At 35.0% G+C, this 144,179-nt stretch overlaps 4 protein-coding genes, 2 long non-coding RNA genes and 1 other non-coding gene across 7 annotated transcripts; 6 read left to right on the top strand and 1 right to left on the bottom strand.

Moving 5' to 3' along the window:
* The first annotated feature begins 22,070 nt into the window (after positions 1 to 22,070).
* On the top strand, positions 22,071 to 22,484 carry LOC133035906 (uncharacterized mitochondrial protein AtMg00820-like). The gene has a single exon (XM_061112348.1). It carries the CDS (start codon positions 22,071 to 22,073, stop codon positions 22,482 to 22,484), a length of 414 nt encoding a protein of 137 aa, XP_060968331.1.
* Positions 22,485 to 22,734: 250 nt separating this feature from the next.
* LOC133035905 (uncharacterized mitochondrial protein AtMg00810-like) lies at positions 22,735 to 23,615 on the top strand. The gene is made up of 3 exons (XM_061112347.1): positions 22,735 to 23,032; positions 23,273 to 23,378; positions 23,429 to 23,615. Exons 1-3 carry the CDS (start codon positions 22,735 to 22,737, stop codon positions 23,613 to 23,615), a joined length of 591 nt encoding a protein of 196 aa, XP_060968330.1.
* Positions 23,616 to 51,744: 28,129 nt separating this feature from the next.
* On the top strand, positions 51,745 to 62,300 carry LOC133035420 (uncharacterized). Its single transcript, XR_009686640.1, has 3 exons — positions 51,745 to 51,845; positions 52,414 to 52,590; positions 62,107 to 62,300. It is a non-coding gene; the product is annotated as an uncharacterized LOC133035420 (long non-coding RNA).
* Positions 62,301 to 85,490: 23,190 nt separating this feature from the next.
* LOC133035419 (uncharacterized) lies at positions 85,491 to 86,133 on the top strand. The gene is made up of 2 exons (XR_009686639.1): positions 85,491 to 85,549; positions 85,629 to 86,133. It is a non-coding gene; the product is annotated as an uncharacterized LOC133035419 (long non-coding RNA).
* A 9,770-nt stretch (positions 86,134 to 95,903) lies between these two features.
* LOC115696027 (small nucleolar RNA R71) lies at positions 95,904 to 96,010 on the top strand. Its single transcript, XR_004007628.2, has one exon. It is a non-coding gene; the product is annotated as a small nucleolar RNA R71 (small nucleolar RNA).
* Positions 96,011 to 101,588: 5,578 nt separating this feature from the next.
* LOC115709161 (uncharacterized) lies at positions 101,589 to 120,388 on the top strand. The gene is made up of 7 exons (XM_030637198.2): positions 101,589 to 101,876; positions 102,020 to 102,116; positions 103,919 to 104,083; positions 104,554 to 104,883; positions 105,338 to 105,487; positions 109,605 to 110,065; positions 119,524 to 120,388. Exons 2-7 carry the CDS (start codon positions 102,041 to 102,043, stop codon positions 120,115 to 120,117), a joined length of 1,776 nt encoding a protein of 591 aa, XP_030493058.2. The 5' UTR covers positions 101,589 to 101,876; positions 102,020 to 102,040; the 3' UTR covers positions 120,118 to 120,388.
* A 16,271-nt stretch (positions 120,389 to 136,659) lies between these two features.
* LOC115711610 (protein BUD31 homolog 2) lies at positions 136,660 to 140,257 on the bottom strand. The gene is made up of 4 exons (XM_030639981.2): positions 139,759 to 140,257; positions 138,292 to 138,388; positions 138,000 to 138,187; positions 136,660 to 137,117 (listed from the first exon to the last, which is right to left on the bottom strand). The coding sequence occupies exons 2-4, from the start codon at positions 138,383 to 138,385 to the stop codon at positions 136,962 to 136,964; spliced, it is 438 nt and encodes a 145-aa protein (XP_030495841.1). The 5' UTR covers positions 138,386 to 138,388; positions 139,759 to 140,257; the 3' UTR covers positions 136,660 to 136,961.
* Between the last annotated feature and the right edge of the window lie 3,922 nt (positions 140,258 to 144,179).

Here is a 144,179-nt window from a genome sequence, read left to right as displayed (position 1 = left end):
TATCATATTCTTAATTTTTTTTTTCAAATTATAGGGAGTGTTTCTTTATTTTGTGAAGAACTCGAGTCGAACAAGTTCTTATGTAACACCCTAACTAGCATAGGCGTATTAACATGATTTTTCAAAACTTATAATATTACATACAAAATATTTCGGGATCCCGTTTACAAAATACTTTACAAAAGTTTGCTAGTCATTTACAAAATATTTGTCGCCCAGCGACTAACAACAAAAGCCCTGATGTCCCGAGCATCGTACGCTCCAGGCCTAACCGCCCCGACATGTACAATCTTCATCTGCTCTTCCTCACGGTTCCTCGGCCTTAGCCTTGCCCTTACCTACACATAAACATAGCACTGTGAGTCGACAGACTCAGTAAGAAAAGCATAAATCATATAACATACATATATCCCGGATTATGATCAGACGCCCATACTCCTGACCATAACCCTAATTCCCGTGTCCCACACGGTACTGAGTCTAGAACGTTCGTACGACGATACTTTTGACATAGTAACAGCCTATACTCGATACCCTAGTCATACTCTAGCCGTACCGATGTGCTACTGTATAAGCCTATACTCGGTACGCTAGTCATACTCTAGCCGTACCGATGTGATACTGTCGAATAATACGGTGCTAATGACCATAATATCAGCCTATACTCGGTACGCTAGTCATATTCTAGCCGTACCGATGTGATACTGTCAAATAGCACGAAAGCCAACATACATATCTAATGTAATCTAACAGGCTTACTAACATGCACGCTAAACATGTAAATACATATGCATACTGTTATACTAATCTTACCTTGATTCTGAATTCAGGTGTGCCAGTCAACCTGAGTGGAACAATCTGCTCGGCAAATTAAAGGCTCCTAAATCACATCAATCACAACACTGATAAGCGATACGCTAAATCACTTCCCGGGGACTTAAACTTGAAACTAAAAGTTTCCCTATCGATAAATAACATGACAATACCCTAAATAACACAAAAATGGGAAAAACTAGAATTCCCAAAGTTGCCCCAACCGGTAGACCGGTTCCCCAACCGAAATTTCAGTTTAGGGAACAAATCCTGGAAGCCAACCAGAATTCCAGTTCCTACAGGCCTCGCTGAACCGAAATTCCGGTTTAGTACAGGAAACACCAAAAAAATTCATATCTCGACCAAATCAACCCCAAACTAATTCAAACTTTCCAGACCTGCTAATTAGACCCTAATGAACATTTCTAAAGCAACAAAACAAAGCTTCATGCACAAATACAAAAACCACCATTAATGAGCCAAGCTTGAGTTCAAAAACTCCAAGCTTGCTCATCCAACTAATTAGCCCTTAAAACATGCTTAAATCACTTTAAATAAACATAATATAACTACAGAAAACATCATTTAATCACAGCAGCAAGAACAGCAAGCTAAACAACATTTCACCATTAAAACCAAAGTTTAAGTTTAAAACTCCAAACTTGAATAAAATCAACTAACAACCACCACAACATGTTCTAATCCATTCATCTGAACATAATTAAGCCTAAGAAAATAACAATAAGCACATACAGTAGCTGCAGCAAGTAAAACCTCAAAGCATGCAAAAATTTCTTTTTCTTCCAACTCAAGTAATCAACAAAAGCTACAAGAAACTTACCAAGAACTCAAGATCTCCAAATCCCTGCTTGAACAAGCTTGAAATGCAGAAAAAATAACCAAACCCTAGCTGCTCTAAGGGTGGCCGAAAGAGAGAGAGAGAGAGAGAGAGAGAGAGAGAGAGAGAGAGAGAGAGAGAGAGAGAGAGAGAGAGAGAGAGAGAGAGAGAGAGAGAGAGAGAGAGAGAGAGAGAGAGAGAGAGAGAGAGAGAGAGTTTGAGAGAGAAATGCTTTTCTCTTGAATTTTCCAAGTTTTAACTTTTGAATAAATGAGTAAAATAACATAATAATTAACTTACTTCAGCCAACATAAATCAAAATTAATCAAATAATCAATTAACACTAAATCCACTAAAGGACAAAAGCTTATGGGGCAAAATGACCATTTTGCCCCTCCCACGCTAAAGGGTTAAAAGGCACTTAAGGGTATTTTTGAAAATTCTAAATTCCCGACCAATCCCGACATTCCTAATGTCTAACTATACCGCCCTGCTATATAAAATACCAGGATGTGATTCTACTGAGCCATACACCGCGTTCCAATGTTGCCGAGCACTGAACATGCAAAGATATGAAATTTCACTATATGACATATAAAATGCATTCTGAATTCAAATAAATCAACATAAATAATTATTTAAATATCAATAAATAATTTTCATAATTAAACCCTAATTATCTGCTAATTTTTAAATTTAAACTAAGCGGTCTTTACATCTTAGTAATTTGCTCTTGCTTATTTCTGTATTGTTTCTTGTTGAAATTGTACAGGTTGAACACATTGGATATCATTCATCAAGCCTCGAGAGAAGACTTATTCGTGAGTCATTTTTCAAGAGGAAAAGTACAAGTGAGTCACTCTTCGAGAGGAAGTGTGCAAGTGCTACGATTTGAAGGAAGTTCAAGATCTCGATACTTCAAAAATTTGATTAGGAGGATAGATTACAACAGTTGCGGTAAATTCAAAGAGGGAGTCTTTATTTGTATAAGTAAATTTAGTTTTGTAATCACTTGAGATTCTTCTAATAGATTTGATTCTCTGGGTGTGGTCCCGTAGAATAGTAGCAATTCGAAAGGATTCCTGATACCACATATAATCTCGTGTGTTCTTTATTTAATGTTCGCTTTCAGTCTTTGTTAGCTTTTTGTTCAAACATATCTTTTTTCTGTTTAAATAATTTCTATGTCTTGTTGAACATCTCAATAACAATATAGTATTTAATTAATTAATTAGAATAATTAATATGGTAATCATAGAAACAGAATTTTAATTTGTATTAGAGCGGTTCACTAAACACTTAGTGAGATCTTGCGGTTATTTTTCAAATAATCAAGTTTGTGTGAAATGTATTTCTTTGTAGTAGGTAGTTCGATATATCGTCCTATACTTTTCAATGTGTTGACCTTGCTTTTAGCCAACAATATTGAGTCTTTAAAGCAGTGAAATTGAATGATCAAATACTTATAAAAAATAATTATAGCAATAAGAGCATAAGGATTTTATAGAGGTTCCACCCACTAATAATAGCAATAGCCTACTCCCCTTATAGTTGTATTACTTAGAAAATTAGTAAGATCACAAGATCCGTCCAGGTGAGTTTCTTAATATTCTCGAGAAAGCCTACAAATATTGCAGCAACGTAATAACTCTTAGAAAGTTGAAAAAAGGATCCCTCTTAGTCGAATGGCTACACTATTTATAGAGAAAATACAGGAGGTAATAACCTGAAAATATAGGAGAGATATTCAGGAAAGTTGAATGCTAAATCCCATGATTCTCTCGATAAATTAAACCCCGTAAAATAGGGGCTATAATTAAGCTACAATTGTGGAGATATTTAAAAAAAATATCTATGTAAATCTTTTACTTGTTATGTGCTCTATCCAGTGGCACTTCACTAGGCGTATTTGATCTACTCAGAGTATTGTAGGGTATGTGAACTGCTCGAATAGAACTTGTTGAAGAACTTATACTTAACTGATTTGGCACTGAACGAAACCCTAAACTTGCATACCTCATCCAGGTACAATCATTCTTGATGCATGTCACCTTGTTGAGTGCCACGTTACTTAGTGCAAAAATTAGACATTTGCCCTCAAGTCCGCGTTGGACCTGTTGCTCGTATGTGGACTTCTCTAGGTTATAGACCACCTAGATGGGTGACACACATCTAATCCCATGTGTCGTGGATGTAACATGACCTACCCGTAACATGCGTATCTTCCCACATTGCTTTAGTATCTCCATCATTTAATGCTTTATCTCGAAAATCGTACATTGGAGATCGTATAGACAATTACGGGGAAACATGCTTCTAATAGTTATAATTCATGATGAGCTTTAATTGTCCTTTTTTGTGGGGGAATGAAATTTTAAAACCAAATTACCCTCCGGGTAGCATATAAAAGAAAAACTCAATTCTCTTTCCACCTTTTTAGCCATTTTTCAAAACCAAAACTAGGCACAAGAACCTTCTTCAAAGTGCTCAAGCTTTCAAACTATGTTCAAGCAACTTCATGAAGTTTCAAGTGCTTGACAATCACAGTGACTAAATATTTTTGACATATTCTTCTTTTACATTTTTGTTTATGATTGCTTTGCGAACTACTGTACTTTTGCTTGCACATCATGAGTAGATTTTAGGGTTTTGAGTTTTTCACTCGGATGTGTAGAATCAAATCTTAATTATTGATTTTTACTTGGATTTGCACTGATTTTCTTGCAAGATTGCACTTTATCTTCTGCTCGACCTTTTAATTTTGGCTCTTTGGAGTTTTTGGGCATTTTAGAGATTAAATCTCGATTATTGATTTTTACTTGAATTTGCACTGATTTTATTGCAAGATTGCACTTTATCTTCTGCTCGGCCTTTTAATTTTGGCTCTTTGGAATTTCTGAGCATTTTAAAGCCTTGAATTCATTTCATTTAAGGATTCTATCAATAGGATGGTTTTCCCTATTTTGATCTTTGAAACTTCCTTGGTCGAAGTATTTGGGATATTCTTCTTTTGGAAGGATGTTCTAAACTTGTTCGGATACTCACCTCAATATTCTTCTTCTTTGTAGATAAACCCAGGTGACTTCTAGGGAGATGATTTTTAAATAGATGACGACTTGCTTCAACTTCTTCACAAGAATCAGTCTAGACACTAGGCAGACAAATCATCTTCATCTTCGAGCAAATTTTCCTCTACTTCAAGTTTCTCTGAGTGGGAAGTTTTGAGTGACTCCCCAGAACTTGCCATGCAACATCACCATTACACCGGCCACATCAGTGGAGAAGGGTATGAAAACTTTATCTGATAGTTGAACAGAGGCTGGAGATAATACTTGTCCGGCTCGTGGACGTATAGGGTCTATGGTGTAGATGTCCTAGATACAATTTTAGAGGGTCGTCCATGGCCTTTGAGGAGGAATTTCATGCGGGCAGAAATTTCGGTTACATTACCCAAACACACCATCGAGTTTGTTCCTCCGTTTAGGGCCAGAAGGATGGAAAATACCAAACAAACAACTCGGAGGGTTTCTACCGAGGATCCCCACATTGGCCGACTCATGACCATGGCTACCATGGAGCATGCCAAAGAACCCGTACCCATTGAAGATCATGAGAAATAGGTGGATCTTAAGGTACAAGAGGATCTCGGGGGGTTGGAGGAGCCCGAGGGACAAGAAGAAATAAGGGTCGTTGACTAGTTGGATGGTGAAGAGAGGAAAGCAGACTTGAATGACAATTTGTATGGGGGTTCAACGAAGCAGGAAAACCTATCTTGACGCCTTGCAAGATCTTCACTCTTGACGAGGACTACGTTACTAAGGAATTCATAGAGGATTTACCTATTTTTACGAGGAACAAGTGGAAAGCATGATGGGTATCTCCTCCATCCAGCCTTACTGCCAAGAGGCTTAAGAATCTTTAAGACAAAGGCCTGCTCAGAGGTACTGAAGTATTCTTGCCCCGTGCTAGGCAACTAGCCCACAATTCTAGTGAGGTTTTTGTTCGTGGTCTAGTCCCCATGCCACGCAGGGCACTCTGCTGCCTCTTCATCCATTTTTCAAGAGGTAGCAAATTACTATAAGATATGTCCGACACAAATTAGCCCGAATGAGTTAAATACGTGTCTGCCTTATTTGTGCTATACATCGATCAAGGTTAGGGGGAACTATCCCATCACAATGCCAACTAGTTCTTCGACTTGAAGTCTAATTTGATGAAGAACAGGTTAAGGTACTTTTTGTGACTGTCAGTAGTCCCGTGATCCGTAAGGGGAAACACCGGGTAAGCTATGCAATCCCACATCGCCTGGGGAAGGTCAAGTGGGATGATTCTGAGGCTGTGTAGGCATGGGATTACACAGTTGAAGAGAGCTTAAATGAATTGATTGGCACTACCTATATAAACAAGGTGCATCTTGTTTTTCGATAGCCTATCACGAAAGAACTCCACGATTAAGCGTGCTTGGCCTGGGGCAATTTTAGGATGGGTGACCTCCTTGGAAGTTTTCCTAGGAAGCGTGCGAGTGAGGACAAAGCATGCTAGAAACACTCGTGTTGGTTTGTAGGGTCAGTCTGTTGGAAATTATTTTACCAGGATCTTAGATCTACTCACAAGTATGTTTATTAACATCCTAAATATGAACTTTCTAAAACGATAAATTAAACACATATAAAGTTAAGAAAACCTTACATTGATGCAGCGGAATTAATGTCTCCTTCCACTCAGATCTCTAACCCTTGAATCCTTCCTGTAGTAGAGTATAATCAAGATCTGAGCCCGAATGTCCTTCTTCTTCAAGTTTTGATCCTTCACAGTCTTCCAATCTATGATTGAGTTACTGCTTGCTGTGTGTGGGCACTTACTCTTTCACTAGGGTCACGAAAAAGATGAAGAAGAAAAGAGAGAGGGTTTCGGCCACGGTGTAGAAAGTGGGGAAGGCTCAGTTTTTCTGAAGAGAGAAATTTCTGTCAGAAAGATGATCTGAAAACTTATGTTTTGACTGAGCCATCACTTTCTATTTATAGGCAACTACTAGGTCTAGGTTTAGAATTATTTGGCATTAAAATAATGAAAATATTAATTTGAAAAATCAACTTAAGTGGCCGGCCATGGTGTTGTAATGGGCCTCACTTAATTTTGCAATTTTATCAAATTTTATCTCTATTTTCTCAAAAACGCCAATTTTCCAATTCTAACATTTTAAATGCCAAAACTAATTATTTAATAACTAAAATAGATTATTAAATAATATTGTCATTTAATTTAATTATTAATTAGACATATAAAGTCCATTAATAAATAAATAAACCTAGAAAACTCTTTTCTTTACAATTTCACCCCTGCTTAGTGAAAATTCATAAAATTAGACATAGTCTAACTTTAGAATTATAATTGATCAATCACGAATCAATTAATGAGTCTTACAAGCAGAATATTCTCAACTAGAATGGGGACCATGGATCTATATGCTGAGCTTCCAATAAGTGAACCAAATTTACCAAGTAAATTCCTACTTATTAATTCTTCGTTGAATCCACTCTTAGAACTTAGAATTGCACTCTCAGACTTATATAGAGCATATTGTATGTTCCACGATATCAATATACTATCTCATTTAACCATTGTTATAATCTTATTGTGATTTAAAGATCCTCTATATAGATGATCTACATCGAGATGGGATTTCTTTACCGTTCTCACCCCTCAATGTATTTTGCCCCTTAAAACACTTAGCTACCTGTAAATGGTGTTTAGTGATCTAATGATTAGTCAGTTAAACAAGAGCTCATCCATTTACTTCTATTTGCTAAGCTCGAAGGGAATCATCACTTGACTTCTATACACCAGTAGAAGCTATAGATTCCATATTTATGTTCAGCACTCCCACTCAATCATACTATCATGTTCCCAAAATATACGTATCACCCTGACCCAAAAGTAGGCTTAACTAATAAATCAAAGAACATGAATAGCACTCCTGAGTTGAGCCCAAGCATATCAGGATTTAGATTCTTTTAATCTTAAGATCAACTACTGATATTGACTTGGAAAGATATGTATAACGGTAAGTTTGTAATATCTTAACTTAGTTGCAATATCGGTCCAGTCCAATGTATACTCCATACATTCGAAACTAGTATACTTTACTAATGTCCTGGAAAGAACATAACACTTACTCCAAGTGTAAGTACACATCATCGCTGATTATCACATTAGTGTAAATCCAATAACACTGATGAAACAGGGACCAAAACTTTTGATTCATATGATCACAATCACATTCCACTGTGTTGACGATACTGTAATTGTGAATAAACATATGATCTGGATTTAACTGATTTTGTGTGTATGAATGTAATAAACATATTTAACATATTAAACCATTAGCATGTAAAATTCATGCAAACATCAATCACTTCAAATTTCTTATATTGATAACTAATCAGATTGTAAAGAGTTTTATTTAGGGCATAAAACCCAACACAGTCATCAATCTAGGAAGTAGCCAGAGTGATGTACTTGTATAAGAGCCATTAGTCCGTGGGTGTAAGGGCCAAATGGAGGCTTGAAGCGGAGACGTTACTAATGGTATCAAAGCCTTGACTCGCCGGAAGTGTGGTCAACGAGAACGGGGGGTGATTGTGACAGTCAGTAGTCCCGTGATCTGTAAGGGGAAATACCGGGTAAGCTGTGCAATCCCACATCACCTGGGGAAGGTCAAGTGGGATGATTCTGAGACTGCGTAGTTATGGGACTACACAGTTGAAGAGAGCTTAAATGGATTGATTGGTACTACCGATATAAACAAGGTGCATCTTGTTTTTCAGCAGCCTATCACGAATGAACTCCACGGTTAAGTGTGCTTAGCCTGGGGCAATTTTAGGATGGTGACCTCCTGGAAAGTTTTCCTAGGAAGCGTGCGAGTGAGGACAAAGCACATTGGAAACACTCGTGTTGGTCTGTAGGGTCAGTCATCAATCCAGGAAGCAGCCAGAGTGACGTACTCGTGTATAAGAGCCATTAGTCGGTGGGTGTAAGGCCCCAATGGAGGCTTGAAGTGGGGACGTTACATCCTTCTCCCTCTTTTCTTCTTCAATTTTCGTCCCTTATAGTGATAGAGTACATGATCACACAAAGCAATTCTAGTACTCAATCATAGTGTGTAAGACTATGTAGAATCGAACACCTGAAGGAGAATGATCCGGCTCAGATCTTGATAATACTCTGCGACAGATAGGAACAAGGGTTAGAGATTTGAGTAGAAGAAGTCATTTTATTCTGTTGCAACCAATGTAAGGTTCCTTGAACTGTATATGTGTTTCAATTCCATTATTTTAGAAATTCATGTTTAGGGTGTTAAACAACATACATGGTAGTAAATTTAGATCTTGGTAAAATAATCCTGAACACCATGGTCCCCAAACTACCTAAGATAATATTATTTTGTAGTCTTAATTAATTAGTTTTAATTAATAAATAGGATTCTAAATAAGACTATGTCTTATTTATAAATTTTACTAAGGAAGGGCATATTTGAGAAGAAAAAGAGAATTTGGAATTTATTTGTTAATTAAGAGACCTTGTAGGGTCTAATTAATAATTAAGATAAATGGTAATTTTGTTTAATAATTAATTATAATTATTAAATAGATAAAATTAGCATTTAAAAAATTAGAATAGAAAAATGGTATTTTTAAAGAAAAGATAAGTTTCATTAAGGAAGTAATAAAATGGCAAAATTCAAATTTGTGGGCCTCCATATAGGGTTTGACCAAAGGGGTTTAATTAAGTCATTTTCTTGTCTTTTTTTAATCAATTTTAATTATAAACCTAACCCTAGGCCTACATTATAAATATAACATTATAGTTCTTAACCTGATAACAAGTTTTGACTCTCTCTTTAGTATTGAGTGATTTCTCACACATATCAAGGTAATACTCGGGATAGTATGGAAGACTGTGTGTCTTTTACAACCCAAAAGAGAATCCAAGTTTAGTTCTTGATCACACTCTGTGACCAAAAGGATCAAGGGTGAGAGAAATGAACAAAATGAGTTAATTAATTCTGCTGCAACCAGTGTAAGGTTCTACTAATCCCTTTATGTGTTTATGTTATTGTTTTAGGCTTTTCCATATTAGGATGTTAGATTAGAATTAATTTAACATACTTGAATAGTAAATAAGATCATGATTAAAGAATTTCTAATAGTCGACTCCATAATCGTCACGATGTAATAGTCCCGCGCAAAGCCACCTATCATTGTCACTTTTTTGTCATTCGTATTGGCCAGCCAGGCATAGTCCAGTTGAGAAAAATGAAAGTGTAACGTCCCCGCTTCAAGCCTCCATTGGGCCCTTACACCCACGGAATAATGTCTCTTATACACGAGTACGTCACTCTGGCTGTTTCATGGACTGATGACAGACCCTATAGACCAACACGAGTGTTTCCAGCGTGCTTTGTCCTCACTCGCACGCTTCCTGGGAAAACTTCCCAGGAGGTCACCCATCCTGAAATTGCCCCAGGTCAAGCACACTTAACTGTGGAGTTCTTTCGTGATGGGCTACCGAAAAACAAGATGCACCTTGTTGATATAGGTAGTACCAATCAATCCATTTAAGCTCTCTTCAACTGTGCAGTTCCATATCTACAGAGTCTCAGAATCATCCCACTTGACCTTCCCCAAGTGGTGTTGGATTGCACATGTAACGCCCTAACATTTAGGCACACTACCCAAGATGATTAAGAAACCCTAATCCTCCAAACGAGATTACTAATAAAATAAACGTGGAAATTAAACTTTTAACGAAAACTGAATGAAAATAAACTTGTAATAATTTTAACCTTACAAACAAAAGTTACGTGTTTCGGGATCCCAAAAATTATTTTACAAAATATTACAAGTCTTTTTCCTTAGTCGACCTAAGTGGCAAAACGGAGTTACAAAAGTTTCAACGCTGGTAAACCCCAACCCGCTTGGTCTAGTGTGACCCGAACATGTATATTCATCGCCCAGCTCCCACACTCATGGCTGATTAGAAACAAATTTACCCTTTCCTGCACAGTAGAGCACTAGTGAGCCAAGCCCAGCAAGACAGTAAAATATATCGATAATCATAAATACACATCCCATAAATATTAATGCCATTTTATTTTTGTCTGTATGACACAAACCCGCGTGTTACGCTCTCACGCCTATTTATGTCTATGTGGCATAGACCTACGTGTTACGCTCACACGTCTATTTACATTAAGGCCTTAGAACGGTTCATCTCAGTTCTAGTTACCGAGTCCAACCCGATTATGTCTTGAACACATAACCCTTTACTTCAATATACATTTATATATATCATGGCATAACAATTACATATTAACAATTTACTTGGGTAACAACCCTATGCCAATAAACCGCTCACTTTAGAGTTATAACTCTAACCCCGATTTCTAATTTCTCATATATATCACATTCCATATAAGTGCCATTGTGCATATCTCTACATGCTAACTACTGTTTACCTGATGTCTCGTAAATATGGAGATTCCAAATTCCCAGGTGCTCCTAACCAAGTGCCGGTAATCCTAGTCACAATTCCGGGATACACAAATATAGGGTTAATCCCTAAATATACTTCCACAAATTATAAACTGGGCATTTAAATTCTAGATATTTACATAGAGCTTGGAAAGAGCTTTCCAACGATATAAAGAACGTCCCAAACGGAGTCCCGAGTCAAAAGTTATGACCAAAACAAAAACCCGAAAAAATACAATATGCTGCCATAAAATGGCCGCGGCTACTGGGTTTAAAAACCCAGGAAACCCAGTTTCCAGCCACGAAAATCATCCTAAAACACCAATTTTCATGCTATATCAACCCACAATCATACCAAACTTTCACCTAGCATAAACCAAGTAATTAGAGATGAATTACACCTAATTCACTCTCCAATAACACCAAAAACCAGCAACAAATTTCAGCCCCAAAATTAAACCAATTCAACACAAATTTTCATATAATTCAAAGTCATACACTTCTAACTAGCAAGTTCTAAAATAGGACATTAAAATACATAAAAAATGCATCAAAATCCAACCATATACCCCTCAAAGTTCAAATTTAACAACATCTAAACTAAGCTCCAAACCAAGAGCTTAAATCCATAAAACTCCAACAATAAAGACTTGCTCATCCAAGTCAAAATCTCAAGCTTCAAGCAAAAATAAATTCAGAGCTATAAATCATAATATAAACACAAAATATAACTCAATTAATCACACCCAAAGCTTACCTACACCAAAGATCAAGAGTTTAAGACATCACAAGTTCATAACATCAAGAACAACCCAATTAACACACACATGCAATTCAAGAACTTGAAAATCCCCACATGCTTCACCATCATCCAACAACAATAAATTGGGATAAAAATCAGATTTTTCAACTTAGAAAAAAATCCTAAAACTTGCTAACAACATAGGTGCAAAACCCATAATTAAACATGTTCAAGTTACAAAGAAATCACCATTAGCTCCCATTTTCCACCCTCATGCATTCAAAGCCCAAACACATTACTCTCAACAAATTTCAGCAAGGGAAAATTAAATTTAAAACAGTAATTACTACCTCAAATTATAGCAAGAACAATCCCCAACACCTCCAAATTCTAAGCTCCAAAAGTTAGCAAAAATTCAAGTTCTTTCTCAACAAAATCAAAACTTGGAAAAGAAGTTTAGGGAGAGAGAAAGAGAGGAGTTGGCTGGGTGTGAAAAACCAGAAAATACAATCTCTTTTTTACAAATAATTTCATTTACTACAAATAATACATGTAGGCCAAATTACCATATTGCCCTTAGGGCCATATAACACACTTAAAAGCATTCAAGGACAAAATGGTCATTCATATCACAAATAAACTCAAAAAAAAAAAAAAATTCAGATTATTCACACATAAATAAAATGCCAATAATTTATCCCCAAATAATATTTCGGCCCCGAATCCGGTTCGGCCCGAAATACTCGGTTGTGACTATACCGCGCTAACTTGTCAGAATACACCTGAAAAAGGGCACAACAGATATACTATATAATAATATAGTTCATAAGCACATAAATAAATTAAATTCACAATTTTACCCTTCTCGGGTCAAAATTACTAAAATGCCCCTGGCTCACCAACGGGGTCTTAACATGTCATTTCTCAAATGAATTCGCATATAATAAATTATATAATAATATAATTCTACAATAATACTCAATTAACTAGTTAGGGTTTTGCTAATCCATTTCCTTAATCATAGGGTACTACAGCACAACTTACCCGATGTTTCCCCTTACGGATCACGGGACTACTGACTGTCACAATCACCTCCCTTACGGGGTCCGACGTCCTCGTCGACCACACTTTCGGCTGGGTCAAGGCTCTGATACCATTTGTAACGTCCCCGCTTCAAGTCTCCGTTGGGCCCTTACACCCACGGAATAATGACTCTTATACACGAGTACGTTACTCTGGCTGCTTCATGGATTGATGACTGGCCCTACAGACCAACACGAGTGTTCCCAGCGTGCTTTGTACTCACTCGCACTCTTCCTGGGAAAACTTCCCAGGAGGTCACCCATCCTGAAATTGCTCTAGGCCAAGCACGCTTAACTATGGAGTTCTTTCGAGATGGGCTACCGAAAAACAAGATGCACCTTGTTTATATAGGTAGTACCAATCATTCTATTTAAGCTCTCTTCAACTGTGCAGTCCCATACCTACACAGTCTCAGAATCATCCCACTTGACCTTTCCCAGGCGGTGCGGGATTACACAGCTTACCCGATGTTTTCCCTTACGGATCACGGGACTACTGACTGTCACAAAGGATTCAAAAATTAGAGAGAGAAGACAAAAGGCTCAAATTTAACTGAAAGGCTAATTTGCATCATCTATCAATTTGAGTCTATCACTATCTATTTATAGGACTCCTTCTAGGTTTAGGTTTGAATTATATGGCATTAAAAATTGATAAATAAATGGCTAAATTTAGCTTAAGTGGCCGACAATTAGGATGTGGGCCCACCAATTACAGCTTTGTCATTTTACTCAACTATTTATCCTTTTATTTCACAAATACCATATTTTTAAATTCAACCATTTAAATGTCAAACGTATTTATTTAATAATTAAAATTAATTATCAAATAAAATTTCTTCTAATTTATTTATTAATAAGACTTAATAATGTCTCTTAATTAATAAATAAATCATAAAACCTCTTTTCTTTATAATTAAGTCATTGTTTAGTGAAAATTCTTAAATAAGACATAGTCTAATTTAGAATTATATTTGATTAATTAAAATTAATTAATTGAGTCTTACAAGAAGTATTGTCTCAACTAGTACGGGACCATGGGCCTATATATAACTTAGCTTCCAATAAGTAAATATAGAATTTACCAAGCAAGTTTCCTAAGTTATTAATTTCTCCTTACACCACTATAGATTTGGAATTGTACTTTCAATTATATAGAGCGCTCTATATGTTCCACGATATAGATACACTATGAAATTATCCATCATTCTAATCCTAATAATCAAAGATCATCTATAGATGATTTACATTGAGTAGGAACAAATTTACCGTTTCACCCCTCAATGTATCATATCCTTAAAACACTTACCTTCTTATAAATGATATTTTAGTAAACTAATATAATTACTAAAATAAATGCTCTTCCATTTATCTCTATAAAACCAAGCTCGAAGGAAATCATCATTTTACTTCTATGTCCAAATAGATTCTATAGATTTTGTATCTATGATGCGCTCCCACTCAATTGCACTTTCATGTTCGCAAAATGTATGTGTTCACCCGTTTGAGTTTCAATGGACAACTCAAATAACATAAATAACACTCTTCAGATCGAACCTAACCATATCAGGATTAAGATCTTTCGATCTAAGATCAACCAGTGATATTGACTTAGAAAGATACAACGGTAAGATTATAATATCTTTACCAAGATCAATATCAGTCTCAGTTCAATGTATACTTCATATCTGATACTAGCATACTTGCCAATATCCTGAAAAGAACATAATGCTTATCCAAGGTGTAAGTAAGCTTTATCACTGACTATCACATCAGTGTAAATCAGTGCACTGATGAATCATGGGACATAATCTTTTCAAGCATAAAATCACAATTACCTTCTGTTGTGTTGACATTACTGTAATTGTGAATAACTATATGTTCTAGATTTAACTGAAATTATATACTAAATAATAAACATGAAAACTACATGTAAACATAAATAACTTCTAATCTTCTATTGATAACAAACAAGATTACATTGAAATGAGTTTTATTTAGGGCATAAAATCTCAACAAACTCCCACTTGCACTAACATAAAACTAGAAGTGCATTTCAATCAATCAATTGTCTTGATATCCCGATCAAGTGTAGTGTATTTGACTAAACCCAAATTATAAGAACTGTAAGGCTGTGGTAAGCAATTACTTTATCCACCATTACTTCTAGGGGTGTTCATAAAATAGCGATCCAATCTAATCTGCACAATCCTATCCAATCCAATCCACTAAGTGTGGATATCCGCACTTGTGTGAATTAGATTGGATTGAAAAATTCAAAATCTGTACTTGTGCGGATTGGATGTTGATTGACATGTAAAAATAACCGATCCAATCCAATACACACATATTTATAAAAAATTAAAAAATTATATATACAAATAATATTTAATGTAAAGAAAATAATAATTTGAAAGTCTAATACTTATAATACAATTATATTTTAAAACTTAATAGATCAAATGTATATTCTATTCTTATATATAATTTTCTTTTCTACATACAACTTAAAACAAAATTAAATATTTCTTAATACATACAATTTTTTTTTCTTCTTTTGAATTTGTTATTTGTTATTTTATTTATTTTAGTTTGTTGTTGGAGAAAATAACAATAATTTATTTTATTTTGTTGCTAGTTATGTGAATTTTTTTTTTATAAATATTAAATTATTTAATATTAAAAAGTAACCAATCTAAAATAATCGATCCAATCCGCACTTTTGCGGATTGGATTGGATTGAATTTGAGCTATTGTGGGAATTGGATTAGATCCAAAAAATGAAATCTGCACTTAGTGCGGGTCGGATGCACTATGAGCAAAATAGGACGGATTGGATTGGATGAATTCCCAAGTTCATAAAACATTATGCAACAATACTTTTCTATATGTATTACTCCTCTAGGGATAATGAATTCTTCACTGCTTGATAAGTGCATCTGAATAAACAGAAGACACATCTCTAATTCTATCCAAAATGGAATAGAAATAAACACAGTTGAGAACTTTCTTTAGTTTGAATAACTTTTCAATGATTTTCAAAATAGCTAAGTTATTTAGCTTCACTAGTGGAACTAAATTATTATTGATGGGTTTTTGCATCATTCTAGAATAATTCCTCCACCCTAGAGTAACCACCATCATTAACTCTAACTACTGAGTTGGTGTAGATATAAGGATTCTAATATACACTCCTATCATATAACATATAGACCACTTTCAGAGATTCCTTTTTGCTTGTCTTCTTATGTTCCTTATTTGATTACATCTTTGATAGCTCCCACTCAACAGTCGGAGTCTGGTTAAATTTATACACAAGCGTGCATTTAACCTCTTACTATTGATACTTAGGGACCTCTTGTTGTGATATTTTATCTTAATCTAGAACATCAAGTTCCTTCTAGACTAAGTCATCAACATAACATTCTAATATTAATATTAATATAAAATACTTGCTTAAGATTGAGTAATCAATATAAATACCATAAAACTTCTCATAAGGATTAGGAATTTTGCCTAAGTCTTTTGAATCGACATTGCAAAAATTTCTTATCTTATCCTTATAATTCTTATGTGTACCATTTCTATCCATATGAATGGTTAGATTTACTTTTTTAGTTTTATTCTAAAGTTCCTATCTTGATCATAACATCGTAGGCTATCACTAGTGTCATCCAAATAATAATGGGCTAGAGTTTTAAAATTCTCCCACTAAGATAAGGTACTGTGATACTATGTCCAAGAACTTTATTGGTATCAATTTCTACAGTGGGAAACACTGGAACATCTACAGGATCAAGAATAACTTCTACTGGTTTGCCACTTCATTTATTATATTATATCCATGTCTAATCAAAATATGTGTGTCATAGAGATTCTGTGGTATATTGAGTATAGTCTAGAGTTCAAAGAGTTGAACTACATATATCAATAACTTCATCCACCCTAAATGTTATAGGGATTCTGTGAAGTTTCAAATATAATTTAGAGTTCAATAGATATAAAAAATATTTGAACTGCATATATTGCTTCTTAACATCTTCCACCCCTATTAGATCAAAAGATCTTTTTATTAAACAAAATCTTAATAATTGTTTAAGAAATGACAATTATTCATAAATATTGAATTTAAATTCTAAGTATTTATGTGGTATTATCTCTTTGGAGAAATTAAAATATTATAGATTTTGTATCAATAATAAATACAAAACACATAAACACATAAACACATGATAAACATATAAATATAATTTGGTATTGGCATACAAGTTTAAGAATATAAAGCTCAATTTCATAATAGCAATTCATAATGAAATCCTCTTAAAGAAAAAATTTTATTAGTAACGTAAAAAATGTCATAATGAATTGTCTACAATAATATGAAATAGGAAATAAAATCCTAAACTAATAATTGAAACTAAATTGTTTAATAACAAAAACAACTAATTCAAAAATTAAAGAAATTAAAGACGAGCTTCATCTTCGACTTGGACAATCTCCACTCTTCTGTCCAACCATCCGACATAACTTGCTAGGATAGCAATCCAAGTTTAAGCAGCTAGAGCTGAAATAAGAAAAAAAATAAATATGGTTAGTAGATCCAGAATTAATAACCCAAAGGGGTAATAACTCTCTAAAACACATGAGTTTATAACAAAAATAAAAATACCTTGTTTCTTAGCCAAAAACTTAGAACACATGGTCCTTTTTGCTGCAATAGAAGTACTTTTTTTTTTTTTTTGGTTTTGAATTAGTAGCCTTTTTCTTATTAGCCGTGTTAACAACTTTAACAGGCTTCTTACCATGACAAGCAAAACTTCATCTACCCAACTCAATAATCATCTATTTATAGTAGGATAATAAAGGAGTAGGCCAAAATATAATTTTCTATCACCAATACTGTTAGGTTTATGCATCATCTACCTGTTTTTATTTTAATTTATTTATCATATATATATATCACTAATTTGTTGAAAATCTTATTTATTTTTCTATTTTTTTTTTTTGTAATTAAAAAATTCTTAATATTGTAATCAAGGATTGTTTATATTTGTTGAAAATCTTATTTCTTATTTTAAATTCACCTTTGTATATGATATATCAAGAATTCTTAACAATATTGTTATATCATGGATTATTCATATATCCCACCATCAATTAAAAAAGAAAGAAAGAGGTTCAATATCACATTATTGAATTCTCTTTATTTGTGTATTTTCATCTAATATTAACTAATTCTTTAAATTCAAAAACAAAAAATAATAAATAAATAATTGTATATGGCCACCCTCATGTCAACTCACTTTTCACTTTATTGTTTATTTCTTACTCATACCCTTTTGTAGTCTTATTTCCATAATGCATGGTTGATGATTTTAGAGAATATAGAGGGAGTGTTTTGGTTAGAAGATCCGAAGTTTTGGATTCAACAAAGTTTATGGTAAGAATTGATCATAAAGAGTTTATCGAGAATGATCATATTTACATTAGGTTTTATTTAGTCATATTTTTATGTGTAGAGTCATGATATGACTATGTTTGAAATGCTTAAATCAGAATCTCTTGAGTAATACATTATACCAAACACTTAGAAATACGCAAATAATGACTTTATAATAGAATGATTCACATTTAAAAATTGAGTAGCTAACTCATTGTTTAATTTATTTTATGTACATAGCAAACTTAATGGGAAAAATAGTGATAACGACAAGTGAGAGACGGTGATAATATCGACTTTCAATATAGTGACGACTATTATAAGTAAAATATGATGATAACATCTACTTTGAATATAGTGGCGACTACTACAAATGAGATACGGTAATGACAACAGTTTTCATATGATGAGTTTTCTAATGATTTATCAATTATCTTTTTAGATCTTGAGAATTCTTTAATTATATTTTTTAATTTATTGTAGTGTTTGAAGGTATCTCTTTGTTTGTTTTTTTAGATAAAAAATTGTATAATAGTTACTCTTATTATGAAAGGAAAAATTACACCAAAAATATCAAAATTTAAAATTTGATATATAATTCTAATCATTATGTTAAAGGGAGTTGGTTAGTTATAACAATTTGTTAACACTGTTAACTAACCTACACTGTTAGCGGAGTGTTTTCAATTAGAGTTAGTTGAGTAGTTGTTGTTTGTTCATTGTATATATACTTTTCTTATAACTCTACTCAATTCAATAATAGAATACTCTCTTCTTTCCATCTTTCTCTCTGTTCTTAAACATCACATGGTATCAGAGCTCTCTCTGGTTTGTTATAATGGAGATTCCTTGTACCTCCAATGGTGGAGCAAGATTGAATAATGCTCAAACAGAGAACAATCATCAAACCTTACTCCCTAAATCTTACACTGTTTCTTTTACTCATTCTCTCCCAATCAAGCTTGATGAGCATAACTATCTTCCATGGCAACATCAAGTTCTGGCTTCGATCAAAGGAAGTCGACTATTGAATTACCTTGATCCTGACAGAGCTCCACCAAAGATTCTCAGTACTACAGATGAAAGATCCCACACTGTCAATCCTGAATTTGAAGATTGGGAACAACAGGACAATCTTCTAGTCTCTTGGCTTCTTTCGTCCATGTCTGAAAAGACCACTCATTGTATGATAGGTTGTGACACCACTGCTCAGATCTGATAGGCTCTCAATGAGTACTATACATCTCTTAATGCAAAAAATATAGGGTTGTATAAGACTCAATTTTGAAACACCAAAATGAGAGGTTCGCTTAACGATTATCTGCTCATGATCAAAGGGATCGGTGATCTTCTTACCACAATTGGTCATAAAAAAACACCTCAAGATCATATTGAATCTATCTTCAATGGATTATTAATTGAGTATGATGTGTTTGTCACGACTATTACTACGAGAAAACATGTTTACACAGTAGCAGAGATTGAAGCTTTGTTAATGGCTCAATCGGCTCGTATTGACAAACACACCAAGAATCTTGATATTTTAAAAGCTAAAGCTAATCTTTCTCACTCAAGATTCAATGGTTTCAATCCATATAATCGCTCACCATACTCAGCTCCAGCTATTCCACCTGGATACAGTCGAGGTGGTCCCAATCATTCTGATGGTTTTATAGGGTATGCTATGTCTTGAGGTGGTCGAACACCAAATAAAAGTGGTCCCCCTGGCCAGCGTGGTGGCCATTCAAACCCTGGACGTGGTTAGAATTACCAGATTAATCAACAAGCTTAGTGCCAATTGTGTCACAAATTCAGTCATCTAGTTAAGTAGTGCTTCTATCGATTCCTTCACTGGTCCTGAGTCGTTTGCCGATTTCCCTGCCACTGCTCATGTTGCAAAGCTTCCTGCAATGCATGCTAAACCAAAAATTATTCTTGAAGACAACTGGTACCCTGACTCGGGTGCCACTCATCATCTTACACCTGACGCTACCAATCTTGGATCCAGTACATTATACAGGTAATGAGCAAGTTCTTGTTGGTAATGGTGTTGGCCTAAATATTGAAAGTGTTGGTAAGTCTCTTGTATACTCTCCCTTCTCATCTCAACAATTAGCTCTTAACAATCTTTTACATGTCCCTTCCATAACAAAAAATTTACTTAGTGTATCTAAGTTTGCTCAAGATAACAATGTTGTTTTTGAGTTTCACCCCTTTTCTTGTTGTGTTAAGGATCCTGCTACCCAGAGGACTTTGTTGGTTGGGAATCTTAAAAATGGTCAATACAAGTTTGACTCTACACAACTGAGTATTCTCTCTCCTTCATATGTTCATGAGCAAGCATCTCAACCTCCACCTCAATGTCATAGTCATCATCTTTTTAATTAAAGTTTTGATTTTTCTTTATGGCACAACAGACTTGGCCACCTTGCTGCCAAAGTTGTAAAAATGGCTATATAAAAGTATAATATACCATTGTCTAATAAAAACTTTTCTGATGTGTGCAAATCTTGTTGTCTTGGTAAATCTCACAAACTGCTCTTTCATCATTCTACTACCACTTATACAGAACCATTGCAACTTCTTCACTCAGATCTATGGGGCCCTACACCCATTAATTCATTCAATGGCTATAGATACTACATTAGTTTTGTAAATGCTCATTCAAGATATACCTGGTTATATCTTCTTGGAACCCGTGATGAAGCCTTGTCTACCTTCACAAAATTTAAGACACAAGTTGAATTACAGCTGAGATTCAAGATTAAAACACTCCAGTCAGATTGGAGGGTGAGTTTAGAGCCTTCACTAATTTTTTTGAAAGTTCTGGTATAATGCATAGGTTAGCTTGTCCTCACACTCATGAACAAAATGGTGTGGTTGAGAGGCAGCATAAACATGTTGTTGAAAGTGGTTTAACCATGCTTTCTCAAGATAACCTTCCTCTCAAATATTGGGATGAGTCTTTTAGAACTGTTAATTATCTAATTAACAGAATGCCAAATCCTATCCTAATGAAGACATCTCCTTTTGAGGTGTTGTTCAAAACTGTTCCAGATGACACTAATCTCAGAGTTTTTGGGTGCCTTTGCTGCTACCCAAATCTCTGGCCATACAACAAAAATAAGTTGCAGCATAGGTCTATGCCTTGCATTTTTCTAGGATACAACATAACGCACAAAGGATTCAAGTGTTTGTCTAAAGATAGCAGACTCTATATTTTTAGAGATGTTACCGTTGATGGAAATACATTCACTTATGTCAGCAATCAAATGAATCAGCCAAATCACATTGAATTTTTCTCACAATCAACCTTAGCAGCTCCTCCCCTTGTGTCCTTTCTTAATGTCAACAATCCACCAATTTCTCTTATTGTCATTCGCCTTGACACTACCACTACCACTACACCAGCAGCACATATCCCTAATCTTGCTATTACACAATTGCCACAGTCTTCATCTACTGAACCTCCACTAGCAATAAATGTCAAAGCTACTGTCCTTGTGTCAACAATAACTTAGCCTCTCCATACAATATAACTGACACACTTGTTGACATACCTGTTCACTAGTCCACCATAGCCAATCCACACTTGTCTACCACCAACACTGTCAATAATACTATGCCCACTGTTACTAACAACTCACCTACAGATACAACATTGCCATCGACTTCCACTCATCCTATGACAACAAGACTCAAGGCAGAGATCAGGATACCAAAGGCCTTGCTTGCTGTGTATGAACCAAAGTCTGTTAAAACAACATTGGAAGAACCTCACTGGTTTGAAGCAATGTCCACAAAGATGTTTGCGTTAAAGAAAAACAAGACATGGGTGCTAGTTCCCTTACCTGAAAATCAAACATGTATAGGCTGCAAGTGGGTTTTGAGAATAATACAAAATACAGATGACTCATTCAACAGATGCAAAGCAAGGTTCATGGCCAAAGGCTTTCATCAACAGGCTGGGTTTGATTTTTCAGAGACATTTAGTCTTGTGGTAAAGCCAATAACCATCAGAATGTGCTCAACATAATTTTCACCAAAGGCTAGACAATAAGACAGCTAGATGTCAACATTGCCTTCATTAATGATGACCTAAAGGAAGATATTTATATGCAACAACCACCAGGGTTTGTTGATTGAGACCATCCAAACTATGTATGCAAGCTCAATAAGGCCCTCTATGGCCTTAAACAGGCACCAAGTGCCTGGTTTGAGAAGCTTTCTACAACTTTGGTTCAGCATGTGTATCAATTTTCAAAAGTTGATCAATATCTGTTCATATGGGTCACACCTCAATCATTATCTACATTCTAGTCTATGTAGATGACATTCTTATCATGGGCAGTGATATTGACACCCTGGTTGAACAACTCATTCATGACTTAAGTTCAACATTCTCCCTCAAAGATCTTGGCCTTGTTGACTATTTTTTGGGCATTTTGGTTACTAAAACACTAGCTAGTATCTTGCTTACTCAAACTAAGTATCTTCGAGATCTTCTCACCAAAGCTGATATGCAGAATGTGAACACACAAAATACTTCCATGAACAGTGGTCTTAAGCTATCAAACTATAAAAGTGAACTTAACAAAGATGCTACCCTGTACAGGTCCATTGTTGATGGCCTATAATATGCTACAATTACAAGGCCAGAGCTAACTTTTTGTGTAAATAAAGTGTGTCAATTTATGCAAAATTCATTGCGCACACACTGGACTACTGTGAAAAGAATACTAAGATATATTGCTGGCACTCTCAATCATGGTCTGCTACTTAGACCGATTTCAAATTTTTCTCTTGATGTCTTCTGTGATGCAGATTGGGCATCTGATCCAGATGACAAACGCTCAACCTTAGGCCATTGCATCTACCTTGGTCGCAATCTTGTTGCCTGGAAATCTCAGAAGCAAGACACCATCAGCAGGTCCTCTTTTGAAGTAGAATTTTGAAGCCTTGCCAATGTTGTTGCTGAAGTTACTTGGGTCCAGTCTTTGCTTATGAATTGCACATTCCTCAAGCTGTTATTCCCTCTATGTGGTGTGACAATCAAAGCACAGTTCTTCTTGCTGCGAATCCTGTAATTCATGCACGCACAAAGCACATAGAGATTGACCTATACATTGTTCGAGACAAAGTTCTACAACAGCACATTCATGTATAACATGTCCCAGCTACTGCTCAGATTGCAGACTGCCTAACTAAATCAATCTCAAGCACCAAGTTTTCAGAGCTTAGAACCAAACTGTATGTAGTTTCTAAAACCACACTAAGTTTGAAGGGGGTTTTCTAGGGAGTTGGTTAATCATAACAGTTACTGTTAACTAACCTACACTATTAGCTGAGTGTTTTCAGTTAGAGTTAGTTAAGTAGTTTAAGTTTGTTCATTGTATATATACTCTTCTTGTAACTCTACTCAATTTAATAATAAAACATTCTCTTCTTTCTATCTCTCTCTCTCTTACTATTCTTAAACATCACAATTATTAAATATCACACACCTATTAGTAAAGTTAAAATTTATTACAGTTTTTATTATTTATTTATCATTTTATAAAATCATAAATTATTTTATATATATCATTGAAAAAAATTTAAATATTCGCTGCGAAACGCAAACTTATTAGTTTAAGTATATAATTCATTTTGTGAAAATTAAAGGATAAACAAAGTCATTTTCTGGTTCTCTATCTCTCTAACCGATCCCCTCTCCCTTTTTGCATTTCTTTTTGAGAGAATCTTAAAGTATTGAATCCATTTATTTGGAGGATTTTGAAATTGTACTCCATATTCTAATAGGCTGCACCATTTTCCCACAGAACTTCACAATATCAACAGCTAAGATACATTTAGCACAAATACAAAAACCCAAATATCAAAAAGGCATCTCACTTTTGCTAAAACCTGAATTGAACTGTTAATTGCTTATAAAGCAACTAAACGTACAATAAATTTCAAGATAAACACTCTGCCATATTCCTCTTCTCTTGACCCAACTAATAAAACATTAAAATTAGTGAGTTTAATTAATAATTATTATTGAGAGATTATACAGCTTCTCAATAACAAGACATGACATGTTCAAGAAAAAGTCACTAATTCATGAACATTTTTAATATTAGAGATTTTAATAAACTAAAAATACAAATCAGAATTCTGTCCTGATTAGTATTAAAAATCTTATATTATCATGAAATTATTTCAACGAAATTATAATATTGGTCTTTCATGTTGGTCAAATTATATTCTAATAAAGATGATGTTATAGAATAGGTCAATTTAACATTTATATATATCCTAGACTTGGTCGTGATAATTATGATCTAGCCAACAACTTCTGGAACAATCTCTATCAATACGTATAAGTAGTTCATAAAACATAAATCATTAATTTGGAGAAAACGATTGATCAATATATAATATATATATAATATAAAATACATATTATAATGCATTGAATTTATATACATAATACATTATCCAATTAATTGTCTCCCAACTGAGATTGCTATCGCTCTCGCCAACAACGATCGGAACCAAATTATAAGATCTATCCCTAGTTGACTAACCTAGCTAATGGGAAAAATTATTTATTTATATAAATTATTATACGTATATATCTAATTTTACATCATGTGAATTTGCATTATAAATAAAGGATCATGACCATGCAGGGAAAAAATTAAAAGGTGACAATTAAAAGGAAGGTCTCATATATACAAAAAAAAAAATAATAATAATAATAAAAAAATTAAAACTTTAAGACAATAATATATAATTAAATAGAAATATTATATTCTCTATAAGAACAATAACCATGGAACCACAAAGAACGGAGAAAGTAGAAAACAAAGAAAACCAGAAATGAGAAGGCAAAAGCTAATCTTTAGAGATTAGCAACACTTTATTTATATAGAGAAGGGTATAGAGTCATTACACAGAAAAGATTATAACAGAAAAATAACTACCTAACTAATAACTAACCAACAGTAATAACAGAAAAACTGACAGCCAAGATTAGTTATTAACATCCCCCCTCAAATTGAACTTGGAGACAGCCATGTTGAGTTTGAATTTTAGGTAGTGGAATCGATCTGTGGACAATGGCTTGGTGAGAAGATCTGCCACTTGATCAATAGAAGGAACAAACTGTACAACAAGTTGGTGTGCAATTATTTGATCACGAACAAAGTGTAAGTCAAGTTCAATATGTTTTGAACGAGCATGAAACACTGGATTTGCTGCAAGAGCCGCGGCACTTTGATTGTCCACCCAGATAATGGGACATCGTTGTAGAGGAACATGAAGTTCAGACAACAGCGATGATATCCATTTAAGTTCAGCAGTCGTGTTAGCAAGCGCCCTGAATTCACTCTCCGTGCTTGAACGTGCGACAACTTGCTACTTTTTGGTAGTCCACGAGATCAGATTGCCCCCTAAAAATATGACATACCCTCCAGTCGACTTGCGATCATCAATACTACTTGCCCAATCGGCATCAGAGTAGTTGTGAAGTGTCATCTCAGATGTAGGCTGAAGCACTAAACCATCAGTAATAGTCCCTTTTAGATACCGTAGAAGTCGCTTACATGCATTCCAGTGACACACTGTGGGAGCCTTAAGAAACTGGTTAAGTTTGCTAACAATGTAAGCTATATCAGGTCTTGTTAAAGCCAGATAATGTAATGCACCAATAGTGCTTCTGTATAAGGTTGGATCTGAGAAAGGTTCACCATCATCGAGAAACAGTTTGGTGGAAGCACTAGAGGGATTGGGAATACTTTTAGCTCCTTCCATATTTAGCCGAATGAGGAGATCAGTGATGTATTTGGTTTGGGAAAGATACATTCCCGTAGAGTCTCTGAAGATTTCCACCCCCAAAAAATAATGTACTTCACCCAAATCTTTGAGAGAAAAGTCATGATTAAGATCTGCTATGAGCTTGTTGATAAGAGGTTCACTTGGACCTGTAACCAAGATGTCATCAACGTATACCAGTAGGATAATAAAAGCCTGGCCAGAGTGGTAAATGAAGAGCGATGTGTCTGCCTTGGATGCTATAAAACCCTAGTTCAAAAGGCTGGTTTTTAATTTGTCATTCCACACTCGGGGTGCCTGTTTGAGCCCATAAATGGACTTGTGTAGGAGGCATACATGGTCAGGCCTGCTGGAGTCAACAAAACCGAGCGGTTGTCTCATATACACAGTTTCAGTTAGAGTGTCATTAAGAAAGGCATTGCTAACATCAAGTTGTTTGACAATCCAACTCTTAGATACAGCAAGAGATAATACTGTGAGAACTGTAACAGGTTTAATAACTGGTGAAAAAGTTTCAGCATAGTCGATACCCGGTGTTTGCAAGAATCCTTTAGCCACAAGTCTCGATTTAAGCCGATCTAGAGACCCATCAGCATTTAATTTCAGTAGATGAACCCACTTATTGTCTATAACATGCAGGCCCTCTTTGTAAGGAACCAAGGACCAGGTGCCAGCATTTTTGAGAGCTGTGATTTTTGTATTCATAGATGCCAGCCATTTAGGATTCATAAGAGCTTCTTTCAAGTTTCTTGGTTCTGTAGGAAGAAGAGATTGTGGCAGTGGGTGCTTGGTTGCCAAATATGACTTTGGCTTGACTATACCATTGAGAGATCGTGTAGTCATTGGATGAGTGCGAGTAGGGACAGGCTGTGTTGATACTCCTGCATTTTTCAATGATGCAGCAGGTGGATCTGGTGCAGAGACAGTGTTTATGGCAGTGGGAGTGGGTAGATTGGAGATAATAATTGAAGCTGTGGGAATGTTTTGTGGTGAGGCAGATATTGTATTGGATAGATTAGTGGGTGAGGCAGTAGGTAAGATGGTGGATCTGGTATATCAGGTTCAGTAGGTGGTGAATTTTGTGGATGAGGTGGGATAGTATCAGCACCCGATTGTGATATTGTCTCAGCACCAGATTGTGGGAATGCAGCATCAGGCACAACATTAGTATGGGGCAATGTACAATTAGTTTGAAATGTAGCAGTAGGATGAGAGTGGGAATTAGAGTGTACCTGATCTGAAGCATGAGATGAGAGAGCTCCTGGATAGCAGCTTTCATTAAAGACAACATTGCGTGCTATAAAGAACCGACCTTGATCATTTTCACATAGATAGCCTTTGTGATAGGAAGAATAGCCAAGAAATAGACATTGTTCAGACCTGAAATCCATTTTGTGAGAGTGATACGGCCTGAGATGTGGAAAACATTCACAACCAAATGGCTTCATAATACTATAGTCAGGTTGTATGCCAAAAAGACATTCAAAAGGACTAATATTGTTGAGAACAATTGTAGGCAGCCTGTTTATAGTAAATGTGGCATATTGAAAGGCATGCCACCAGTAAGTAAAATCCAATTTGCTTTGAGCAAGTAGAGTGAGGCTAGTTTCCACAATATGTCTATGTTTTCTTTCAGCCCTCCCATGTTGCTCATGAGTATGAGGGCAAGGATGAGAAAATAAGATACCTTGATCACTTAGGAATCTTTTAAAAGGCTTGTATTCACCACCACCATCTGCTTGGACAACCTTTATAGGAAGTCCAAATTGTTTTTCTGTCATTCCTTTGAATTTAAGAAACATCTCAAGAGCTTGGGATTTGAGAACCATAGCATAAATCCAGGTAAAACGGTTGTAGTCATCAATAAAATGTATATAATACTTGAAACCATATTTGGATTGGATATGGGAGGGACCCCGTAGATTGGTATGAATAAGTTCCAGGGGTTTGGTGGCTCGATATGTGGAAATTGGGAAGGGTAATTTGTGGCTTTTACCTTGTTGACAAGCATGACAAAACTGAAGTGTTTTTAAAGAACTCGTGTGGGGTATATGAGATAATATTTTGCACAAGGTGGAAGTGGAGGGGTGTCCCAATTTGCAATGCCAAGTGTTAATATCATTAGAGGCACAAGTATTGAAGGCAAAATATGCAGAAAAAAAAAAGAGTTATCTTTATTGATATTCAACTGAGTACAAGAAGTTGAATTTATAGTACTGTTACAAACAAAAAGCTGATATGCAACATAGTGATCAGAACTATGACTTGAGGGAGTCAAATTGGTGGTAAGATAGCATTGTGGTTGTTGCTGGTGTGAGCTAGAGCCTTCACTCAACATGTATAATCCTTCTTTACGCCTTCCTTTGAGGAGAGGAGCCCCGGTTTGTTTGTCCTTAACAAAACAGCAATGTCTATGAAATTCTAGAAAAATGTCATTATCATCAACAAGCTTAGAAATGCTGACAAGATTCTTAGTAATGGAAGGGACTTGTAAGATCGATTTTAATTGCAAAGGAGATGAAGGATTAAATGATGGAAGCAAAGACTGACCAACACTAGAAATTTGGAGTTTCTTACCATCCCCTACAGCAAGGGTCTCATTACCGTGGTAAGGCTGTTGATTTTCAAGATTGACAACATCAAAGGTAACATGAGCCGTGGCCCCTGTGTCAGCATACCAAGTGTAGTCATCTCCAAAGTCTTGAACAAGAGTAGTGGAGTAAGCTTGAAGGTCATAGTCAAATTCGACCTCAGCAAGATTGGCCCTGGCATGTTGGTTGTTTCTTGGCACAACCCAATTTTTATCGAATCGATAGTGACATACAGGAGCGGTATGGCCAGAACGAAGACAAACTTGACAAATTACCCTTTGCTGAGTGAACCTTGGATACCCACAACCACGGCCAGAGACAAATTGATTTGTATCATTGAAGTTTTTAGAGTTGACATATGGTCGAACACCACCAGAACGTCCATTGTCGAAGGTCAAGTTAGCTTGCATTTTGATAGCCAGATCTGTCATAGATTAATGATGCTCAAGGCGGCTTTCATGAGAGAGGAGTAAGGCTTAAACATCCTCAATAGTAAGGTTGTCACTCCGAGAAGTAATCCCTGCTACAACAGAGTCAAAATCTGGTCCAAGACCATTTAGAAGTTGTAAAACCAGATCTTGATCACCAACTGGTGATCCAGCAACACTTAATGCATCAGATATCGATTGAATCTTGTCAACATATTCAGATATAGAAAGACTTCCCTTTTTAATGTTGGAGAACTGGCATTTGAGTTGAAGGTGACGGGCTTTGGTTTGGCTCGAGAATTTTTGTTCCAGTGCTTGCCACCCAGCAAAGGAGCTTTGATAGTTGGCAACTGATGCAAGAACTGCCTCTGTCATTGATGATCTGAGCCACGAGAGAAGGAGCTAGTCTTTTCGCCTCCATTGAACATCCTCAGGATTCGATGTTCCATTAACAAGATTCATTGGTGGTGGTACTCCGGTGAAGAGAATGTCATCAAGATCGTGACCAATCACAGTTGGCACGACCTGTGATTTCCAAGAGAGGAAATTAAGGCGATCTAGTTTGAGAGTGAGAGAGGACGTGAGCGAATGAGAAAAAGGATTCCATGGGGTAGCAGCAGAAGCTGGGGCAGAAGCCAGTGGTGCAGAAGCAGGATTGGTAGTGGAAGAAGCCATGGACGGTAGTCAACTAGCGATTGATACCATGTGAGAACAATAACCATGGAACCACAAAGAACAGAGAAAGTAGAAAACATAGAACACCAAAAATGAGAAGGCAAAAGCTAATCTTTAGAGATTAGCAACACTTTATTTATATAGAGAAGGGTATAGAATCATTACATAGAAAAGATTATAACAGAAAAACAACTACCTAACTAATAACTAACCAACAGTAATAACAGAAAAACTGACAGCCAAGCTTAGTTATTAACATTCTCAGAAAACAAATTATTATTGAAGCCACAGTCTAATTGAAAACAGAATAATGCAATTATTTGAGGATGATATATCATCCATCGATCGAGTAACACAATATTTCAGATGTCATTAATTATTATAATATAATTTATGCTTGAGTTATAATTAACAACTTATAAGTGTTTCAATTTTTATATAATCTGTTACAATATTAATTAGTTGATTATTTGAATTTATATAAGGAAATTTGATTTTCTATACTTACATATACCTAATATTTTTCCCTAAATTAATTTTTTTTACATTGAAAATATATGACCACTTTTCCAAAACCCCAAAAATACCCCTCTCAAAAACTCTTTTTTTTCAATTTTTCTGGGCTTTTAAGGGGTCGGGTCCGATGGGGCCCGATGCCCGTCTGATGCCCGCCCGATGGGGCATTTTTTTGGGTTTTTGAAGTCAGGTCCGATGGGCCCGATGCCCGTCCGATGGGCTCGATGCCAATTTTTTGGGGTCCGATGGGTTTTTTGGGTTTTTGAAGTCAGGGGCCTGATGGGACTGATGCCCTGTCCGATGGGCCCGATGCTCGTCCGATGGGATCCAATGAGTCCATCGGACCCGACCTTAAAAACCCAAAAAAATTGAAATTTTTGCGCGGCATCGGACCTTCTTCTTCTCCGGTGGTGTTCGGCCGGCGTGCGTGCGTGGGTTCGGTCAAGATGGGTTCGATCGAGATGGCGTGCATGCGTGCGTGGGTTTGGTCGAGTGGGTGTTGGTTCGGTTCGTGGATGGTGCTTTGGGTCTCCGTCGGTGCGTGTTTACGGTGTTGTGGACGGTGGTGAGGGGTCGGCGTTTTGGGCGATGGTGAGGGGCCGGCGCTTTAGGCGGTGGTGAGGGGAATTGGGGGTTGTGGTTCGGTCGGTTGAGAGAGAGAGAGATAGATGAAGAGAGAGATGGGGAAGAGAGAGAGAGAGATGGGATTGAGTTATGGGAGGGGTAGTATTGGGTTTTAGAAGAAATTGTCACATATTTTCAATTTTCACATGTATTCAATTAGGGAAAAAATTATCCCCCAATTAATGCATAGATATTCAAATTTCCCTTTATATATTATTATTTTTTAGTAGCTAGAAATTTATTAATGTCGTTGCATGTAAAAATTATGAATGAGAAGCTAGGTTGTTGTGGTTAATTAATTAGAAATGTTTGCAACATAGATGCCTCTCTCGACGCTACCTATGGGATTTTTGGGTTAGGAATGATTGTTTGAGTGTTAGAGAGTCTCATATTGTTAATTGTTAGAAAGATAATAAAACATATAATTAAGATGACTGATGAGCTACTCCTTTTATTGCTAATTAGTTTTGAGATAAAACACCATGCACCTTATACAATATACTCTGATTTAAATCCAAAAACTGGTCCAGAAATCTATCTTGAAGGAGAATATTAGAGAGTCTTACATTGATAATATGTGGAAGCTAAATACCATACATAAGATGCATGAGCTACTCTTATCATTGTCAATTAGTTTTGAGATGGAATCCCATGCATGCACCTTACCATATACACTCACCTATTCCTAATTTTTCAACCAAACATTTTTGTTGATCGAAGAACCAAAGTCAAAAAAGCAACTCATGATTTAGGGATAGTGAGCCAAAAAATAAAAATAGCCACCAAAAATACCGATCCAAAAAGTAGAGTAAAATAGCCACTTATGATCAGGGATAGTGAGCCAATAAAGAGTCAATTATGATCGAGTTGTCTAAAATAGTGAGCAAATAAAAAACATTATTACGTAGAAAATATAAAGGACACTTTATTTACAAAAATACTTCCATAAGGTAAGGACAACATTTATACCTTTTATGTGATTTTAATTGCCAAAATACCACTTACATTATCACTTACACAATCAGACGATGGTTGCAGGGTGGTTGTTGTGTGGTTGCACGGTGGTTGCATTAGACGATGGTTGCATGGTGGTTGGCCGAAGGTTGCATCAGACGAAGGTTTCAATCAAACGAAAGTTTCTGGGTGGTTGTTGGGTGGCTTGGCCGAAGGTTGAATTAGACGAAGGAATCAATCAGACGAAATAATTGTTAGCAAAATATTTATGCAACTGTAATGCAACTGTTGTGAAACATTAAAAATCAGAACAACTTTTCCACGTATGTAACTATATCTACATGTCTCTTTATGAGTTAATATGAATAAATTCACCATTAGAAATTTAGAAAACAATAAAAATACACCAGGATAAATATTTTACTATAGTATTGATATAATTTTTTTGGATTATACTTGAGTTGGATTGTTTGGGAACTCCAGTTTAACATTTTGAGATCTGCCTTTCATGGATCTAAAAATTGAAGTCAGGACATTAGTTTTATGCAAATTAAATAAGATTTCTGGTTGAATTTTAGTTTCGTAGTAGTTTTTCTACACTTTTTTTTAATTCAAAACAACTCCTATTTTGATTGATTATGGTCATCTTCTTAGGTGAAGTCGCCGGAATTAATGGTGGTTCTCTTTCTGGTTGAATTTTCGTTTCAGTTGCGTTGGGTTGCTGCATGGTTGCACGATGGTTGCGCGATAGTTTCCCAGGAAGCACGGATCCTGGGTTGAAATTGTGTGTGGTATTTGTGTAATTTTTTTATTTAGGTTGTATATTTGTTTATTTGGCCAGCTGGAAGTATTGTTATTATATTGTTACTTTTTTTTGGTTAAAACTAAAAAAAGCCCCAAATAAAATAGCTACCATCTTGAGGAGGGATGTTAGAGAGTTCCACATTGCTAATATGTGGAAAGATAATAGAATAAGATGAATGGACTACTCCTTTCATTGCCAATTAGTTTTTAGATGGAACTCCATGCACCTTATACCATACACTCACCTATCCATACTTCCTCAACCATACACTTTTGTATTCTAACATTGAGATTCATTTGGTGTCACTACAAAAAAATTATTTTTTTAGTCACAACAAAACTTGTGACTAGCTAAAAGTAAAAAAATTGTGACTAATTATAAATTATCATTTCTATGTTGTGACTAAAAGGTCCGTAGATAAAGGTATTAGTCACAAAAACTACAATTTGTTGTGACTAAATATGATTTTAGTCACAATACTTGTTGTGACTAAAATTAATAAGTGACAATTTGTATCTAGATATTATGTTTTAGTCAAAAGTAATTTTTTTACGACAAAAAGTTACATTTAGTCACAAAAAAATTATGTTGTACTACTACAATTTTAACATTTAGTGAAACAATTTATTGACATGGGTCACTAAATGTTTTAATTAATTTTTAGTGACGTGTATTGATAGTGAGTAAAAATTTTTAATTTGTATTCCAAAATGCAAGTTACTAAAATTTTGAAGGGTCACTAAAAATTTAATTATTTATCTATTTATTTTTTAAAAAATATAAATATATAGTAACATCCATTGTGCAACTCTAAAAGTGTTCAGAGTTACATAGTACGGGTCACTAAAAACTCAATAAAAAATAAAAAATAAAAAGAACTTGGCTAGTATTTCTCTCTCTAAATTCATTTCTTAAAATATATTAAAAAAACACAAAGGATTATAAAAGGGATATGTTGAAACCCTAAATTCCCATAATCTATTTTTGTCTTCCGATCTCTATCTCTCTCCTTTATTTGGTGCGGTGCCAGAGTGAGCCATAGCTGGACAACCATTCTCCGACCATCAACAGTCGAGTTTGGCTTCCTCTACCCCAGTAAACTTTGAATCCCTCAACCTTTCTCCTATCTCTCTTTCCCTCTTCCATTGTGGGGCAGTGTTGCTAGGCCATGATGGCCACACTATCAACGATAGTTATCCAAATGGATCACATCACGGTGCTCACAACACCTAGATTCCCAAACAATGAGTAGAGCAGAGGTCTCGACAGCTAGAGCAATCATCGGTGGCCATTTTTAGCCCTCGACGAATGACGATCCTTTCTTTCGCACCCATCAACGAATGGCGAGTTAATTGGAGTTGACGACTAAACCAACATCGTCCATGATATTGGGTAGTTATTTTACAATTTTTTCTAGGGTTGACGGCTAAACCAACAGAGGTCACCCCCGGTTTTAATATTTTCTAGGGTTTGATATTTGCAATTAGTTTGTAATTTTCTTTTTTATGTATATAGATTTAGAGATTTTACTTTTGAATTAAATTGTATGTTTGTGTCTATTTTTTTATTGTTCTAAAGTTTATATTTTAGTACAAATGATGCATATATTTTTGATTAATTTTTACTCATTTTATTTGTTAATGTATAGATTTTTGATTTGTTTGTTTATTAATAAATTTATAGCCAAAATTATAATATTTTAATTTATAACTGATAAATATATAGTTAATTAAATTGTATTATTAATGAAATTAATTTTATAAATATAATATATAATATGAATTAAAAAAATAATATTAAGTTTTTTATATATAAAAAGCATAGTTATAGTGACATTTTTTAGAGTAGTTTTTAAAGCCTACAATGAAGTGCAGGGAGAATCTAAAAGGGTTTAGTGACCCACCTGAAGAGTCATTAAATACTACTTTTTTAGTCACTCACATTAGTAACGTGCAATAAAGGATCACTAAATGGTTTTAGAGTCCCTCTGTAACGCCCGTATTTTATATTTACTAAACACGAAAGATAACTTTAATATATTATATCTTTATAATTATAAGGGTCGGGATCCCGAGTATCAAAACACAATTTTAAAGTATTTTACTAATATGTACATATAACATTTTTTTAAAAAAAACTCCCTAACATGCAAACTCAAAATACAGACTCCAAAATAATAAAAGACCGAAACCCTCCAGGCTGCACTGCCGCAATATGTACAATCACTGCCGAGCTCTATCTCACTGTTCCTCCAGCTTTGCCTTTCCTTTACCTACACAAGGTAGCAAACTGATGAGTCAACAGACTCAGTAAGATATGCAAGAAGTATATATAAATAATGCGATGCCGGCTTTATGATTAAGCCGCCCTGAGCTCAATAATCAAGCTCACCAAATGGTTAAGAACGTTCTTAAGGGAAGTACGACTACTGTACCAAATGCACTAAAGTACCAATTTTGTACTCGTGTTGGTAGAGCCCTAACTGTACTCCCGGGAATTACTAAGTGTTGTACCACGAACACGACGTACCCTTGGTACTCGTGTTGGTAACACCGTAACCACAATTATAAACAACACTATATTAACACTCTATAAATCACATTTAAACTAGTGCTAGTAGTGCAAATATGTAAAACAAGCATATATTCATATATATATATATATATATTCTTATGCTATCTTACCTCGTTCCGTGCTCAAGTGTGCCGGTCAGCCTGAGTGGAAACGCAACTCGACGCTTTACAGGGCCCTAAACCATAAAGTTCAAAATTCGATGAGAGACACGCTAAACACTTATCGGGGATTTAAAATACAAACTAAGCTTACCCCTATCGATAAATAGGATGCCAATACCCTAAATTACTTAAAAACGGGAAAAAATAGGGCTCGGAAAAAATCCAACCGGCAGACCGGTTCCCAACCGGAACCCCAGTTCCTGGGTACCAACCGGTCGACCGGTTGCTAGAGGCTTCCCAGAACCGGTCGACCGGTTCATAGCTGGGAACCTCAAAACCGACCCCTCACCTCAAATCAATCCCAAACTTTCCACAACTTTCCAGAATACCTATATGCACTATAATAAACCAAATCCAAGCAACAAATTACAACAACTTACAAAAATTCTCAATCCACCATTAAAGGTCAAGATTTGAGTTCTTAAACTCAAATCTTAGCCAAACCTCAACAAAGCCTTCCATATCAATTCAAATCAACTACAAAAAACCTATTCTAATTCTAAGACACGAATTCAAACCACCCGAACACCTACAGCAACCTAAACATCAAAACTCAAGCTTAACCTTACTTTAAACCATAGAAAAAATTCATGAAGACAAGAGAGAGAGAGAGAGAGGGAGAGTTATACCTTGAATTGAGATCCTCTAAACAAACAAGATTACACAGAATTGAATTAAACACAGCTAAAAACCCAGCTGGGCCCCTTTGGTGTTCGAAAGAGAGAGAGAGAGAGAGAGAGAGAGAGAGAGAGAGAGAGAGAGAGAGAGAGAGAGAGAGAGAGAGAGAGAGAGAGAGAGAGAGAGAGAGAGAGAGAGAGAGAGAGCAAATAGAGAATTCTAGGTTTTGTTTTCTTTCTTCAGTTTAAAGATAAATCTTTCTCAAATAAAAACAAACCTAAATTAATAATATTAATTCTATAAATAAAATTCACAAAGGACAAAAAGCCTTTAACAAAAGACCTAAATGCCCCTCTTGATTAAAATAAACCTACCATGACTAACAAGGGTAAATATGCCATTTCAAATCCCAAAAATTCCAACACCTCCAATACCCAACAATAACACCCCGATATAACTCTAGATTATAAAATACGACTCTCTAAAGGCCCAACACTGCTTTCCACAGCTTCCGAACACAATCACAGAAATTGAGCAATTTAAATAAATAGCATAATAAATATGTATATGAACTTAATTAAATTCTCATAATTTGTATTTTTATTAATAATAACAAAATCTCATACATAAACCCTAATTATTAAATAATTTAAAACATTAATCATATGCGGTCTTTACAATTATCCCCCCGTTAAAAGGATTTCGCCCTCGAAATCTACCTGAACAACTCAGGATGCTGAGCCCTCATATTAGTTTCCAGTTCCCAAGTGGCTTCTTCCACTTTACTATTCCTCCAGAGTACTTTAACCAACGATATGGTTTTAGTTCGAAGGACCTTTTCCTTCCTATCCAGAATTTGCACTGGTTGTTCATCATAAGATAGGTCAGGTTGCAACTCCAACATCTCATAACTCAGAACGTGCATTGGGTCAGATACATACTTTCTCAGCATGGAAACATGAAATACATTATGCACAGCTGACAATGGTGGAGGTAAAGCCAACCGATAAGCAACTTGTCAAACCTTTTCCAGAATTTCAAAAGGTCCAATAAACCTAGGGCTCAACTTGCCTTTCTTTCCAAAGCGTCTGATCCCTTTCATTGGAGATACTCGTAGAAAGACATGATCACCAAGTTGGAATGTAACATCCCGTCGCTTGGGATCTGCATAACTTTTCTGCCTGCTTTGAGAAGCAAGCATTTGAGCTTTAATCTTGTCTATTGCCTCATTTGTTTTCTGAACCAACTCAAGGCCTAAGTATTTCCGTTCTCCTGTTTCGTCCCAATGAATTGGTGAGCGACATTTCCTGCCATAGAGCAGCTCATAAGGAGCCATTCCTATGGTACTTTGATAGCTATTATTATAGGAGAATTCAATCAGAGGAAAATACTTACTCCATGACCCTCCAAAGTCCATGACACAAGCTCGTAACAAATCTTCAAGAATTTGAATAGTTCGCTCAGATTGCCCATCTGTTTGAGGATGGAAGGTCGTGGTAAATTTCAAATTAGTTCCCATAGCCTTCTGCAAACTCACCCAAAACTTTGATGTAAATTTAGGGTCTCTATCTGAAACGATGGATTTCGGTACTCCATGAAGGCGAACAATTTCTTTCACATACAAATCAGCATATTGATCCACTGAATAGGTTACCTTAACAGGTAAAAAATGTGCTGACTTTGTAAAGCGATCCACTACAACCCAGACTGAGTCGTACATTCCTGTGGTTCTAGGCAAGCCAACCACAAAGTCTATCGTAATGTCTTCCCACTTCCATTCTGGAAGTGTTAAGGGCTGAAGTAATCCTGCCGGTCGTTGATGCTCAGCTTTGATTTGTTGACAGGTTAAGCACTTAGTGACATAATCTACCACATCCCTCTTCATCCCATACCACCAAAAATAGAGTTTTAAGTCTTGATACATTTTGGTGGTTTCCGGATGCAGTGAGTAAGGGGTAGTATGAGCTTCTTCCAGAATTTCTTTCTTAAGTTCATTGATATCAGGGACACACACTCGTGCTTTAAACAATAGCATTCCACTGTCAGAAGTTGAAAAGCCTTTAGCTTTGTCCGCTAAAACATTTTCTCGAATCTTAACCAATTCAGGATCTTCTAATTGAGCCACTCTGATTCTTTCCAACAAGTCTGACTGAAGTGATAGATTATACAATTTCTCAGTCACCAACTCAATGTTTGCCCTAGTGATCTCCAAGGCTAACTGAGAGGAAATCATGACCATGTTGGATATCAGATTAGGTCCATTTCTGCTTAAGGCATCAGCCACAACATTTGCCTTTCCAGGATGATACAGGATTTCACAGTCATAGTCTTTCACCAACTCTAACCACCTTCTCTGTCTCATGTTCAGATCCTTCTGAGTGAAAAAGTACTTGAGACTCTTGTGGTCAGTATAAATCTGACACCTTTCTCCATATAAGTAATGTCGCCAAATTTTCAAGGCGAACACCACTGCTGCAAGTTCCAGGTCGTGAGTTGGGTAACGCTGCTCGTAATCTTTCAATTGTCGGGAAGCATAGGCTATGACTTTATCTGCCTGCATTAACACACAGCCCAAACCCTGCCTTGACGCATCACAATACACCACAAACTTCTCTTGATCAGATGGCAGGGCAAGAACAGGAGCTGTAATCAACCGTTGCTTCAGCTCTTGGAAACTCTTTTCACACTTATCTGACCAAATAAATCGCTGGTTCTTCCTAGTTAACTCGGATAACGGCATCGCAATTTTGGAAAATCATTCCACAAAACGCCGATAATAACCCGCTAAACCGAGAAAACTTCCAATTTCAGTGACTGTTTTAGGTCTAGGCCAATTCTTCACCGCCTCAATCTTCCCTGGATCAACCATAATCCCGTCTTTCCCAACAATATGCCCCAGAAAGGACACTTGTGATAGCCAGAACTCACACTTTTTGAACTTTGCATAGAGTTTATGATCTCTAAGTCGCTGCAGAAGCATTCGAAGATGTTGTTCATGTTCTGCTTCTGACCGAGAGTATACAAGAATATCATCGATAAATATAATTACAAAATTATCGAGGAAATCCTTGAATACCCTATTCATGAGATCCATAAAGGCTGCCGGTGCATTTGCTAACCCGAAATACATAACGAGGAACTCATAATGACCATACCTGGTTCGGAAAGTTGTTTTCGGAATATCCTCTTCTCGAATTCTCAACTGATGATACCCAGACCTCAAGTCAATCTTAGAGAATACCGCTTTGCCCTGAAGTTGATCAAACAGATCATCAATTCTAGGCAGAGGATATTAATTCTTAATGGTTAACTTATTCAGCTCCCGATAATCGATACACATCTGAAGAGTTCCATCTTTCTTCTTCACAAATAGAACTGGGGCTCCCCAAGGTGACACACTAGGCCGAGTGAACCCTAGATCCAACATCCTTTGGAGTTGTATCTTCAGTTCTTTTAATTCAGCAGGTGCCATTCGGTAGGGTGCCTTCGAAACAGGTTCTGCTCCAGGAATTAAATCAATGATGAAATCTATTTCCCGCTGAGGTGGTAATCCAGGCAATTCCTCTGGAAACACATCCAGGAATTCCTTAACCACTTTAACCTCTTCGGGTCCAAGTAACACGGGTTTACTAGAATCCACTACCACTGCTAGGAATCTGACACATCCACTACGTAACAAATCCCTAGCTTTCAATGCTGAAATTCTTGGAACACGAGAACCTTGAACCGAACCAACAAAAACAAAAGGTTCCTCATTCTCCGGTTCAAAAGTTACCATTTTCCGTTTACAATCAATACTAGCAGAGTACTTAGACAAAAAGTCCATGCCAAGTATAATGTCAAACTCGGCCAATGGCAACTCCACAAGATCAACGCTCAATTCTCTATTTTCAATTCTAATTAACACTGATCTAACCCACTTTCTTGAAATAATTAATTCTCCATTAGGCAACAGGGTTCCAAACCCCGTCTCAAGAATATCACTAGGTCTATCAAACTGGTCAAGAAGTCTTGATGACACATAAGACCGAGTAGCACCCCGAGTCAAATAAAACAGTATAAACAAAACCATTGATTAGAAGCTGACCTGTAACTACTGAAGGGCTGGCAGCAGCATCAGCCTAAGTTATAGCAAATACACGAGCAGGTGCAGACACAGGTTTGACCTCAGGCTTTGGTTCCTCTTTCTTCAACTGAGGACAGTCTTTCCTGAGATGTCCCACTGAACCACATTGAAAGCAGGCTCTCCGGTGACAAGTCCCGGGGTGATGCTTCTTGCATCGCGGGCACTCAGGATAGGAGTAAGTCTGACGTCCTCCTTTGTTTAGGTTTCCTCGAAACCTTTTACTTTGCCCTGAACTTCCTAAAGATGGAAAAGTTCTTTTCTTTTGCTCAAAAGTGGAATCTCCACTTTCCTTTCCTGGACCCGAAACAGGGATAGTAGTGGTCCCACCGACACTAGGAGGCTCTCGGGTTTCTTGCAAAAACTTAACTGCTCCTTCAGCTCGAAGAGCCTTGTCAACCATTTCTGCATAAGTTGTGGTATCATTTGTTGTAATAACCAGGTCGTGCCTGATCTTGGCATTCAGTCCAACCAAATACTTTTCCTTCTTGCTAAAGTCTATTGGTACAATTCCGGAGGCTAGCTTGGCCAAGCGATCAAACTTGGTTGTGTATTCAGTCACTGACATACCCTCGCCTTGTACCAACTCAACAAATTCCTTCCGCTTTGCACTGCGGACCGCCTCATTATAATATTTGGCATTGAATAAATCCCGGAATTCCTCCCAGGTCATTCTGGCAACATCCCTAGAGAGGGATACCATCTCCCACCAAATCAGGGCATCCTCTTGAAATTGAAACGTGGCACATGCCACTCTGTTATTTCCGACCACTCCCATAAAATTCAATATTCTTTCAATAACGGTCAACCACTGTTCAGCTTTTAAAACATCAGGGCCTCCCAGAAACACTGGAGGTGCCTGCTTCCTAAATCTCTCATATAAAGGCTCCATACGGTTACCAGCAACATATTCCTCAGCTGGCACCGCAGGGGCTGCAGGAACCGCAGCAGGTGGTTGCGAGGGAAGCTCAACAGGAGCATCCCGTTGCCTGAGTCGTCGGATCTCTTCTTCTTGTTGCTCAATTCTAGTTTGCATCTCAGCAAACCTTTGTTCCCAATCAACCGGGGCCTGAGGTGGATTCTCCTGTCCACCTCTAGGAACATGACCGCGGCCTCTACCGCGTCCACGGGGGTTTTGGGGATTTCTACCACCCCGACCACCTCCAGTCTCAACCAACTCACCCTGCCTTCTAACGTTTCGCTGGTCGTCCATTAATTAGGACTTAGCCTGCGAACCCACAAGGCATGTAGGTCAAACAGTGGTCAAAATATTTTCAAGACCGCAATTAGGGTTTTATAACATCTATTCAATCATATATGCAACATATCTTAAAATAGTTTTCAAAAAGAAATTAAGCTTACGGAACCGTGAGTTGAGCTTGACACTGGCCTTGATTGTACATATCTTGACAATCTTCAGTGGACAACCTGGTGGCTCTGATACCAAACTATAACGCCCGTATTTTATATTTACTAAACACGAAAGATAACTTTAATATATTATATCTTTATAACCATAAGGGTCGGGATCCCGTGTATCAAAACACAATTTTAAAGTATTTTACTAATATGTACATATAACATTTTTTTTTAAAAAACTCGTTAACATGCAATCTCAAAATACAGACTCCAAAATAATAAAAGACCGAAACCCTCCAGGCTGTACTGCCGCGATATGTACAATCACTGCCGAGCTCTATCTCACTGTTCCTCCAGCTTTGTCTTTCCTTTACCTACACAAGGTAGCAAACTGATAAGTCAACAGACTCAGTAAGATATGCAAGAAGTATATATAAATAATGCGATGCCGACTTTATGATTAAGCCGCCCTGAGCTCAATAATCAAGCTCACCAAATGGTTAAGAACGTTCTTAAGGGAAGTGCGACTACTGCACCAAATGCACTAAAGTATCAATTCTGTACTCGTGTTAGTAGAGCCCTAATTGTACTCCCGGGAATTACTAAGTGTTGTACCACAATCACGACGTACCCTTAGTACTCGTGTTGGTAACACCGTAACCACAATTATAAATAACACTATACTAACACTCTATAAATCACATTTAAACTAGTGCTAGTAGTGCAAATATGTAAAACAAGCATATATTCATATATATATATATTCTTATGCTATCTTACCTCGTTCTGTGCTCAAGTGTGCCGGTCAGCCTGAGTAGAAACGCAACTCGACGCTTTACAGGGCCCTAAACCATAACGTTCAAAATTCGATGAGAGACACGCTAAACACTTATCGGGGATTTAAAATACAAACTAAGCTTAACCCTATCGATAAATAGGATGCCAATACACTAAATTACTTAGAAACGGGAAAAATTAGGGCTCGAGAAAAAGCCCCAACCGGAGACCGGTTCCCAACCGGAACCCCAGTTCCTGGGTACCAACCGGTCGACTGGTTCCTAGAGGCTTCCCAAAACAGCTCGACCGGTTCATAGCTGGGAACCTCAAAACCGATCCCCTCACCTCAAATCAATCCCAAACTTTCCACAACTTTCCAGAATACCTATATGCACTATAATAAACCAAATCCAAGCAACAAATTACAACAACTTACAAAAATTCTCAATCCACCATTAAAGGTCAAGATTTGAGTTCTTAAACTCAAATCTTAGCCAAACCTCAACAAAGCCTTCCATATCAATTCATATCAACTACAAAAAACCTATTCTAATTCTAAGACACGAATTCAAACCACCCTAACACCTATAGCAACCTAAACATCAAAACTCAAACTTAACCTTACTTTAAACCATAGAAAAAATTCATGAAGACAAGAGAGAGAGAGAGGGAGAGTTATACCTTGAATTGAGATCCTCTAAACAAACAAGATTACACAGAATTGAATTAAACACAGCTAAAAACCCAGCTGTTCCCCTTTGGTGTTCTAAAGAGAGAGAGAGAGAGAGAGAGAGAGAGAGAGAGAGAGAGAGAGAGAGAGAGAGAGAGAGAGAGAGAGAGATAACAAATAGAGAATTCTAGGTTTTGTTTTCTTTCTTCAGTTTAAAGATAAATCTTTCTCAAATAAAAACAAACCTAAATTAATAATATTAATTCTATAAATAAAATTCACAAAGGACAAAAAGCCTTTAGCAAAAGACCTAAATGCCCCTCTTGATTAAAATAAACCTACCATGACTAACAAGGGTAAATATGCCATTTCAAATCCCAAAAATTCCAACACCTCCAATACCCAACAATAACACCCCGATATAACTCTAGATTATAAAATACGACTCTCTAAAGGCCCAACGCCGCTTTCCACAGCTTCCAAACACAATCACAGAAATTGAGCAATTTAAATAAATAGCATAATAAATATGTATATGAACTTAATTAAATTCTCATAATTTGTATTTTTATTAATAATAACAAAATCTCATACATAAACCCTAATTATTAAATAATTTAAAACATTAATCATATGCGGTCTTTACACCCTCAACAAGGGTTTTTCAAAAGCAGTTTTTGTAATAGTATTGTGACTAAAAAGTTATCACTAAATGTTACATTTTTTTGTAGTGCTCTTTGGTATCTCCAAATTTTAATTTGAGTAAGTTTTATTCTTAAGATGATAATTTAATAATTTTAGATTCTTCTTTGAGTTTAATTCTTGATGATATATATTAGAGTCTCTTGTAATTATTTCAATGTTAATGTAATAGTTGATATTGTTGCTAAATATGTCATTTCAACTACTGATATATACTACAGTTTGGTGGCCTGAATATCCTCTTTGTATCAAGAACCTTCTTTTGAGTGATGCCATCTATCAATTATATCCTTAGCTCTCGATCCCTTTGAGTATATGGTTCTTAGGTGGTATCTGAGGCAATTACAAAAAAAAAGTTACAACAACTGCTAGAACTTGGATTTTGATCATAAAATAAAGTAATATATATATATATATATGTAAACTCAGAATTTCGCTAACATTAAATGACGGTTTGACAGTTAATACTTTGAATATCAAATTAATATAAATAATGTATTCAATCATGAACAATAATTGAAAGATAAGGAATTTTTAACATGGTTCTGTAGTTTATTCTAAATACTCCACGAGTCTATTTTATTTCTGAGAATATTGAGAAAAATCTTCAATCAAGATACAAGATTGGAAGTCTTGAGAGCGAGGTTTACCCTACTTTCAGTAAGAAATCTTCAATCTTCTTTGAGTAAGAAATTTTTGCCGTCCCTTTTACATTGATTTGATTTGAAAAATTTTATTAGTCTTCGACAGTCTTGAGAGCGAGGTTTAACCTACTTTCACTCTTTTCTAGAGAGAAAAAGTAATAGGGGATACCCTTCCCTCTATTTATATGCATTGCAAATTTTAGTTATTAAATCCTATCCTTACCACAATTAGTGAAACGTGGACAATCCTCATATTTTGTTTATCCTGTCTTATAGGAAAAAAAAGTATATGAATAATTACCCATATTCGAATTATAGGATTGTGGCAGTTACGTTTGGTCTTATCCAAAATATACTACGTTCGATCGTGTTTTTTTTTTTTTTTTGTGATGGCTTTTTAGTCCTCGGGTTGAACTATTCTATTTGTGATTTTCTTCAAAGGATGGCTTGGCTCAGGAAATGAACTATCCTTTATCCTTATAACGAGGTTTTAGATATTTTTTTACAATCTTACTCAAATTATATCTCTTGTGCTCTATGAATGTAGAAGTCATTTAATCTTGTAGCAAAATATTATGACTCATTCTGTTCTGATCTCTAACTCTTGATCCTTTCTATTGTAGAGTATGATCAAGATCTGAACTCAGATCTTCACCTCCTTCAATTGTGTTCATCACAGTCTTCCACAAAGGACTGGGTATCAACTTGAATAGTGTGGGCTGATACTCAAATCACCTTTGGAACATATTTTTTAGAGAGAAAAGCATAGTAAATTTTGAACTATAGAAGAAAGAAGAGAAGAGAGTTGCCTAACATAGAATTAGGTTTTTTATTCTCATCACTTTCTCTATATAAGCATTCACATAGGGCTAGGTTTAGATGATATGGGCTTAAATAAAGACTTTGGTTGAAGTGTAACTCTAGGGCTGAATTCCTCATGGGCTTCAGTGTTAAATTTTTGCCACTTTATTTCAACTAATGAAACTAAAGCGTCTTTTCTAATTTTACCACTTATCTTATCTAATTATTTACTAATACCAATTTTATTTTAATAATTATAAATAATTATCAAATAAAATATAATTTAAATATATTTATTAATTAGACCCACAAAGTGTACTATAAGATCATTTAATTGACCCGATATTCAACATTTACACCTCGGGACATGCTATGAACGAGGTCATGTTAGGAATGAGGACCTGATGTCCACATCTTAAAAATACTTTTTGCGCTTGGTAGGTTATTTCTTGATGTTAGTTAACGAGGAGGCTTTAGGTCTTCAACTTCTAGATGCTTGGAATTGTTTCTTGAATTCTTGAGACAATTGCTCCCACGAGGTTATGGAATGTCGAGAAAACTTATCAAACCAACTTTTAGTTGCCCTTGTGAGAGAATTCAAGAACAACATGCACCGTAGGTTTAATCTGACATTGCTTGCTCACATAGTAGTATTGAAATTACTCAAATGTCCCACTGGGTCGGTAGTTCCATCATATGGGGCAACATAAGGATTTTTTAATCCTTTTGGGAAATATGTGTAGGTTATGTTGGCATGAAATGGTTCAGACTCCTCGTCTGAATTGTATCCAATAAATGTTCGATATTCCTTATCTTAATATTTTTAGAATCATTCTTCCAGTTGTATGACCCTCAATTGTATTGGGTCTTCTATTGGTCGGTTCTTTAAATTCTCTCATGTCTATCGCATTTTTATTCAACTGCTCACAAAGATCTGGCGTGTTGTAATTTATCTACTCGCGCATAATAGGTTGTCTCAGGTTTAGTTGTTCTTGGAGGTCTGAGTTATTTTGATGACCACGACGTCACTCTTGCTTCGTGTTATAGTTACTTACTGATCTTGTTGGCAAGACACTCTCTTATTGATAACATTGCAAGTTACTTACACTAACTTGATCATCATGAGAACTGTGTTGTGGGTTACTTTTCCTTTGAGGAGAAACTCGCCTTGTATGTGACCTTCAAGATTGGATGTGTTCTTGGCTTCTCCTCGACCCACTCATCATAGTATTTGACTCTATCCTCCGAGAAGTAGCTCCCTCTGTTGGTTGATGTCGCTCAAATAGATATGACATATAACTTCTTCCAACCCTTTGTGGGTCTCGTGGTGGTCGAGAGTGCCTCAGAGATTTAGTAGTGGGTTGTCCTTGTGGAGGTCTCATATTTCTAAGAGAAGGCTCCGGGGCATCAGGTTGTGTCTACCTTGCCTCAGAACTGTTTTGATTTTGTGGATTTTTCCTGTCAATATGTACTTCCCTAGTCCTCGCTAGTTGTTGTTCCTAGGAACGTGACAATTTATCTATATTGTTCTCTTCCACAAGGACATTATGTGCCCTCCGTGTTCTTGACCCGCAAGGCCTTCCTCGCAGACACCTCATGGGAGGTTTAGCCTGTGTTTGTGGTGTATCATTCGTGGTCACTCGTGATGCAGCACGTGGTCACTCGTGATGCAGCAGTCTCACGTTCCAACTCTGTATTTCTTCTCAGTTTGACTCAGTAAAGTCTTTGCCAAAGTTGATAATTTTCCATTTATACAATTGGAACGTACCTATTGGGATCATACGCCTCTTGGTTCCTTCTTTCTGGAATACACTCTTCATTTCCATTTCTCTCAAATCCCATACACTCAGACTCCTTCCTGTGTTTTGATCCTTATTGGGATGAGTTCGTTAGGGCTCCTTTCCACGGTGATGCCTCGTGTCTGTTTGTTCAGTATGATCATCAAGGGTAGTATTCACCATGGAGAGAGACCTTTTAATATGTAGAATATTTGATTAAGGGAGATTTGTTTCTTCAAAGTCTAATTATCAAAGACTCTCAATAAAACTACCAAATTAATAACTCAGAATTTCGTTAACATTAAATGAGACTTTGACAATTAATACTTTGAATATGAAATTAATATAAATAATATATTCAATCACAAAAAATAAATAAAAGATAAGGAATTTCTTAACGTGATTTTATAGTTGATTCTATATACTCCATGAGTCTATTTTATTTATGGGAATATTGAGAAAATTCTTCAATCAAGATACAAGATTGACAATCTTCTTTTTCAGTAAGGAATTTTTGTCGTCCCTTATTCTCTCTATATATATAGGCTCAACAAATGGTAGTTATTAAATTCTATCCTTACAACCGATTAGTAAAATGTGGACAATTCCCACGTTTTGTTTATCATGTCTTATAGGTGGGAAAGTATGTGCATAACTACCCATATTCGAATTATAGGATTGTGGCAATTACATTTGATCTTATCCAGAACGTGCTACGTCTGACCCATATTTTTTTTTTTGGTGATGAAATTTTACTCCTCGGGTTAAATTATTCTATCTATGACTTCCTTCAAAGGATGGCTTGGTCTGGGAAATGAACTATCAAAAATCCTTATAACGAGGTTTTGTATAATTTTTACAATCTTACTCTGTATCTCTTCAATCTCGCAACTAGCTTGACCTTCATCTCCTCGTTCATAGCATGTTCACGTCATATAATTTCTGGTGAGTATTATTTGTTGCTAATTTACCCGAGGCACTATTCATTCCTTCATCATGCTAACTGTTGTATTGCCGGGAAGTATGATTCCTTTTCTTCCCAATGTGTATATGTTGAATATCAGGTTATTTAATATGCGAGTCAAGTTGATAAATATTTAAGGGATTATTTCACAAATACACAAAAACAACAAGAAAATTATAAAAATACGGTTTCACGAAATTTTAAATATTTTTACGATTTTTTTTATTTTATTTACAGAAAATACGGTCTTTTTATGTTGTACTCTAGTTAATTTGTTATTGATTTTTTGTTATTTGTATGTTATTTTTGTTGTTGTTTTGATGTTATTTAGATGTTATTTTCATGTTATTTTTATGTAGTTTTTTGTTATTTTTGTGTTATTTTTATGAAAAACTGTAAAAATGTACGAAAAATTCTAATGTAGAAATGTAATTTTTTTAAAAAAAAAAATTATACTTTATGTAATTATTCTAATATTTAATACACGTGTCAAGACTCATATCCACTACTCAAAATATGGGGATAATAATATAAATACTCTTATATATAAATGTTAATCAAAGATTAAGATTATTTTCTTTCAAATTGCTTCTTAGTCTCTCACGAAAATCTATATATATGTCTAATATTTATTCAATATTTTAATAAGGGCAACAATTTATGAAATGCATTGCTTAACCTAATCTCTTCATCATATATCTATTCTATATAAAGTGTGCCTATATAACTAAAATTCTTGGTTTTTGATAAATTTATGGGTGACTTTTAATTTTTATTTAATAAAATAATAAAATATTATTTATATATAATAAAATAATAATAAAACAAATCCCATTAATATTTGAATTGATATTTGGGTGACTTTTAATTTTTATTTAATAAAATAATAAAATATTATTTATATATAATAAAATAATAATAAAACAAATTCCATTAATATTTGCACTGATATTTGATGCTAAATATTCGAGAATCACAACACATTTAAAAAAAAAACAACCCGGGAACTCTCAATTAAAAAAAAAAAGAATATGCTCATCAAATTTGTCTTTATTTTTAAACATGGTGAAAAAAATGAATTATCTTTCATATTATTCAACAGAGTAAAACAAGTTTTATATTGGTTTACTATTCAACAACCTTGTCAAGAATTCTTGTAAGTTGTAACCACAAAATTGCCAGGTCAAACCAACACTTTCATTGCAATATTCACAGACTAACTACAAAATTATTTCATAGCATTTACAGAACCGCACACCCCCAATCATCTTTAATATGGACGTATCAGAAGCCAGATCATTAACCTAAATTGGTTAGTTCTATTATGTTTTGGAACAAATCGTCTATAATATAAAAAACCCATCATACTTGTATCTTGAAACATTCTTCAGGAACCAAGATTTTAAAACACAATTGTTACCTCCTTAAGCTCAACCCACTCCCAAGTCTCATTTGTTGTATTTATATCATAGACCAAAGCATGTCAATTTTTGTAAATAATAAGAAAATAAAACGTGGTTTAAATCTCAAGGCAATAGAGCCTTTTCCGTTAAATCTCAAAGATACATAAATATACAAGATAAAAAAGCCAATCTAAGAAGTGGGTGCCACGTTAAAGCTAAGGAAACATTAAGCAACTGTTAGGCTTGTTTTACAATTTATGGTGTTTCAAAAGAACATATCGAAACAGAAACACATAAAAAAACCTCCACATCATTTAATTTTTTTTAAGGTAGTGTTCAACTATGAGATCTAACGAGTTTCGCCCCTTCGCTAATGACTTCTAAGAGTTCAAATTCCAGTATTGTATAAATCTTCAATTTGTTCTATTTCTTATATTAAATGAAATTTTGCTACTTTTTTTTTTAATTTACAACTTTATTGTTTATATATTATTAGGGACATTCATGGAAATTAGGGTTTCTTTGAAATATACAATTAATGAGCATTACTTTTTGATCATAGTGTGTTTTCCATGGCTGAAAACCTCAACAATCTCTATCATTTGATATCAAATAAAATAAAATTATCATGATGTATACATTATGATTATTTAATGAGTAATTAGTGTGTTGAAATTGTCAAGCTGATATTTAGAATTGTTTATAATTGAATTGTTTCTTTGTCAAAATTAATATTAAGTATATTTATATGTTTATAAGTTTATCTATTTTCTCTTAGATCAATTATATGCTCATATAGCAATAGAATCATACTCATATAGACATGTTATTTTCATTTTGTAATTTAGATCTTCTTAGTCATTATTTAGTTCACTTAAACCTTTTCCGATTATGCTAACTGAAGTTTTGTTTCTTTTAGGTACTTCATTACAAAGATCTGTATTACATGTATTGTTTATTTTTGACTATGAGGAGGTGGATTTCTTTATTGGGAAACATATAGCGTGACAAATTATTGTTCATATATTTAATAATTCTTTTTGATTAATGAGATTCATATATATAAATGTGTATATTGAATTCTTTATTCAAATAATTATTTTTGATTTTTACGTGATTATTTATTGTTCTTTATTCCAATAATCTCACCTAATAACTAATAATGTTTTTTCTTTAATTTTTTATTGTATCACTTTCAAATAACATAGAAAAAAACTAGCATAAAATTTAGTATACGTGCCTCGCACGTAGTTTTTACTAGTATATATATATATATCGATGTTGGAATCGGATGCTCGAGTGCTTATTTTACATGATATGACGTAATCTTTTTTTCCTGAAGATACGTAACAAAATTTTTTATATTATATATAACTTTTGTGTAACATAGTTCGTAACATGAAATACCCCATTATAATTTCTATTAATTTTTAAGTGGATTTTCCTTCCTGAATTGTGTAATAGGACATTATATATAAGAGAGTATATTTTTGTACTCCACTCTTTATCAACCAATATGTTTTGGGATATTTTTGGCCAATATTTATGTAAAAATTATAGCGAGTAAAATTGTTATTTTGTTGTTTTGGGATCAATAAGAAGCTCTTTTCATGAATATTATACGGATTATTATTTGTGAAAATGTATCTGTCCAAATTTTTGCTAGCTAGTTGTTGTTGTTAGTTATAGTTTGAAATAATTCATCACCTGTATGTATTTATTTATATTTTTAAGCTAAATTTTAAAAATGGATATTTAATTCAATGTGAAATTGTAAATACGAGCTGAATTTTTTAACACGGTGACATGACACGGTCAAATTTGAGTTTGAGCATAACATGACAAGTACGTATTCATGAATAGATTAATCCATAAGCACGACATGACGTAAAAAAAAAAATTTGAATACGGTTATCACGAATTTTCACATAAATATATATGAAACGTATATTCGTATTATATACATATATAGTACTTTGCTGATAACAGGAAACCCTAGTTTTAACTCTCTCTCACTGCTGTTTTTAAACAAATTAAATAATTAATTAGTGGGATACTTCAACTTAATAAAAAAAATTATATTACAGCTAATTATTGTTTTCTCTTAACTATTTTAATAAAGGATTCCCATATAGCTAAATTTAATATGTGGTCAACTTATTTTGTATAGTTGGAAATATATATAATAAACAACCACTGTTCTGATGATGATGAAGGCTAGCTCGAACTTCATGTAAATATATATATATATATATATATAAATGTATATATATTGACATGGTAACTGATTTTTTGTATATATAAGTTATATATATTAGGACTATACAAAAAACTCGATACAAAGAAGAGCTATAGCTATGGGCAACAATAAGAAATGGCTTAATGGAAAAGACACTGTTGAACCAAGCGGTTTGATCATAGCATTTATATATATATATAAATATATATACATATATCTATATATATATATATGAATATATATATATCTGGTGTTGCATGCCTCATATATAACATGATCATCATTTCATGCAACTTTTCTTACTATCATTTCATAGTAACTTATTACTATTCATGCTTTGCTTTATTTACATATGTAATAATTATATGCAGATATATTTTATGATATTCAAAGGTTTTTTTTAGAAGAGATTAATATATATAAAATCAATCTTTGCGAATTTTGTAGATATTTTGTAACCCGCCAAGATATATATATATATATATATACATATTTATATAAATATGCAGTATAACGCATAATTAACTATAGAGTTAAATAAGTAAAGTATATCGATCTAATTATCATAATTCAAATATTTAGCAATAAACGTCTTAAGATCTTAATTTCTTCTCCATATAATTTAGGGCTTTTTTTTTATCATAATATTTAAAATCATTAAAACATATGTATATATATATATGATCAAATTATTAATCGTCATATATGTATAATTAATTTACATGTTTTAATTTGTAGGAAGGATCCCTGTGACTATTGATGGTGAAAAAAAGACAGTTCCAAACCATCCATTTGTTCCAAAAAAAAGAATTTGGTAAAGATGGAGTTTTTCGGTATTCCAATGGGAAGGTTTTTCCAATGAAGAACGGGAAACTAGCAGAACAACTGGAACCCTATGGAGAGTACTACTATACGGTAAGATCATATATATATATATATATATAATGTTATATTAATAACTGCATATCATATGGTTCAATCCTATATATCCATAAAATACTCTAAGGATATGTGCCAACAATAAACATTAATTTGTTTAAAAAATTAATTGCCCCTGAGCACGGTCTATTCAAGGACGAAGCCAGCCTCTAATTAATGTTAAGGCTATGCAGTTGAAGGAAAAGTGTAGCAGCAGAAGAGGAAGTCTCAAAATCCAGAGCAAGTGAACGGGCAAAGGGAATGGTATTAGGGGGCCGGGCCAGAACACATAATAATAATAACATTCTTCCCCCTAAATTTTGACATGTAGTAAATCGTGCCTTCTGAACTTTTTTGACCGTTAAAAATTCCCCCTGAACTATTGAGATTGTTAAATTTAAGGATTTTTGTCTAATTTCATTCAATTTACTGTTTCAGTGATTGTTTATGTACTGAACCATGCTCCCATATCTACCAAATCATGCCCCTCAAACTTTGATAGGTACAAAATCATAGGACTGTACAAAAAATTTTCGTAAACCGCCCAACTCGAATAACCCACCCAAACCAAACCGACAAAACCGATAAAAAATACAAACCGACAAACTCGACAAAATTCTAAACCACCCAATCACTTAATTGGGCGGGTTGAAAATTGACCCAAACTGCCCAATTAAAACGCCCAACCCGATTTTTACTTTTTTTATATATATTATATAATATATAATATATATTAAAAAAAAAAGTCTCAAATCCTAAAATTCTTTCTTAGCCTCTCAAAAAAATTCTTTCTCACATATATTGTGTATTTATGTGGTTAATTTTTGTTTTAGTTGAAACTAAAAAAAAAAAAAAAAACCTCTTAATTCGGTTTGGGCGGGTTAACCCGACCAAACCGCCCAAACCCGTAGTCGGATTAATATTTTTTTTAAAAAAAAATTGGGTAGATTGCATGCAGAATTTTACAAACCGATCTTTACGTTGGGTTAGAAAATATGTAGTATAAACCGACCGATGTACAAATCATGCCCCTTAAACTTTCATCCATGTTAGAATTTTTTTACTAAAATTAGACAAAAGTCCTTAAATTTTACAATCTCAATAGTTCAAGAAGAATTTTTAACGGCAAAAAAAGTTCAGGGAGCACGATTTAGTACATGTCAAAGTTCAGGGAAAAAAATTACTAATTAGCCTAATAATAATAATAATAATAATAATAATAATAATAATAATAATAATAATAAGAGTATAAATAACAAGATAAATAATACTCGAATTTTAAGTTTATAAGTAACATGAACTTAAAGTTTATTTTTAGCTACTTCTAAATGTTCTTTTAATAATTCAAAACGAAATTTACTAACAAAATTAAAGGAAAATTACAATTTTACAAACATTGAGTACTTATGTCGCTTACAAACTTAAAATTTTAAGTATTCACTATATATCCTAATAATAATAATTAAGGGGACTAAAATAGATTTTTTTTAATTTTTTTTTTCAAATAAAGGGATCAAAATATATCTAGTTAAAAATTAAAAAAAAAATGAAAAGTTAGGGGAGACCCCACTAAGCCACAATGTGCCTCCATCCGTACTTCTAATATTTTTTCTAATTTTTGTGTAAAAATATTTTTTGTAGTCATAATAGACACTGAAAATTTTCAAATAATTTCAGATTATTTAATAATACACTAGATTTTCAAGGAGAATTATGAATATAGTATATGTTATAACCATAACAAGAAAACTACGTAAATTGTATATTTTTTTAGTGCTAAACTACTCAAACTTTATTTTTTGAGAGAAAGATTTTATTGCTTAACCAACTCAGTAAAACATGTAACAATTAATTGTGGAAACTTTTCCTTCCCAAAGAACTAGGGGCGCACATGAGTTGAGTTAGCTGAGTTAGAGGTATTTTAATGGATAAATTCAATAATTGCGGTTTGGAGAAGCTATAAACCATTTAATTTTTTTTCCTTATTGTACAATAATATAGGGGGTGGGTGTGTGTTCATTGGATTGAGATGAATATTTTAGGCTTTAATATTTATGTTACAAACATAACAAAATATAAAACGATACATGTAAATATGCACCTGTGTGTAAATATGCTTTTAAAAAAATCTAAGGTGGTGGTGGTATCATTTGTGGGTAGCAAATTTAATAATTGTGATTGATTCTCACGTAAGACTTGTTGGTAGAAGTAGTATGATAACTATGAACTACGTGTTAGTGATGTGTTTTGGTTAATTCACTTTCTAAGTTTATCATAATAATATAATTTATTTATAAAAACGTAAAATACATGATTGTATATATTTTGTGAATGCAAAATATATTTTATGTATGAAAGTTGTCTCAAATTTGGAACTTCTCTAAAGATATGGATTGAGTTATATATAGACTTTGAATATGTCCAACCCATAACCAACTCATAACTATATGGCCTATTACTTTTCAGCCCAATGAGTCATTGACCTACTCTTAACATAACTTTTTACTACAAAAAATGAGTTGAGTTGGCGAGGTTGAATGGCACTACAAAAAACTGCTTCTTTTATTGACAACCTTTTAATCATAACATAAATTTTTTGTAATTAAATAAGACATTTAGTCACAACAAAAAGTTACTCAAAAAGTTACTTGTGACTAACACATAGTATTTAGTTACAAGTTGTCCGTAATTTAATTTTAGTCACAATAAATATTGTAACTAAAAACATATTTAGTCACAACAAATTATAATTTTTGTGACTCTTACTTTTAGCCACGGCCCTTTTAGTCACAATACAATAATAATAATTTATAATTAGCTACAATTTTTTCTATCTTTAGTTACAAATTTTATTGTGACTAAAATTAAAAAAATTTGTAGTATGGTTTGGCTCATATTTTGGGCACCCCTGCAAAGAGCGCCATTTCTAACCCTCCAAATGTGGTAGATGGTGACCATGACAGTTGAAGATGTGCCTTCTAAAACAGCTCCATTTACTTCTCAAAATCCATTTTAGTAAATTTGGGATAGTGGCATGAGGTTTTTATACCAAACATATTTTCAACCTTAACCAGACAACTTTTACTAAAAGTACGGAGGAAAAAGAGACGAGATGATAAGATTCATCATGATCTCAAACCACAAATCAAATAAGTAGACTCATAGTAGATACCAAACTAAGCAAGTTTGTCTCTAGTTTAGAGTTAGTCTCTCCAACAATGCTAGCCAAAATATGAATGTGTTTTGGAACTATAAGTCTATTTCAAACAATAACATCCCAATATTGATAGAATGAGAAGGAGTTACCTTGTCACAAATATGACTTATATTGAACTTCAACAACATATGCAAGTGACCACATAAGAATAAGAACTCTCGAGTTGATCTTTAACTACCACAATCTCCCACTAGTACCAACTATTATCAATTGGGGCTGAATAATCCAACCAATGTGTAGATTTAATGTACATAGCATGAACTATCATTTGGTTTACAAGTTATCGTATTTATGAGCCACAAACTCAAATATATTTCCAATGGTTGCAGTATTCCAATTTTCTTTATCCCTCAAGCCCAACCCACCATATTTTTTTACTTGCAAACATCTTTCCAAGTAATGTATCTTGGGAGCTTGATAGTAAAGGACTCTTCCATTAGAAAGCTCGACAGATCTTGTTGATTTTCCTATAATGTTCTTGGGGAGGATCATGATTTGTGTCCATAAAAAGAATAAATAGATAACAAGATAGAGTATATAAAAACTCTACTTGCAAATTACAGATTTTTAGTACTGAAACTCCTACAAGATGCAACATACCACTTTTCAACTAGACAACCACAATCATTCTTTTAGAGCAAATTGGAATACCAAGACAACAGAAAGGCAAAGGACAAAGCCCAAAAGATCAAGAAATATTTGCACCTCCTCATCATTCATGTTACAGGCTACAACATGATAACAAGTTTATTATTTATCCTCATTAGAACCTAAACATGTATCCGAAAACACATTGAAAATTTTAATATAAATTGATTTTAAATTGTAAAAAAGAAGTAAAATTTATAGAAAATACATAAAAATAAGGGGCTTTTTCATTTTTACATTTCTAAACAGTTTTTTTTTTTTTTTTTTTTTTTTTGCATTTTTACGGAATTCTACATAAAAACCCCTATTGCAACTAGCGCTGCAACCTAAATTGCAACAAATCGTACAGAACTCCTATTGCAACTAGCGCTGCAACCACTTTAAAAACCCAAACTGTAAATTTGAAAAAAAAAAAAAAAGTTAAAAAAATAGTATATGGGGTAATTCCCCTAAAAATAACCTATATTGACTTTAAAACAATAAAACAATTTTTTTCTTTTTTTGGTAAGTAAATAAGAATTTTATTACTTTTTACAACTGAAAAATAATTAGAGTACAATTAATAAGTTATACTCAATATATCCAACCACTCTATGTCTTCTATACTAATTTCTCCCTTTAAAAATGAGAAAACCTAATACGAATTTCTCTTTTAATTTTATGTATGAGAAAATTAATAGGATAAACTTGGCCATTCTAAAGAGAATTGTTTCGGGCATCCCAAATATTATAAACTAAAGCATTAAGGAAATAGCAAAAACTTATCTTCTAATCTTCGATCTTTCAATACAAAAAATTACTACTTTTAGTGACAACATTTTAGTCACAACATAATCTTTTTGTGACTAAATGTGACTTTTAGTCACAACAAAAAGTTACTTGTGACTAAAATATAGTATTTAGTTACAAGTTGTCACTAATTTAGTTTTAGTCACAACAAATATTATGACTAAAAATACTTTTAGTTTAGTCACAACAAATTGTAATTTTTGTGACTAATACTTTTTGCCACGGACCTTTTAGTCACAACACAATAATGATAATTTATAATTAGCCACAACTTTTTTATCTTTAGTCACAAATTTTGTTGTGACTAAAAGTAAAATTTTTTTTAGTGTTTTGCAGCGTTTCACCTATTTCAAATAATAATTTAAATTATTTTGATGCATATTTATCCCAATCCAATTGCATAAAGCTATCTGAATTTTCTTATTGTACATGCAGTTAAAACAGAAATGCACCTGAAAGTGAGCAAACAAACTCTAGTTTGAAGACACTTCCATTAGACAAGCCAAGCATTGAATTTATGTTTAGTAACACTCTACCTATACTCCAAATGATGGAGAACTACTTTTTTCCCCACTAATTCTCGGCCAAAGTTTATAAAAAATAGCAAAAATGCTAAAGTTCATCTTATATTAGCCTAAATTTTACCACTAATTATGTTCTTAGCCATCACTATTTTTTTCCAGTACCAGCTAGAGCTCATAGGAGCCTCATAGCTCCACCAATCTTGATCCTTTACATAAATTGAATGCACCCAACACACTCACAAAATATCTTTTTTGGTAGGAATGTCCAACATATATTTACTTAAGGCTCCTACATTCTAATATTCAATATTTTTGAAGCCAAGTCCACAATTGTTCTTAGAATGACAGATAGTCTTCCAAGCAACAAGCCCTGGGCTAGCTGTATCAAAAACTCCTTTCCAAAGAGATGGGACCTACATATAGCATTGCTTTGCTCAAGAATATAATATACTTGATTAAAATCATAAGTTGCGCCTAATGTGTGTGAATGGCCATTAAAACTGAGTTAATAAAATACTTCTACCTGGATAAGAGATGTGCCTAGAACTCCACAGCTTAATTCTAGCCAATTTTTTTTTTCATTTAATGAATGACAATCTATATTAGAAATTTAAGAAGCACATAGCGGAATACCCAAGCATCTAATGGGGAAAGTACTTTGGGAAAACTCAGAACTACTAAGAATAAATTGAGTATCAGTATGAGATATTCCATGTCAATGACAAAAAATAAGGGAGATATCAAATCTCCTTGCTTGAGTCCCCTCTTAGCTGTGAAAAAACCTTGAAGGGTACTATTAATAAGCAAGAAAAACCTAACTGAGGAAACACAAGTCTGATCAACTAGATAAAAAGAGCTAGAAAAAGCAAAAACATAATAGTTAATATATGTACTGACTTCCAAACTGCCAAAGACAAATTAATTCATAGCACAACTTAACATTGTCGGTGAAACATAATTAAAATAATATGAATTTCATCAAAAACGGTTTGTGTAAATTTTGTGTTTACACCAAAAGCATCCATGATGATATGGAGATCAATGTTTGAAACATGGCAAGAAAAAAAATATCCTGGAGTTGAGTAGTCCCAGATCATAGCAAGTCGACCTGGGAGGGAATCCTAGCCCTACGCCTATGTTGACTTCAGGAACTCCAGAATGGGTGTTTGGATCCTGCCAAGTTGTTTCCAACTCATTATCATTCAATGTTCTATGCCATGAAGACATGAATCATCCAAGTCCAGAGTCCAGGAGCTGAAAACACATGAAATAACACCTCAAAAATCAACCCGAGTGCTTAGGGTTTCACCCAGCACCCAAGTTGCAAACATAACTAAGGTTTAAGTTTTTGGGACTGTCTAAGTGAAAATGGGTCAAACTTTGCACTAGAGTACATGAACTAGATATACCACGAACATATTTGAGGCATCAGAATCAGATTTAGAGAACTTTAATTATTGAGCACCTGGAGCCCCCGGTGCTCGGGCACTCAACGTCCAAGATGACAATTTGTCAAACTGAACCACTTCCAAGCATGAAACTAAAAATTCAAGTCATTCATATTCTTATCCTTCATCAAAAATGTTGCAACAAGTACTTTCCGGGAAGAAGCAGATCAACCTGGAGGCCAAAATAAGGGGCCAGAGCCCAGGTTGACATTTTGTCAACTTGGGCAAATTCCGAGGAGTTTTTCTGAAAAGTATTCCGGGCATATTCTCTGTTTTCATCAAAGATTAAGATTCAAATATTTCTAGGGAGTAAACAGAATAGTCTAAGGGTCTGAAACTGGACCCAGCGCCCAGGTTGACATATTATCAACCTAGGCTGTTTTTAATTAGTTTTTTGAAAAAGTATGATCAGGGAATTTTTTTTCATCAGAAATCACAAAGATACAAGTAAACTCAGGGAGAAAGTAAAATTTATACCTTGGCTGCCCACTATAACCCCATACACTATTGACCGTTGTTTGGCTTACAATTTGATTCAATAATAATCATACAAGTTGCGTTGTTATGTGAAAATAACTTGCAATTTTATTTATGAATGAAATTGGCAATCATGCCTTATTACATCACTAATTGGCAGTATCTGCCTTAATTTAAGACAAATCTAAAAGAAAAGAATGAAAACTAATAGAAATCATAACTTTGCTAACAAGCATACCCACAACATAATTTGTTGCTGAAGAACAACTTTTATTGATAATACTTGTAGAGGTGTTGACCATTCCAATATTGGGGTACCAGTAGGTTCATCTAAGAGTCGTAACAACCTAGCTTGTACATGCCATGGGGTACTATTTGTGTAATCTCGTATGGACCTTCCTAATTTGGTCGTAGCACCCTCACCGTAGGGTCTTTAGTATTGGCTAAGACCCTTCGTAGTACTAAGTCTCCTACCTTGAAGCTCCTTTCCCTGACTCTAGAATTAAAGTATCTGGCTACCTTTCGTTGGTATACTGCCAATCGCACTTGGGAAGCCTCTCTCCTGCTTTCCAACAACTCCATGGATTCACCCATTAATTGGTGATTATGGATTTGGTTGTTGGAATATGTTTTACCATGATCTAGATTTACTACCATGTATGTTTTTAACATCCTAATATGAATTTCTAAAACAATGTAATTTAAACACATAAAAGTTATGAGAAACCTTACAGTGAGAATTAAATGACTCCTTCCACTCAGATCTCTAACCCTTGTATCCTTTTTGTAGCAGAGTATTACCAAGATCTGAGCCCGAAACTCCTTCCTTGTGTTTAGATTCTTCACAGTCTTACACACTATACACTATGATTGAGGACCAACTTGATGTGTGTGGGCACTTACTCAATCACTAATGGCTGAATAATATTTTGTGAAGAAAGGCTTAGTGTTTCGAAAATTCAAGAGGAAGAAGAAGAAGGAAGATGCCTCATCAGAAAGCTAGGTTTTTAGCTTTGGAGGCATTAGTTGGATGAAGAGACCTTAATTATCCTTATATACTACTTCTCTTAGGGTTAGGGTTGAATTATTAAGAATAAAAAAAATGATAAAATAGGGTCGAAATTACACTTGATGGCCAGCCACTTAATGGGCCCCACTCAAGTTTAGGTTTTGTCATTTTTCCCAACTATTTTACCTATTTTTTAAAAATACCACTTTTTACAATTTCAACCCTATAAATGCCAAAACTATTTATTTAATAATTAAAATAACTATCAAATAAAACTGTCATTTATAATATTTATTAATTAGACTACATAAAGTCTCTTAATTAACAAATAACTCCAAAACACTATTTCTTCACAATCAAGCCATATCTTAGTGAAAAATTCATAAACTAGACACAATCGAAGAAGATGAACCCTCCTTCAAGCACACAATCGAAGGTTGCTAGTAGCTAATCTCCTCAGTTGGCTCGATCTTCACACTTGATTTCTTGCTCTGTTTCAATTTAGTTTCGGAGACTAGAGGAACTTCAAATCTACTTTTTAGATTCACCACGATATGATCAGATGTGAAAATTGGAGGAAATAGTCATTCTTCCCAACATCCACATCTTGCAAAACTTTTTTAGCAATACTCAACTAGTCAAAAATATCTTATTGAATCCCACTTTTCCTACTCAAAACTCTTTCGTTTCCTGAGGAGATCGAGTAAATCTTCCCTTAAACCACATCATCATTCTTCGACTCATCCTGCACTTCTAGTTCTTAAATATCCAGAACCACATTCATAGATTTGGTTTTGATCCTATCCCAAAGAAAAGTGCCAATTTTTTTAGTCTTATTTGCCTTAGTTTTTTCCAAATTATTTTCTCCCTTTGCTATGCATGGTTGTCGGTGAAGTTCGTAGAGAGAAGGAAGAAAGAGAAAAACTTTAACTTACAATATTACCACTAATCTTTCCATAAATATGGAATAAAGCCTCTTATTTAGGTGTTGTTGTTGTGCATGTAAATATTCTTTACTACAATTATTTCGTTTGGATTTTTTTCCTTATTATGTATTGTAAGATTGAATAATAAAAAATATTTAATGTATTATTTCACACATTTTCTAGTTGAGTGAATCACTTAAATATTTGCCTTAAAACATATTTGTTCATATAAAATGTATTAATACTGTTGTTCGACCAGGAGCCTTTGGTAAGGCTTTACCACTCATGTATTGTAGCGTAGGCATGTGGCTTTGGTTTCCCAATTCTCACAGTAATAAGTTCCCCTTATTTTACTTTAATAAAAATAATAAAAAATTACTAATCAATTATAAAAGGCAGTATTAAGCATGTTAGTCATCAACTATTTGACTTTGGTATTAGTTTTAACTTTATTCTTTAATTTTTATTATTTCAGAAGAATCCACTCGAACGGCGCTAGAGCTACTACCAGTAACACATGTGCAGGTCTACTTTCCACATACATATGTACACCCTTCATTCACTGTATATTTTGCAATAAGATTGATCACAAGAAGTTTCTTACTGTGATCTATATTAGGTGTATTATATATATAAATATGGGTATATATATATATTTATATATGGTTGTCCCTGCAATTTCACTTTGTTCTAAAAATAATGTGGAAGTAACCTTTGTTATTATTGAACAAATATTTTATTTCTTCTTCATAAAGTATAATTTTTAAAATTAAACATTATATTTTTATGTTTCTAGCATTTAGATTTTAAGTTTTACTTTATTATGTTTGATTAATGTATGAGATATATGATATATATTTGGCATATTCTTAGCATATTTTCGTATATATTTTTTTTTATTTATTTGTATGATATATAAAAAGTAATAAGTATTTCTGATACTTTTCATAAAAACTACTATATATGGGGTTTAAGGCCCAGCCCATTTACATATTGGACTTATAGAATAAGGCAAATTTTATATTAACAAATTACAAATTTAATGGTTTTTATACAATTTGTGCCAAAGTATTTTTTTTTTTCAAAAAAGCTATTTTATAGGAAAAATTTAAGAAAAAATTTAAAAATTTAGGAAAACTAGATAAGAATAACCAAGTATCTTTGGGTAATTAACCAGAGTGGTAACCAGTTACCCTAAATAGGTAACCAGATACCTTAAAAGGAGGAAATTACACTCTATACCCTTTTTATATTGTCCTCTTTTATTTTTACCCTCTTTTTTAAAGTCTATCATTTTTATCTCTTTTTTTAAATATTGTACCAATTTTACCCCTGTCTCTTTAAGATATTGTCCATGTGACTCTCTTATGTTAGGGTATTTTGGGTACAATACATATAAAAAGAGGTATGTTTCAATTAAATATAAAATTAGAGGTAAATTTCATCAATTGATTAATAAAAGTGGTATTTTTAACCTCCCCCCATAAAGGGTAACCAATTTCTGTATACTATTTTTCTTATATTTTTTTTAACTTTTTTCTATAAAATTTATAAAATATTTTTTTTTAAAAAAAAAAAAAACCCATATTTTTACAAAATTATACCTTAAAAACCATATTATTAGTTATTAAAATTAAAAATCATTTTATGTTACATAATTCACATGATTTATTTCATAATTATATGGTTAACGTATAAATTCTATTAAATCTAGAACATTTAATTATTCATGATTATAGTGTTGTCAACACAATGGAATGTAATTATGATTATATGTTTCAAAGTATAAGTCCCATGATTTTGTCAGTACACTGGATTTAAACTGATATGATAATCAGCGATAAGAGCTTACTTACACCTTGAATAAGTTTTATGTCCTTTCCAGGGTATTGGCAAAGTATGATAGGATCGGATATATGGAGTATACATCAGACTGGACCGATGTTGAACTTGGATAAGATATCATAAACTTACCATTTTATCTTTCTAAGAGCAATATATATCACTAATTGATCTTAAGTCAATAGATTTTAATTCTGAGATGGTTATGTTCGATCTCAATTGTGTTATTTATGTTCTTAGAGTTGTTTGTGAAAGCTAACCAATGGTTTGGGCGAATACTTACATCTTGGGAACATGATAGTGCAATTGAGTAGGAGTGCTAATTATAGATATAGAATTTATAGCTTCTACAAGTTTTAAAATTGAAACGATGATTTATTTCAAGCTTGGCTTAATAGAGTAAATGATTGAGATCTCATTTCAGTAATTATATTAGTTTAATGAAATATCATTTATAGGTAGCTAAGTGTTTTAAAGATAAAATACATTGAAGGGTAGAACAGTAAATTTGTCCCTATTCATTGTAGATCATCTATGGATTATCTTTAACTAATTAGATTAGAACGATGGATAATTCATAGCCATAGGTTATACTTATAGGTATAATTATAGTACAAGTACTTATTTAACAACTTTAAGCTACTTAAAATTCAATTTATTAATATTAAACATATAAACAATAACTCTAAGAATGCACAAACATACTCTCATAATTTACCATTAGACTGCTAAGTAGTAATTTATTTTTTATTTGGACTCTTGAATTGGACTAGATTAACGTGATGTTAGTGTTATATCAATAAATTATTTTAAGGTTAATTAGGAATTTTGTCCCCTGAACTTTGACATGTACTAAATTATGCTCCTTGAAATTTTAAGGTCGTTAAAAATGCCCCCTAAACTATTGAGATTGTTGGATTTAAGGACTTTTGTTCAATTTTAGTAAAAAAGTCTAATATGGATGAAAATTCAAGGGGCATAATTTAGCACATTTCAAAGTTCGAGAGGTATGATTTGGTATATATCAAAGTCTGGGGAGCATGGTTTAGTACATAAACAATCAATGAAATAATAAAATTTAATGAAATTAGACAAAAGTCCTTAAATCCAACAATCTCAATAGTTCAGGGATATTTTTAACGACCTTAAAAGTTCAAGGGGTATCATTTGGTACATGTCAAAGTTCAGGGGGCAAAAATCATAATTAGCCTTATTTTAATAAATGACCAGAATGCAACAACAAGGGGACATTTACAACAATTTTTATAATTTAAGGGAAATTTTTGCAACAGAGAAAAGTTCAAGGGGTAAAACTCTAAGGTTCATAGCTCGGGGGAGGGGGATAAAACCTATTTATTCACTCCAAAAATTGAAGAACAAAGGGTATTTAGTTTCATAACTTACAAATTGTTTTCACTTTTTAAAACATAAAATTGCTTTTAAAACCAATAGGGGTGTGTTGGCCAAACTTTTTAAAAACATTTTATGAAAATTAAGTTTAAAAAAAAAAAGAAAGAAAAAACTGAAAACATCAAAATATTATTTAATATTTTCAAATAATTTTTTTTTTAATTTTTTTGTCTAACATTTTTTTTTTTTTGCATCTCTCACATACATGGGATAGTGGATAGGCCGATCTGCGTCCGGAGTCTGGGGTTTGGAGTCTGGGTCTGGGGCCCAAATTTGGGTCCTCTCTCTCTCTCTCTCTCTCTCTCTCTCTCTCTCTCTCTCTCTCTCTCTCTCTCTCTCTCTCTCTCTCTCTCTCTCTCTCTCTCTCTCTCTCTCTCTTCAGTAGTGCTCAGATCTCCTATTCCACCAATGATGGTGATCATTCTTGTTCGATGGGGTTGGTGTGTAAAGGTCAACTAAACCTATTTTTTTATCTTTTTTTTTCAAAAATGTATTAACAGTGTATTTTATAAATTTCAGATTATGGAAAGGGAAATTTTACTTAGCATGCTTAAATGTAAAGCATGGTCTTTCAATATACCACCCAATTAGAAATAGGGTATCTATACTTTTAGTATCTTTTCCTCCCAAAAATAACCTTACATCTCAAAAATAGCCTAACTCTCTTACTCTCTCACTCTTTGGCGTTCAACCTTGACCCAGAACCCCTGCTGTCAAACCTAGACCTAGAACTCCAATCACAAGCCCCCTGCGATTTTCTTCCCTGACGGCCTCTCTTTAACTCTCTCCATCTCCACCCTAAAGCCCTAAATCTATAAGCTCAACCACCCCAGAATTCCTGAAATCCATGAGCTCAGCCACTCTAAAACCCCTAAAATCCACAAGCTCAACCACCCTGAAACCCTCGAAATTGCCATAGTTCTCAACCCATCGCTCTCTTTCTGGATTTTGTTTTCTAGTTTTCACGATGTTGCGAAGCATCACTAAATGTCACTAAATCACATCACTAAATGTCGCTAAAACACACTAAAGTTTTCACGATGATTATAGATGTTTGGCGATGTACTTTGCATTTTTTAGTCTCATATCGCAAATGCATCGCTACGATCATCATTAAACATCTCTAAATATGAAAAATGTCTCTAATCACAGCTAAACTTCATCTAGAACCTCAAATTTTGGTCGGTGAAATTACAAAATTGACACAATAAATTTGTGGTCGATTTTTTGCGTTAGTCATTAAGTGAAGCACGATTTGTGTCAATTTTTAAGGCATTGGCATCAGTTCACAACTGACACACAAATAGGTTATTTTTTGCTTAGGTTGTGAACTGATGCAAATAATTTGGTTTTTTTAAAATAAAAATAATAGATTTGGGCTTCAACCCATTTTAAAAAACCCTACAAATATAAAAGGCCTAACATAACCTAGAGTCGCCTTCCATTTCCTCTCTCTCTCTCTCTCTCTCTCTCTCTCTCTCTCCCTCTTTTGATCTCTCTCTCTCTCTCTCTCTCTCTCTCTCTCTCTCTCTCTCTCAATTTCTCCCCCTCTCTCTTTCCCTCTTTCTATCTCTTTTTTTTTTTTTTCATTTGATGTTTCCTTTTTTCAAGGTTTTGGTGGTGCGATGGGGTGGTGATGCGATGGTGGAATTCCAATGTTAGTGCTGCAATGGTGGTGGTGCAGTGGTTTAAATTTGTATATTTTTGGTTTGAATGGTGGTTTAAATCTGTGTATATGTGAATCGCACAATTTGTAGTAGTGTGGTGGTTGTGGTGGTGTAGTGGTTCAAATTTCTTTAACCTTTTTTTGCTTCTGTTCATAACCAAAGTAAAAAAAAAAAATAATTAGCATCGGTGTATTACTATTTGTTTTGATTATAAGCTGAAGTATTAACTCATAATTTTGTTAATAATAAATAAGATCTTTTTCATGAATTAAACGACTGACTTTGCATAAAGCCTTAAAGAAATTATAAAATATAGAATAAATGACACAAGATATTTTACGTGATTTTGTAGTTAAATCTACATAGTCCACGAGTCCATCTTATTTCTTGATGATTATCTTATAGAATACAGAGTATAGAGTTCTAAAAATAATGAGAAAAGAGATGACTTATTTTATCAAAGTGATCACTCAATCCTTTCTACCCCCTCTTCTACACAATGGGTTTATCCCTAGTTATAAGATTTCTCATATGGCAGTTATTCCCTTGGGTCTTATCTAAATAACTGCTCCTAAAACATGGATAATCCCCACGTTTCATGTAATTACAACATGTGATAAAATGTAGAACTACCTAGTAAGCGTCTTTTGGCCTTACATAATGAATGATTATTTACCAAGATGCTCTCTTACATTGAACTACTCGCTAATAACTTCCATAGTCCTCTATACAGGTTTTCTCGAATCCGTCTTGTAGCGTACATACTTTATGTTATGACTCATCTTGCCTTCACACATCTCATATTTCTTTTGTAGAAAGTATGTACTCTGTACTCATTTATCCTGAGATGAATATTATATATGATATCTCAGTTTTTGCTGACTTTCTATTTAATAGTTAATACTTTTGACTTACCCTTAATTATTATAATGGTAACAATAAAATATAAAACTGTTCATAGTAATCTCTGAGACATTATAAATACCATATTTAATTTTCTTAGGTGGATTCACTTGTATTCTCAAGCTCTAGTGCACGTGTTGTGACCATATTTATTGCTCGAAATAGGAGCATAACAATTGTCCCCTAAAAAGTTATTTTTAGAAATTAAAAAGGACTTTTTATTCAAGCCTTAATGGGAAAAATTATATTTTTCTCTTAAGTGTAATGAATAAACTCTTTTGGCAGTGTTATTAATTTTTTCGAGAAAAAATAATTCCATCATTTGAACCATCCCTTCACCTGACATGGGGTTTCTGTTAGAAATTATTTTACCATAATTTAGATTTACTAACATGAATGTTTGATTATAATTCTATAATCTAACATCCTAAATATGAATTCTCTAAAATAATGAAATAAACACATAAAATAAAAAACTTTACATCGATGGCAGCAGAATAATATGACTCATATTGTTCAGATGTCTAACCCTTGATCCTTTATGTTGCAGAGTATGATCAAGATCTGAACTTGAATTCTCCTTCAGTTGACAATTTGAACTACACAATCTTCCTCATTATGCTAAGTATTATTTTGAATTGTGTGGACAATTTCTCAAACCAAGGACCACGAATTGAGTTATGGACATATCTTATTTGAGCTGAAGTAAAAACAGAAGAAGAGTGGATTAGAAAATACAGTGCCATCATGCTTATTTGAAAGTGTGCAATCCAAAGATGTGAACTAAAAGTAATTTGAAAACATACCCAATTGAAAAAAGTCACCTAGGTTACTTGGGGATTGAGTGCTTAAAATCTTTCAATGAGGAAGACAAGAATCGAATGTATATACTATTCGGGATTGAAAGTTGCTTCCTAGGTCTAAGATTTTTGTTCTTGTAAGAAGAAAATGATGTGAAAATGGGAGAATAGAAAGGTAAGAAGCAAACGAGTGTGGAATCGAACCTCTGCTTCGCCTGAGCAACCAGATCTCTGCCTAAACAACCATAGCTCTGCCTAAACAACATGAGCTTTACCGGAGGAAAACTCGCACCACCAACTACACCGGAATCGAACCACTAGCTTTGGCGAAGAAGGAAATCGAACCCCTAACTCCACCTAAAAAAGAAATCACATCTCAAATCTGCCTAAGAAGAAGCTTCGCTTGAGAAGGAAATAGGAGAAGACAGGAGAAGACGAAGAGGTAAAAATGGAAATGGGTTTTCTATGTCTGGGAAAAAATAAAAGAAACTTAAAAAAATTGAAAAAAAAAACTACATAATAATTTAAAATAAAAAAATACCATAAGTTACCTAAAACTAAAATTTATCCATTTATATCTAAATATTTATAAAAATTCTATAGTACACGTAATTTCAACCCATAAAAATCAATTTCGAGCGAGCATTCAAATATTTGTCCTACATTCATTCGTGAAGGTACTCCTAATGGGTTGAAGACCATATCAACAAGTCTTCCGATATAAAAAAATGGATTTTAACGTCTAAAATAAGAAATCGCAATTTTCACACAATTTTTACTATGTACCGAAGCTGAGGAAGAAGACTTTGTTTTGACGTGTTAGGCTTCAAATCTTTTATGGTTTTAAGTCCCAATGAGCTAAGAAATACATTAGAATAATTCTCCAAGTGAAACAAAGAGCAAAAAACACCTGGGAAACAAGTTCCAACTGCCAATGCTAGAGAAGACAGTCATCCTGGCAAGTTTGCCGGTAAGCTTGTTTTTCAAGGTTTTTGTCAAGACTTGAGTGAGTCTTCACAGCAGCTTTCAGTGTGCTGCATTCACAGAGCATCACAGCAGAGGAATCATAATGACAGCTCATCAGTACCTGCCGAATATTCCCCAATGATTCAGGAATGATTTTCTAATGATTGTACAAATCCCAAAGCTGATTTTCTGTTATTCATTGTCAAATTAAATACTGCCACTTGTCACAATTACAATTGTATCCGTTTGTAATATTCTCTATAAAAGGAATGAAATCCCTCAGCATAATTTGAGCTGAGTTTAATTTCTGCATTTATTTCCTGATTTCTCTCTTGGTATCAGAGCCAATTTAGGCCAACGCCAATGTCTACAAATCAGTCTCAGACTCCAGCAGGAGCCCCTGCCAACAACAATGGAGTTCCAATCTCCAGTAACCCTACTATAACAAATACTCCCTCTGCTCAATCGAGCTACGTCTCTAATTTCACACAACCTTTCAACACCTTGAACCAGCCCTTTCCCTTAAAACTCGACAGAAGCAACTACACTTTGTGGAAGACTATGGTCTCCACCATTATTTGTGGCCATAGACTCGACGGTTTTGTCAATGGCACTCGTCCTTGTCCCATGGAATTCATACCTGCTGTTGTTTCCTCAGAAGAAGAAGGAGTCGGGCTCACTGTTCAAATCAATCCGAATTATGAACATTGGGTTGTTAGTGATCAACTCTTGATGGCTGGTTATACAGTTCCATGACAGAATCCATAGCCACAGAAGTTATGGGATGTAGCACTTTAGCTGCACTTTGGAAAGCCTTGGAAAATCTCTACGGAGCTCACTCAAAATCCAAAATGGATGACACTCGAACAGCCATTCAAACAGTAAGAAAAGGTAATATGACTATGGTTGATTATCTTAGACAGAAGAAGGCTTGGGCTGATAGCCTAGCACTTGCAGGGGATCCCTACCCTGAAAATCACTTGAATGCTAATATTTTATCTGGTTTAGTGCTACTTACCTGCCTATTGTTTTGCAAATTGAGGCACGCCCTAGTACTACATGGCAGGAACTGCAGGAGCTATTACTTAGCTTTGATAGCAAGATCGAACACTTGCAAAACTTGAATGGAATGCCTAAAAGTACATCACAGCCGACTGCCAACCTTGCTAACAGATCTCAGAATACTGGTCGAGGAAGAGGCAGTAACACACAACAAAACTCAGCTACTGATCGTGGAAACTATCCCAACAGCAGTCGTGGTGGTGGCTCTCGAGGCAGGGGACGTGGTAGATTTAGCAACAACTCGAAACCTACTTGCCAAGTGTGTGGCAAGTATGGTCACTCGGCTGCAGTGTGCTATAATAGGTATGATGATACCTATATGGGTGCTGATCCACACCAGAATCAATCTCAAGGAAAACAAGGACCTGCTGCCTTTGTTGCTACTCCCGAAGTCGTGGACAGTGAAGTGTGGTATGCTAACAGTGGAGCCAGCAACCACGTCAGACCAGAAGGCAGTAATATGAGTCAAAAGAGTAGCTATGGTGGTAAGGATAAACTTGTTGTTGGTGATGGTCATCCCTTGGCAATAACTCACATTGGATCTGGTATTTTATCTACAAATGTTCCATTTAAAACTCTTGTTCTAAAAGATGTTTTACTTGTTCCTGAAATGGCCAAAAAGCTTATAAGTATTTCCAAGCTAACAACAGATAATGACATCCTTATTGAATTTGATTCTGATTTTTGCTTTGTGAAGGACAAGGTCACAAGGAAGGTGCTGCTCACAGGGATGCTTAAGGATGGGCTATACCAACTAAATTCCCCACTTTCAAAGCCTGTGTGTCAACCAACTCAGTCAGCCCCATCTACTCATGATTTTGTTTGCTCTGCTAGTATTAATAGACAGTCTAATTTTCTTTCCAAGAAAGATGTATGGCATAGGAGACTAGGCCATCCATCATCTAAAATTCTTAAACTTGTTTTAAATTCTAGCAATGTACCAGTTTCTTTTAACAACAATGAAAGCTTTTGTGATGCTTGTCAATATGGAAAGTCTCATGCATTGCCCTTTAAATTGTCTAATAGTAGAGCAACCAAAATGTTAGAATTAATTCATACAGATTTGTGGGGTCCTGCCCCAATCAACTCCAACACTAATTTCAAATTTTATATCCACTTTCTTGATGATTACAGCCGCTTCACATGGTTGTATCCATTAAAGCAAAAATCGGATGCCCTTAATGGCTTCACTCAATTCAAAACAATGGCTGAAAATCAGTTTGAAACAAAGATTAAGTTCATTACAACTGATTGGGGAGGAGAGTTTCAGGCTTTTGATCAGTTTTTAATAACTCATGGAATTCAATTTCACCATTCATGCCCCCACACTTCAGCTCAAAATGGAAGAGCTGAAAGAAAACATAGGCACATAGTGGAAATGGGTTTAACTTTACTAGCTCAAGCAAGCATGCCACTAAAGTTTTGGGTAGATGCATTTCAAACATCTGTGTATCTCATAAATAGGCTACCTACACCTGTTCTAAGCAACAAATCACCTTTTGAAATAGTCTATCACAAAAAACCTGATTACCATTTGCTTAGGACTTTTGGTGCTGCATGTTTTCCTTGTTTAAGACCCTATCAAACTCACAAGTTTCAATTTCACTCACTCAAATGTGTTAATCTTGGTTATAGTGAGTCCTTTAAGGGTTACAAATGCTTGAGTACCACAGGGAGAGTCTATATTTCTAGACATGTTGTTCTTAATGAAAAGGAGTTTCCATTTAAAAATGGTTTTCTCAACACCTATGCTTCTGAACAAACTGTTATTGTTCAAAATGAAGCATGGTCTCAACTCCCTAATCTTCATTTTTCCACTAATTACTCTCCTGCAACAACTTCTCCTACTCCTCTAGCATCACCTGCTGTAGCATCTTCTACACCAGATCTGTCCCCACTGTCAAGCAATCAGGTTCGATATTCCTCTCTTGATAACATGAGTTTTGATGCTACCGATCATGTGAATATTGTCCCTGAAGCATCAGGAACTGCTACTCCCGATTCTCCTCCCTCACCAACAGAATGTTCATCTGCTATACCTACTGTTCCAGCACCTTGAACAGCTCCACAACAAGCATCTCATCCCATGATAACCCGTGCCAAAGCTGGAATTTTTGAGCCGAAGGCATATACCAGTACAACTCAACCATCATCCACTATTAGTGAACCCACCTGTGTTGCTGATGTTGGAAGTTATTTTACCAGAAACTTAGATCTACTCACAAGTATGTTGATTTAACAACCTAAATATGAACATCTAAAACGATATGAAATTAAACACATAGGAGTATCAGAAATCTTACAGTGATTGCAGCGGAATATATGTCTCCTCCCACTCAGATCTCTAACCCTTGATTCCTTTCTGTAGCAGAGTATAATCAAGATCTGAGCCCGAAAGTCCTTCTTTGTTATCTCTGAAATCTACACAGCCCTTCCTCACTATGATTGAGGTATTACTTGATGTGTGTGGGCACTACTCTAGCACTCATACATTTCGAAACAGTGAAGGAATAGAGAGAGAGAGGGTGGCGGCTCAGAGAGAATTTTCTGAGAGAAAATTCTTTCAGAATAATGCTGTGAAAAGCTTTTTCAGTTGTGTTGATGTATGTAACTCTGAAGCATTTGCCTTCTATTTATAGAAGAACACCAAGGGCTATGATTGACATTTGGAATTGAAAAAATCAAAGGGAAAAGGAAGCTAAGTGGGCCGGCCTAGGCAATGTGGAAACAAGGCTTGCCACTTTTCCAACTTTCCTTTTCCTACACTTGATAGTTTCCTTTTTGTGAAAAACTGCCAATTCCATTGTTCAACCATATTAATGACAAATCTAATTATTTAATAATTAAAAATAATTATCAAATAATATATTATCTTTTATTTTATTAATAATGAAACTAATTAAAGTTTCCTAATTAATAAATATGCCCTTCAAAATCTCTATTTACTGTTTTGCCCTTAATAAGTGCTAAATTCTCAAACTGACAAGTCCATCTTGAGAATTTTTAATTGATTAATTAAAATCAATTAAATGAGTCTTACAAGTAATATCATCTCAACTAGTGAGGGGACCATGGGTCTATATATCCGAGCTTCCAATAAGCAAATCTAGAATTTACCACTTAAATTCACTGACTTATTAATTCTTCGTTGAATCCACACATAGAACTCAGAATTGCACTCTCAGTATATAGAATGCTCTATATGTTCCACCATATAGACACATTATTAGTTATCCATTGTTATAATCCTAATGTGATCAATGATCCTCTATATGGATGATCTACACTGTAAAGGGACTTAAATTAGCGTAACACCCTACAATGTATTTTATCCTTAAAACACTTAACCCTGTATAAATGATATTTCAACTAAGTGAAATGAGTACTCAATCATTTATCTCGTTTGGTTAAGCTCGAAGGAAATCACCCTTTGCTTACTATTCGCCAAATAGAAGCTATAGATTCCATATTTATGTTAGCGCTCCCACTCAATCGCACTACCGTGTTCCCAAAATGTATGTATTGCCCAGACTAAAGATTTAGGCTTAACTAACAAATCAAAGAACATGAATAACACTCTTGAAATTAAGCCTAACCATATCAGGATTTAGATCATATGATCTAGGATCAACTTATGATATTGACTTGAATAGATGTTTACGGTAAGTTTCAAAATCTAATTCAAAGTTCAATATCGGTCCATTCCAATGCATACTCCATGCATCCAACCTGAGCTTTACTTTAACCTATGTTCTGGAAAGAACATAACATTTCTCCAAATGTAAGTAAACTCTGTTGTAGATTATCATATCAGTGAAACCCAGTGTTCTGATAAATCTAGAAATACTTTACTCACATAGTCATGTTTATTTTCCACTGTGTTGACAACACAATAAACATGATCAAGTATGTGAAAGGGGTTTGGATGAATTTATAAATCAAATAGACAAGCAATTGATTAAGTGAACCAAAACATACACAAGTGAATGAAAAAATTACTTCTGTTACTTTATTGATATAGAATAATTTGGATTACATTGAAACAGAGTTTTATTTAGGGCATAAAACCCAACAGCTGATGCCCTCAAGATTAAGAGGTGGAAAATGGCCATGGATGATGAAATAGGTGCTCTTAAACGAAACAAAACTTGGGTGATGGATCCCTATTCTGCCTCATATAATCTTGTGGGCTGCAAGTGGGTCTTTCGAGAAAAACTTAATGCTGATGGTTCGTTTCAGAGATGTAAAGCAAGACTCGTTGCTAAAGGTTTTCACCAAAGGCCTGGTTTAGACTTTTTGGTGAAACTTTCAGTCCCGTCATCAAGGCATCTACTGTTCGGATTGTCCTAACCATTTCCGTGAACAGAGGATGGTCAATTCAACAACTTGACATAAATAATCCATTCTTGAATGGCTATTTGGAAGAGGATGTGTACATGCTACAACCCGAGGGGTTTGAAGATCCAACCAAACCAAACCATGTGTGCAAGTTGCTCAAGTCTCTTTATGGTTTGAAACAAGCCCCACGGGCTTGGTTTGATAGATTGAAAGGCACCCTGCTGAGTTGGAAATTTCAGAATTCACAAGCTGACACTTCTCTATTCTTTTACAAAGATGAAAAACTTATTATTTTTGTGCTCATCTATGTAGATGACATTATTGTTACAGGGAATAATGAAACAAAGCTCAATGAGTTTAACATGCAACTCAACATGTTATTTTCTCTCAAAAACCTGGGGGCACTTCATTACTTCTTAGGTATTGAAGTAACAAGAGATGACACAGGGTTATATTTGAATCAAAGGAAATATGTTGAAGAGCTACTGAGGAAGTATGACATGGTTAACATCAAACCGTGTCCCACTCCTATTGTTACTGGAAAGACTATCTCTTTGACAGATGGAGAAGCAATGCATAACCCAACCATTTACAGAAGCCTCATTGGTGCCCTTCAATATCTATGCCATACAAGACCTGACATTAGTTTTGTTGTAAATAAACTAAGTCAGTTTCTCAAAGCACCTACCACAGTTCATTGGAGTGCAGCCATACGAATTCTCAGATATTTGAAGGGCACAACAAATCATGGCTTGCATATAGGATACAGTGATAAGCTTGCTATCACAGGCTACTCGGATGCCGATTGGGGATGTTGCACTGATGACAAAGATCTGTTGGAGGCTACTGTGTTTATCTTGGAGACACACTTGTGTCTTGGTCATCAAAGAAGCAATCTGTGGTCTCAAGGTCTACCACGGAATCAGAATATAGAGCCCTTGCTCATGTCACTGCTGAAATAACGTGGATTGAGTCCTTGCTAAAAGAACTCAAGTTTCCTTAAACTATGGTTTTCTTAAATTAATTTCAAAATAAATGAAATTAATTATGTTGCTAATCAATTTTATTAGGTTAAACTAATTTAATTAACCTAGTACAGTTATTCAAATCAGGCAAATGGGCCTTCACAATTGGGGTGGTTCATGTGAGGGGGTGCTGGGTTTAGTATGTCGTACCCACTACTATGGATCCCAACTCTCACACAAGGCCCAAAAGAGAGGAATTTAACCTTAAAATGAACAACTGTTATTAATTGAATAGGCCCAAAAACTAAATGGGTCTAAATAAAATCTATCAAGAACTATGATATTTTATTTAGCAACAACAATATATATGCATCTATAATGAAATTAAAAACATAGGCTCACACAGGCACACAATTTGGATGGATCCTATCATGTTGGTAGGTCATACACAGATGAAAGAAGATTGTAAATATACTTGTTACAAATTATTTACTTGACCAAGGGAGCCATGAGTTAAAATCAGATCATTGGATCTGTCAACAAGTTAACCATGGCTATTTGCAATCAAGCAATAATAGGTTTTAAAAAACTTACAAACAAGCTAAAAACACATACTCCTGCAACAAGGTTAGTTAGATGTAGGATTTATTTAATTTTAAATAAATAATTTCGAAAAATTAATTAAATAAAAAAAATTATTTTCAAAAATAATAAAATAAAATAAAATTTAAAAATTTCGAAATTAATAAAAAAATATTTAAAATTAAACCTACAATATTGAAAAATTAGGTTTCAACCAACCTAAATATCATTTCAAAATTTGCTAACTACTTTTAAAAAATTTAATGTTATTTTATAAATAAAAATTAAATAAAAAATTAAAAAAGATAAATAAATATCTTTTTCAGATTTTAAATGTAATTTAAATAAATAAAATAACAAAATTTAAAAGTTAGCAAAATATCTTACATCTATTTAAAATTACATGATTATAGTTATCTTATTGTAATTTAAATAAGGTCAAATTATTTAAAAAAAAATAATTTAAAAAATTTAATATCTGACCTTAAATTTAAAAATAAGATAAGATATAATCAAATTTAAAAATAAGATAGATAATTAAGCAAAAAAAGATGGATATTTACTATTTTTCAAATTCAAATTACACTAATATCATGAATTAAATTTAAAAAATATTAATTAATTTAATTATGATAATTATAATTGAATTCGGAATAGTAAATGTATAAATACAGAACTACACAAAAAATCGGAACTTAAATCCATGAAATAGCATGAAAAAACGAAGAAAAACGAAAAAAAAATGCGAGCTGTACGGACGGTATGCAGTGCATACACGTTCGCGCACGCTTGTGCGTGGCTTGGGCGAGGAGACACGGCGCAGGGAGGAATTTGCATGATTTCCGCGCGCGTGTCTCTGTTGCTCAATCCCAAAATTTTTTCGAAACTTCAAAAAATCATAACTAATTCAAATTAAATCGAAATTGAGTTCTGTAAAAAGGTAAGTTGCTTAAGTTTTTCCATACTATCCAATAAAAATAATTCCAGAAACAGATATTCAATTATTTTTTACGAAAATTCACAAATATCAATCAATCATCATATAACACTCAATACAACATGATACCATCCAAAACATCAAACAATCATTTTAAAGTCCAAATTTCTTGCAAGAAAATCAATTACCATGGCTCTGAGGCCAGTTGTTGGAAATTATTTTACCAGGATCTTAGATCTACTCACAAGTATGTTGATTAACACCCTAAATATGAACTTTCTAAAACGATGAAATAAACACATATAAAGTTTAGTAAACCTTACATTGGGTGCAGCGGAAAAATATGACTCCTTCCTTTCAGATATCTAGCCCTTGATTCTTTTCTGTAGCAGAGCATTATCAATATCTGAACCTGGATCTCTTTCTCTGATTCTTTAGTGTTGAAACTCCTTCTTGCTGAAAGTCTTTCTTCACGATCTTCCTCACTATGATTGAGGTATCACTTGCTGTGTGTGGGCACTACTCTAATCACTAAGTGTTTCGAAATCTCAAGGAGGAAGAGAGAGAGAGAGAGAGAGAGAGAGAGAGAGAGAGAGTGGGCGGCCAGATATAGAGAGAGAGAAGGCTTAGGTTTTTCTGAATGAAAAGTGTGAAAGTTAAGTGTAAATTTCCTGAAGCCTTCACTATCTATTTATAGCATTCCACTAGGGTTAGGTTTGAATTATTTGGCATTAAAATAATGAAAATATCAGAGGTAAAACCCTACAAAAGTGGCCGGCTCTATACAGTATGGATTTGGGCCTCACTTTTTGCAATTTTGCAGTTTTATCTTTTCTGCATCTGATTTTCTCAAAAATGCCAATTTTCTAATTCAACCATTTAAATGCCAATTCTAACTATTTAATAACTATTAATAATTATTAAATAATATTGTCATTTATCATATTTATTAATCGAACCATACAAAGTATCATAATTAACAAATATGCCCCTAAAACTCTTTCTTTACAATTTCGCCCTTACTTAGTGAAAAATTCACAAATAGACATAGTCTAATTTGATAATTATAATTGATTAATCAAAACCAAATATATGAGTCTTACAAGCAATATTATCTCAACTAGTGGGGGGGACCATGGGTCTATATAACCGAGCTTCCAATAAGCAGATCAAGAATTTATTACCTAAATTCACTCACTTATTAATTCTTCGTTGAATCCACGCATAGAACTTAGAATTGCACTCTCAGTATATAGAATGATCTATATGTTCCACCATATAGGCACATCATTAGTTATCCATTGCTATAATCCTAATTTGATCAATGATCCTCTATATGAATGATCTACACTGTAAAGGGATTAGATTACCGTTACACCCTACAATGTATTTTATCCTTAAAACACTTAACCCCGTATAAATGATATTTCAGCTTATGTGAAATGAGATCTCCACCATTTATTTTCGTTTGGTCAAGCTCGAAGGAGATCATCCTTTACTTACTATTCGCCAGATAGAAGCTATAGATTCCATGTTTATGTTAGCGCTCCCACTCAATTGCACTACCGTACGTGTTCCCAAAATGTACGTACCACCCTGACCCAAAAGTAAGCTTAACTAACAAATCAAAGAACACGAATAGCCTCTTGAGATTGAGCCTAATCATAACAGGATTAAGATCATTTGATCTAGGATCAACTAGGCGATATTGACTTGAATAGATATTACGGTAAGTTTAATAAATCTAAGTCAAAGTTCAATATCGGTCCCTTCCGATGCATACTCCATGCATCCAACCTGAGCTTTACTTTAACCAATGCTCTGGAAAGAACATAGCATTTCTCCAAATGCAAGTAAACTCTGTTGTAGATTATCATATTAGTAAAACCCTATGTCTGATAAATCTAGGAAACTTTATTCACATAGTCATGTTTACTTTCCAATATGTTGACAACACAATAAACAGGATCAAGTATGTGAAAAGGGTTTCAGACGAATTCATACATTATGTACATATAATCATGAAATAAATCATGTGAACCATGCAACATTAAATGTTATTTCTGATCTATATTAATAAGTAAATCTGATTATATTGAAATGAGTTTTATTTAGGGCATAATACCCAATAAGTACGACCTCTATACCACATGCACTAAGTACTCCTCCCATGCTAGTGTTGGTAGGCTGAACTGTACTCTCAGGTACCACTGGGTGTTGTACCACATACGCTGAGTACTCACCTCGTGCTAGTGTTGGTAATACCGTGACATACCCTTAACCATTATACACTGTACCAATACACTTTGTATCACAACTATACTAATGTTGGTAGTGTATAACAATATAACCAGCATGCACTCACATACATACACACATACATATACATACTTTATGCTAATCTTACCTCATTTTAAGATTCAAGTGTGCCGGTTGACTTGAATGGAAAATCTCGTGTTGAACAGAGGCCTTATGTCATATTCACATAAATGGGTAAACAACTTGGATAAACCTTCTCAGAAACCTAAAGTTAAAACTAGAGCTAACCCTATCGATAAATAACATGGTTATGCTCTAAATTTGAGAAAAATACAAAAATTAGGGTTCTGGTCCTGCCCAAACCAACAAACCAGATTCCCCAACCGGTGAACCGGTTCCTTAGGCCCTACCTAGGAAAATGGTTAACTGGTTATACAGAAACGGTTAACTGATTCTCTTGTAGAAAATACAAAAATCCCTAAAACTCAACCAACTCTACCTCAAATTCAGCCAAACATTCCAAAACACCTGTAATATCATCCCAGTGTAATTTCCAAGCAAAAGTAACAAGAAAAACACATTATGCCATTGTTGAGTCAAGATTGAGTTCTAATAACTCAAACTTGCTCAACCTCAAAATCATCCAACAACAACAGTCTAATCAAGCATAAAACATCAATTATAACCTGTAGAAAATAACCCTAATCGAAACCTTAACAGTACAAACCCTAAATCCCAAATTATAACCCTAAACCTTAACAACATCAAGAATAGGGTTTCTAGGATTTACCTTTACTCAAACTACTTCAAGACCTAGCTGAATCTTTAAAGAAATCACTGAAATTGATATCTCTACCTCTGATTTTCCTTGAAGCCAAAAATAGGGAGAGAGAGAGAGAGAGAGAGAGAGAGAGAGAGAGAGAGAGAGAGAGAGAGAGAGAGAGAGAGAGAGACCAAGATTGGGTTTTCTCTTTAGTTTTCTTGAATTTTCTATTTGAAAAGACTATGCAATAATGTATTATTTTATTATTCTTTTCTTTAATTGAAAAGCCAGCTGCCAACAAAAGGACAACTATTTTTCAAACTTTAAATTCCAATACTACCCTCTCCTTAATGCATAATTTAATGAGTGACTTAAGGGTAAAATAGTCCAATACTATAATCTCTCTTAAACTCAATACTCAAACTTAACATATACTATAACTCTAAATAAAAGTTTATATATTTACCCATGTAACTTTAATGGCCATCCGTAACATTTTCTATCGTCGCCGAGTTAAAATCATAAAAATTATATATTTCATATTTAACACAAACAATCCTCTTAGAATTTCGTAAAATTTCCAGAATTGAAAATTTTTAACTCTAATGCCCATTTTCCTAAAATGGGGCTCACATTAAAGTATATATATTCACATATAGTAATTAATTAATAATAATTAGTGTCTATTACCCCACTAATCCATATCTAAATCATGCATTTATTACACAATAAGTGTTAGATTATGCAATCTCCAAAGCCCAAACTACCCTTTTCTTTTGGCTTCCACATATAAGACTACTTTCACCGATTTTTTTTGCTTTGTTCCGTTGAGCCCACTAAAACCTTGCAAACATTGGCTATTAGTTGATAATTGTACTCTTTTCCGTTAATTTATGTGGGCTCCTTTATTTCTTTTTTTATTATAAAATTTAGTAAATAAATAAACAGTTAATTCTAGAAATTTTTACATGAAAAATCCTTTTTACACACTTTATTACATAATTACCCTCACACGCCTATTACTACATTTATACCTACAAACTTATTTTTATTACACATTTACCACTTACTCATCATACCATGCATACACGTGTTCTCTCCCCATGCATCATCAATCAAATCATACTCTCTTCCCTCTCTTTTTTCATTTTGTTTTCATTTCATTTTCTATTCTTCATTTCTGTTCTCTAAGTTCATTTTGAATTCAAGTAACCTCCATTAACCACCCATAATTTATCACGTTTTTCCCTCTTATTTTTGGTTCATCCACGAATTTTCAACTTCCTCTTAGCCCACGATTTAGCAACTGTTTTTCCCTCTCTGTTTCATTTTTTTTCAATCTTATTTATACCATGGCAATCACTCGGTCATCTTCATCCCCTTCTCCAGTTCTCAAAAAAAAATCAAAAATGGGCAAGAAATCTTTGGCCAACAAATCCAAGGGTAAACGCCCAATCAATGATGATTTTGATTCTGATTTTGAAGCTCCCATGCCGAAGCGTGTGAGACCCCATTCTTCGAAGAAATCGAAGCTGAACTTGGAGGAGCCCACGCTTCCAGAAATTTCTGGGAAAAAATTTCAAAAATCTATTACACATGCTGAAGATCGGACTGAGGTTGGTTTTTCGTTTTATTTTCGTTTCCCCCTTTCTTCCATTTATGCTTTACCCAGATTTTGGCGTTTTCATGTTCATTATGCTTTGTGTGATTTTAGGGTTTCATTTGCGCATTTTGTTTCATGTTTTTAAATTTTTTAGTTATTTATTGTTGCTTTTGATCATTTCATTTGATTCTGGTCTGGGTGTTGTTCTTTAATTTTGTTTTGTTTTCTTTATTTTCAGTGTTTTTTTGTGCTTACAGGTTATGTGTTTTGTTTTCGTTTTTGGTGTTTTCAATCATTCTTCGGTAGTTTCTTTTCAGTTTTTTAATAGTTTGTTACTGGTATGTTTTGTTGTGTTTTCGATTTTCATTAGGTTTAGTTGTTTGCTGTTATATTTTAGATTTCAAAACGATTTTCAAATCTTTGCTCTATATTTTTCTATAGTTGTATATGTTTTTAGTTTGTTTGTTGTTTTAATATAGTTTTGTTGTTCTTTTTATACTGCATTTTTCGATTTCTTTTAGGGTTAGTTGTTTTACTGTTTTTTTTATGTTTCCAAACGATTTAAGGTCTTTCCTGTTATTTTCTGTGTAGTTGTTTGCCATTGATAGTTTGTTTTTAGTTTGTTTGTAGTTGTATTACAGTTTTTCATCTTGTTTAACTCAGGGATTTATAATTTATATTGCCCCTTTTTTGTTATGTTGCGAGGTTTTGGGATCGTAAATTTAGTCCTTCGATTTTTACGAGATCTAAGTGTGTGTGCACCAGTGTGTATTCTGTGATAAATAATATTAAAAACACTTTATCTGTTAATTTGCTTTCTTTGTTTCGTCAAACTCAGTTTTGGCATTTTCACGGATATGCCTGAGTTTGTTTTTCACCCACAAGTCGTTCATAGTTTATTACTAAGGGAAGTTTTACAGCCTAATCCTAAGGAGTTTTGGGCTAAGGTTGCTGGCCGTTGCATACGGTTTAGTGCCGAAGAATTTTACCTTATTTCTGGTTTAGATTGTTTCGGTGATTGCAACAAGTTGTTGTTTTCACAGGAAACAAATCAATTGGTAGAAACATGTTTCCGTGGTGTAAAAACTATTGACAACAAAGCCATCGAGGATGCTTTTTTGGGTAGTCGGTGGGGTTTGGATGAGTCTATTGGTTTGAAAATGGCTGTTTTGTATTTCATTCAGTGTTTTCTTCTTAGCAATACTCCTGACAAAGAAGTGTCTAGGTTTGTTCTAGATGTAGTTGATAGCGGTCGGTGGGATGAGTATTGTTGGGGTAGGGAATCATTTGAATTGACAATTGACTCATTCAAAGGTAGGATTGAGCATGGGATCATTATGAAAAATAGAAAGGCAGAGAAGGGAGGCCAATATGATGGCTGGTATAGGGCATTGGGATGTCCTTGGGTTTTTACTGTTTGATTTTATGAATGCCGTCCCCGCAATGGTGAACTCTTTACGTAAGAGAGTTTCATCTTCTATTCCCGGATTCCGAACCGGAGCAACACCATCGTCACCAAAAATCCAACCCTTCGAGACTTGAAGGGCAAGATTTTTGATTTACCTTTGGAGAAGGTACTTTACGGTTCTTTACTTTTTTTCTGTTTCTTTTCGAGTTTTATATATGTTGTTTTTTTTTGGTTTTTCCAATTGTTTTAATTTTTTTTCATATTATGTTTAATTATGTCGTTCGATTGAAGATAAAAAACATCCGTCCTGCGATGAAGAGAGGCGGCGGCTTCAACTTGACGGTCTATTTCTCGATGAATCTATTGATGAACGTGGTGTAGCGAAGCAATCCTTCGAGGGTGGCGCATCTTCAAAGAAGTCTGATTCAGCAGATATTGATTGGATGAAATCTAAGCTGGAGATGCTCAGTTCGAATCAATCATCATTGGCCGAGGACTTCATTTCGTTGAGGTGTTTTGTTGATTTTAATTTCAAATCCGTAATGACTGTAATTAAGGATATCCAAGAGAAGGTTAATGCCATTCATCGTCGTCCTTCTGACGAGGTATTTATTCTTATTTTATTGTTTAGGTTTTTTTATATTTTTTTTTGTATAGTTTCTTTACTGTTTTATTTAAGTTTCATTTATGTTGGTTGATACAGGGAAAGTCATCGGATGAATTAGTAACTCAAGATTCTGATGATGATCCTGATGATGATGATGATGATGATGATGCCGAGGATGATGAGAAGCAATTGCACGATCCGGAAAATATTGATTCCGACTCCGACGATGGTGGTGAGTTGGTTAAAGTTGGTGGGGATGCTGATGATGCCGACAAGGTACATTCGCCGTCCCTTCGCCGATGTGAATCCTTCTGAGGATGTTGGAGGGAGTGATAAAAATGTTAAGGATGTTGAGAAGCCGAAGGGCGATGAGTCTCGATTGAAGGGGGACGATTTCTTTGATGGGTTGAGCCAGCTTGTAATAGATGATGATCAAGTTGTGTTGGCTGGCTTGGAGGTCATTGCTAAAATCAATGTAAGTTTACTTTTAATTGTTTTCAAAAAAACTAGGTTTCTTTTTGGTTGCTCATTAGTTTCTAGTATGTTTTGCAAGCTTGTTTTAATGCATTCTTTATTTTTTAGGTCCCCGCACCCAATCCAGATGTTGTTGGTGAAAAGTCAGATGCCCTTCATACTGATGAAGAAACTGAGGATACTGTCTCTGATACACCTCTGTTGGATAAGAGGAAGCGTGCTCCGGCCTTGAAATCTCCATTTGTTGATTTCGGGTCTGCTGATGTCGGGAGCACTCCAATGGAGCTTATGTCCTCAGGTTCTCAGTCAGCTGGGGATGATAGGGATTTCAAAATGGTGACTTATGTGAAGGGCCTTTATGCTCTTAATGATGCTTTTGCTGATCCCGTATCTACCGAGATTGAGGCAAAATTTGACTCTTGGATTGGTGAAGGATTGCTTAAACATCCCAGGTGACTGTTTTTTATTAAATCTGTTTTTGTATTATTTTTTTTTCCAGTTTTATTCCTGTTTTAATGCTATTTTTTTGCTGTTTTTTTGTTGTTGTAGGCATTATAATTGTTATGAAGACGGCGCAAAGAAATTTACCCCGGGTTTTAGGCTAGGTGTTGATTATGTTGAGGATAAAACTTGGTTTTACCATTTGGCCACATGCGACATGTTTATGAACGACTCGGTAAAGTTTCCAATTTATATTGTACTTATGGTAGTTTGTTTATAGTTTCTTTATAAATGTTTTTTAGTTTTGATACTACATTTCAGTTTTTTTACAGTTGTTAAACCTTTTCATTTGTGTTTCTGTGTTGTTTTTTTTTCTCAGCATATGAACACCATATTCTATTACCTTCGGAAAAAAGGTAAGTATTCTTCCGCTGTGACGTTGAATTTCGCAACCACTGATTGTCTTTTTGATGATTCCATCCAAGCATTGTACCACAAATTTAACAAGGCCAAGTCAATGAAGACTAAGATGTCACACATTCACGCTGCCCACCCAATTGCGCATTACATCCGAGGTATGCGCATTCCCTGTTCCAAGCCTTGGTATGAAGCCGATCACGTGCTTTTCATCATCAATTTAAGAAGGGAAAGTCATTGGGTTTTTGGGCGTCTTGACGTGCACGAAAGGACGTTATTTCTGTACAATTCTTTGAGAACCGCGAAGATGAATGCCGCAGCTAGGAATGCGATGAAGGCTTATTCCGTGTTGCTGCCTTTGTTTTTCGATTTACTTGGGTTACGGAAGAATAGAGCACAAGTTCTGCCTCGGTTCGACCCTACAGCTCCATTCAGAATCGTGGAGCTTAGTGGTCTTGCGTCTCAGCAGAAGAAGTGAGTGTTTCTTTTAAGTTTCTTTTATGTTGTTTTTTAGTTTCTAATCTGTTTATTTTTTCTCTATGTTTTTTAACAGTGATTGTGGAGCATATGTTGCTGCCTTTGCTGAATTCTTTATACACGGAAAGGATGTCCCTGCAGACTTTGACATCGAAGTTTATCGAACCCGACTTGCTTCACTTTTCTACTCGTACGGACAAAGGAAAATTGACGAAAGTATTGACAGCGAGGATGAGAAGCAAACCAAGTCTTCTAAGGCATCTAAATTGAAGAAATAGGAACTTTTAATTTGGTGGCTCTATTATGTTATTTGTTGAATCTATTTACTTGACAAGTTTTAGTGTTGTTGTGTGTTTAAAACTATGTAGCTGGTTTAAAACTTTTAGGATATTTGACATTCACTCCTTATAATATCTTTATTGTATAGGTTTGTATTTCCCAAAGTTGTGTGTTTTTTTAATTGTTCAAGTTCTTATATACGGTCGCACAACTATGGAGAAACTATTAACCAACTAAATACAAACTATGTTTTCATTTTTCCTAAATAGTGCTATGAATGTATATTTATTCTTCGTATTCCATTAACTCTTTTCCCTTATTCAAGTTATGTTTTATCAATTATTGATTGATCGCCTTTAAAATCGTAAAGAATAAGTCATTCCGTACTTAATATTTTACAAAGGGTCGCAATCGTAACAAAACGATTTTGAAACTATTAAAAAGCTGTTTCAAATTTCATAAAAATGAAATCCCATGTATTTAGAGCATCACAGATCAACCTGTTTGAATTTGCACACAAAATTAAACAATTCAAATATTTCATATGTATCTATTTTATTGCTTGATTGTTGCATGTCTTTCGATTGTGTCCGTGTTGTCCACATTTGTCGCACCTGTTATGTTTTTTTGTATCCCATTCAGATAAAAACCTTCGTTTCCTTGGTCTTCCAGATCTTATTTTTTGGTTTGGTGGCAGAACAATGATATCTTTTATGTTTTGTGGCACATCCCAAGTTGTGTGATTGTGTACCGGATATGTTGAGCCGCTGTATGTTTCAAGCCATGTTCGCGTGGTGTAATAACCCGAACAGTAGTTGTAAACATTCAAGTTCATCTCTTTTATAACAGCAAGCGCATGAGCACACGGTAACTCATCAAGTTGGAATCATTGCAACCGCATGTTTTCTCCTTGAGGTTGATGACCCATGATCCGGTTAGTTCAATGACTTCGAACATGGTCTCGTTTATTGGTTTTACTGCGGATTAAGTGTAAAGCTCGTTAATATGTATAACAACGAAAAACAAACTATAAAGAAACTAAAATGCAACTAAAATATTTAACATGTCATTACATTTTCTCGTCAATGATTCCACAAAGTTGTCGACTAATTTCTTTTCCGTCGTAGGTGTTAAAAATGTTGTTGTTTTCTGTGCTTTTTTCCTGTTTGTGTATGTCCATTGTTGAATCAATGCTCTCAATGACTCCATCAGTGTTGTGATTGGTAGCTCTCTAGCTGCCAAGTTTGCTGCATTTAGAGATTCAGCAATGTTTGAAGTCATAGTTGAATACCTGTTGTTTTTGCAGTGGTATCTTGACCATTTGTGGTATCCAACTTGTTGTAAATATGGTCTTACACGGATGTCCAAGCTGTCCAACTCGCTCATATGGTATTCAAATTTCCTCTCTGTGTATGCTCGGCTGCGGCGAAGAATGGTTTATCCGGCTTGCTTGCATTCTTCTTGAAGGTTGCTTTTAGGTTGCTTAACAGTGGTATACACAATAGCAATGTGTGATTTACGGAAATACTTGACAAGCCGCCTTACTTATGCTCTCATGTCTATCTGAGATCAAGCACTGTTCCTCTCTAATCCCATATGTTTCTCTCACTTTTGTGAAAAACCATTGCCATGAGTTGTTGTTTTCTGAATCCACAACAGAAAAAGCTAGTGGAAAAATGTGCCCATTTGCATCCTGTGTACAAGCAGAGAGCAGTGTACCTCCATATGTTGATTTAAGGAAAGTTCCGTCAACAACTATTATAGGTTTGCATTTCTTCCATCCTTTTATTGATGCATCCAGTGCGACAAACAAGTACTTGAAGCTGTTGTCATTCTCTGTTTCCATGTGCACTATTGTTCCGGGATTAGTTTTTTGCAACATGTGCAAAAAACCGGCAAAGAACTCCGTATGATTCGTTGGTTTTTCCTCGTAATTCTTCTTGCGCGTGCTCTTTGCTTCTCCATGCTTTCATGTAGTTCATTCTGACCCCATACTTGTGTTTCATTTCTCCTCTGATGTCTTGTGGCGTTTGAGTTGTTTTTATGTTGGTGAACCGTGGCTTGATGTAGTTTCCAATCAATTTCGTTGTAGCTTGTCTCTTGTCGGCAAATCTGATGTTTAGATCACAAGTGTGTATCACCTTTCTGTCGTACTTTCGAATGATGAATGACTTTGTTGGACCGTTTCTGGATGCTGTTAGTGCCCACTTGCATTTTGGATCCAAACAACAAATCTTGTATGTTCTTGCACATGATTTTTTAACTCTGAATTGGAAGTTGTTCCTAATTGCATAGAAACCAAGCACACTCTGCAGTGTTTCTTTGTCTTTGTATATTTGTGCTTCTTCTATTTCTGGATGATGCGGATCTGTTGTTGCTATAATTTTAAACACTACGCAAGTATACGCAATCAAGTAGTAAATCTCACACAGGTGAGGTCGATCCCACAGGGAATTGGATTAAGTACCACTAAATTATACTTATGATTCTATTCGGTAAATCGAAAGCAATTATGATTTAAAAACAGTAAAATATGAAAGAAATTCAGAAAACTTAATAACACAATTTAAAGTTGAGCAAGATGAGACAATAGGGAGGAGAATCCTGTTGTTGTTTACCCAAATCGTTAATGCTTAATTACTATCCTATTCTTGGAGTGAATGACAGATTATGAAATAACCTAGCTCCTTTCAGATCTTCTAGATTCTAAATCACATGTTATGTAATTAATTCCTTAATTAAACTAACATGAAATCAGCATTAAGCAATAATCTACTCGTCACATAAGTCATGCAAATACTTTCGTTTCACATAGAACATTGATTATCTTAATTTTAGCATTCTCAATTCTCACTTTTCAGATTTCGAATTGAGATCATAGAGCATGCACAAGGTGATCAATCTTAAACATGAAATTAAGAACAAACTAAGATAATTTCACACACAAGAATTGAGGAATGGTAATTAAACATTAACTAGGCAAAACATTAAACAACAATCATCATCCTCCCTAAATGGGAAATTTAGTTCAGAAATAAATCCATAACCATTCCTATAGCAATATTCAACATAAATAAATTAAAGAGGAATAAAGGAAAGAACTGTTGGTGGATGAATTCTGGATCTTCACTTGAATCTCTATGCTCTTCCTGCCGCTCTCAGCTGTGTTTTAGGGTTCCAAATCGCTCTCCCAGACTTCCAATCGCAGTTTTCTATTTATAATTGAAATTTAGGGTTCGATGGACGAAAATGCCCCTGGTCCGTACGGGATCTCGCCGCGGCCAAGCTTCCTCTCGCCGCGGCGAGAATATTGCAAAATTGGGTGCTCTCTGTATCTCTTAACTGGCTGCGGCGAGCCTCTTCATCGCCGCGGCGACTGAAGCCTTGTAAAACCTCGAGATCTAGCCGCGGCCAAGTTGTGTTTAGCCGCGGCCAGATATGCACAATTGCTCAAAAATTGAGTTTTCTTCGGCTCAGCACGTCTTTTAACGAATTTCTGCACCCGAGACCTCTTTTATTCCAAAGAACCTGAAAACATAGAAAACAAGCGTAATTCCGTCCCAACACAGCTAAAAATGCACATAAATTGGATCCAAAACATAGGCTAAAAATAGCCTAACATCTGTGATTAGTAGTTCGTCATAATCTGTGATTTCTGGTTCCTTTTTTCTGTTGTTTTCCAGTTGCTCAACCATTTCCTCTGCCACAAGTTTTGCATAGTCCATGAAGTCAAAACTTTCTTCCCCAAATTCCAGTACTCTTGCTTCGATTATATGTTGTTGATTTGTTGAGTCTTCTGTTGTTGCTGCATTGTATTCGATTGGTTGGAAGGCGCTTCTATGTGTAATTAATGAATTGTCATTTCCAAAGAATGTTGCATCGATGGTTGTTGTTGGGTTGTTGATGACATTCACACACATTGGGTATGTTGTGAAGTCGGGGTCTTTCAGTTTGAGTTGTATGTAGAAATGCAGGCTTTGATCATCCTTTATCCTCAATGGTTGGTATCCTTCCTTCACTTGATATTTCAGTTGCAAAACAGTGTTTTCTTGGTTGCATTCCAGGGCATCTTTGGGTTTCTGTTGCAAATCTTCATAGTTACAATTGGCAGAAATGTAGTGTCCACTGGCTTCATAATTTTCATAATTCATTCGATCATCGAATTTTCCATTGTAGAAGACTAGGAATGGAATGTCTTTCCTTTCCTGTGTTTTTGCAATGGTTATTAGTCTGAGGCAACGAATTTTAAAACTGGTTTTATTATGTTATGAAATAGAGTACAAACTTACTTCTATCTCTGTTCCTTTGTTCAAGCATTGTATTTCCTGTCCTGATTCCTGATTTTGCCATTTTTTGGTTGTTAATAAACTACAAAGAAACGAGAATAAAACTATTAAGAAACTTCATTTAAATTTTGGGAAGCTAACCATGTCTCAAACTGTTCTGTCCTCTATCTTTTCCACAATAAATTCCTGCAAAAAACGTAATGAAACTATTATTAAATGATTATGCAACTGTAAACCAACTGAAAAACCACAATTATATCCCCAAAATTACATAGTTCTTACGCATTGTCATTTTTCATCATGTTTATTCGAATCAGATCGATTTACACATAAATTGGATCCAAAACATAGGCTAAAAATAGCCTAACAAACTCCCCCAAACTGACTCTTTACTCGTCCCCGAGTAAACTAAGACTAAACTAAAAAAAAACTGACAATGATAGCTAAACTTTCCAACAATTTAATTATTACCACCACCTGCACAACTTCAATCCATCAATAACCAGAATTTCAACTTGCCAACTCTAAGAACTAAGTTGAATGTGCAATTTACAAGTAAGTAATTCATACAAACATAAAGCATCGCAATTGCCATCAATATCACAACTGTTCTAACTTTCAAACATCCCACTAACACATGATCAATAAGTTTGAATGACATACCTCTCTCCACTAATGTTGACAAATTTCTATTTGGAATCAATAGGTCTTTTTCGGTTAACATCTCATGGCTTAGGTACATGGGTAGGTGAGAAGTCATTTAGGCTATACTATACCATAAGCACTATTAACCAAGCAAGCCTAGACATTTATTTTGCTTTCTTTCCATATATCCCAAAAACAGAAATAAGAGATTGCAATTTTTCTTATGTGTGTACCTCATAATTTTCTTAACCTTTTTTTTCTTCAAGAAGACACATTTTTTTCTTCTTTTTTTTTTTCCATAGGCACAACACACAATATTATTCTTTTTTTTTTTCAATCTCTCATTCCTACACTTTATATTTTTTTTTTTTTTTAAGTAACGAAAAAGAATGCACAACAAGAAAAATAACAGTAAACTTAAAAAGAGTTCAACTAAATCAAAAGAACACTTGGGTTGCCTCCCAATTAGCGCTAACTTTATCGTCGCTCAGCTAGACGTTGATCGAGATCTTCAAAGTGGCGCCAGAATCATGGCGGACTTGGTTTGATCAAATTGACCTCCCAAGTAGAGCTTTAATCGCTGTCCATTCACTTTGAAAGTATTAGGACTTTCACCTTTTAGTTCCACTGCTCCGTAGGGAAACACTTTGATCACCGTAAATGGCCCTGACCACCTTGATTTTAATTTACCAGGAAACAACTTTAGTCTTGAGTTAAAGAGTAGAACTTGTTGACCAGGTTGAAACTCCTTTCTGACTAGATTTCTGTCATGCCATCTCTTAGTTCTTTCCTTGTAAATCTTGGCGTTTTCATAAGCTTCATTTCGAAATTCTTCCAACTCATCCAACTGTAGTAGTCTTTTCTGCCCAGCAGCTTTTAAGTCCATGTTTAGAGTTCTCATTGCCCAATAAGCTTTGTGTTCTAACTCCACCGGTAAATGACACGCCTTTCCAAACACCAACCGATATGGTGACATCCCTATTGGCGTTTTGAACGCTGTTCTGTAAGCCCACAATGCGTCATCCAACTTTCTTGACCAATCTTTCCTTGATCTCTGCACCGTTTTCTCCAGAATCATCTTTATTTCCCGGTTAGAAATCTCAGCTTGGCCATTACTTTGCGGATGATAGGGGAGGGCAGTTCGATGACGAACACCATACTTTGAAAGGAGTGCTTCGAACTGTTTGTTGCAGAAATGACTCCCTTCATCGCTTATGATCGCTCGGGGAGTACCAAACCGTGTGAAAATATTCTTCTGAAGGAACCGAAGAACTGTTTTTCCATCATTAGTTGGTGTTGCTGCAGCTTCTACCCATTTTGATACGTAATCCACAGCTAGTAAAATGTATAGATTGCTAAACGATGAAGGAAAAGGACCCATAAAGTCTATCCCCCATACATTAAACAACTCTACTTCCAGGATTCCTGTCAAAGGCATTTCGTTTCTCCTTGAGATGTTTCCTGTACGCTGACAACGGTCACATGCCTTCACAAAAGTACTAGCATCTTTGAAAAGCGTTGGCCAAAAGAACCCGCTTTGCAACACTTTGGCAGCTGTTCTAGTTCCACTGAAGTGTCCCCCACATGGTAAAGCATGACAGTGATTAAGAATAGAGTACATCTCCTCTTCAGGCACACACCTTCTTATTATCTGATCTGCACAGTGCTTGTAGAGGATTGGCTCTTCCCAATAGTAATGTTTTACCTCGGAAAAGAATTTCTTTAATTGTTGGCGAGATAGCTCAGGAGGAGTGATATTAGCAGCTAAGTAGTTAACATAATCAGCATACCATGGTACCATAAGACTTTCCCTCACACTAAAGAGTTGTTCATCGGGAAATTGTTCATTTATTTGTACCTCTTTCATATTCTGACTTTCTTCCAATTCTAGTCTTGACAAGTGATCTGCCACCAAGTTCTCAGTACCCTTCTTGTCTTTTATGTCTAGATCAAATTCTTGCAAAAGAAGACCCCATCGAATCAGTCGTGGTTTGGCATCCTTCTTAGTCATCAAGTATTTGATTGCTGAGTGATCTGTATACACTATCACTTTATTGCCAATCAAGTAGGGTCGAAATTTGTCACATGCAAACACTATAGCCAGCATCTCTTTTTCTGTAGTAGCGTAGTTTAGTTGGGCATCATTCAAGGTTTTGCTTGCATAGTAAATGGTTCTGAATACCTTGTCAACCCGTTGTCCCAAAACTGCTCCAATAGCATAATCACTTGCATCGCACATGATTTCAAAAGGTAATTCCCAGTTTGGTGTAGTTACAATCGGTGCTGAGATTAACTTCTCCTTGAGAATCTGGAATGCTTCAAGACAATCTTTCCCAAATTCAAAAGGTACTCCACTAGCTAGAAGATTGGATAGCGGTTTGGCCACTTTGGAGAAATCTTTGATAAATCTTCTATAAAACCCAGCATGACCCAAGAAGCTTCGAACTCCCTTAACTGAAACTGGAGGAGGCAAGTTCTCAATTGTAGATACTTTGGCTCTGTCAACCTCAATACCTTCTTTTGAGATTTTATGTCCCAAAGACTATTCCTTCTGTAACCATGAAATGGCACTTTTCCCAGTTCAGCACCAAATTAGAGTCTTCACATCTTGCTAAAACCAATTCCAAGTTGCTCAGACATTGGTCAAACGATGAGCCAAACACTGAAAAATCATCCATGAACACCTCGATGCACTTTTCTATTAAATCTGAAAATATGGCCATCATACACCTCTGAAATGTTGCTGGAGCATTACACAGCCCAAATGGCATTCGTCGAAAAGCAAAAGTACCATATGGACATGTGAATGTTGTTTTCTCTTGATCCTCCGGTGCTATAGCTATTTGGTGATACCCTGAGTACCCATCAAGGAAACAATAGTACTCTTGTCCTGCCAACTTGTCTAACATCTGATCAATGAATGGGAGTGGAAAGTGATCTTTTCTTGTGGCCTTGTTGAGTTTTCGGTAGTCAATGCAAATTCTCCATCCCGTGACAGTTCTAGTTGGGATGAGTTCATTCTTCTCGTTCTTTACCACCGTCATCCCTCCTTTCTTTGGAACAACTTGGACTGGGCTCACCCATTTACTGTCTGAAATAGGATACGCTACCCCGGCATCTAACCACTTCAAGACTTCTTTTCTGACAACCTCCTTCATTGGTGGATTTAATCTACGTTGTGCATCAATGGTTGGCTTCACTCCTTCCTCCATTAAGATTCTATGCATTACAGTTGAAGGGTTGATCCCTTTAATATCTGCTAAAGTCCATCCAATGGCTTTTGAATGCTTCCTTAGAACCCGTAATAGCTTATCTGTCTCTACAGAAGATAGGGAAGAAGCCACAATAACAGGAAGTGTCTTATTTTCTACCAAATATTCATACCTGAGATGCTCTGGTAGGACTTTTAACTCTAGTTGAGGAGGCTTTTCAGTAGATGGGGTAGGCTTTGTTGGTATGACTCCTAACTCTTCATAATATTTTCTATTCAGCGGTCCATAAGAATCGAGCCACAAAGCATACTCATAAGCTTCCTTACCGTCTTGTTCCACCACCTCTTCTTGTACCAAAGTCAGATTAAGAGGATCTTCAGCATGTGTCTTTGTCTCCACCAACTGGTCCACCACATCAATTGCAAAACAGTTGTCACTAGCCGTAGGATAGGTCATTGCTTTGAGCACATTAAATACAACTTCATCTCCTTGTACCCTTAGCTTTAACTCTCCTTTCTGAACATCAATTAGTGCTTTCCCTGTTGCCAAGAAAGGTCTCCCCAGGATGATAGGAACATTACTATCTTCTTCCATATCCAGAACAATGAAATCACCGGAAAGATGAACTTGTCCACCTTTACTAACACATCCTCAATGACTCCTCTAGGGTGAGCTAGCGATCGATCTGCCAATTGAAGAGTTACAGTAGTTGGCTTTGCTTCACCTAGCTGCAATCTTTTAAACACTGACAAAGGCATTAAGTTTATACTGGCTCCCAAATCACATAGTGCATTTATTCCTTCAATTTTACCAATAGTACAAGGAATAGTGAAGCTCCCTGGATCTCTGAGTTTTGGAGGGAGTTTCTTCTGTAGAATAGCGCTACACTCTTCAGTTAGAGCCACTGTCTCATAGTCTTCCATCTTCCTCTTCTTTGACAAAATTTCCTTCATAAACTTCACATAACTTGGCATCTGCTCTAGAGCTTCAGCAAAAGGAATGTTAATGTGAAGTCTTTTGAAGACTTCTAGAAACTTGGTGAACTGCTTGTCTAAGCTTGACTTTCTGAGCCTCTGAGGATAGGGTATTTTTACATGATGATCAATACTAATTGGTGGAGACTGTGGTGGTGCTGCTGGGCTGTCAGTAGCCTTCTCTCGCCGTTGGTGTTGGTGTTTGCAACCGGTTCGGCATTTATTTCTTCGTCTACCTCAATTGGTTGTGGTAACTCGGGCCCATCATACTTCTTACCGCTCCTCGTGGGTAATTGCCTTGCAATTTTCTTTGGGATTGACTTCGGTTGTGCTAGGCAAATTCCCTTGAGGGCGGGTTGCTACCCGAGTTGCTACCGGCCCATCCGAGTCCGTGTGTCTTTAATTGAAGATCTAGTTTCGGTCATAAATTGGAGCAAGAATCGTCCGCAAACTAGAACTTCCACCAGAGGCTTGTTGCTGATTAAACTGTTGGTTCTGATTTCTTTGTTGATAAAACCCACTATTTCTTCTGTTGTTACCCTGGTTGAACCCATAATTGTTGTTGTTGTTGTTCTGTGAAAAATTCCCAATGGCTTTAGCTTCATCCATTGGCAAATCATCCACATCTGCTTGACACTCCGAAAAGTGATGACTTCCTCCACATAACTCACAAACAATTTGGGCTTGTTTAGCTTGCCCTGCAATGATTTTAGTCAATGCCTCAACCTGAGCTGTTAACTTTGTGATGGCATCAACTTCTAACACACCAGCTACCTTCTTAGATTGACTCCTTTCAGTTGGCCACCGCCGATTGTTTAGAGCCATCTCCTCCAATAGATCATACGCTTCATTAGCACTCTTTCTCATAAAAGCTCCGCCCGCCGTCGCATCTATTAAAGTTCTAGTATTACCAACCAGCCCGTTATAAAAGTTGTGAACCAGCATCCACTTCTCTATACCATGATGAGGACACCTCCTGATCAGATCTTTAAACCTCTCCCAAGCCTCATGGAGAGATTCATTATCTTGTTGACAGAAATTATTGATTTCTCCTCTTAGCTTTGCAGACTTAGCTGGAGGAAAGAACTTTGACAAGAATTTTGTTGCCAGATCATTCCATGTAGCAATAGAATTAGGTGGCAAAGAATTCAACCAACTCTTGGCTCGTTCTCTGAGCGAGAATGGGAACAACCTCAGTCGAATGGCATCATCGCTAACTCCATTAACTTTAAAAGTTTCACAAAGTTCCATGAAGTTAGAGAGATGCAAATTAGGATCTTCAGAAGGGAGACCACCAAACTGAACTGAAGACTGCACCATTTGAAGGATGGCAGGCTTAATCTCGAAATTGTTTGCATCCACTGCCGGTGGCCTGATACATGACTGCACTCCCGTCAGAGTAGGGAGAATGTAATCTCTCAAGCTACGGCCATTAGCTTGATCTTCCACGGCACCTCCATTATTACCGTTATTACCCCCATTGTTTCCAGCATTATTGTTCACATTCGTAGCCATGATCTCTGATGTTTCAGCAGTTGCTGAAACTCTTTCTTGCCTCTTGTTCTTTCGATTCCTCCTGCAAGTTTTCTCAATTTCAGGATCAACTGGTAATATGACTGTTTGTCCTTGACGGCGCATGCACTTAGGATTCCTGAAATAAATCAAGAAAATATTGCAAGAAAAAAGTTAGAAAAATCAGCAAGAGAAAATATACCAAAGTAGAAGTTAGTATAATTTTATGTAATATTAATCTTTAACAATTCCCCGGCAACGGCGCCAAAAACTTGTTGCTATAATTTTAAACACTACGCAAGTATACGCAATCAAGTAGTAAATCTCACACAGGTGAGGTCGATCCCACAGGGAATTGGATTAAGTACCACTAAATTATACTTATGATTCTATTCGGTAAATCGAAAGCAATTATGATTTAAAAACAGTAAAATATGAAAGAAATTCAGAAAACTTAATAACACAATTTAAAGTTGAGCAAGATGAGACAATAGGGAGGAGAATCCTGTTGTTGTTTACCCAAATCGTTAATGCTTAATTACTATCCTATTCTTGGAGTGAATGACAGATTATGAAATAACCTAGCTCCTTTCAGATCTTCTAGATTCTAAATCACATGTTATCTAATTAATTCCTTAATTAAACTAACATGAAATCAGCATTAAGCAATAATCTACTCGTCACATAAGTCATGCAAATACTTTCGTTTCACATAGAACATTGATTATCTTAATTTTAGCATTCTCAATTCTCACTTTTCAGATTTCGAATTGAGATCATAGAGCATGCACAAGGTGATCAATCTTAAACATGAAATTAAGAACAAACTAAGATAATTTCACACACAAGAATTGAGGAATGGTAATTAAACATTAACTAGGCAAAACATTAAACAACAATCATCATCCTCCCTAAATGGGAAATTTAGTTCAGAAATAAATCCATAACCATTCCTATAGCAATATTCAACATAAATAAATTAAAGAGGAATAAAGGAAAGAACTGTTGGTGGATGAATTCTGGATCTTCACTTGAATCTCTATGCTCTTCCTGCCGCTCTCAGCTGTGTTTTAGGGTTCCAAATCGCTCTCCCAGACTTCCAATCGCAGTTTTCTATTTATAATTGAAATTTAGGGTTCGATGGACGAAAATGCCCCTGGTCCGTACGGGATCTCGCCGCGGCCAAGCTTCCTCTCGCCGCGGCGAGAATATTGCAAAATTGGGTGCTCTCTGTATCTCTTAACTGGCCGCGGCGAGCCTCTTCATCGCCGCGGCGACTGAAGCCTTGTAAAACCTCGAGATCTAGCCGCGGCCAAGTTGTGTTTAGCCGCGGCCAGATATGCACAATTGCTCAAAAATTGAGTTTTCTTCGGCTCAGCACGTCTTTTAACGAATTTCTGCACCCGAGACCTCTTTTATTCCAAAGAACCTGAAAACATAGAAAACAAGCGTAATTCCGTCCCAACACAGCTAAAAATGCACATAAATTGGATCCAAAACATAGGCTAAAAATAGCCTAACATCTGTGATTAGTAGTTCGTCATAATCTGTGATTTCTGGTTCCTTTTTTCTGTTGTTTTCCAGTTGCTCGACCATTTCCTCTGCCACAAGTTTTGCATAGTCCATGAAGTCAAAACTTTCTTCCCCAAATTCCAGTACTCTTGCTTCGATTATATGTTGTTGATTTGTTGAGTCTTCTGTTGTTGCTGCATTGTATTCGATTGGTTGGAAGGCGCTTCTATGTGTAATTAATGAATTGTCATTTCCAAAGAATGTTGCATCGATGGTTGTTGTTGGGTTGTTGATGACATTCACACACATTGGGTATGTTGTGAAGTCGGGGTCTTTCAGTTTGAGTTGTATGTAGAAATGCAGGCTTTGATCATCCTTTATCCTCAATGGTTGGTATCCTTCCTTCACTTGATATTTCAGTTGCAAAACAGTGTTTTCTTGGTTGCATTCCAGGGCATCTTTGGGTTTCTGTTGCAAATCTTCATAGTTACAATTGGCAGAAATGTAGTGTCCACTGGCTTCATAATTTTCATAATTCATTCGATCATCGAATTTTCCATTGTAGAAGACTAGGAATGGAATGTCTTTCCTTTCCTGTGTTTTTGCAATGGTTATTAGTCTGAGGCAACGAATTTTAAAACTGGTTTTATTATGTTATGAAATAGAGTACAAACTTACTTCTATCTCTGTTCCTTTGTTCAAGCATTGTATTTCCTGTCCTGATTCCTGATTTTGCCATTTTTTGGTTGTTAATAAACTACAAAGAAACGAGAATAAAACTATTAAGAAACTTCATTTAAATTTTGGGAAGCTAACCATGTCTCAAACTGTTCTGTCCTCTATCTTTTCCACAATAAATTCCTGCAAAAAACGTAATGAAACTATTATTAAATGATTATGCAACTGTAAACCAACTGAAAAACCACAATTATATCCCCAAAATTACATAGTTCTTACGCATTGTCATTTTTCATCATGTTTATTCGAATCAGATCGATTTACAACTATTATAAAACTAATTTGCTACCATTAACATAGATCTTACCTTGTATATATGCTAGCTCTTGGTACTTGTCATATAACACTTCTTCATGATTTCTAAACCATTTTCAAACGATAATGCAACTGTAAGCCAACGCAAAAAAAAAAATAAAAAAAAGTTATTAGTATCCCTTGTTTCCGTAATCAGAATCAGTTCTTGTTTATGGGTTTTACCATATGAATTTCCTGTTGCACACCAGTGAATCAACCAGAATGCAACTAAAAATGCCGTGTATCATTGTTGAAAAAAAAATTCAGTTCATACCTTTTTTTTTTTGGATTTGAGGGGGAGCTCCAGATCTGTTCAATACAGATTTACATTGCTTCAATCTGAATTTTCGACGATCGTTTGAGTGATATTGCACTATAAAAACCGAAATCAAATGTTGAAATTCAGTTTCTCCACGGTTGTCCTGCTCTTTTTTTTAAAAAAAATTTCTGTTTAGATCGTTGGATTTGTTCGTTTCCTATTGAAATTCGACGGGATTTACAGTTGTTTTACGTTCGATCTGGTTTCATTCTGGTTGCGTGGCCGACTGCATCGATGGAGCTTCATTCATCCTCTCCGTTTGTGACGTGCGGCTGAAGGTAAGGGCAAGTGGTATTTTTGTAATATTTTCATTTTGGGCTGTACAAATGTTCATTGGGCCGGCCCACAGTATTGTTGTAATATTTTTCCATTTTTAGAATATTCCTGTTTTTTTCCCTTAATTCTATTCTCTTGAATTTAACTATTTTACATATTTTTTTAGCTTGAATAGTAACTAAATGTACAAATAACTATTCATTGAACTAAACATATTTTAATACTATTTTTTTTAACTTTTCTATATGTGTAATATTATATAAATTATTAATATAAAATAAATAAAATATATTAAAAATATAATATTTAAATCATATAGAGAAAAAAATACAAAAGCTGATGTATTATAAAATGTAAAAGTTTGAGATAAAATAAATAAAGTGGAGGTTTTAGTAATGTATTTTAAAGAATAGAGTGAAAAAAACTCTTGGGATTGCTCTAAACAAATCAATCAAATCATATATATAAAACCAGGGGCGGACCCACATTGTAGCGAGGGGGGGCAGTCGCCCCCCCCCTGAAAAAAAAATCGAGAAAAAAATGTATATGTATTTTAATTAGTTACAACATATATATGTATTAAAAGATGATATTTATAGATATAATAGTAACCTTGGTGTAATGGTTAAGGTAGTTAGTAAATAGGTTAGAGGGTAAAGGTTCAAATCCCACTAACTACACTTTATATTTTCTTTTTAAATTTATTTACGCCCCCCCTAACTTTAAATTCTGGGTCCGCCACTGTATAAAACAAATGTCACTTTTATCAGCAGCACAGTTCGCTACTGCGCTGGTAAAAGTAACTTTTACCAGCGTATTTTGCAAACTGCGCTGACAAAAAGGTTTATAAAGTTTTACCAGCGTACATTTGCAGTGCTAAAATCTAACTTTTACCAGCAGATTTACGCGCTGGGAAAAGTTATTTTTACCAGCACTTTTCATTTGATGCTAGCAAAAGTTCTAATACCAACGTTGATTTGGCAATCCCCTTTTGCCAGTAAATTTTATTTTACCAGCGCAATACCAACTTTTGCCAGCACAAAAATGTGCTGGCAAAAGTGACATTTCTTGTAGTATGGTACATATATTTGTAATAATTTAAACAAATAAAAAGAATTGTCACTTAAGAAATTGGAGAAAATTATATATCATGCAAACCATAACATTAATGTATATAGCTATTAGCCTAGAAGAATAACCAAAACATTAATTTATATATATCGAGATTAATTTATTATGAATAATGTTGTGAGAAATTTCTTTGGACTACTAGTGGGTGAGCTTAGAGCCAAAGCTTAATAAATACTCGTACGTATGTATGAGTACTATATAAATATATATATATTATTTATATAATTTGTAACAAAATTACAAAGCATGCCGACTGAACCATGTCATCTTGTGTCTTTAGTTCTGTCCACTCCATACAACAGCATTGCAAATTTGCAATGTGGCACCCTAACTTATTATAATTTAGTTAACTATTTTTTATAATACTTATTAAAGCAAAATTAGTGAGAGACCCAATATTAAATTATAGCTATATATTATACCTCACAGTCACAAGGTGCTATAGCAACCATAAATGCCCCTCTAATATTTCTCATTTCCATAATAATATATTCTTAATGTATGCTTAAATTAATTAAACTATAGCGAAAGAACAAATATTATTCCCCTTGCATTATATGTATAAAACGACAGAACTGCCCTATTCTTTAAGGAGTTATATAATAGTATTTTATCTGATCCTTTTTCATTTTTTATATGACAACTTGATAATATATATAATTAACTTACTCTAATCTTTTTTACGTGTCTTTTTATTGACAGAAAAACCTAATATCCTTTCTCCAATTCTATTATACTTTTGCATTAGTTAGAAGAAGCCAAACCGATTAATAAGATTATTTCATTTTTTTTGTACGTTTTAATTTGTCTCAGAATATCCCTTGACGATAAAAATGGAGCTGAGCTGAGAAGTGGAGCAGAACACCTTTTCAGTGTATTTTCTCAGAAGTAGTATATTGCCAAAGAATCGTATTTGTGTAATATTGAATTTTATTTTACCATATAAATGAATAGATAAAAAAATAGTGTGTGCACGACCTCTATTATAAATATATATTTCATTTCACCATGTTTTCGAACTTCATATAATAGATATGGGAGCTCATCCTTTCTTAATTGTTCAGTATAATACATCTATCTAATTTCCATTTAAGAGCCTTTTATATCAGAATATTCCAATCTACCAATCCTTTCCAAATCCTCTTGGTACTTATATTTCCAATAATTTAATTATATCATGTGCTCTTATTTGTACTCATGAAGATTTCTACATTTTATCATGAAATTATGATCATCATTTTATTCTTCTGATTGCCTTTAGTTTTTTTTTTCTTTTTGAAATATTATAGGAGATAGCCTTGGATTGAGAAATGGAAGATGATGATCGTTACATAACAGCTCCTACCAGCCCCGGACTTCATCCCTCCTCTCATTTACTCAACAAAGGTAAGTAAATATTTGTAGGCAAATCGATCAGTCCATTACACATCATACAAAAAGGCAAAAACCCTATATATATATATATATGGGTGACTATTCAATGGTTACATTTTTATTGTAACCGTATGGTTACATTTTTTTTTAACCTGTAATAGCAGGTTACTAATAGGTAGACTTTCCTTTTTTAGATTTAATTAATTATAATTAACTATTTTCTTAAAATAATTAATTAAATAGTAGACATTCCTTTTTTAGAATTATTTAATTATAATTAACTATTTTCTTAAAATAATTAATTAAATATTTAACAAGACCTCTTTTAGCAATTAATATTTATATTTAAATCCTTGCTTGAATTATTTTAATAATTAAGTCATTTAATTATAATATTTATAATAAAATTTATTTTTTTTACAAAAATTAAACTTCTTTTGACACAAATGAAAATTCTTTTCTTATAATAAATTTTCAAATAATTAATTATTTTTAAATGATATTTAATTATTTTGTTACAATTATATGAATTAAGTATGAGGCCTCAAGCTAATCAATCGATAACAAGTGCAGCCATTTTTTTCTAAAAAATCCTTCAACTTATTTCATTTTTTACTTTTTAAATATTTAAATAAAAAAATTAAATAATTAAGTGTAATAATTTTAAAATTAAGATTACAAGTATAATAAAATTTAAATTATGAAATTATATGTGTATAATTTTAAATTATAAAAATTTTGCTATAAAATTTTAAATAATTTAAGTATAAAAATATAAATTGCTAAAAGATCCTTATATAGTAATAAATTGCAAAAAATTAATTAATAATTATAATTAATTTAATTTTAAAATATAATTAATCTTAATTAAAGTTTTATAAGGAAATAAATGATTAGGTCACTTTCAGGTTACAAGTTATTTATTATTTATTTTTATTTAATTTCCAAATTAATCACAACCATTTAATAATAATCCAATGGCTTAAAAAAATGTAACCATGATGGTTACAATAAAAATGTAACCATTGAAACCTCTTCCATATATATATATATTAGATTATAGTTAATTATATTACATGAACAAAAGCTTGATATATATAATCTCTATATATTATTACAATAAGCATATATATATATATATGCTATTTATAGTTAATTCTCTTGTTAAATTTGTACCTGTTTGAATCTTGTTAATTTTTGTTTTTCTTTGATAAGAGTCAACACCTTCTTTATAAGGTTCCTTTTCAATATATTTATATATAGGGAGAAAACTAAGAAATTGGAAAAGAGTGTTAATTAAGACAGCTATGAGAAGTAAAAATAAGAGATAGAATATAATTTTGTGAGAGAATAGAATGTTTCTACACAACATATATTGCATATTGGTAGGTTAATCTTCTTCCAAAATAATTTTAATGGGCTCGTGTTTAATTAAGATCCTAGGGTTTGAAGATATTTCGATGATTAATGTTAAGTACAATATTGATTACTAGAGGTTGTTTTATTATGTTCTAGCTAGCAGGTCAATTAATGGGAGATTCCCTTGGGAAATATACTTTAAATTTTATATAATATATTATATATATAATATAGTTATTTGGTAAAAGTGAACCGTGGAAAAAAATAATTGCAACGGTAGTCTTGTTGAAAAAAAAAAAAAGTAGTTGTTGCTACTGTGAGAAAATATTGTGTATGGTAAATTATAAATTTCAAGGTGTTTTACAAGTGCAAGCTTAAAATTCATTTAATGCATTCACATGTATGTTTTTTAATTTAATTTCGATATTGACGAAAATTTTGGAAAACAAAAACAGAAAACTGGTCAACCTGTAATGGCCTTCATCATGCTGCACTGAGTGGAAATTTGAAAATGGGTAAAAAGATTTTAGACAAAGAAGTTGATCGAATTTCTCGTACAAAAACAGTGAACGCAGCAATTACGAGTGCTACATTGGAGACCCCTCTTCATGTTGCCGCAGGTTTAAAACAATCCCTTTAAAGCTACATTTTTAAATAAAAATTCAAAATTTGGTAAACAAACTTTAGTATTTGTCTAATTCGATACATATTTTACAAGAGATTACAAGAAATGTCACTTTTGCCAGCACAAATTGTGTTGGCAAAAAGAGTTAACAAATCAATATTGGTATTAGAACTTTTGCCAGCACAAAATGAAAAACATTGGCAAAAATAATTTTTCTCAGCGCGCAAATGTACTGGTAAAATTAGATTTTAACCACTACAAATGTGCGCTGGTAAAATTTTGATCTTTTTATCAGCGCAGTTTGTGAAATGCACCGATAAAAGTGACATTTCTTGTATAAGACACTATAGTAGCAAGTGACAGCCGATACTACTTTAGTTATCATATACCTATTAATTGGTATTTTTATGTTTGAAAAGATGATAAGTGTTATAATATATAGTGATCTTCAAGTGTTGGTTGCAGGTGCAAAACAATCTAAGTTTGTGGAAATGTTATTGAAAGAAGATGGTATTGATCCAACCTTAAGAGACAAAAAAGGTAACACAGCCTTTTGTTCAGCTGTTGTAGCTGGAGCTATGAACATCGTTCAAATATTTCTTCATCCTAAAATTATGAGACGTGAGTTCTTGATCCATGGAGGTCAAGATATGACACCATTGTTCATAGCTACGAGCTTTGGACATGGTGACATTGCATCCACATTGTATAATTGCTATCAACAACAAAATATTTACATGGACCAAAATGAGAGATTTGGTATATTTTTCAATTGTGTCAACAATGATATATACGGTACATAAATCTAAACCCAATTTATTACCTGATTTTTAAATTATATATATGATACAAATTAATCAAAAAGTCTTGTAACTTTTTATTTTTATGTTATTTTTTTGTAACATGATTGTGTTGTTTTGCTTCTAATATTAAGCCATATGGAAAAACAAAAAACAAAAAGAAAATAATCAAGACAAACAAACAAAACAGTATTTAATTTTTTTAGTACTTAATTAATTAAATATGATCACTTAATTATTATAGCTGATGTCAGTTGATTAATGAAGTTTTTCTAGTTCTGGGACCCTTTCACAATTGTGATTTGCATGGAGGTGTGTTAGTAGTTTTATGAGGCTGGCTATTTTCCTAAAAAAATAAAGATCACTTAACTTGTTGCCAAACACATTTTTTTCTTTTTTTTTCTTTTAATTTGAAATGTACATACTAATTATTAACATTTTCAATGTAGATCTAGCAAATATTCTGCTTGAAAGTGAAAGAGAAGATTCAACTATTGCATGGATGTCCGACGACTTTGAAGTTACATGTACAGCTTTGCATTACTTATCACAAAAGGATCCTTCCATTTTTGCAAATGATCAAAATCGAGGAATAATAAGTAATTCTCTCTTTCCTTATACAATTTAAATTACATATATTTCATAATGAGTCAAACTAAATATAACTTAATCTGAATGTTCTCATACAGTCTTCCCAGGAAGTTGTTGTATTGTCTCAAAACACCTTTACAACCTAAACATCGCTTCTTGTTTGAAAAACAAGCCTAAATCTATTTACTAATTTTTCGCCCACCTAATTCTGTTCCTAACATCATATTTTACAATTGTATCAATTGTAAAACATTTAGAATTTGACAAAATTTCATTTCGATTTAACCACAATCTGTACACTAGCCAGCAACCACCACCATGTGCCTGCTCTTCATTGCTTTCCCTTGGGCAAGCCATCTTATCACAGCATGAATATATGTTGCATACATTTGATCTTCATTCCAACCAAGCTAGCTTTAAGTTCAATCAAACATCTCATATACTAAATTGACAAGTAAAAAATACATACTCAATGGTTTCATCTTCATGATTAGCACAAACCATAAATCTTAGATCAGCTACTATATTGAACCAGCATGACCTTATCTTTGTGTGCAGCCTTTGTAATACTGCCATGAGAAGTTGGTGTGGCGACAATTTTAATTTGATCTTTTATAGCTACAATGCATTTCTAATACCAACTCTCTAAGGGTGGGATTTTGTAATCCCTCTATTGAAGATGCTCTAATAAAATTCACCTTTAATTAAAAATACATGGTGTTGCCCCCTCGCCTATATTTAGTTCCATGCATAATTGGAGTATTATTACAATAGAATAACCTTTTTCACTATTAGTGGAATATTTATTTCATTTTAAAATAAAAAGAAATAACATTCCAATAAAATTTTTATTATTATTATTTTATTTATTTATTTATTTAAGAAGAAAACTCCAAACTCCGCCCTAAAAAGCAAAAGCTCTTAAAAAAGAGAAAGAGGGGGACATCATTAAAGATTTATGGCATCAGCCACTAGATAATGATGAATACAATTTGGGTGACCTGGCTACCAAACTTTGTTAGTAACCATATTATGGAAGAGAGCCAAATTACAATGAATGTCTCTAAAAATTAAGCCTAGTGATGAGTCCAAAAGAACAATATTGTTGATCTTGTTAACCACATTAAGATAGTCAATTTTAAATTGAACATTATCCAAACCAAGAAGATGAAATTGGATACATGCATGATGAAGAGCAAGAGCTTTTGCAGTTTTAACTTGAAAAAAGCCAACCAAGTGCTAGATAGTCGAGGCAAAGACAACCCCATGAGCATCATGGATAACCATACCCATGCCACAAAAACCACCTTTCAAGTCTAGAGCTGCATCAATATTGACCTTAAAACAACTCCCAAGAGAAGGTTCCCAACAAGGCATAATAAGAAAAGATGAATTCGATATGTGATGCCCAAGAAAACTCCAATGATTAGTCTCTTTGGAACCCAAAGAGGCTTCTGATAATCACTTAAAAAAGCACGAGCCCAATTGACCACCAACTCAGTGGATATCAAACAATTTTATTTCTCCCATACCAAACTCTCCACATGATAACAAGGATTAACTCCAATTGAGAATTAGGCAGTGGATCCAAAATAAGATAGATAAAAGAAATAAAATTAGTAGAAGTGACCAAAGGATCTCCAAGGCTAAACTCACAAAGTTTTCGACATTGAGAAAGAGAAGAGCATCCCCACAAAGCATGATGAGTAGTCTCCTCCTGGGTGTCGCACAAAGGGCAAAGGTCATCAGTAAGCATACCATACGTATTCAAATTAAACATGGATGGAATCCAATTGTGTGAAATTTACCAAGCAAACATTTCAACTTTTGGGGGAAGATGAAGACTTTATAGTTTCTTCCACAATCTCGAAGACCCTTGAGAAGTAGAAGGTCTATTGTGCTCCAACAATCTAGTAGCAAGCCAGGAACCACTCTTAACAGAATAGAAGTTAGTTGAATTATCACCCCAAATCAATTTATCACAAGATGGGATTGTCGACCAAGGGGTTGAAAGAATAGTTGTAGCATCATCAAGCAAAAAAATCCCATGAATCATATAAATATCCAAACACCCAGATTAGATTGCAAGCAATCCACCATTCTACCAACCCCGAGAAAATTTGGAGACAATGCACAGAAGCCATTAGTCAAAGGTAACCAGTGTTCTTCATAAATATCAATCTCTTTACCATCTCCAACTCTCCAAATAGCCCCAACGCATCATATAATTCCTTTCTCCATAAAATATTTTATGATACAAACACTTCAAAACCCGAGCCGCCAAGGAAGAAGGGTTCTAATACAACCTCAAAGCTTGTTTAGCCAAAAGGATTTTGTTGAAAAGTCTTAAATCCTAAAACCTCATTTCACCTTCATCCTTATGCCAACACAATTTCTTCCATTTGCACCAGTGCATTTTCATCTTCACATCATCACCCCCACCAATATCTTGCACACATGCAATGAATATTTTTCACAAAACCTCTCGAAAGCTTGAAAAGGGAAATAATATAAGTTGGGATGGATTGAATGATAACTTTAATGAGGATCTCTCTACCAACCATTAGAAAAATATTAGCCTTCTTTTAGATACGATCCAGGATATAATTAATTAAATATCGCTGACTTAGTTGCCCCAACAAAATAAAGGGGCCCAAATATACTTTTCGTGGCACTCAACCCCCACCACCCCAAGAGCCATGGTCATCACAATCTTATTCGCCTCATAAATATTGGGACGAAAGCAGATAGCTAACTTCTCAAAGTTCACACTCTAACCAGAGGCCACACCATACGAAGACATAAGAAGTTTGAATCTTTCACATGCCAAAATAATAGCTTTTTTTTAAAAAAAAAAAAAAATGATACTATCATCAGCGAAGAGTAGAAGAGAAATAATCAACCTAGACCTATCACAAGGGATTCCCCCAACAAATTATTATCAGATTCCCTGTTTACCAAATCCCTGAAGCCTTCAGCACATAATCAAAACAAGGCGACATGGGATCACCCTGAAAAAGGCCCCTTCCAGGAAGAATAGTACCATAAATGTCACCATTAAAAGAATAGAGTATTCCACAAAGAAAATGCACTCTATCACCTTACCAATTCAACTCTCATGAAAGTCTAACTTCTGCATAATGTGAGCCAAAAAAGACCATTCCACCTGATCATAAATTTTAGACATATCAAGTTTAATAGCACTCATGTCATCGTGTTTTTTTTTTTTTTAAGTGTATTAATACACTTAAAACCAATAAAGACATTGTCAATGATCAATCTACAAGGTAAGAAAGTACTTTGCTCAAAGGATAACGCCTGAGAGAACTTTTCTCATTCTATTAGTCTTTTTTTTTTATTTAAGCGTTTATATATTACAATCATATTTACTTGGAACTCGAACACAGGACCTCCAAGATACACACACCCACCTATGGCCACTTGAGCTAGCCTCAAGTGGTTTATTAGTCATTATCTTAGTAATAATTTTATAAATTGCCTTAGTAATAATTTTTATATTATTATTTTTATAATATCAAATTTTCTTACTTCATTCTCATTCTCATTTATATTATTTATATTTTTATATTTTTATTCATTCTAACTAAACTTAACCTTGGTACTTTAGAATAAAACAGTCTTTAGATGATAAAAATAGTAGTATTTGGCTAAAAAAAGCCTTCTTTACAGATTTGAAAAATAGAAAACATAAACTTAATTAATTAATGGGGAGCAACCTATATAAGCTTTAATTCTTAAAATTAATATTTCCTAACCCTAGAGAATATATTTTTTTTCCTAACTAAATCCTACCATAATTGCTAAACCTAAAATTTTGTTAAAAAAAACCACCCATTTGCATGGCTCTGCATGCCTAGCCTAGCCTTCAATCTCTAAGGCGATACCTTCTGAGCCCTAACTTGGCTCCTACAGCTGTAAAATCAAGACAACTATAACATCATCAACATTATATTTACATAATTAATTACTTTCCCCTTTTTGATCTAATTAATACTATATGCACTTATTCTAATAAATATATATACACTTTTTTGTCTATATTTCTTGTTTCTAATTTAGTGAATAATTATAAATCAATTAATATAAAATCTCTTCTTTTTATAGATTTCATTTCCTCAAGATTGTTAGGGAGACCATCAAAGGAGATACCAGCTCTTAAGTTGGTCAAAACACTTTGGAAGCGATTTCTAATACATCATAATTACGATTATGATAGAGTTTCAGGATTTATAAATTACAGTGTCTTTAATTTTTTGACTGAAGCAGCTTACCAAGGAAATTTTGAATTCTTAGTAGGAATTTTAAGTTTATACCCAGAAGCAATTTGGGCCAAAGATTATGAAACTAAATATACAATTATTCACCATGCAATTGTAGAACGCCATGTGAGAATATTTAAATTGATACATGAGATTGGAATAGCAAGAAGTGTGATAAATTCTTTTGAAGATGATGAAGATGGAAACAATTTATTGCATCTTGCTGCCAAATTACCCTCTCAATCAAGACTTAATGCCGTCTCGGGAGCAGCTCTACAAATGCGACAAGAAATCTTGTGGTTTAAGGTACAAAATATGCTTAACTTTTATATAAATATATATATGTATATATATTAATATATATGAGAGAATTTTATGAGTTTAACTTTTATTATATATATATGAGAGAATTTTATAGTATGAGTTTTAACTTTTATATAAATTGACTACAAAATATATTACCATTTTATAAAATATCACTTTTAGTTAAAAAAAAAATATTTATATATAAGTTATCAAAAAAAAATTAGCCACATCAAGTATTAATGTAGTTAAAAAATATATTTAGTACAACAAATTATAATTTTTGTGACTAAAAAATTTAGTTATAGATTTTTTAATGATAACATAAGAATGATATAATTTAGGCTAATTAGGATTGCCTCTTGAACTTTGACATGTACCCAATCATGCCCCCTGAATTTGTAAAGTCGTTAAAAATGCTCCTGAACTATTGAAATTATTAGATTTAAGGACTTTTTTCCAATTTTAGTAAAAAAGTCTAACATGGATAAAAGTTAAGAGGTCATAATTTAGTACATGTCAAAGTTCGAGGGGCATGATTTGGTAGACTTCAAAATCTGGAGAGCATGGTTTAGTACAAAAACAATCATTGAAATAGTAAAATTGAATGAAATTAGACAAAAGTCCTTAAATCCAACAATCTCAATAGTTCACGAGGCATTTTTAACGACCTTAAAAGTTCAGGGTGCAAAAATCCTAATTAGCCTATAATTGATATCTAGTCACAATTTTTGTCACGATCCGAGTCCTAGACCGTGGTAGATATTTAATATTCATAACTTGGGTGGTCATAGATCACACTTTGACCATTTTATGAAGATAACGCTTAATTATAAATGATCCTATAATTTATATTACAAAATACTTATTCAAAAATAATAGAATAACTCTTATATCTACAAAGAAGGTATTAACAACCAAATCAGTACAACTCAACAATATAAAAGAACAATAATATCCTCACAGTTATGTAGTCACCGAATAGAAAAATTTAATAAGTCAATAAAAAACCAAAATAGTAGCATTTATCATTCTTCATTTCTAATTAGTACATAGCTAATTTAAGTCATCCAGACCATCCATTCAAGCTTAAATAATACAAAATCAGTTTAGAAAGTTTGATAAATAGAATAAGACTAAACTAATAACTTTCTTCATCAACGGTACGGTACCATCCTCCTCCACTAGCATCTAAATGAGTTCTTGGAATTATAAAGCCTAGTAAAAAAAAACAACTAATATCAAAGAACCCTTGGTTTAATAAAAATCCCTGCATGGTTAGCTTTTTTTTAAAAAAAAAAAAAACATCTCATCACCATTATAAAAATGTATAAACAAAATAGAGAGACCACATATATTTACAAAATTAAGCTTCAAATTCATATCACACCATCCACTAGACCCCTAACTCTCAACATCAATCATCGAAAATGACATCCAAAATTGGGTAGTCGATCGCACTTGATAACTACTATAATACCGTGGCTAAAATTTGATCACTTCTTGTACAAATTTTAGGTCTTTCACATATAGGTGAGTGCACATCTGATCTACCTCTGATGACACACAGACTAGGTCGTAAAACAACAGTGTACACAAATCATGATCAACATTATGGCTCTCATCAGTATAACTAAAAGCAGACAAATAAGATTAATAAAAGAACATATTCCCTTTTATTTTAGAAAATCTACTGTATTTTCAACACACTCAAAAATCCTAACCTACATAAATATTTGTACAAAAATATATTTGACACTCAGTGTCTCAGAACAGTCTAGAAAAATATACAGATTAAGTTTTTCATTTTTCAAACATTTTTTAAATCATAAAAATTGGAATGTGTTAAATGTTATTCAACACATATAAAATCAACTTCAATAATCAATTTGAGTCCCTACCTCTCTCAAGTCGTTAAACTTTGTCTAAAAAGGTTAATCTAAAGCTCTCAAGTCCCGAGCTCTAATTGTTTAGTCTAATCTTAAATATCACTTTCACCTATGCTATCAAATGGCTAAATAATTATTATCATTGTATTCTACATTCAAAATTGAGTCCAACGACATATAACATGACTATACTAAAAGTTTAGAGCTCTGAAACCTCACTTATCACTAAAAATAGGACTAGTATATATCAAAACAACCACCTCGACGAGTAGATCAAACTCATGTTAACTATTTGTCAAAATGGCACACACTATCACTGGAAATTTGTCAAAAAGGGGCAAAGCTACAAAGACGTCACCAAAAAAAAGTATCGAGTTGGGCGAAATGACTTAGTGCAGATTGTTCTCCTCAATGAGCTAATTCTAGTGGTCAAGATAGATCGTCAAACAGACATTGGAGGTGATCGAAAAATTTGAAAATATGAACCTTCAAACTTTGACTCGTGATCTTTCGCTAATGGTGGTGCATGAAGAGGCGCTTCTTGGGGGGTTGAGATCGCTGACGGTCGGCGGTTCGAGTGGTGCAGTGCATGGGTCAGGTGGTGGTCGAAGTAGGGTCTCCAACGACGGTGGTGGTTGTGGTTTCTTGAGTGTTTGATGAGAGAGAAAGAGAAAGAGAAATGGGAAAGAGAGCGAGGGAGTTTTTCTGGTGGGTGTGGGAGAAAAAATAAATTGAATAAATAATAAAATAAATTGTGGGTCTCACATCCTTTATCTTATTATTTATTATATTATTTTCCTACTCGGTTTGGCTGGGTCTTTACATTATTTTCTCCTAAAAGAAGTTTCGTCCTGGAATTTTAAAGTACAACCTCAGATTAAAAATTAAACAAGTGAGGATGCTTCATATACATCTCGGACTCTAACTCCCAAGTAGTGTCGTCTTCTTTGTGGTTTTGTCATAAGACCTTGACTATTAGAACTCTCTTTTTCTTAACACTTTTAGCTTCTTGCTAAGATTTCTACAGGTTGTTCCTTATAAGTCACATCGACCTGAAGAGGGATGGCTTCTTACTCAATGACATGTGATGGGTCTTGAGTATACTTCCTCAGCATAGACACATAGAACACATTATGAACGTGCCCCAATCAGGCTAGTAAGTCTAGTCGGTAAGTGCCCTCCCCAACCCTCTCAATAACCTCAAAAGGTCCAACATACCTCGGGGGTAGCTTACCCTTCACTCCGAACCTCGTTACACCATGCATAGGAGTAACTTTTAAGAAGACATAGCTTTTCTAACGACTTAGAACAAACTTAAGCCTTTCTTGGATTCCCTTGATCTTTTCGGTGGTACTAGTAATAATCTGGGGTCCGATACTGACATGCTCTTCTAGTTCTGCCCAACACAATAGCGATATGCATGGTCTCCCATATAAGGCGTCATAAGGAGTCATGCCTATACTGGCTTGGTAGCTATTGTTATATGTGAATTTTACCAGTGACATGTGTTCCCCCCAGCTACCTCTAAAATTCAAAACACAAGAGCAAAGCATGTCTTCCAAAGTCTGTATGGTCCTCTAAGGTTGTCTATCTGTTTGTGGATGCCTGGCAATACTCAAGTGAAGCTCAATTCCTAAGGCTTGTTGCAAGGCCTTCCAAAACCTTGATGTAAATTGAGGATCCCTATCAGAAACAATACTTGAAGGCACTCCTTTTAGTCAAACTATATTTTCCACTTAAAGTTGAGCTAGCTTGGTAAGCTGGTAATCCTTTCTAATTAAAATAAAATAGCAGACTTAGTCAAATGATCAACAATTACCCAAGCAACGTCATGCTTTAAAGGTGTCAATGGCAATCCAGTAACAAAGTCTATTGTAATATTATCCCACTTCCATTCTGGTATAGGCAAAGGTTGAAGTAAACCTGAAGGTCTTTTATGCTCAACCTTAACTTTCTTGTAAACAATACACTTAACTACTAAGCTAGCCACATCTCTCTTCATACCTTCCCACCAATATTGTCTCTTCAAATCTTGATACATCTTTGTACTTCCAAGATTAACAAAAAACTTGGATCTATGGGCCTCAATAAAATGGACTCCCTAAGATTAGAGATATCGACAACAACTAGTCTTCCCTTATGGTATAAGTACCCTCCGACATTAATTGTCCACCCATCTAATTTCTTACCATCACGGATTCAGTTCCAAATAAGTCTTAGCTTTTCATCTTGCCACTAACGTTACTTAACTTGTTGAAGTAACACTGTAGCCACTATGTTAGAGATACAAGCTACCTCTTCCCCTTCATAGTACTGAAAGCTATAATCACCCATTGTGATTGTCCTTTATGAATTTTCATAAGCTTAACATGAAAAAGTACCATGAGGTTTTCTACTTAGTGTGTTAGCTACTACATTAGCTTTTCAAGGATGGTATTGAAAAGTGAAATCATAGTCCTCCATATACTCAACCCATCTCCTTTGCCTCAAGTTCAAGTCCCTCTGAGTAAAAAGATACTTCAAGCTCTTATGATCTAAGTATAACTCAAACTTTGTGCCATACAAATAGCATCTCCAAATTTTTAAGACAAAGATTACCGCAGAAAGTTTTAAGTCATGCGTAGGGTCTCATGTGGTTTCAATTGTTGAGAAGCATAGGCAACCACCTTTCTATTTTGCATGAGAAAACCTCCTAAGCCAGTTTCTGAAGCATCAGTGAATACCACATATTATTCCTCACTATTAGGAATAGTGAGAGCAGGCGTCGTAGTCAATCTTTCTTCCAATTCTCTGAAAATGCTTCTTCGCAACTATCATCCCACACAAACTTTACTTCCTTTCTTGTCAACTTTGTCAAAGGCATAGAAATTCGAGAGAAATTCTCCTCAAGACGATAGTAGCCTGATAACCCAAGAAAAATTCAAACTTCAGTAACATTCTTTGGTCTCTCCCACTGTAGGATGGAGTCTATCTTTGCAGGATTAATAATGATACCATCTTGAGAAATTACATGGCCCAAGAATTCGAATTCAGTCATCTAGAAGTCACACTTCTCTTTCTTAGCATATAATGGATGATCCCTCAAGGTCTGTAATACTATTGCCAAATGTTAGGCATGATACTCACATGTCTTAGAATATACCAAGATATCATCAATGAATACCACCGCAAACTTATCCAAGAAAGGTCTAAAGACTCTGTTCATAAGATCCATATAAATACAGTAGGTGCATTCGTTAATCCAAATTGCGTCACCAAAACTCAAAGTGTCCATAATGTGTCCTAAAAGAAGTCTTAGGGATACTTTCTTCCCTAATCCTCAATTGATGATAGCCTGACCTCAAGTCAATCTTTGAAAAGAACTTTGAACCACCAAATTGATCAAATAATTCATCAATACTCAGCAGAGTATACTTGTTTTTAGTTGTCATTTGATTCAACTTTCTATAATCGACACAAAGTCACAAAGTTTCATTAGCTTTCTTTGCAAACAAGACCAGAGCTCCCCATGGGGAAGTACTATGTCTAATGTAACCCTTATCCATTAACTCCCCTAATTGTCTTTTTTTCAATTCAGCCAACTCTGCAGGTGCCATGCGGTAAGGCACAATAGAAATTGGCTGCACTCAAGGAATTAAATCAATGCAAAACTTGATCTCCTTATTTGGTGATAACCCTGGTAAAATCTCTGGAAATAGATCCAAAAAACCACTAACCACAGATATCCAGGAAAACTAGTCTAAATTCCTAGACCCACCATCGATCACAAACAAATTCCCATAGTACTCTAAGTTTCTCTTGCCACCTAAGCATGCCCTTCAGAAGGAATTTTATCTCACTGAACTCATGTTGGCTCGATAAACAATGAAATTACCACTAGGGGTCAAAAGAGTCACTCTTTTGCGTGAATAATCCAAAACAGTTTGGTAAGTAGACAACCAATCCATACCAAGAATCACATTAAATTTCCCCATAGGCAACACTAATAAGTTTCCAAACAACCTGTGTCCCTCGAACACAATACAAACTGACCTACATATGGTGGATACATCATCGTGTCCTCCCATAGGTACACTCAAATGCAACACAGGACTAAAAGTTTCCCAACTCAAACCCAACATACAAGCAAAAATCAAAGATATAAAAGAATGGGATGCACCAATATAAAAAAAAAATATCTGAGCCCAAGAGTGTGTGATAAGAACCATACCATTAACAAATATCTAGTCTGAACCAACCTGTATATCATCTATCCCAAGAGCATAGCCTTGAGCAAATGAATTTTCTTTTACTTTTCTATTTCCATGACTAGGTTGGCTTATACTTGCACTAGACCCTCCACCTTGATTATACCTTCATTGACTTTCACTAGGAGCACAAGTTTGGAAGCCTTATGAGTACCCCATGTTGAACCCTGAACCTTGTGGCCTAAACAAATCTTGATACTGAGACTGCTGGCTTGACTAGGGTATGAAACCATAAGAGGAAGACTGAGATTGGTTAGTCCTGGGCTATCCATGGAAACGAGTAAACTCTACATAGCTCCCTATGGGTCCGTTGTGAGGTTCGTGAAATCTTTGTTGTCTTCGTGGGCAATCTTCCTTCTTATGACCTTGCTTACCACAACTAAAACACCTGTTTGGTCCACTATGAGTCTTTCTAGAAGAACCACTACTAGTGATACCCATATTGAATCGTTGTCCTTGGGACCACTACCCTTGATTCTTCTTAGTCATCTTTCGATCATTTACCCCCACTAAATTTTTGTCCTTGGGACCACTGCCCTTGATTCTTATTAGTCATCTTTCGATCATTTCATTTTCCTCTGCTTGTATTCTTCCTCTTATTTCCTTCTAGATGAGCCTAAATTTGCAAAGATTATTTCACACACTCAATTAAGTTGTTATAGGTCAAAAGGGCTATTGGACCACGTATCGCAGGCCTCAAACGATGCATGAACTGTTCAATCACCAAGGGCTGGTCAACAACACCAGGATATACATAAAATGATAGCTATACAAACTTCATGCAAAACTCATTCATAGTCATATCCCCTTGTATTAAATAATCAAATGCTCCAATCAACGCCCTTTTGTGAGATGGACTAAAATACTGCTCCTTGAAAACTCTCTCAAAATTTAGCCAAGTCATTCCATCAGTTCCATTGTCCTGGACAAGGTCTGCCACCAATCTGCTGCACCACCCTCTAACTTGGACACGACAAAAGTAACTTGGTATTCTTAAAGTGTTCCTAATGTGTTGAAGTTTTTCCTTGTCTGCCTCAACTACCTTTCAGCTATCATGGAATCTTGTCCACCCCAAACTCAGACACTTGGATCCAATGAAAGATCTAAAAATGATGACTCTATCGAGTAATAAGGTCCATCTTGAGTGGCAAGGTTTTGAGAAGAGCGTTCATAGGGAATTTAGCTTGTGGAGGTTGGACATTAGCTTGAGTGGCGTCTTCTTTAACAATTCTCTTTATCTTCCTTCCTTTTGGAGGAATTTTCTTAGGTTTGAGAACAAAAAGCTAATCAGTTAGTGCGAACTGGATGATACTAATATAAATATGCCTATACATATAAATATCTAGATACTTATTTCTATTATTGTTTAAAATAAATCTAATGTTTGGGGACACACTTTGAGGTAATTAAACCCGGTGCTCTGAAACCATATTTTTGTCACGACCCGAGCCCTAGGCCATGGTAGATTTGTAATATCCATAATTTAAGTGGTCAAAGATCACACTTTGACCCTTGTATAGGAAGATAAAGCTTATAAATATTCTCTTAATTTATATTACAAAATACTTATTCAAAAATAATGGAATAGCTCCCATAATTATAAAGAAAATATTAATAACCAAATCAGGACCACTCAGCAATATTAAAGAAGAATAATATTCCCATAATTTTGTACTCACCAAATAGATATATTTAATAAGTCAATAAAATATTAAATTAATATCTAGCATCCATCATTCGTCATTTCTAACTAGTACATAGCTAATTTAAGTCATTTAGGCCATCCATTCAAGCTTAAATTCAAAATCAATTTTCAATGGAAAGTTTGATAAATAGAATAATACTAAACTTATAATGACTTTCTTCTCTAATCATACCATTCTCATCCATTAGCATTAAACTGTATTTTTAAAATGGGAAAAAAAATAGGGGGTGAGCTTACAAAGCCCAATAGAAAAACAACTAATATCAAAAGACCCTTGGTTTAATAAAAATTCTTACATAGTTAGCTTTTAAAAATAAAACATTTCATCACAATTATCAAAATGGATAAACAAAATAGAGAGACCAAAAATAATCACGAAATCAAGCTTCAAAATGCACATCAAACCATCCCTAGACCCCTAGCTCTCAATACCAATCATAGAAAACGACATCCAAAACTGAGTAGTTGCACCTGATAACTACCATAATACCGGGGCTCAAATTTAATTCACTTCTTGTACTTATTCTAGGTGTTTCACCTACAGAGGAGTGCACACTTGATCTACCTACGATGACATAGAGACTAGGTCATGAAATAACAATCTGCACAAATCATGATCAACATGACTTTCATTAGTATAACCAAAAACATACAAATAAGAATTAAAAAAAAAATAATATATTCCCTTTTATTTTAGAAAAGCATAACTGTTGTATTTTGAATAAACGTAAAAAATCATAACCTGCTTAAATATTTGTATAAAAATATATTTGGCACTCACTGTCCGAAAACAGTCCAGAAAAATATGTAAATTAAGTTTTTTAATTTTTTAATTATTTTATAAATCATAAAAATCAGAATATGTCTAATAATATTCAATACATGCAAAAATTAAGTCCAATAATCAAGTTGAGTCCCTACCTTTCTCAAGTCATTAAACTTTGTCCAAAGAGACAATCCTAAGCTCTCAAGTCCTGAGCTCCAATTGTTTACTCCAATCTTAAATATCACTTTTCACTTATGCCATCAAATGGCTAAATAATTATCATCATTGCATTCTACATTCAAAATTAAATCCAACGAGATATAACATGACTATACTAAAAGTATGGAGCTCTGAAACCTCACCTAAATGGTGTACATTAACTATCAGTGGCGATAGAAATCGGTGTACCGAAAACATTGCCAAAAATAAGAGTAGTATATATCAAAACGACCACATCGATTAGTAAATTACACCCATATTAACCATTTGTCGAAACGGTATACGGTATTACCATAAGGTTACCAGAAAGGGACAGAGCTACAAAAACGTCACTAAAAAAGTATCAAATTGGGCAAAATGACTTAGTACATATTTTAAATAGATAAGACTTTTCAATTTTCATGCATGAATGTGGAGTACATATTTTTTTTTATTTTTTAAAGTATGTGGCCTACGTACTTTAATATTTTGTTTATAATTTTATGATAAATTTTCTTATTAAATTAACTTTTCCATGAAGCAACTAATGAATTAATCTCAGTCATAAATATTACTTCTACATATACATATATATTATTAATTGATGGTCAATATTTATGTTAAATGATGACAATATATTTTATATTAATGTATAGGAAGTGGAGAATATTGTGCAACCTTGGCTAAAGAGCAAAAGAAATAAAGAAAAACAAACACCAAAGGATTTATTCACCAAAAGTCACACGAATTTGGCAAAAGAGGCAGAAAAATGGATGAAGGAAAATGCTGAAATAAGTCTAATTGTGGCAACAATTATTGTTACAGTAATAGCACAAGAAGCTTTTAACATATATGGTAACAATAATCAAGTACCTCTCATTCTTTTGTTATCAAATTCCATTGCCATGTCATCTTCAATAACATCTATAATATTATTCTTGACCATCCTCATATCGAGATTTACAGAAACAGAACTGTTTAAACCATTACCATGTTCATTTATCGGTGGAATTATTTCACTTTTTATCTCAGTGACATTCATGATGGTATCTTTTTGTGTCACATCCTTTACATCAAGTAGACCAAATTCACTACCTTACATAACAATTGCCCTTCAACTTTTTCCAATAACTTTATTTGGGTACCTTGTGTTTCCTGTTCTTCGTGATCTTGTTCATTCGACTTTCTTTTCTAAATATGATTTTAAGCAAAATAAACGAGTACTTCAATATAGTGAACCATATAATTAATGTGTTGTATATAATAGATTACTACACTTGGCAAATTTGAAATATGGCCTTGTGGCATCAAAGAGTTTGAACAGTTACTCATGGTACTAATGTATATAATAGATTTTTTTTTATACATTGTTTCAGAGGATTAGTTTTGAAGATGAACATCAGTTTCTTAGTATTCATAAATTGTAATGAGGTCGGTTGTAGAATATTTTTTTTGGTTGTAATGGTTGCTTTTGTAATATATAATTCTTACTTTCAAATATGTACTTATTATTATTATTTATCTTTGTGCACTTTTTTTATTATTCATTCAATAGTTAAGCTAAATTTGTATCATATACAGATATTGGTAGGCAGCCAATGAACCCACATACTTATTATTTATAGTATGTGAGCCATGTTGATTAAAGAATGATAAAGCTTGCTAACACATTGTAGACAATTATACTTTTAAGACTAATTAGTAATTTTTCCCTTGAATTTAGACATGTACCAAATCGTGCTTTTTAAACTTTTTTGGCCGTTGAAAATTCCTCCCTAACTATTGAGATTGTTAGATTTAAAGACTTTTATCTAATTTCATTCAATTTTAATGTTTCAGTGATTGTTTATGTACTAAATCATGCTCCCCAGACTTTGATATCTATCAAATCATGCCCCTCAAACTTTAATATGTACTAAATCATGTCCCTTGAACTTTCATCCATGTTAGAACTTTTTTTACTAAAATTAGATAAAAGTCCTTAAATCAAACAATCTCAATAGTTCAGGGGGAATTTTTAACGGCCAAAAAAGTTCAAGGGGCATGATTTGGTACATGTCAAAGTTCGGAGAGAAAAATTATTAATTAGCATACTTTTAAATGATAAAAAGTGTAAATTTATTCAAAAGAAATAATATATAACCAGTTTTTCTTACCAATTGTGTTGACATTAAACTATTTTGAGGATATTTTTGTAATATCATGTGTTTTGGGTAGGAATAAAAATATAATATTAAAGTAGTGTGAAAACACAATTAATAATTCTTTTCTAGATAAATTTAAACCACACACAAGTAAAATAGGTAGTGACTAAGAAACTTATATTTAGTATGTGTAATATGGGAATGTGGTATTAGAGAACAAACTGCGCTTTGTCTGGGTTACATTTTGTTTAGTGATAATTAAGTTATAAATTTATATCAAATTTTGAATTTTAATATTTTTTATATAATATATTTCTTTATTCTCAGAAATACAAATTAATAATCTAAGAAAAATCATAATACAATTCTTCACACATGACTATATTTGGAAGTTGAATTTTGGTAAGAAAAAAAATAGGGAAACTATTAAAAAAAAAAAAAAATACGTGTAGACAACAAAAATAAATAAATTAATTTTTCAAGTTTAATATGAAGATTTTTAACGAATGGATGTTTTTCTGTATAATTTTTCTTTCCATACCAAATATGAGATTTATTATTTTTTATTTTTAACTTCTTAGTTTACTCATCATACGTATCATTTTAAAATCATTGTAATCACCATATGTCACTCGTAGTCAGTTTGAGTCGTTATTATCACTGTATCTCACTTGTACTCATTACTATATTCAAAGTCGTTTTCATCACATATCTCACTTATAATCGTTGTATATATTTAATATAATAAAACAAATTATTAATACAATAATATAATAACTAAAAAAATTGAATTCTAATAATATATATTGAAAAGAAAATGAGAAGAAAAAAAATCATACTAACAAAAAAATATAAAAAAAAAATATAAAATACGACATGCTAACAAAATTTGTGGTATATATACTATTTTTTTTTTTAGAAAATAGCAAAGTTTTTCTTCCTTTTTTTCCAAATTAAATATAACAAAAATTTTGAATCTTGAACAAAACAAAAAAATAATATGTCACACAAATCTATTCTGGAAAAAAAAAATAAGATGAATTATGTTGATTGCGACTGAACAATAACATCTTAGAGACATCAATAACAGGAACTCACTGTAAACTACATTATACAAAAATATTTCATTTTATATTTTGAACTTGGAGAGAACAATGACCTATAAGATATATATATACAAAAATATTTTATAAACTAGTTTAGAACTAATAAAGTAATTAATTATTAAAATCTTTAATAATATTAAAAATTTCACTAAAATAAAATAAAAAAAAAACATTAAAATGGACATCATAACGACATTAAAAACGGACATCATAACGATACTAAAAACGTGTGAGGATCCCTGTTATGAAAGTTTCACAAAAGGACTATATACAACGACAATTCAAAATACGAAATCAAGATACACAGCAGATACAGTCCAAAACAACTCCTGGCAACTTGGCACACAGGTCGGTGGGTCAATATGTACATTGTTGGAGAAGACTGTCACCTCATGGTTGCTCTAACTTTTTCTTGCCCTTACCTACACCACAGAACACCCGTGAGTCACAAAGGCTCAGCAAGAAAAGTAACGAAAAAGAATACATGAAATAACTGATTACCCATTTCACTATTATAAAATGATCATACAATAACAGTTAAGAGTGGATAATATAACCAACCATGTGCATGGGAATAAAATGTATCACATATTGCATTGCCTAATCAGGCAAGCCCGTGTCATAATTTGGCATCTTACATAATGTCACTGCGTCACCTAATCAGGTGAGCCCATGCCACAACTTGTCACTAATGTATCGCATCGCCTAATCAGACGAGCCTGTGTCATAGCCTGACACTCACATGTCATTGAGGTTGAATGTAATACCAATTTCTTTAAAAAAAAAATAGTGCTCAAAATTTATTGAGATAATAATTGTATAAAAAAAAAAATTGTCTTATTTATTTCTATGGATAGTGAGTAGAGATAATTTTTAGAGTTTAGTAACTATGTCTCCCATAATCTATTTGAAGAAATATTCTACAGATTCAGAATTGTTCTTTGACAAAAATTAGCATTTCTATGTCAGGCATCATTCAAAGATTTTTCGAGGTTGAAAGATCAACCTTATTGCTTTATGCGATCACAAATAAGCTACACGTTTGATGATCGGACTCTATTCTTAGTGATTTGACCACTTTGACCAATATCACTCGTACTGAGTACTACAAAGTTAACACCACTTCTAGGTTTGGGAGATGTTGGGCATCATTTGGAACGTCTTTGAGGTTGAAAAATCAACCTTATTCTTTATGCGATCACAAATAAGCATCTCGTTTGATGATCAGACTCTATCCTTAGTGATTTGACCACTTTGATCAATAACACTCATAAGCTAACACCACTTCAAGGTTCGGAAGATGTTGGGCATCATTTGAAACGTCTTCGAAGTTGAAAAATCAACCTTATTGCTTTATGCAATCACAAATAAATAACACGTATAATTATCGAACTCTATCCTTAGTGATTTGACCACTTTGACCAATAACACTCATAGTGAGTACTACGACGCTAACACCTTCTTTGGATTTGGAAGATGTCGGGCATCATTCGGAATGTTTTCTAAGGTTGAAAAATCAACCTTATTATGTTTTGAAAAAATAAATTAAGGACTCGTTGAAGATTGGACTTACTCCTTACTCTTATCTCTATAAATTTTCTTTATTTATTTATTTATTTTTATATATAGAGAACTTATTTTGTCTTACTATTCAGCATGCACCAAAAATGAATTTTTTTGACCAGTTACAACCGGTTCTATTGGAAGTAATAACTACAGATTTTAATAAAAAAAGATAAGCATTATTTATTTCTATATTTATTAGCAGCCCTAAGATAGCAATAAATTATTTATTGAGCCAATTTAATTATAGTTGAAAGCTTGACCAGTCACGCAGCTTGACTTCATCCCCTGGAACAAATGTACACTACACATTCATGCACTCAGTCTAACTAAAAAACTAAAATAAAATTAACATCTATCGACACAAGAATCAGCACGATTTACGACTCTGCAGCGTGACTTACGATTATGAAGAATAGATTGCTTAGTTACCTTTATTTGAGTGATACCTAACTCATAACAGTAATACATATTCAGTACGACCCATAATGCACACTATCACTATTTCAGAAATCTCTTAAAGAAAATTTAGAAGAACATTTTGAGAGAAGAACACTAGAAATTTATTTAGTAGAAAGTTTTCTGATGTCCTTACAATGAAAAGGATGGCTCTATATATAGCCATTTACATGAGGTAGGATACAAAATAGGAAACTTCTTAGAAATTTCCTACAAGCAAACAAACACACAAAAGGATACTCTAACAACAAAAGGACAAACCAACAAAATGACAAACGGAGAAAAGGACAGTCTGACAACAAATGGACAAACTGACAAACTGACAAACATAGAAAACGCCAAACGATAAGAAAAAATTCCTACAAACATCATGACTATCAGGAATTTTTTCACTTATTGTTATCTTACATAAATAAGAGATATAGAATCTTTTTTTTCTTCTTATTAGCGGTCGATAATTGGCTCGTGATCAACATTGTAGTCTGATTCATAATTGGGGTCTTCTTGAAGTGGGTGCCAACCTGATGGTTCATCCTCTTCATCACTTCCAGCTGGTGGACATGCATCATAATCAGAATAGACAATCTCCCATTCCAATCCATTGTACTGAAAGAGATAGGGATCCTGGTTGATTTCTTGGTCCATGTATGGATCTTGTGAATCTTCAAAAATGCTTGTCTTACGGAGTAGGACCCCCACAGTGTCTGTTTCTTTGAATGGTGATGAGTTTCTCTTTTTTGCTTTAGGGGCTTGGACCTGATTGTGGCTATTCTCGGAAATTTGGAACTTTTCTAGAGCCCTTGCTATGTGTTACGTGCAGTCTATGATGGCACGTTACAAGTTAAGTGATGCCCACAAGTTGGCCAAGTGGTGGCGCATGTTGTGGTGCATGCAGGTGGCATGCTGATGCTTAGTTTGTATGCAGTGGCATTTTCGTAAATATCTTCAATATTGTCCGGATCGGGACGGGACTTGGTATTCGCCATTTATTTGGGTCTACAAATATAATGGTGCAATCGGTTTGGCGAAACTAGGTGATTTGGTATATGGTGCTTCCCATATGTCTACAGAGCAAAAATCATCTATGTTCCTGGTAGAAGGCTAAAAGCTCAGAATGCTCTTTAAGGGGGTACTCTGGTGTCAGCTCTCCACCACCCCTTGCACCTTGGTGCTAAGTGAGCTACTACTAGCCAGTGGGGACTAGTAGGGCGGGCATATGAGGACCACGAGGGGACTCATATGTCTCCATGAGTTGGAGTACTCATGGACATTATCGGGCCGACCCGGTAGTGCGTCGAAGAATGCCGCCAGAGGTTCAATGGTACGTTTCCCTTGGCTTGCCGGTATGCCGCTTGCACGAGACGTGGCCCAGATCCTCCAAGAGACGTCGTGGTGCGCCTAGGCCACGAGTCTCAACACGAGATGACACGGGTAGTCATTCGTGGGCTAGTTTGCATACGCGCATGGGACGGATGCACCATGTTGGAAAGGGGCAAAGGTCTAATGTATGCAACTGGTTTGGTGGCTTGTCTTGAGGGCCTGCCAACATGCATGGGGGCATGGCGCCTTGAGGATTGGTCCATGGACGTATGGGAGTCCTTGGGCGACGAGGGAGACTATTCGGACAGTATCGAATGGGGCATGATAGAGGCGTTGGCACGTTGGCTTGGTGTTGGCATCTCGCCACACATGCTACCTTGGTCACGAGTGACAAGGTGAGCATCAGTGTTGGGATTTGTCTGACCATGGTGGGAACCTATGGACAGTGCGAGTATCTTGGCTAGAGAGTCTCGGTACTTGAATGCACTCATGGATGCTTGCGAGCATGACTCGGCGGGAGTTGTTCGAGAGACGGGAGTGTGCCCGAGACACACGGTCGCGCGAAAAATGAGCCCATTGTTACTCGGATGGTTGGAAGGCTGACCTTGGCTTAGAGAAGTCAAGGTGCCGCACGGGTGTTCCGCTGCCTGAAAAGGTGAGCCCGTGACAGTTGGTATCAGAGCCAAGTTCATCTCAGTGGGATGTGAACTTGGTTGGCCTATCCTAGAGAGGATGTAGGCGGGTGGACGGATCGAGATGGTCCGAATGTTGGAACAAGACGTCGTTGAGCCAATTAGTCTTTTATAGAGGATCAGTAGGCTGAGATGGAGTTAAGACTGGGTTGCTTTTCTTCATGGGAATACTGGACATCCTAGAGAGGAGACGTTGATGGTTGCTTCGAGTCAAGTTCAGAGATGCTAGAAAGACAACTACCACGTGAGACTGTAGAGAGGCGCAACAGAATGTTTGAAACTCGTTGGCATAGGACAAGGTTGAGGGGATAGTCCATGCTGTATGCTTGGTACACTAGGCCAAGTTTGCCTGAGTGACATTGTAAGCCGCAGGAGGCGCTTTTGTTGAAAAGGAAGCTTGCTGGCAGGAGTGTGGAAGTAGTGCAGGGACCGTCAAATCCTTGTTAGTCACGACAGAGGTCGAGAGTTGATAACTGAGATGGGTCTAATTGGGATAGACATGGAATGCTTCAGTTGCTACATTGTGTGTCGAGAGGGACACACATGGAGACCAAGGCAGGCAGAGGCCGCAATCGTCAGAGGATGGTTGTACTTGGAGGTGTTCGCATGCGAGTTTTATTTGATCCATATGGAAGCGTCGAGGCAGTTGAGTGGAATGTGTTGGCTTGTTAAATCACCAGAGGGCGTAAGTCACACAAAGACATCGATAGAGACGCGGAGTTGTGGAATAAAGGCATCAAGGAAGCCAGCAGGGCTGAGAAGACCGAGCGCAAGCATTGAGATGGCGCTAGAGTTTGTGTGGAGGCCAGAGGGCCGTGCCAGTGAGACTTAGTAGTCATGTTGGCCTGCGAAGGTCGAGAAGGGGGCTACAGTTTGCATGAAGGCCAGAGGGCTGCGTCATTGGAACTTAGTACACCGTGGGAGCCAGAAGGGCGTGATGCAAGTGTGAATCAGTTGGATGGTTGAGTGGGAAGTTAGTGCATGCATGTGGAAATCGACAGGGGTGCTAATGAAATAGTTGACTCGAGAGTCACATCCTGCGGGATGCACTTTTAGATGACATGGTGTGCATGAAGAGTTGGGGCGGTCAGGCATTTGCGTGTGGGCATGTTGTCGAGGACGCCAACAGATGAAGTGGGGGAGAGACCTTCACGGTTCACTCAACAAGACTAGTTATTCATTACAAGCATCGAGATGAGTATCATGGAGATTGATTGTTGTTCAGGATGTAAAGTCAAGAAGACTCAGGACACAGGCAGAGCCAGTTATCTAGGGTGAAAGTCCGCAGGACTCAGGTACTAAGATAACACCATGGCAATGTTGGCCGAAGGCAAAAGTCAGCAGGACTAGGGTACTAAGGCAACAATGAAATGTCGAGGGGCGAAGAGTCAGAATGATCGAGGCATTAGTTCAACATCTTCATCAAAGTGAAATGTGGAGTGGAGGAACCGTATGCGAGTATGCGGTTAGCTTGCGAGCTATATCTTGAGGGATATTCCTCTAAGAGAGAAGTTGTTTCCCAAGTTGAAGTGGGGGAGCCCACTAATTCATGTGTTTGAAGAATCAGGGTACTTGTTCAGTTTTGGTGTGTGAATCCAGAGGGAAACACTGCAACAGATTGGTTGTTCAGGGTGAAGACTTGCATGATTGCTGCAAGCTGCAGATAGACAATATGCAAGGGCGTAGACTGAGATCAAGACTGAGCTAGTTTGCGGCATGTTATGGGCATGTTTTGTGTTTATGGGAACACTGGTGTTGTATGGGACACTGTAAGCCGAATGGTTCAGAGAACATATGCCGATGGGAGATAGCGGATTGGGAAGACTTCAAGTCTTAAGAGTAAGACTGGGTGTCAGCAAGTTTGTCGAAAGTTAGCGAGTCATCAGAGGATGCAGGGTTGATTTTGGGGATACAAACTTGTGACACAGTTTTGGGAGCCGACACAAGCAGGAGCTCAGAGGAGCGAGTGTGCAATGGGTCAGTGGGGCCTTTTGCATGAAGCCGTGGGTATGCGGTTGGGCCGGAGGGCCAATGTTGTCAACTTCGCGAAGAAATTGGGTGCAAGAGTGCACTTGGTGCTGCATTGGGTGCAGTTGGCTTGCGAGCCTCGTCCAGGTGGGACGCACCAAACTTTATCCTGCGATGAGAGTGTCTTGCTCGATTGCCATCAGGAGGATGGTGCGCCATGGAGTTGGCGTGTGTAGTTTCCGAAGGGACTTGTCCAGAGGGACTTGGCTTCAGTGGAAGCGCGTTTTGTAGGTGCCGTTGGGAACGGTTGGTTTGCGAACCTCACCCCGAGGGGTGCACCATACTTTGTCCTTGTCGAAAGGAGTATGCATTGGACGATTGGCGAGTGAGCTGCAATCAGAGGATGTGGTAGCTTCAGGGTCAGTGTTGCAAGGGCTACTTGGTTGACTGGAGGGACGTCGTGATGGACTCAGAGGAGTTCATGTTGGGAGAAGCGTGGGGTAAGCTTAGGAGTCGAGATCAGGGAGATTTGCCTGCGGTCCGTCGATGAGGGCATCGACATGTTGAAGTGGGGGAGAATGTTACGTGCAGTCTATGATGGCACGTTACAAGTTAAGTGATGCCCACAAGTTGGCCAAGTGGTGGCGCATGTTGTGGTGCATGCAGGTGGCATGCTGATGCTTAGTTTGTATGCAGTGGCATTTTCGTAAATATCTTCAATATTGTCCGGATCGGGACGGGACTTGGTATTCGCCATTTATTTGGGTCTACAAATATAATGGTGCAATCGGTTTGGCGAAACTAGGTGATTTGGTATATGGTGCTTCCCATATGTCTACAGAGCAAAAATCATCTATGTTCCTGGTAGAAGGCTAAAAGCTCAGAATGCTCTTTAAGGGGGTACTCTGGTGTCAGCTCTCCACCACCCCTTGCACCTTGGTGCTAAGTGAGCTACTACTAGCCAGTGGGGACTAGTAGGGCGGGCATATGAGGACCACGAGGGGACTCATATGTCTCCATGAGTTGGAGTACTCATGGACATTATCGGGCCGACCCGGTAGTGCGTCGAAGAATGCCGCCAGAGGTTCAATGGTACGTTTCCCTTGGCTTGCCGGTATGCCGCTTGCACGAGACGTGGCCCAGATCCTCCAAGAGACGTCGTGGTGCGCCTAGGCCACGAGTCTCAACACGAGATGACACGGGTAGTCATTCGTGGGCTAGTTTGCATACGCGCATGGGACGGATGCACCATGTTGGAAAGGGGCAAAGGTCTAATGTATGCAACTGGTTTGGTGGCTTGTCTTGAGGGCCTGCCAACATGCATGGGGGCATGGCGCCTTGAGGATTGGTCCATGGACGTATGGGAGTCCTTGGGCGACGAGGGAGACTATTCGGACAGTATCGAATGGGGCATGATAGAGGCGTTGGCACGTTGGCTTGGTGTTGGCATCTCGCCACACATGCTACCTTGGTCACGAGTGACAAGGTGAGCATCAGTGTTGGGATTTGTCTGACCATGGTGGGAACCTATGGACAGTGCGAGTATCTTGGCTAGAGAGTCTCGGTACTTGAATGCACTCATGGATGCTTGCGAGCATGACTCGGCGGGAGTTGTTCGAGAGACGGGAGTGTGCCCGAGACACACGGTCGCGCGAAAAATGAGCCCATTGTTACTCGGATGGTTGGAAGGCTGACCTTGGCTTAGAGAAGTCAAGGTGCCGCACGGGTGTTCCGCTGCCTGAAAAGGTGAGCCCGTGACACTATGCGTTGTGAATAATCTGAGGGGAATATTTCCCATGGGGCATTATCTTCTATTCTTGGCCAAATATTTGGTGGAATAGTCTGATTTTCTCAAAGATAATCTTTTGGAGATCTTTGTACTCTGCATTTTGCTCTCTGAAAGGTGCTTCTTGGGATCCGTATAGTTCAAAAGTGGGATTGCAAACTATTTTCTTGTTCTCGTCCAATTTTGCATTTAGACTGATAAGGAAGACAGTATAGTGATCCATCATGTTGGCTACATGTGGTCTTGATGGATAAACAAAGACGTGTCGATTGTTGCAAACCTTTTCTCATTCATCCCAGAGTATTTTTTTCCACTCTTCTAGAGGAGCGTACCAAGACAAAATGTCTGTTTGGGTTTCGTAGGCTGGTTTATTTTTTTCTTGTTCGAGGAACAACTGTATAGCAGTGTGAAGAGCCATAGTTTGGACTTCGACAGCCATTGTATAGAGGCATGTTAGGTACCAAAAAAGATGGGCTATGGACTTTGGAGTGAAAAGTGCAGTCCGGAAGGGGAGTAGATGGGCAAAAGCATATTTTGGGTGAATCAGAAAATTATATTGAAAATAGGGTCCAAGTTTGGAGAGTATTTGTTCGTGTGTATAAATAGCCCTGTGAGAGGCCTTTTCTTTTGCTGACTTTTTGGATTTAGAAAGGATGAGCTTTGCATCTTGGGGAAATGAGCAGGGAAATGAACAATTCTTTGGCGATGATGATGATGATGCCATTATATATATGTATGGAATGGTATGGGAAGAGTTGTGGCTATGGTTTTGAGTGGGTGTGAGGAGACCATATTTATAGACGTAGGTCTAGATAGGAGGTCGGCCAAGATATTTTTTTTTTCCAGGAAGGTGTTTTATTTTAAAAGAGTAATGATCAAACCATGTTGCCAATCTCATTGAGTATTGGTTGTCTTGTTCTTTTTCAGGTTTATCATTCCTTTTGATGCAGCAAAATCGGTTTCCACTAAAAAATGATGGTCGATGAGGTGGAACTCAAATTTTGTGATTCCCATATTGATTGCAATCAGTTCTTTGAGTGTGGAATGATAATGGAGCTGGGAATATTTGAAGTGTTCACTCTTGTATCCACATATTCATCTTTTTCCCTGTTCATCTTGCTCTAGAAGGATAGCACCCCAATGTTGATCACAGGCGTCTGTTTGAAGAACACATTTTCCGTCATAAAGAATTTGTAGAGGTGGTAAATTTTGCATGATTTCCTTCAGTTTTTTGACTGCCACTGTTTGGTCTTGTGACCATTCTGAACTATTCTTTTTAAGCATATTGCTGAATGGCCTTGTCAATACAGACAGTCGGGGAACAAAGTCTCATAAGTAATTGATGTGCCCAAGAATTGTTGCACCTGAACTTTCGTGAGATTTTCATCTGGGAATTTGAGTAGTTCATGGGCTATATGTGGTTGGGCTTCATATTGTCCTTTGGATAATTTCATCCCAAGGAATTCTATTTGCGTCTGTCCAATGATCATTTCCTTTTCAGACAACATGATACCATGGGCTCTAATGATAGAAGCAAATTGGGCCAATAACGCTTGATGGGCTCTTGTATCAGGAGAAAAAAGTAAAATAGCGTCAATATATAGATGAGAGCCTTTTCCAAGATTGGGCTATATATTTTGGTCATAGCCTTTTGGAATAGGGAAGGGGCAGTTTTGAGCCCGAAGGGTAGGACGGTCCACTGGAAATAATGATTTGGAATGCAAAAGGTTGTTTTGGGCCAATCATCTGGTTTGATGCCTAATTGCCAAAATCCTGCTTTTAGGTCGAATTTTGAAAAAATATGGGCTTTGGATAAACATGCAAACAATGAATTCTTATTTGGTATTGGGAATTTATCATTTTCTAAGAACTCATTTAGGGGCTTGTAGTTTATGACCAACCTTTGCTTTCCTCGAGCTTGCTCTGATCGATTATTGACATAAAATGGATGACATGCCTATGGAGAGGAAGTTGACTCTATTAAACCCTGCTGCTCTAGCTCTTTGTACTCATTGGACGCCATTTGTTGGTGTTCTGGATTCATGCTTGGGTGACTAGCCTTTGTAGGGTTTATATCTTCATTAAGCTTAAAAGGAAGGCTTATGAAGAACTGTTGATTTTTCCAAAGAGGATGGTCACATTTCTTCAAGAACGCTGCATGATTATTGGCACATGAGACTTCGATGAGCTCTTTCTTTATCTGATGAAATGGGTCATGGGGCATTAAGAAATAGTTTGGTATTGCTTCCCATGGGGCAAAATGTTGTTTGTAACCAAGTCCACTAGGGAGAATACGCAAACCCTTCTTCTTTGTGTAAAGATCAAATCCAACAATTAAGTCTTTTCCGGGCAATTTTGATCCAATGACTCTGAGTAATAGAACACCCTCGGAAGAACTACAACCGAATCGGTTTGCTGATGAGTTCTGTGCAAAAAATACCTCCATTTGCAGCATGAAAGTATTGTTTCTCTTTCTTCCAATATTCTTTTGGAAGAATATCAGGGTTCATTATTGTGTATGATGCTCCCGTGTCACAGAATCCTGCCACTTTTATCGGGTTGACATATTTTGTTGGAAGAACTTGTACAGTGAGGACAGGGGATGGCTGCATTGTGTGAATAGTGGACATTTGATATCACTCTGGAGTGTCTGAATCACTCCATTGTTCGAATGCACAAAGGGATTCTGAGTTGAATTCATCATCTGTGGAGAAGATTGACTCTATGTCGTTTTCTTTAAGAGACATCCCAGTCGTTTGTTGAATATGTGATATAAGCTTGACTGTTTTTCCTTTTGGGCACTGTTTTTCATAATGCCCCTTTTTTCCACACACAAAACATCGATCAGATTTTTTACGAAAGTCACGCTTCTTTCGTAAAAATTTTATTTTACGTCCCTTGTGTTTCGAGAACTTGAACGTCTTGAACTTGGTTTTTTTCTTCGGGGTTTTGCAGGAACACGAAGATTCAGAAGGGCATGTGATGAGTAAATCTCGTCTGCTACAAACTTTGCCTAGTTTTTTAGATTGCTTCATAAATTCCTAGAGAAATCTCTTCTGGGAGCACATTTTTTCAAGGGCCTTTAAGACTAGTTGGAAAATTTCTCCAATTGTAGCATCCGTTAGGCTTTTCCCTGATCCAGAGAGTAGCCTGAAAGTTTCTTCGCCAAGAGGCTCTGGAATAGAGGAGAGGAAAGCTTGCTTTAGATTTGGATCATCAATTCCACCTATTTGGTAGAATCGTTTAGTCATTCTTTTGTAATGCTTTTCCAAGTCTCTTTTGTCCATTGAACAACACTTGAGCTTGAAAAACTCTGCTCTAAATCTTTCAGTTACTTGCGCATCTTGGCCACAAAATTCGACATAGAGATGGCTTAGGGCATTTGCGACAGATGGGATTTGTAGGAAAGTCATCTGTCTATATTCACCTAAGCTTGTCCACCAATCTTGCAAAGTTCCAATGAATCTTGAGACAAAATTCAAGAGGATCGTCCGCGTCTGTGCCTGTGGTTTTTGTGTCTCCAGGCTAAGCCAAGCTTGAAATTCTTGGAATCTCTCTCTCCATTTAGATGGGGGAATGTCATCAAGAGTAAAAGTTTGAAACTTAGAATATTTACTCTTTTGATGATGCTTGGATTCTGTTTTCGTTGTAGCTGCTTCTTCTTCGTCTTCTTCACTTTCATCCTCACTTTTGACAATAGGCTCGGTTTGAGAGTATGCTTCTTCTGCAGATTGAGCCATAAAATAAGGGGGTACGTCATCTTCAGAAGTATCCGAGTCTTTAGACTCGTCACTAGTACCCGAATCTTGAGACTCGTTACTAGTATTTGAATCTTGGGACCAAGTTTCAGAATTCTCTTCTTGGTCAGAGGAAGAAGACTGACTATCAATTCTTCATCTGGTTGGTGGATCATGGCAGGATTATGCACAGTTTGTTGGGCCATGATTTGCTTTGGCTCTTTTCCCAATAGGAATGATGCTCTTGGAGGAGAATTGTCTAGGTGTTCCTTTTTCTTCCCATTTTTGGTTTTTTGTTGTTGATTTTCGTCAAGCATCCGTCTAAGTCGGAGAAGTGAGTCTTCTTGCGAAGAGACTGAGAAGGGTGATGTCGGAGAGGTCTTTGGCATGGTTGAGAACTACCATGGTACAGATGGTGTATTTGCTCTAAAGAGTGTTGATTGAGGCCCCGTAGGATATGATTCTCGTTGAAAAAATTGTTTTCTTAGAGATTCATAGTGGGTTTTGAGGGCTTTCATTTCTGCTTCTTTAGCCAAGAATAATGACATTGGAACAAAGTTTGATTTTATGATGGCCATGAGTTTGTCATGCGTCTGTTGAATCTTGTTCGTCAACTTTTCAATGATCGTATCTTGTGATTGTTGTTTGACGATTGTCTTTGTGCGGGTGATTTGTTTTTCTACTCGTTTTAAGACGTGGTTTTGGGCGATCATATTTTCTGTTTGCCAATACAATACTTCTTCGGCTGCTGAGACCTTTTGTAAATTCCATCAGCATTCCTAGTTGTAGGATTTTGTATTTTTGGATGGTGGGAAGTGGTACCCTAATCTTCAGTTTTTTCGAACCTCTTGAGAGGAGGAAAATGTGCATCATAATCAATGGATGAGCTTGAGGTGATCATGTTTGCGTCAGGAAGTGATTGAACTGATGGTTGAACAGCTGGTGTTGGAAATTTTTCTCCATGCTTCTTCATCTATTTTGCTTGTCGTTTATAACAAGGAAAGACTATCGCAGGCTGTGAATCTTGTGAAGCACCATCTGAATCCCATCCGGTAGGTTCTGGCATAGGCTGATTGTAGCTCTTTGGTGCAGAATATTTGACTATGTAGTCGAATTTTCCCGATGGTTGGCCTAATAGACCGATGGTTTTGTCGCCTTTTTCCAATTTTTTCTTTAGTCGTTTTCCTGGAGTGGGACGTCGTGAGGGCTCATCATCTTTTAAACAACTTTTGCAGTTACAAACATCCCAGTATTTATGCCCGTCAGAGGATTCAAAAGCACAAATTGGCTTTCCTTGGGAATCGAAGTACAAGATTTCTGCATCCATTGGGTGGATGGGTGTGATGACATATTGGGTGTGAAAACAGCTAGGTGTTCTTGTTTGGCTTATGTCAAAAATAATTTCGACAAATCCATCTTCTTTTGTGTGGTAGGAAGGTTCAGTTGTGGTCTAAACCACAGGCTGTGGCTTGTGAAGTTTTTCATAGTTTGTGACCCACGACTTGGGTAAGAGCTTTGTGAGTTCTTTAGTGGTCATTTGCTTTGGGACATGTGTGCAGGTTGGTACCTATTTAGAATCGACGGAGATAAGTAAAGCATCTTGTGTTTGAGGAATGTTAAGATCAAGAGCATGATCCTGAAGCCGATATGCCATCTGATAGTGGAGTGTGGCGCCAAGAGAAGTTGGGTCTTGATCCACTCCTACTGTCTGTACTTCTACTTTAAAAGCATCAGTCAGTCAATTATCTCTGAGAGACATGTTGAAATTGGGAAACCGAGTGACGACCATTGTTCCTGCATTTAAGGTAGTTTCAATAGTAGCTATACTAGCATGTTGATATTTTCTCATTCAAGTATCAAGAAGACCAATACGAGCGCTAACTGGAAGGCGCTTACGGCCATGATAATTGAGAGCAAGTCGAATAGCACCAAAGTGGATGTGGGTATAACCCTGTGTTATCCATTGTGGAGGGAGTTGAGGGGGAATTTCAACAGTCACAAATTGGACCTTTGGTGTTGGTGCAAGTTGGCACTGGCTGAATTTTGAGGCTTGAATGTATTCTTTTGGAGCTTTGACAGATGGTTTAAAAAGTACTTTAATGGATCTAGTAAAAGAGGAAGGGGTCTTGGTGAAAGGTTGATATGGATTTAAGAGAGGAACAGAATCAGAAGTAATTTTATTTTCATCTGGAACTTAAGAAAGTTCGTAAAGGAAGTCTAGCTTATTAGAAGTTGATTTATGACAGGTAGGAGAGGGTGTAAGTGCAACAAATCGTAAGTGTATGTTAATTTTATTTTAGTTTTTTAGTTTTTTCTTAATATCATAATTTTAAAATTAATAATATTCAATGTAGTGATAATCATTGAAATTTGAAAGCATAATAGTGATTTAAATAAAAATAAAAATTACTATTATACTTTGTAATAGTAATTAAAAAATATTATTATTCGTCCTAAATTTATCTTCGGAATTAATGAAAATAGTCATCTGGTTAAACTATCAAAGCATTCAAATTTAATTTAAAATAATATTTAAAATTTAACTAATTCTAAATATCAAAATTTGAAAATAATTTTTAGGAACACGATTTTGTCCTGTGATGTACTTTCACGGAATGTATTCCGTGATGTACGGCAACCGTTAGATGGGGGAGTTATTTGATCTGAGGGCTGGGATTGATCTAGGGGTAATTAGGTTAAAAAATGGTAACGTACCCTGAGACCCATCTAATGTACCTTGAGACCATCTAATGTACCATGCAATACATTCCGTGAAAGTACATCACGGGACAATATCCTGTCTCATAATTTTTAATAAAAAAATAAACAATATGAACAAATTTATTATTAATTGCAACACTTTTTACGTGACAACATCTAATAATTTGTTATTTTTTTATTTAAAAAAAATCACCTAATAATTTCTCATAAATAAAGAATTTTGTTATATAACTACATTTTATATAGAATGGATATATTGTAGTGAGAATATGGAACCATTGTTGGGAACCTTCATATTTTCAGTTCATCTACAAGACCTGATTTTGCATTTATTATTAATATGTTATCTCAATATATGCATAAACCAACTGATCCCTGAAACTTTACTAAGTGTCTTTTGCTACATGCTTTTTCAGATGTCGATTGCTTAGAAAATAAAAATTATATTTCTTCCACCAGTGCCTACTATCTTAGCCACAATCTACACAAATGAATCCCCTTCTCTATTTCGGGGAGTTCACCCTTTAGAAATTTTCATTCCTATTGCGAGATATTGAAATCGAGGCATATATAAAACAGTCCGAAGAAGCTGATCAAATCAATCTCCACTGGCGCATCCCTTACAACCACAATGCACGCATTCGATCACTTTCTCCTCTCTCAGGTGTTTCGGCACTCGACAAACACACGTAGTCGCAAAGTTATGATCTCGAGGCTGCATGCACCTTAAGCAGCAGAGGCGTTCATAACCAGGCTGCAATTCAACAAAAACCATTGAAGTTAATATGTGAGCTAGTTAATCCAAAGAAGAGAAACCGGCTTCAAAACCTGCCTGCATTTTAAAAAAAAAAATAAAGGAAATGCAGACAGTTTTGACATTACAAAGAGAAAGATGATCAAGTTTTGAAATCAAAAATAAGAAAAAGGCAAACAAGTTCTAATTTATAGCCAAAAACCCATGAAATTCGATTAGCGTTGTTATAAAATCTTCACACAAACACAAAAAAAAAAAAGAAAAAAAAAACTCATCGCAATGTCTCTTTCTCTACCCTACTCTGATAAAATTGACACAGCTCATGTGAACTCATAATAAGAATTCAGAAGTTACAGTGTTCTACATTTTGTCCTCTAGACACTTTCTCATGCAAAGATAAGGATGTCATCTACGGTTAAACACAAAAGTAAGGAGAGGCAGTCATAGGCAATAGAAGTTATCATCTTTTTGCAAGAAAATAAAATACATCTCGTTATGTACTACAAACTTTGTTTTATGTACTTAGACTAAGATTTAATGTAATCGAGGTTTAATTTGATGTACTTAGACTTCTAAAGTTTTAATGATTAATAATTTTCCAATCAATTCAACCATCCATTCGAGAGTTGTGTGTATATGTTTTCCATGCCTCTATTCTTAGTGTAATCAAGTATTCAACTTACGTATCTTGATCTTTTTCCCTGCATTGCTCTCCCTACACTGTTTTAATAATTAATATACATATATATAGTCTAATTAATATACATATATATATATATGTAGTCTACTCTATGATTAACAGTTATCTTTAAATAATTACCAGTTAGGATCTTAGCAAGTGCAAACAGTTTAATCTTCAAATAATGTATACAGTAGACAAACCTTCTTCCACTTCGCGATGAGGTTTCGGTCAGCAAAACCTTGGTCAAGGCAGAATTCAAACAATTCTTTAGATATCTCCTGTCGCCGATGGTAAAGGTCATAAATGTAGCGGCTTTTCTGGTGCGCTATTTTGAATATAGGCCACAAAGCCTCACATTTTCTCTTTCCGTCATGAGGATCATTCTCAGCTGCCCAGTGCAAAATACACAAAATGTGAGCTTACTCCAAAGTTTTTTATTCACCAAAGTTTAAACAAAACAAAGTAATTAAGTACATACAATTAAGAATGTACCTTCTCTCATCTTGGCTTGTAGCTCACTGAGAGTAGGTTCAATCAATTCCCACCCTTCTGGGTAATTGACACGGTTTGTTTTGACTTTAGGCATTTTCTGCAAAATAAGAATCAGAAGTGTACAAATAAATTAACAAAACCGTAAAACATTATCAGCAAGCACAATCAGAACAAGAGAATATGACAGATTCTTTTTCTTTTTGCAAAACAAAACATAGATATTTTAATACATAATGTTCACGTATTAAGTATTAACTAGTAACTGTCAAGCAAATTGTTAACGTAAAAAAAACGTGACTACGTGAATCACGAACCCGTGAAGTGAAGACCCCATGTCTTAATTTACTTTGATTGAGTGAACCATAATTAACTGATTTTATTCTAACAAGAGGAACAAAGAGGCCAAGATAAAGATTAAATGAACTGTTGCTAGAGATTAAACCAAATGAATTAATACCAAAGAAAGTTATTCCATCAAAAAAAAAATCATCTTGCTCACAGCCATTTTTGATGCACAAAGCAAAGCTCTCACAATGACACATATCTTACCTACATAATAAATGCCTATCTATCAGAATTTCTTGTGGCTTGACAAGGTACTTTTAGAAAACTCTGTTAGCTTTAACAGAAACCTGTCAAATACTAATAACAATGCTGAAGAGAAGCAAATGAAAAAACCATTATCGTTAACAACTTCTCTAAACATGTTATTAGTTGGTAGCTATTGAAAGGTGTATTGTCCATTTTGGTTCAAAACTTCTCCAAACAGGTTATTAGTTAGTAATTATTCAATTAAGTATTGCTTATTTTGATTCACGTGAAGGAAACATGATTTTTTTTTCTGTAGGTTGTAATCCCATTGAACCAAAATCAGAAAATTATGAAAGTTCCTTTGGCCCTGGCCCTTATTGAGAGCAAAATCTTGGAACCATCCGGATTAGAACAAAATCTCTTATAATTATTACCACACTTTCATATTCTTATTAACGTTTAAGAGAACGGAATAAGGTCTACACATACACAATTTCTAAATCTTAGAACTAAACATTATAAACTAATTATGACACAGGTAACTACTAAAAAGAAGGGAAAAGAAAAAAAAAAAAAAAAAAAAAAAGAATTGCATAATAGCTATAGCGTATCCCTGTATGACCTAAAATGCCAATGTAGAACACCATACAAAACAGAGAGAATAACCTGAAAATCTCAAACAACCAGACAAAGTTTCCATCATCTCTCTGTATGTAGGGCTGCATAAAAATTACATGTTTCAAGTAGAAAACTTAATTGGGGCTCTTTCTTTCATTCCCCACACACAGTTTACAACAATTTCATGTAAATGTCACAATAAAAAACTAATGCATGCTCTTCTACTGAGCAACAAAACACAGGTTCATTTAATTGCTAAAACACTGATCAGAGAATATAAATAAAATGAAATGAAATCTACAGGGAATGAAGCCGTACCTGTGACTGTGAGTAAAGAAATTGTTTATTCAATGGTAAAGAAGCAAGTTGGAGCTATACTCGAACGGAATTCTTCCTCGGTTGATAATCTTTATAGGGTAACGGTCGAGAGATGGAATAACACAGAGAGAGGATTGGTGATGGAGACAAAAGCTATGATGCGTTTTATTATGACTAGACGATGCTAATATCAGCCCTCTTGCTCTGCTTCCTCTCCCTCTCTTTATGCCCTTCCCTTCAATCGTTTTTTTGAAGCAGTAATTAAGTATCGACTTTTGAAGAAAATCGATGGGTGAAGTGGAGTCCTCTTCCTCTGCCCTTCTCTATGCCTTTCCTTCAATCTTTGAAGGAGTAACAATTGATTTCCTATAAAAATCTGCTCTCAATCTCTGGGTCGATTCTTTCAATCTTTGTTTTTTCCTTTTTTTTGATTTGGCTTTCCGTGTTAGGGTTATACCATTAAAATTAATATTAATTGTTAAAACACTAATATTAATATATTTAGAAAATAATAACGCTAACAATCTTTAATATATAAAGATTTTTTTTTTAAAAAAAAATAAATAAAAAAATTCATTAATATTCTCCCAAGATAGGAGAGATATGTGGTTAAGATGATTTTTCATGATTTTTTTTTTAATTTAAAAAGAGATTATTAATATTTAAAAGATTGTTTAATTTTTTGAGTTTAATTATTGGATTTATTTATTAACGGGAGATAAAACCTAATCGTTAAATTTCTGTAAATTTAATATTCTGTTAAACTAATAAATGTTAAACCAAAAAATGCTGTTAGATAGACACTTTTAATATTTTATTATGATTTGATTTGGGGATTACTGTTTTTCAGCAATAAATTTGAATTTATGTTTTAAGTGATTAAATACGATGATAATTGTTTAGCTAGATCTATTTTTTATTTTTTTTAATAATTAAATATTTATTTTGAAAATACATGTATTTTTTCATTTTTTTAATAAAATCATGGAATTTTATTATTGACAATTATTATACCCTAATTTTACAAAAATAGCAATCGTAAAGATAACATTTGACCTAGACACCTAAGTGGTGAAACCACCATGCCTCATCACCTCGTACCAAAACTCACCTTCCTCAAGGTCGAGGTACTCTTCATCAAGCATCATCTCAGACCAAAGCTCATCACCTTTCTCAAAGCTCTTCATTGAGCACTATCTCGGCTCTAGCTCATCACCTCGTCCTTGTCTCACACCATCATCTCGGCCTCCTTAAGAAGGCAGCATCTCGGCCTCCTTATGAAGGCATTGTCTTAGAGCTCTTCACCAAGCACCATCTCAGCCCTGGCCGAGATGCACACCATCAAAACCATCTCGACCCTAGCCAAGATCACCACATCCAAAGGCTTCATCTTGGCCCAAGCCGAGATGGCAACACCAAGGCATCATTTCGGCCCAAGCCGAGATGACAACCCTAACATGCTACTTTGACCCAAGCCAAAATGACAACCTTAACATATCATTGCGGCCCTAGCCAAGATCACAATATCAAGTCAACATCTCGGTCCTAGCCGAGATCACAACACAAAGTCATCATCTCGACCCTAGCCGAGATGCTCCTTACCTTAGCACGTGCTTTTTCACAACTCATTAGCATCATGATCTCAGCATGTGTTGTTCATCAACATGCATGTGCTCCTCGTGACAAAAATAAGCTAGCACATGTGGATTAAAGATATCTTCGGCAATTGTCATTTTTTTAGATATTTATTTTGAAATATGATTTTGTTATCATTTTGTATTTTAAACCTAACTCCACTATAGTTAAGAGAAGGTGTATCTCTTGTTAAGAGATTTTAAACTCTAAGTGAGTCCTGAATGAAAACCTATATAAAGGGAGTGAAGTCACCTGTAAAGGGATCCCAATTTTGACTCACAAACTCTCACTCTCTCATGCTAAAAACTTACTTGAGGATTGAACTCTTGGAGAACATAACTCTGGAGAACTTTTCTCAAGCATTGAGACCAACAAAACTAACTTTTCTCAAGCATTGAGACCAATAAAACCACAAGTGGACTAGCCTATTGCCGCTGAAAGGGGGTGAACTGTTGTAAAACCTTGTATTCATCTTTGTTAAATTTCTTTTCGATAAATCAGTTTACTTTTATTAACAAATACTTGTTTACATCTCATTAATACGATCTTCTTAGATTCATTGACGAAAAACTGCGTCAATAATTTAGTGCTTTCATTGAGAGTAGTGAGCACAAGCGTTGATCACCACTTGCCCCCATGAATGAGGAAAACTCCATGGAACACCATGAGGAATTTCAACCTGCTGAGCCCATTAGTGAAGGGTGTTGGGTTTTATGCCCTAAATAAAACTCATTTCAATATAATCAGATTTACTTATTAATATAGATCAGAAATAACATTTAATGTTGCATGGTTCACATGATTTATTTCATGATTATATGTACATAATGTATAAATTCATCTGAAACCCTTTTCACATACTTGATCCTGTTTATTGTGTCGTCAACACATTGGAAAGTAAACATGACTATGTGAATAAAGTTTCCTAGATTTATCAGACATAGGGTTTTACTGATATGATAATCTACAACAAGAGTTTACTTGTATTTGGAGAAATACTATGTTCTTTCCAGAACATTGGTTAAAGTAAAGCTCAGGTTGGATGCATGGAGTATGCATCGGAAGGGACCGATATTGAACTTTGACTTAGATTTATTAAACTTACCGTAATATCTATTCAAGTCAATATCGCCTAGTTGATCCTAGATCAAATGATCTTAATCCTGATATGATTAGGCTCAATCTTGAAAGGCTATTCGTGTTCTTTGATTTGTTAGTTAAGCCTACTTTTAGGTCAGGGTGATACGTACATTTTGGGAATACGGTAGTGCAATTGAGTGGGAGCGCTATCATAAACATGGAATCTATAGCTTCTATCTGGCGAATAGTAAGCAAAGGATGATCTCCTTCGAGCTTGACCAAACGAACATAAATGGTGGAGTACTCATTTCACATTAGCTGAAATATCATTTATACGAGGTCAAGTGTTTTAAGGAATAAATACATTGTAGGGTGTAACGGTTATTTAATCCCTTTACAGTGTAGATCATTCATATAGAGGATCATTGATCACATTAGGATTATAACAATGGATAACTAATGATGTGTCTATATGGTGGAACATATAGAGCATTCTATATAACTGAGAGTGCAATTCTAAGTTCTATGCGTGGATTCAACGAAGAATTAATAAGTTAGTGAATTTTAGTGCTAAATTCTTGATCTACTTATTGGAAGCTCGGTTATATAGACCCATGGTCCCCCCACTAGTTGAGATAATATTGCTTGTAAGTCTCATGTAATTGGTTTTGATTAATCAATTATAATTCACGAATTAGACTATGTCTATTTGTGAAATTTTCACTAAGTAAGGGCGAAATTGTAAAGAAAGAGTTTATAGGGGCATATTTGTTAATTATGATACTTTGTATGGTTCAATTAATAAATATGATAAATGACAATATTATTTAATAATTATTTATAGTTATTAAATAGTTAGAATTGGCATTTAAATGATTGAATTAGGAAATTGGCATTTTTGAGAAAATCAGATACAAAAGGTGTTAAAATTGCAAAATTGCAAAGCCCAAGGCCCAATCCATTAAGTGTATGGCCGGCCACCTTTGTAGCTTTTTTTTAAATTGATTTTTTCATTATTTTAATGCCATATAATTCAAATCTAACCCTAGTGGAATGCTATAAATAGATAGTGAAGGCTTCAGAAAAATTACACTTTTCTTCTGACACTTTCTGAATCAGAAAAAATGAGCCTTCTCTCTCCCTATCTTTAGCTGACCACTCTCTCTCTTCTTCCTTGATAATTTCGAAAGCCTTAGTGTATGAGTAGTGCCCACACACATCAAGTGATACCTCAATCATAGTGAGGAAGATTGTGAAGAAAGATCATCAGCAAAGGAGATTCAGCATCAAAGATTCAGAGAAAGAGATCCAGGTTCAGATATTGATAATGCTCTGCTACAGAAAGGAATCAAGGGCTAGATATCTGAACGGAAGGAGTCATTATATTCCGCTGCACCCAATGTAAGGTTTCCTAAACTTTATATGTGTTTATTTCATCGTTTTAGAAAGTTCATATTTAGGATGTTAATAAACATACTTGTGAGTAGATCTAAGATTCTGGTAAAATAATTTCCAACAAAGGGACCTCACAACATCCAAGAAAATAACCCATGTTTGACGATGAGGGTCGAGTCTGTGATTTTGGAAATTCGTCATCACCATCCCATGGTGTGTGACAAATTGTTAATTTCCATGAGGTGTTCATGGAGAACGAGATGTTACGCAACACCTAGAAAAGACTCTCAGATTCAATAGAGAGTGGAAAG

The sequence above is a fragment of the Cannabis sativa genome, chromosome 3 (assembly GCF_029168945.1).
Source record: "Cannabis sativa cultivar Pink pepper isolate KNU-18-1 chromosome 3, ASM2916894v1, whole genome shotgun sequence".
NCBI lineage: Eukaryota > Viridiplantae > Streptophyta > Magnoliopsida > Rosales > Cannabaceae > Cannabis > Cannabis sativa.
The sequence above is the reverse complement of the archived record's forward strand: the minus strand, read 5'-3'. Positions and strand labels throughout refer to the sequence as shown.

Bases quoted from the DNA above. Each gene is read 5' to 3' on its own strand.
- LOC133035905 (XM_061112347.1), top strand. From the start codon at position 22,735: ATGGGTCACACCTCAATCATTATCTACATTCTAGTCTATGTAGATGAC. The intron at 23,033-23,272 runs GTGAACTTAACA...TCTGTGATGCAG, and splicing joins TAAGCTATCAAACTATAAAA to ATTGGGCATCTGATCCAGAT. The intron at 23,379-23,428 runs GTCCTCTTTTGA...TTGTTGCTGAAG, and splicing joins AAGCAAGACACCATCAGCAG to TTACTTGGGTCCAGTCTTTG.
- LOC115711610 (XM_030639981.2), bottom strand. From the start codon at position 138,385: ATGCCTAAAGTCAAAACAAACCGTGTCAATTACCCAGAAGGGTGGGAA. The intron at 138,188-138,291 runs GTACATTCTTAA...TGCACTGGGCAG, and splicing joins ACAAGCCAAGATGAGAGAAG to CTGAGAATGATCCTCATGAC. The intron at 137,118-137,999 runs GTTTGTCTACTG...GTTGAATTGCAG, and splicing joins TCATCGCGAAGTGGAAGAAG to CCTGGTTATGAACGCCTCTG.
- LOC133035906 (XM_061112348.1), top strand. From the start codon at position 22,071: ATGCCCACTGTTACTAACAACTCACCTACAGATACAACATTGCCATCG.
- LOC115709161 (XM_030637198.2), top strand. From the start codon at position 102,041: ATGGAAGATGATGATCGTTACATAACAGCTCCTACCAGCCCCGGACTT. The intron at 104,084-104,553 runs GTTTAAAACAAT...TGTTGGTTGCAG, and splicing joins CCCTCTTCATGTTGCCGCAG to GTGCAAAACAATCTAAGTTT. The intron at 104,884-105,337 runs GTACATAAATCT...TTTTCAATGTAG, and splicing joins TGTCAACAATGATATATACG to ATCTAGCAAATATTCTGCTT.